Source organism: Lytechinus variegatus, chromosome 3 (genome assembly GCF_018143015.1).
Source record: "Lytechinus variegatus isolate NC3 chromosome 3, Lvar_3.0, whole genome shotgun sequence".
NCBI classification, from domain to species: Eukaryota; Metazoa; Echinodermata; class Echinoidea; order Temnopleuroida; family Toxopneustidae; genus Lytechinus; species Lytechinus variegatus.
The window spans coordinates 58,118,954-58,242,334 of record NC_054742.1 but is presented as its reverse complement, the minus strand read 5'-3'; the positions used below and the strand labels follow the sequence as shown (position 1 = coordinate 58,242,334).

General features: G+C 36.5%; 4 protein-coding genes across 11 annotated transcripts; 2 read left to right on the top strand and 2 right to left on the bottom strand.

Annotated features, from left to right (window-relative positions):
• Window positions 1–6,983: 6,983 nt before the first annotated feature.
• On the bottom strand, window positions 6,984–31,964 carry LOC121411479 (serine/threonine-protein kinase ULK4-like). The gene is made up of 27 exons (XM_041604242.1): window positions 31,808–31,964; window positions 27,316–27,580; window positions 26,427–26,566; window positions 25,673–25,829; window positions 24,191–24,292; window positions 23,621–23,704; window positions 23,216–23,294; window positions 22,725–22,863; window positions 22,164–22,321; window positions 21,427–21,652; window positions 20,880–21,128; window positions 19,787–19,833; window positions 19,308–19,386; window positions 18,807–18,992; window positions 18,263–18,424; window positions 17,452–17,634; window positions 16,947–17,074; window positions 16,526–16,665; window positions 15,480–15,601; window positions 14,697–14,805; window positions 14,104–14,250; window positions 12,174–12,402; window positions 11,501–11,655; window positions 10,413–10,582; window positions 9,861–9,959; window positions 9,325–9,507; window positions 6,984–8,614 (listed from the first exon to the last, which is right to left on the bottom strand). Exons 2-27 carry the CDS (start codon window positions 27,551–27,553, stop codon window positions 8,459–8,461), a joined length of 3,867 nt encoding a protein of 1,288 aa, XP_041460176.1. The 5' UTR covers window positions 27,554–27,580; window positions 31,808–31,964; the 3' UTR covers window positions 6,984–8,458.
• Window positions 31,965–32,076: 112 nt separating this feature from the next.
• On the top strand, window positions 32,077–45,634 carry LOC121411478 (translin-like). The gene is made up of 6 exons (XM_041604241.1): window positions 32,077–32,278; window positions 38,916–39,009; window positions 39,802–39,898; window positions 40,430–40,545; window positions 41,764–41,843; window positions 43,914–45,634. Exons 1-6 carry the CDS (start codon window positions 32,207–32,209, stop codon window positions 44,175–44,177), a joined length of 723 nt encoding a protein of 240 aa, XP_041460175.1. The 5' UTR covers window positions 32,077–32,206; the 3' UTR covers window positions 44,178–45,634.
• Window positions 45,635–48,840: 3,206 nt separating this feature from the next.
• On the bottom strand, window positions 48,841–102,017 carry LOC121411476 (NK-tumor recognition protein-like). 5 transcript variants are annotated; one of them, XM_041604236.1, is made up of 20 exons: window positions 101,928–102,017; window positions 93,018–93,146; window positions 89,115–89,189; window positions 82,786–82,893; window positions 78,212–78,256; window positions 76,443–76,530; window positions 73,995–74,024; window positions 73,287–73,432; window positions 72,480–72,696; window positions 71,648–71,779; window positions 70,538–70,613; window positions 69,539–69,660; window positions 68,423–68,584; window positions 57,376–57,909; window positions 56,670–56,783; window positions 56,395–56,523; window positions 54,156–55,577; window positions 50,717–50,851; window positions 50,089–50,211; window positions 48,841–49,434 (listed from the first exon to the last, which is right to left on the bottom strand). In XM_041604236.1, the coding sequence occupies exons 2-20, from the start codon at window positions 93,079–93,081 to the stop codon at window positions 49,242–49,244; spliced, it is 3,915 nt and encodes a 1,304-aa protein (XP_041460170.1). In that variant the 5' UTR covers window positions 93,082–93,146; window positions 101,928–102,017; the 3' UTR covers window positions 48,841–49,241. The 5 variants fall into 5 exon arrangements, with proteins under 5 accessions (XP_041460170.1, XP_041460171.1, XP_041460172.1 ...); XM_041604237.1 differs by having other exon boundaries at window positions 50,717–50,809; XM_041604238.1 differs by having other exon boundaries at window positions 50,717–50,806.
• Window positions 102,018–106,434: 4,417 nt separating this feature from the next.
• LOC121411475 lies at window positions 106,435–120,516 on the top strand. Of its 4 annotated transcripts, none has more exons than XM_041604234.1 (6): window positions 106,435–106,812; window positions 113,551–116,001; window positions 116,640–116,802; window positions 117,724–117,862; window positions 118,738–118,853; window positions 119,494–120,516. In XM_041604234.1, the coding sequence occupies exons 2-6, from the start codon at window positions 113,762–113,764 to the stop codon at window positions 119,545–119,547; spliced, it is 2,712 nt and encodes a 903-aa protein (XP_041460168.1). In that variant the 5' UTR covers window positions 106,435–106,812; window positions 113,551–113,761; the 3' UTR covers window positions 119,548–120,516. The 4 variants fall into 4 exon arrangements, with proteins under 4 accessions (XP_041460168.1, XP_041460169.1, XP_041460166.1 ...); XM_041604232.1 differs by lacking the exon at window positions 106,435–106,812 and adding an exon at window positions 106,844–107,069; XM_041604233.1 differs by lacking the exon at window positions 106,435–106,812 and adding an exon at window positions 106,844–107,135.
• Window positions 120,517–123,381: the final 2,865 nt, after the last annotated feature.

Here is a 123,381-nt window from a genome sequence, read left to right as displayed (position 1 = left end):
TTATCAGAGACATCCAGCACTCAGCTTTGCACATGATGAAATTGTCAAAGATTTCTGTCAAATGACATAGGTTTTTTTAATGTAAGTACATTTTTCTATACAACTCAATAAAATTGGCTTTGCTATCGCTATTGTAACTTTATTGACAGCATTCACAGCATATTCCAAGTCAACATATTTTTCATACCAGAAAAAATGAGTTATTTGTAAAATATATTTCCTAATTAAAATTTCACCTTGTGTTAGGAATGACTCAGTTTGGCTGATTATGTATGACGTCTTTTGTCAGATGACATGCATAATTTGTCTGATATATACTTCTCTGAGATCCTATTAGCATATATCTTAATGCCTTTCCTTCAAAATGAATATAACATTTATGATTAAAGCACGATATGTATACAATTTCTTAGCAGGTCAATTCTTATTTCATTTGGACTCGGTTTAGAATCAAATATTATACCAAAAAATCTGGTCTATCATATCAATATTTTTCATTTAATACAGGGAATTCCTGAGGAAGTATTTTCAACCAAATTTAGGTGAAATGTGTGTGCCTAACACACTTTGTTTAATACCATCAACAATATGATATGAATTTGAAGTAAGGCAAGAAGTACAATGAGTTTAGTTTTACTGACAAATTATAGATAAAAGAAAATAAACAAGACATTACTATATTGTTTGCTAGAGATGTCTTTTACTGGCAATTATTAAATCATTGAACTTTTTGAGATCTGACATTTGCACATTACCTTCATATCTTCCTCAACGAATGCCTCCATTAAAATGATCTTATAAGGGCAATATTATGATTAGTCCATGTTATATTACAATACACTTATTTCTTCTTGTCTTGTAACCTTCATATTTACATGTACAAGTCAGTGGCAGATCCAGAATGCTGAAATATCGGGGGCGAAAATAGCAAATTTTGAAATAGAGGGGATGCAGATTAAATTTTCTATGATTTACATCTAGATTATGCATTTTCATTGTGCGATTCTCAAAAATATAGAGGCTCCATGTGCCCTGCCCGGATACGCCGCTGCAGTCAATTTTAATTGCAAGATAATTTACAGCCAATATTGTTCTGAATGGGGAACGGTGCAATTTTTTTATTTCTCTTTTTGTACTCTTGAGAAATTTGGACATACAGTTCATCCTTGCTTTATTACTTCTTCACCTTTACATTTTGGTCACAAATATACATAGCCTGTAATTCTGATACTTCTATTATACATCTCTCCTGTACAGTTAGTATCAATATATAATTTGTACATATAATAACTGTTTTGGTTTTGTAATTATTGTACATTGTGGGTATATCTAGTACAACTCAGACAAGTTGGTATACACTGGTAAATTTTGAATATTGCATTAAGAAATGCATAAAAATATCTTTTGGGCTGCAGTCACACCCACAGAAACAAGACAAGGAGCCTGGAACACAAAATTCAGCAATGATCATAAATCATATTTCTACAATTGATTCCATTGACTACAATGTACAATCAATCCTGAAAATCAAGCACACGATCAATCGCTAGCCTTTGTTTTACGGACCCAGACCAACTACTTTACATTATGTTCAATGACATACCTTCGTTATGTTTGGAATTGGAATCATTTTAATAGGTTTGACTGAAGCATTCCCCTTTGTATGGAAACAGACAATGATGGCATTTCACAAAGCTGTTTGTATGTTAGGTATTCAATATGTTAAGAAAGCTGATTACTTGTCCTTGGGTACCAAATCATGTTCTCAATGATATTGATATGTGCAAATATCTTCAAATTATTTTTTTATTTCAACAAGCATCTTAAAGCAAAGTTTATAGGTTATAAATTGGATCAGTGCTCATTCAGTGTAAAGGTACCTGTCTATAAAATCAACCTTCCATCAGGCAAATAAACATCTAGTCAAAGCAATTTTTTAGACTGGGTTATTCAAAACATGATGTGTCCAATTTCTCAGACATGTAAGATATTTCCTTGGTCCTAATTTGGATATCTGACAAGAGCAAGGTCAGCTTTCAGCTGTTTGTAAAGTTGTGGATAACTAAATTACAGCTTTGTGAAGCACCACCAATGCATGATTGACTAAATTGTTGAGTACACTTAATGGAAGAAATTTTTGAACTACCTTATGATCAGATGTCGATAAGTTTTTTAAATTTTTTTAAAAATGATTCCATGAGAACTCAATATAGACAAGAACAGAATAATCATGTTTCATCTTTGAAATCACTGCAGAGACTTGTTTCGTATCAGGGCCCTTTTGCGTAAAAGTTAATATTATGGTAACTTTGCCATCCAGCGGTAACTACCATGGTAACGGTGCTCATCAGTCAATCAAAATCAAGGATAATAGGGAAGTTACCATTATAGTCACGTTTATGAAACAGGTCTGAGATTTCATGTATGTTTCTTCATGTTATGAAGAATGGAAACTTCATAATGATCTACCTAACATGGAAATATATATATATATGTATATATATATATATATATATATATACATGTTTATACATGGGAAGTTGTTACTTTATTTTTTTCCTTATACAGTAAACCTGATAAAAGGTCATTAGATAGTGCATGCATTATTTATACCATAATTATGTTTAAAAGTGCATTACATACGTGTATTCCCAAGAAAAAGAAAGCCCCTCTAGATCTGAACTTCTAAGAGGGAGATATACATTGCATGTATTATAATTCAGGCTTGTAAATTAATGATTGGTGCTGTGTCCTGTACATATGTGACGTCAAGAAAGATTGTACATTATGCATTGTAAACCTAGTCTTCTTCATGACATGTGTTCTTAAAGTGATGATATTACCCCTTCATTAATTTCCCCTCTACACAAATTCTTACTATGTGTGGCGGTTTATTACTGCATTTTGCCCAAACACCCCATTCCTTTCCAAGTGAAATTAATATTTTTGAATGCAAATATATATATATTTTTGAAATACAAAAGTGATCATGTAGCACATTTGAAATTCTACACCCATATTTATAGTTTTGATATACCAGTAATGGTTGATTATGAGGTCTGCTTATCTCTGTCTAGATCATGAATCAAAATTTCCTTAAAGTACCATCAGTTTATTTCATTGGTTTCTTATTTCTTCAATATCTTAATTAAATGATCCCAAGTCATTGTTTTTTTTAAGAGAGAAACACATGATACTAAAGTCATCCACCTTGCCAAAAGTAACAATAGTCTTATCAACTTAATGTTCATACAAATATGAAAAAAATTAATGTTTGTAAAATGGTATTTTTACACATATCAACTCGATATGGATCTTATAATTTTGATGCTAGCGCAACTATCTTAGCTTGTGATTTATATTCAGCATGTGCTTTTATACTGTAATTTTTTTTATATATGTTTTCTGATTCATCTCAATTATTGTTTCATAGTGGTGATGTGATGTAACATATTTTAGGAGTAGAATGAAAATGTAATGTACAGTGTTGCGTCAAATTAAAACCATCTATCAAACTAATTATTACTGCGGACAATGGTTTTGTGACCTTTGTTAATTCATGAGCATGAAGTCTTTACACAGTGACGCACAGTGGATTCGTAAACATAGAGAATATATTTTATCAAATGCGCTTCAGGACAAAGAACAAGTCATGTTGATAATAGGTGAATCAAAATAGCAGTTTCATCCTGGACTCTGGACAAATGACATACAAAACTGTTGTCCAGGGGAGCGTTTCATGAAAGGACTTGTCAGACGTTTTATCCAACAAGTCCCATTTTATCCGACAGTTACTATGGTAACAGTGCCTCTCAGTCAATCAGAATCAAGGAAAGATGTCGGATCTGACAACTTGTCAGACAAAAATATTGATGAAACGGTCCCCTGGATCATCAATTATTACAAAGACCTCCCAGCTATTCTTTGTCATTTGACAGGCATTTTCAATACATATTCTATGTTCTTGAATCTGTCCTGGGTTACGGGTTGAAAAAAACTGTAATTTGGAGGAAGGTGCATTTGATTGAGGGAAGAGAAAGAGTCTGTTGTAAAGTTCCCAGTTTTCCATGTTCTAAAATGCAAAGTCTGTTTTTTTGGTGTTCATCGGTGACATATACAAAATACATACAAAGCAATTATTGATAGTGGAAATCTAAGGGGAGGGGGGTGTAATCCACTGATAAACAGTTTTGTTTTATTTGATTTTGCCTTGATTTTTCAATGTATTTTTTCCGAATTCATTTTTAGGTCTGATAAATGTTTACTTCGAAATTCTGTGTGAAACTTTTTCTTATCGAGGAACACTTGGGACTTTGGGTGAAGACGAAATGTAGAGGGATGAGAGAAATAAAGTGGTATGAATCGGCAAGGGGTGTGGTTTAGAGAAATCATGAGCAAAAAAATTTTGAGCAGAGATGAGAAGTGAGAAAATGAGATATACTGTATAGGGGAAAGTTAAAAGCAAAAGGGGAGGAACAAAATATTGAGAAAAGATGATTGAGAGAGGGAGGTGGAGATAATAGATCAAAAGAGGAGCATGTTCAGATGGGGGGGGGGGGGGTTGAGTGAAAACACAAGGGAGAGAAGGGGGGTGAGAAAAACACAAGGGGGTGACAAAAAACGTGAGAGAGAAGATGTGAAGAGGAGAGATAAGAGATGGACAGGCTACATAAAATGAGATGTGAGGGAGATGTGGAGAGGAGGAATGACCGAGGGAGGGGTAACAGAAAAGATGTAAAAGAATTTTGAGATGAGAGGTAGAAAGGGACAGGTTAGAAATTTTTTTTTTAGATGAGATGAAAGGGGGGGGAGTTGATACAGAGGAAGATGGGGGTATTGTCACAGGGGTATACAGAAATACATGTTCAACAAATGCCAAGCATTTTTTTCAAATTCAAAGAATCTATCAGGATCCAACTTATCCCTTGCAATATCTTTCAATTTCTCCAAATATATTAACTTCCCAATAACTGAATACCATATTTGCCGAAACCAGTATGAATTCTTGCTTCTCAAGACTATGACTTTGATGATAACTGCTTAAAAGAAGTCATAATTTTTTTTAGAAAAGATGAAAACACCCCAACCATATCAGAATACTACATTAATCACATTGCTGTGAAAGTTGTTGATCTCTCATTAATCCAACAGTTTGTCAATGTGACGTTCAGCAGTTTCCATTCTCCCATATCCAACATTTTACATTCGATGTTCTTGGTACGCTAATTTTACTCATATGTACAATTAAATTCAACAATGGTACTAATTAGTTTTCTCCTTTGCATTGGAGAATTCTAATAAATTGTATACTTATTGGGCATACATATAATAGATATCAGTATCACTGGTGCAACGTGGAAAACTAGATTCATAGAAAATATAAACAATCATTACTTATCCCCCAGAATTAATTGAGCATGCAAAAAGTTAAGCTTGCTAGATGAGAGAGTTCACTGGTGGATCACTGCTACAAAATGTCGCTGAAAGGCTCAACTATACAATACTGGGAGGAGGTTCAGGGTGGGGGAGACTCGTGCCCCCAATGAAGAGCCATCCAAATTCAAAGTAAATTAAGAAAATCAACCTCTCTGCTTTGCAGGCCTCTCGTTACCTTAAAATGCATCATCTTACACGAATATTACAAACCTATAAAGCAATAAGAAATAGCTTTTCCAAGTCATTTTCTACCAATCTTCGAATCCTATGTCTCTACTACAGACTTGCCAAGTTTCACGCAAAAGGCAGTATACTATGCAAGACCCGACTTGCTTATCCCCTAAATCTCTTTATGCCTGTATCACAGCCCATGTCCTCATATACGTAATGCCTGGAAATCTCAAGCCAAGTCAGTTCCCAGCCTAAAATATATAATGCATTGTGGGTCTTTGAACTTTGATATCTCTGCTACTGATAGTACAGAGATATAATGTAATTAATGATGCAATAAATATGTACAAACATGTTTTAGAAATAGCAAACATTAATCAACGAAGAAGAGATATTAATTTCTTGTCATCTCTTTATCATTTTTCATCCTAGCCTTGGAAACTTAAAAATCATGAGTCAACTCACCAGTGGTGATCTACACAATAACTGCTTAAATCTTTCTGTCCAGAGGTGCTATTTGCTTTCACAAACTCTGATGAACGAACATGGCAGAATAACATAAGTGTTGAAACTGAAGACAAACTAAGATTCAAAGATATAACAGAAAGGCTGCCAGAGGCAGAGAGTCCTTCATCTTACAGAGGCTGGGCATGTTTGTCCAAATACCCTGTACTACAGCTCATTATAATGGACATCTACATGGGAGTTATAACTAATTTGCATAGCTTCACCTGAAAATTTCTGGTTGTAAAGCAACTACCTGGACCATAGAGTAAAGCATGCATTTAAAATGAACTCAAGACAATATAGAAAAACCCCTTTCACACTCAACATTAAACTCCACCTATCAAAGTGCCTTATAAACTCAACACAGATATATCCTGTGGTACTTTCAAACCTAAAATTATTTTCAAACCTAAAATTATTTTAACTTCTGTTTTCCTTTCCCCACTTTGCACCTTTATCTCTTTGCATTGCATCTTTATTTTTCTTATTCTTATTTAGTTTCACTCTATTTCAGCATATACATATTTGCATCTATTTATACCTCTATGCATCATCATTTCTCTCTTTGCATCTCTTTCAAAGCTATATACATCAATGGCACATCTACTACTCTCAAGGAAAGAGAATAGTATCTAAATACAAACATAATCCCACTGTGACGGATGAGAAGAGGCAAAGGGAGGGATGGGTTTAATAGAAAAAGGATGAAGGGGGGGGGGAATGTGGAGCAGAGTAGAGAGAGAGAGAGGGGGGGGGGATTTAAGAGCACAGATAGGAGAGGGATAAGAGAGTTAGAAAAAACAGCATGTTATTTGACTGACTTTAATACAAACAACAACAAAACACAAAAAAAATAAAAGATTCAATTATTTGTTCAAGGAAAACATATTTAGCTACATTTCCTTGTTTATTTTATTTACTTATTTTAACACTGCTCTAATTCAATTTGGAAATATATTCACACGCTCCAATGAAGATTATCTACATTTTCATCATAAATATGTACTATACACACCAAAATGCATATCAATAACATATAAAACAATCCATAAATAAATTAGTACTGCATCACTTTAATACATAAATGGATACAAAACAACTATCCCATGTGGCTTTTATTAAGATATATTAAAGGCAAGCTGAAAAGGCAAAGTTTAATCACTGATTTTTTTTTCTGTGCCAAAGAGGAGGCTAGTAATGGTTAAACGAGAAGAAATTTCCCCAATAACCGACAACAACCCAATGCAGAGAACCTACTTTGGGAAATAAGATTCAAAGGGAACAAAATAGTACTTCCTTGCAAATACTTTCTTACACATATTCAACAATGTATATATGACTGTACAGTTGATCAGTTTGTGATCAACAATAAATTATACACTTTTTCAAAATATTGCGATAAGTCATCTCCCATCTTACTAGCCTCTGAATTTCATCATGAAATTCAGATGAAATTTTTTTTTTTTTAATTTTGCCGATATCAGATAAGAAAAACTGATAATTAGAAATATAACGGTGGCGACCTTATGTTGTCCGAAAACAGTTTTCTAATTCCTGCCAAGAACTCTTTCTAGGAAAAAGAAGGTTGCTACTTATGTCAACTCTAAAAATCTTGCATTTATATTTTGATGTACAAGGTTTTAACAGCATTAGTACACAAACAAGCTGGAAATCACTGACATCAACCACTACAATAAACCAATACAGAAACAAATGTCAGAAACATAATAGCCCCCCCAAAAAATGCCAAAAAATATGAAGAGAGAGACAATAAAAAGAATACATATCTAATTATATGCATAAAAGCCTTGGGAATGGTGATTTGGTGAGCAAAAGCATATTGTACAGTTAAAAGGCAAAATGTTGGCCATAACCAAAAACCCCCATTATGTAACATATTCGTCGCACAATTATTTTATTTAAATATTGTAGCCAGTTCCTTGGACCCCCATTAGGTTTTATGAGGCACACTCCCATTATATTGTGACTTGGGTGTCCCCAACCCCTGAAAGAGACCTTTGCATCAGCATGTGAGCTTGTCGTCTGACCAATAGAAACTAACGCTTCTATCAAAACAACACCTTCAGTGTTCATGCTTTTACTGGACAACCACAACCCTCAGGATATCTGCTGCAAGATAGGAGACTGCTACATCAGAATGCGAGCTTGATGTCTGTTTCATACGAACTAATGCCTCTATCAAAGCAGTGCCTTAAGTGTTTATTCTCTGATAGTACACCAACAACAATCATGATATCTGCTGCAAGAGAAGAAAACACTACATCAGCATGGTGTCCGTCTCCTAATGCCACCTATTAAAACAGCAGCCTCAGTAATCGTGCCTTTATTGGACACCCACAACCCTCAGGATATCAGCTGCAAGAGAAGACACTGCTACATCAGCATGTGAGCTTGCCGTCTGCCTCATACGCACCAATGCTTCTATCAAAACGGTGCCCTCTGTGTTAAGATGCTCTATGTGGTGTGTCTCAGTTGCTACCTACAAATGGAAGAAGATATACCATTACAGATTGATTTATAATTATTGTCACCAGCTATCAAAATTGAAATATTTGACACAGGAAATTGTTGAATTGGCTCCTATTGTGGAAAAGTTTTTTTTTTACATTTTATAGAATCATTTCATTTTTTTGTCTGTTAACCTGCTAAGTATCATTTCAGGACCCACTACTCTAAAAATTAGGATAACAACCCTCATCCCTATGAAGCAGTTCCATGACATTTGCTCTGGCGACAGTTGCTCCGATAGAAAATCTGCACGTTAAGCCGAACATAAAACCCAACCCAACATTATTATGAACCAAAAACTTTTTTATTACAATCCTAAATCTACACCTTTTCCCTCTGAGATAATGAGACCGGAGCAAATGTCACAGGAGCAAATGTCGTGTCAAATGTAAAACAGATCAATATATTTAGATTTCATTTGCTTAAAAAAAATAAACAGATGTACAATTGTGCATCAGTATGAGGGGGAGGAGAAAAATTACTTATATTTTTAATCGCAATTAAAAACAAATTCACAAGAAATCGACATCCTTGTCAACCATATCACAGAGATCAGGGGAGTGTTTCATGAAAAAAAATAGTAATTGATTCTCACTGACAATCTACTCTGAGCCAGTCGGATGCAAGGATTTCAGTAGCTTATAACAACAGGCAGTGAAAATCACTGCCTGTCATACTTACCACTCTCTTGATGTATCTGAGGATCAGCTTTTGTCTCTTGGTATCGAAGGCCTGGAGGGCTCTAGCCATGGCTTGTGAGTTATCGGCGGAGAACGACGCAGGGTATTCCCCACCATACAGCTGACCAATCAGGGAGAGACACTCACAGGCTGTCGTATGGATCTCTTTATCCTTGTGACAAAGCTGAGGAAGAGACATGTTTTTAAATAGATTTAATGATAAACAATAGTAATCATAACAATAATAATATTATTATTAATAATAATAATTAAAATGAGAATAATGATAATAATAACAATAATGATAATAATAATAATAATAATAATAATAATCATTATTACAATAATAATGATAATAATAACAATATTCAGCTATTGTATAGTGGATATCACATAAGATTTGATGTCTCTGTGTACTTAATGAATTGCCATTTGGTCTACAAAGGCTACTTTACTACTCAGGAAGTAGTTTACTCTGCAAGATTTATCTGTTTTAAAAGGCCTTTGCCTTCTTTGTTAACTTTCTTTGACACTTACCAGTCTAATAATGATGAGACTACAATTGACCAAGGGTTTGTTTGCCATCAGTATTCTCTCTGCTCCCTGTGTGTCTGCGCTACTACCAGACTTTTTGGCCTAGATACATAGTAATAATGATAATAACAATTACACAAGTTATTCATATTGCAAACATATCCACCTAGCTAAGCTAGGATACTGATCTCAGTGCTCACAGCTTATTGAGGAATTCTTTCCCAGTAGTACCCGTTGCTCCTACGACAATTGCTGCAGGCTTAGTTTCCTCTAAGATGTAGAGTTATGATTAGGATTGCAATAAGGTCTTATTTTAGGATTAGGGTTAGGATAGGGTATAGCGTTAAATCCAGGGTTGAAGTTGGTAATTTCATTAGTGTGTGGAATTGTAATTGTCGCCGGAGCAAATTGTCGCCAGAGCAAATGTCATGGAACCCACTGTGAACTCCACTCCCTGACTGTGGCTTATGTGACATTTGCTGGAAACTGAACCTTATCAGATAAACGACATGTCCAAATACAATCGTGAAATCAACAAAGTAGTTTTGATCTTACCTGTAGTACACTCCTGACGATGCATGCGATATGTTTGAGCAAGGTATGTAGAAGATCCAGAAGACCCGTCATAAGAAGGGTCAGTGACTTGGAATCCACCTTGGTGTCCTCCGACGATAGGTACATTCGCTGGACGTCTTCAAAAAGAATGCTGATGTGATCCTGAATGCCTGATAAAATACCAAGTGAATATTCATATCAATATGATTACTGGTACTTACAGGGTTAGAGTAAAGTCCAAATAGGCTTCAGGTCACAGCGTATGATGACAACATTACGATTCAGATTGAATTTGCTTTTATTCCTACAGGCAGGCTAGAAACAGACTGGAATTTCGATGTTAGTATGCATAACAGTATTCAGAAGATTCTTAAAGGACAAGTCCACCCCAACAAAAACTTGATTTGAATAAAAAGAGAAAAATTCAACAAGCATAACACTGAAAATTTCATCAAAATCGGATGTAAAATAAGAAAGTTATGACATTTCAAAGTTTCTCTTATTTTCAACAAAAAAGTTATATGAACGAGCCAGTTACATCCAAATGAGAGGGGCGATGATGTCACTCACTCACTATTTCTTTTGTTTGTTATTGTTTGAATTATACAATACTTCAATTCTTACGAATTTGATGATTAGGACCTCCTTGCCTGAAGCACAAAATGTTAAAATAATGGAATTCCACATGTTCAGGGAGGAATGACACTTCATTTCACATGACAATGACTGAAAAATCAAAATATTTCATATTTCATATAATAAAATACAAAAGAAATAGTGAGTGAGTGATGTCATCAACTCTCTCATTTGGATGTAACTGGCTCGTTCATATAACTATTTCATTGAAAATAAGCGAAACTTTAAAATGCCATAACTTTCTTATTTTAAATCCGATTTTGATGAAATTTTCAGTGTTATGCTTGTTGAATTTTTCTCTTTTTATTCAAATCAAGTGTTTGTTGAGGTGGACTTGTCCTTTAAGATTTACAGGTTGGAATGTTCATATGAAATGCTATTTCAGTACCATTAAAAATCATATTGCAATGGATTGCATAGTGTGCACCGGGCTTTACTTTACCATTTCTTACCTTGATCATAAAGGACTTGCATTTCTGTGTTGGTATCTGCTAACAAACAGTTCAACACTGAGATAACATAACGTATGGTGCTACATGTGGGACTGTTCCGATGATCTATCAGTACTTGAAATAGCACCGGTACGAGCTCCAGTTCTTCCATTTTTCTATGAAAATAAAATAAAAAATGTGATTATTCAGGGTATTTAATCAGCATTAGATGGTCGGATAAATATAGATGCCCATTGCTCCTGCAGTAGGGGAAAAGGATATTCAACATCCGTCAGGAACCATCGGAAAGCAATAGATATATTTTGACAGAGACAGAAAGAAAGACAGAGATGGAAATACAAAGAGATATAGACACCGAGAATGACAATGAGAGAGAGAGAGACAAAGATAGAAACATACAAACAAGTAATAATAGAAAAAGAAAGAACGAGAGACAGAGCTAGAGAAGTCGGTGCAAAGAAATATAGACAGAGATAGTGACAGCGACAGAGACAGATATAAAAGGAGAGATAAACAGTGAGAGAGAGAGCAACAAATGAGAAGAGAGAGATAGATGAAGAGAGAAAGAGAGACAGGCAGAGACATAGCATAACAGAGACAGAGAGAAACAAAAACAAGATAGAGATAGAGAGATTAACAACAAATTTGTGAGGAGTAGGTAGGATCTGCCTACCTGATGAAGGCAGGGCTTGTTTCAATGAGAGCTAGTATGAGTTTGAGTGCATAGAGCGGCAGGGGATCGGCATCGACAAGAAGCTGCTGGAGACTAGGTAGAATCTGTGACGTGATGTCAGTCAGAAGCTGAGGGTTTGTGATGGCTCCATTCTCTGTAAGGTTGTCATGGTTTAGGTACAAGCAGATGATCTCAGCGAACAGACGCACACAGAACATACGGGTCTCATCTGAAAGAAACAACAAGGAAATATTTTATTATCAAGGTACTGGTATTATTCAAAAGTTAGAACTCGGAATATGAAATTCCTTTACAGAAATATCATATTAACACTTCATTTCTTTATGTATTGTATTATTCCAAAATTATTTTATGGAAATATCATTATAATAACATTTCATTTTTGAGCTGTTATCAAAAATTTAGAAATTGGAATCTGAAATCAATTTACAGAAGTATAATACTGGCATTTATTTATCACTCCAATTTACATGTAAAGCATTATAAACCAAGATGCCTACAGAATGGGCCGAAGGGGGTGTTTTTCAAAGATAGCAGTTACAATCCGACCTCTCTCTTATCCGGATCTCTCTATTATCCGGCCACACACTTGCCAAGATTTTTTGTTTCCAATTCAATCTAGTTCGTGGGGAAATGAGATTTCAATAGAAACTCAATCCTACAAAAAAACTCAGTTTGATTACATATATTTCCCAATATATTCTACCTACATTATTTTTCATTAAAATATCTCACCCAAATCACCAAAAGAACTTTGACAGGACAATTTTCCAGTAAATCAGGGCGCAGCGCAAACATTTCATCACAAACTCTTTTTATTTCTCTGGGGAAAAAACAACACATGTCTCGCTAGCTAGCGCTAGGCCTCAATACGGACAGCGCCAGCTATCATGTTTGAGCCTACAGTCAGTATGACAATGACTGACATTGCGAAGCTGCGATACCCGCCGCGATGATCTAATAGTAAAACTTAGTTTCATCGAGTCATTCTCTTCCTTTCGAGGTATGCTCAATGTATACCTCAATCATTTTAGCAGGTATATTATCTAAGAGTTTTGGCCATCGATCAATTTCATTTCCGTAAAAATACCGCCTATAATTTGTACTGACACTGCAGTGAATACTGTCTGCATGCCCACTACAATATATTACGTGTAGCTACCGCCGTTAGGGAGGCAGCTGCATGTATTTAATATTGAATCTCCCAGATCCGGATTAAATCTATGTGGAGTGTTGTGGCCCAGTGGATTAGTCTCCGGACTTTGAAACAGGGTCGTGGGTTCGAATCCCAGCCATGGCGTAATTTCCTTCGGCAAGAAATTCATCAACATTGTGCTGCACTCGACCCAGGTGAGGTAAATGGGTACCTGGCAGGAATTTATTCCTTGAAATGCCATCGCGCTGTAAAAGGCTGCGAGGCTAAAGCCAGGGTAATAATATCCAATTAAGCACATAGGGACGCATTTGGCAGTGATATGCGCTATATAAGCAAGTTGGTATTATTATCCCTTATCCGGATTGGTGCTGGTGTCAACGTGTCCGGATAAGAGAGGTCGGACTGTATATTTCCGATTGGGTATGGTATAAAACACATCACTACATCAGTCAAGCTCAGAGGATGGACGCAAACTGTATCATGTATGCATTGGTACTTAAGCATGACTCTTAAGTCTTTGCGAAACACTCCGAGCTGATCTTACCGTTTCTACTAGCAACCAGGGTAGTTAGAGGGTTGATGATACTATCAATGAATGGCCTCTTTATCATGCTCCATTAAGATAGATAGATGCTGAATGACTGCTTCCAGTAAAAAAAATATGTACACCTATGTTTCCTCTACCACTTCACAATTAACTTGTAAAACAATATAATCCTAGATTCATACAGAGTGGATTTGAAAGGATCTTACCGTTTCTACTGGCGACCAGAGTAGCTAGAGGATTCAGAATACTATCAATGACCTCTAAATGATGCTCCATTAGGATAGATGGATGCTGCGTGACTGCTTCCAGAATGGACAGGATAATATTGTTGAACTCGACGATCCCTAACATCCCTGGAAAGAGATTGAAATAAAAGTACATGAACATTAGATAAATTGCCACTTGGTCTACCCACTTTGTTGGTCTCATCCCACTTGGTGTGAATGAATCATTTTGTAATTAAAAGTCAAATTGAAGAAAAGACAATAAATCACATAACACTAATGAAGCTGATAATAAATAGATCAATACATTATTTTATTTGTACAAATTTTGTTAGTTGATTACGTTTCCTTGTATATGTTTTATTTTACAAGCTCAGATCCTCAACATGGTCTAAATTCAACATGATTTTAGTTCTAGTTCTTTTTGGTCTACATTATGATACAATAGTGGCTATAATGGACAAGACATTTACAAGAAAACAGAATTACAGCTGCTTGACAATTAAACAAATGTTTTTAAAATATGATTTGATATCAAATTCAGAAAATTGCATACCCTTGTATTGAAGCCTTACCTATTGCGGGTTCTATGTTCGTTTCTCCACAATCCATTGATTTGACATGGGTCAGTAGGGCACCGATATTGGACAAAAACCTCTCACCAACAATTCTTGGCCTGAAAACCTGACAATAATGATAGGAACATGAAATAGTTATGAAAGGAGTATGAAACTCTTGAAACCAGTTACTTGTCTAAAACACAAAAATCAAAGAACCATATCAATGAAAGATTGTGAAAAGTTTAATAAATAACAAATAAAGAAAGAAAGTTATGAGTACATGTATATGAATGTTGAGATCAGTAATGCTATATGGACAATATCCGATTGGGACTACGGCCAATAAGTATGATTCACATATAAAACAACTTCCCCATTTACTTTTGTATATATTTCAATTAAATTGTCACTGTTATGAAGTCTATCTATAAATCAGGAATTTGTTTTTCATAGAAGAAAAATGTAATGCATGTTTCACAATATATATCATGGACAAAGATTTAGAACTATCACTAGAATGAGCAAAAAGAGACGTTTGGGGTATATTTCTCAATGTCCAGAGGTGATATTTTTTATGTGACATTTTTAAAAGGAGATCAGCTTAGATAGTACTGAAAACTCTTACTGTTATGAAGTACTATACATAAACAAAACCAAAGTGATCTTATGAATACACAGGTGAAAAACCTGGCCATGGGAGATTAGAGTCCATGGCAAAAGGACAATTAGTGCAGCTGAGGAATCACGGCTAGATGGCTTTTAGAGCCATCTTTTACAGAGTCAAGAAAAAGCACAAACCTGACTTGTGATAAGATGTAGAGCCAATGAGACCAGAGGTAGACTTCCTTTCAGCTGTTTAGCTTGTATTGTAGAGGGATGCTTCCGTCCTGATACTGCAGCTAAACTACTCTCAGCATCACCTAACAATGACAAATCACATTTAGATATCACTTACGGGGCTGGGACACCTGGACGTTTAAGCCATGTACTGAACGAGTTTGACCAGCCATCTTCTCCCTTTAAACCCATTTATTGATTTCGAGAATTGTATGTTGTTAACAAGACACAACATGAACACTCATTTACCGAGCTGTTAACTAAGTATCCCCATCAAGCCATTTAATATTTCATTCCATTGTCCATGGCGGACTATGAATGCAAGCCAACATTATAATCAGAGGTACCGAGGTATACATTCTTTCATTTTGTGATTTCAATCATTGTGACTGTGCCATGGGCCAGTGACAGCCATGGTGGTAGCATTGCAGACAATCGATCAGTAGATAAAAGGTATTACTTGTTCTAAGATTTTTTTCTTTCAATCAGATCAAATATGTATCCTTATTTACTGGATGCAAGCCAGAAATGCAATTTACCATTTCAAATAATACACCAGATGGCTGTTACTGACATCACTTTTACAATAATAAATTGAGTATATAGATGAACATAAGATGCAAGTCTATCTCTACGCCAAATTGAGTTTAACATGGGATATTGTTGCTTATACATACATAGACCATCTTGTTTAATTCATATCTCTGAATTCCATCCAAAAGGGCCTGAAGTGAATGAAAAACTGACCAAATTCCTGATTGGACAAACACATAATAATAATTCTGTCTCTCTTGATTTCACTCAAAAAGATCATGGAATTGGATAATTTTTTGTACTAATGTACTCAATTTGATAACAATTATAATTATATGTGCTTTTAGAGTGCTTCTTTCATCAGAATTGTCTAAAGCGCTCTACAATAAATGCAGCAAAATTACCCTGGCTGTTACAGCTGAGCTACTTTTCATGCTCAGCATTTAAATTTGATGAAATATGTAGGGAAATACCTAATATTTGAGGGAGTAGATTGACCAGATGATCTGCGAGGAGGGTGAGACATTGATCCATATACTTCCATTGAGCCTGACTATCCACCTTGCCCCTGCTCATCTGTTGACGGATGTCTCGCTCCATGTAAGTTATCAACCTGAACACAAACACAACAGCATATAGATACTTAATAGGCATGAGTGTGGTGGTATAAGATTTTGCATGAGATGGAAGAAAAATAGTCTATTCAACAGGGCATAGCCAAGTTATTAATTAAAGTCATAAATTATTCTTGTATTCCCTGAAAGTACTTTTTTCTTTTCTTTAACTCCAACCATTTGAAAGAATGAGAACATTTACAGTGGAATGTGTCATATGGTATTATGTTACATGGTACAATCATTTTACCTGAGCTTACTTGATTAAAATTATTCATACCTTGCCTGACAGCACGCCATGATCATCTCTGGGCTGACCTTGATGATTTCAAGAACGACAAGGAGAGCTTTGGCACGGATTAGCACCGACGGACTCTCCACCAACTTCATTACGTGCAAGCAAAACTCCTGAAAACGCAAAAGAGACCAATTTTCCTTTGAATCTCTAAACACATGTACCAACGCTAGCATTGGAAAGAGACTGTATGGGATAGGGAATACGAAGCAGATGAGGTGAAATGTCTCATTGAGTCTACAACTGAGTCTGGGGTATTCGTAAAGCAGGACATTCGTAATTGAGTTTTAAGGAAAATTAGTGAGTGTACTAAGTTTTCATTTGAAATTAAATGTACAATAACATTCGATTCAAGCGAGAACAAAATAGGATGCCTCCAGCAACCACCTATGCATGGCAGATGCGTACAAATATTTCAATTATTCCCTTTGCATGCATAAAAACTATTTTCTTACAACTTGAAAAAAGAGCTGGGGGATTTATTGGTTACCTTATCTTGAGTTATTCTCTGAACGTGTGATCCTTCGGTCAAGAGATGACCGAACATGGTGACCAGTGCTTGCTGGACACGGCTGATGTTGACCGCTAGCCCCTCCAACACCTTGGGCAACCCAACCTTATCAAGAATACTCTGAAAGATGCTGACCGAATGACGGCAAATTCTACATAAAGCCTGGATTAAAAGAGAGAAGGGTAAGGATGAACATGTTAGTTATGATTGAATAGAGCAGTTAAGGGATAGTCTGCAATGCAAACACTTCACGCAAGGAAAGTGGTCTGAACATGCAGTCTAAGGTTTCTGCAAATGACTTGTGTACCAAAACAGCAATTTGTTTTTGTGCTAGGCTTGTTTGAAGACCCACTTGTTGATCAAAAGTTTCAATCAGGTTCTTTGCCTGCAGACTAGGTCAGGGAAGCATTTCATGAAACAAGCAGTCAGTATTTTTCACTTGCAACTGTTATAAGCCACTGAAAATCTTGCATCTGATTGGCTCAGAACAAATTAGTTAGTGAAAACCACTGACAAGATGCTTCATGGATCACTCCTGAGAAAAAACATATTACAGGAAAACATGCTTGATATTTCTGGATCACAGCAATCTGTTTTACTTGGGTGACTTTCAACTTAAAAGATGTGTGTGTGTGAAAGATAGCTTACTGAAATCGCACATATTTTGGGTGTGTCGGCCATAGAGTGCGTAAAAGGTTATGTATCATGATTAGGCGACTTGATGGCATACATCTTGGAAATATCAGCCACAGTGAATGAAAGGTTTTATTACATGATAAAAACAACTTACTGAAATTGCACATATCTTGGGTGTGTCTGCCATAGAGTGGGTAAAGAGCTGCCACAGAAGATGTCCTATCTCATTGCTGGATAGTTTCTCACCATGGATACTGTTTGTTGCTGCAACATTCTCTATCACCTTGGCAGCAAAGTGTTGCACAATTGCATCCTCCTATGAAACAAACACAACAAAATGAACATTACTATAGTACAGTGAGACAAGGTAACGCAATATTTGCTCCTGCAACAAGTGCTCCACTGCTAATTTCACTGAAGATATTGGGTTAGGGTTGGGGATGTCATTGGGTTTTTGGTTGAGAATGATGAGAAAATGAGGAATAAGTTTAGGGTTTGAGGTTATAGTTTAAGTTTAGCGTAGTGTGTGAATTTGTTGCAGGAGAAATTTTCTACATTTTCTACCCCAATCGTTTGGCAAAATACTCTTTATGTATACAAACACTTGGGTGGCCATTTTATTGGATTCTAGTCAAACTTATTTTCAGATCCTTACCATGGCACGCATTTATGTTTAAGAATTTGTGAGGACAACTTACCCCTTCTCTAAGGCACCTAGAGATCATGGTGTAGACCAGGGCAGGTACGTTCGAAGGGTTCGATGCCTCGTCTTGGTCATGGGTAGCTGCCAGGAACAAAAGCTCTCCAATAGCTGGGACCATACTCTGCTTCAGCTTGGCATTACGATTGTTATCTCGTAAAACTTCTGTTAGTGCCGTGATGACCTAATACAATGGAAGCGCCATTAAAGAGGCATCAATTACTTGAATTCCAAATAAAGGAAAGACATATTCTTCGACGATAACATGGACATACTATTTTAACCAATATCGTACACTACACCAGAAAACGAGACAAAACTATAATTAATATTTTTACAATTGCAACAAGTCTTTACAAACTTCCATTTAATGGTATATCTTTCAAGCAAATGGGAATAATTTCTTGATAGGTTGTGCATCCATACCACTCTTGATAAGCTCTATCACAAGATTTATTAAAAAAACTCTGTTGTTATTCCAATCATGATTATTACATACCTCAGTTAGCGCGAAATCCTCTGAAAATTCATCAAGATTTTGAGCAAGTAGACCAAACACTCTGCCACTTCGGCATCGTCTGCCATATGAAAAAAAGTATTATGAATTAGTACAGTAAAAATTATGGCACTTAACTGTTATCCCTGTAATTAACAGACTGTTAATTACCGGATTTAAAATCTGGATGATTGACTTAAGACCTCACCTTGTATAGATTTATTTTGCCAATCTTCAAATTATTGATGGTGAATAAATGTAAGTTGTTTTACGTGCTCCTTTAAAAAAAATAAAGTTTATTCATCCAACATTAGTATGATATATCACAACATCGAACTTCCCCAAACTTGTAGATAATTTACATCCCAATTTTGTATATGGCTGCAATAGGTCTCTTATCACTTATCGTTCATGAATATACAATGTATTCATATATTTTTCATTATTCAACAAGTATATTTATGTCTGTAAAATTAACTTACACTTCAAGGGGTTGTGATGGCTTTAAAAGATTGATCATGCAGGGAATCTGTAAATACAGTTCAAAATGATAGAACAAATGAAATAATTTCATCATCAGGATAAGCATTAAACCCATCAAGATATACAAATAATTAGCATTTACCATAGTGCAACTGATATAGGTAAAATCTTTTCTGAGGAGCACTTTTATTTTTACCCAAGCTTTGGCTAGAGCTGCTGTTTCCAGCACTCACATGGGTCAATTGCAGCACAGTATGGGCGAATTTTTCGATAAAGGCTGAGATGGCCGAGATTTGAACCCAAGACCCTCTGATTAAGTCGAAAACACTAGATCACAGCATGTCACTATAAAATACAAAAACATCTACTTAGTATATGGGTATGGTGACGGTATCAAAACCTGGGTGATGATGATTTGAATCCTCTCGGGCTGATTCATAAAACCTTATAATTAATCTTTGAATAAATTTTAGTGCAAAAAATGCTTGTTGATGACAAATCCACTGAACAATATTTATATAATAATAACTCTTGAAGCAGCCTTGGGTTTTTCATAGAAACTTATAATTGATTTAAAAGTAATTTTAGTGCATGAAACTACCCCTTGATTCACAAATAACTAACAGGCTTTGATACAAAAATTGCTCTTGCAACAGTCTTGGGTGTGTCAAGACACATTGGAATTAATATCAAATTTTAGAATGAAACAACCCTTCATGACAATCAAATTGCAACAGCCTTGAGTGTTTCATGAAACCTAATTTTTTTTTCAAGTTTATGCATGAAACATTCCCCAATGATAAATCAACTACCAGCATTGATAATTGCTCTGAACTTAAATATGATCTAAAATCAATCTTAGTGCATGCAATACCTCCTGGTGACAAATCCACTGACCAGGTTTGATTGCTTCTTGCAACAGTCTGGAGTGCTTCATGAAATATTAAACTTGATTTAAAATCAATTTTAGTGCATGAAACATAACGATGAAAACCAATGTTGGAACAGCCTTTAGGGGTTTCATGAAACCTTGAAATGAATTTAAAATCAATTTTAGTGCATGAAACACAAGCTAATGACAAATCTACCGACCAGTTTTGATACAGCAATCGCTCTAGCAACGGCTCCTGTCCCACAGATGGTTCCCACATAGTTGAGTAGTTGAAGTTTAGTCCTCTGTGTCCCTGCTGACTTGTCCCCACTCTTGCTAGCCAATGACTCGGTGATGTTACCGAGGTAGATCTGAAGAGCAGTGTCTGTCATCTTCAACAGCTTATCATTGCTGTGAACAGGAATTCCCAGGCTACGTGACTCAAATTTCAGAGATGCTGGCTTCTGAATCTGCATAGACACATGGAAAATGTAGATACCCTTTAACTCTTTATCACGTTGACTGGAAACCGTACCAAATGATCAATTTTTTTAGTATTCACCGAGTTATAAATGATTCCATGTAAAAATTGAATAAAATAAGATATAAAATCACAGAAAGTCATATCTTCTTGAGCAAATTGTAGTGTTGTACATGGCACTCAAAAGTCATATAAAGTACAAAATCATAAAAGTTGACATATCTGCCTCTTTTACTCTCGATCCCACCGCTGCCACCTTTTATACTGCATTACATCCCTACTCTTACCTTTGGATTATCAATGATGGGGGAGACTGACAGATCCCACTGAGTGAAGATGCTGACGTCAACATCAAGACTGTCCTCATGGGAGATTTTCCTCTCTTGCTGATATCTACTCCTGCTCTTCACTCCACCATCACTCTTCCTCCTCTTGCCACTTTTCTTTCTGGTGGGAGGTGGTTCCTCTAGAGGCTCTTCTGGAGGTACTGCTGGAGATGTCCTTGGTCTTGAGCTATTCATTAAATAAATACATTCAAACTTGTATTAGCAGACACCTGTCTATAGTGAAAAAAGGTCTTAAAGTGGCCACCAAAATTTTCTCCCATTTGAAAGGAATATGTATTATATTACTTATCTATTAAAGCCACCTGTTTCCAGTGACTCTTTTTTTCTGATTGACATGGGTAGCCTTAATAGACAGGTTTGACTGTATGGTGATCACCTGTATATAAGGACCGCTATTCTTTAAAGACTAAAAATTTGATTTCCCTTGAATAGAATTCCCCATTGAAACATGAAATGACAGAAACTTTCCATACAGACTCCCTGCTAACAAATACAGCTTTTCTTGTCTCCCTTCGGTTGTCTTAATAGGCAGGTTTTACTGTATGTACATCAGCTTTCCACAAGAAAGCTGCAAGTTTTGCTGCTTTTTATGGATGGCATCTTTGCAATGTGTATAAATGGGGGACAGTGAATTTATCAGTATTTTACCTCATCATTCTTAACATCTATTCCTTTACCTTAGTAAGAAGTGTGGATCTTTCTTTGCTGTGTCGGGAGAGCTCTGTGGCCTTGACTCAGGTCTGTTGGAATGGAGCGAAGCTTTCATCAGGTTGTCTGGAATTTTCATTGATGACACTGGTCGACCCTCAGTAGACAGTGTCACAAGTGTTACGTTCTGGTGACAGTCGGGTAAAAAAAAATTTATTACATAATATAATTAGATTGATAAAATGCCATTTATTATATTGATAATAAACAACATTAATATAGCACTTATCAAAATGTTTCTTATCACTGCATACAATTATCCTGGCTTTATTAGCAATGCTACCTTGATAAGCTGCTCATGCATTTAAGAAATTCTGTCATATCAGGTATCAAATTATTACAACTGGGTGGATGGCAAATGTAGATTAATGCCCTGCCAAAGGAAGCGAGTGTTGCGGTGGGATACTTAAATCATCATGAACACATCCAGACGGTTGATGGGAACACTATCTATTACATGAAGTAACACTTAATATAAATTGATTCCCACAGACTCTAGAGGGAACCAACAACACACTATAAATGCCTACCTTCATTTCATGAGGAGTATGTGAAGTCAAGCTAGTATGACTCTTTGCCATATCATCAGCAAGAGATTTCTTGGTGCCATCATCGACCTGCAGTTGACCCTGCCAGAAAGGATGGATGACCAATTCATGCCATGTTGCCCTGAAAGACAAACATTTATTGCTTAAACCATGTACCTGCAATTGTAGCAAATAATTATTTTGTAATTAAGTCTTCAAACTCAATATTGACTCTCGGTCATAATGTCATCATCTAATATACCACAACTATGTCTACATGGTTAAATAAACTGCTTTGAAAAAAAAAGTACACAAAATAAAAATCAGGCCAATTGGGCTTTTGAGTAAATGAGAATTAGACAATGAAGGTAGTGTATACCAAACAGCAATTAGAAATACATGTAGTAGACCAATGATTTTAGCCCACATGGAATTGACTTTTTAAAAAGTACGCCAACTGCTTGTAGACTACTAAAGTGAATTTATCGTCTCACCTTCTTGTGGGATCTTTTGTCAACAGAACTTTGATCAGACTGCAGAAATCTGGAGTAGGTTTAGTAGCCAGTCTTGGTCCTTCACAACAAATAAAGAAAACAAAGAAAGTTCATGTAGTAATTAAATTGATATAAAGCAGGCAGAATAAGTCTCCCTATCATTACATGATTCCCAAACCAGTGGTGGATCCAGAGTGGGTGTGGGGTCTCCCCCCCCCATCATACCCGACTCAAATCTTATTCTTTCTCAAAATATTTAATCTATTATTTATCTCGTGTTTTTTGCTCATCAATAAGTTTTCGAAGGAGAAATCCCCCCGCCCCCCCCGTAAATCCTGGATCCCTGGCAAGGCTTAATTTCACAAAGACTTGTGTCTTGCATATGAAAGAGGAGGCAAAACATACCTTTAACCTTTGGTGTAGGATAGTCTTTGGTGAGAATCTGTTCCACTAGTTTGGAAAACTCCTCAGCCTGGAAAGGAGGGTTGCCTTGAGAAAAGAAAAGTATGAAACAAAAAAAAGTAATATTAATACCACTTTAAAAATATTATTTCTGCACATAAATCATACAGTATCCGACTTTCTTTCTTTCTTACATAAAACAAATAATAGTAATATTGATATCATTTCAAAAATACTACTATTCCAAGTAAATCTCTGCATAAATGAAAACTCGGCCAATGAAATCTGTTTACAGTGTCAATCACTGTCCACCCTACTTCATCTGCACAGATATTTACATTTTTTCAAAGATTTTTACTTACAATTCAGGAGGCGCGGAACAGTTTTGAAAGTGGGGGGGGCTGAAGCCACCCAACCCTGTGCCACTGCCCCTGCAATAGTTTTATCATATATTTTGTTACCTGTCTCTGAAGAACATGGAATATGATGTTTGAAACAAATGAAGACATCAGAAATGGCTATTTAAAAAGACTAGAAATCTAGAATCTAACTTATCGTGCTTGGATGACTAACCTGTGTACATCTCAAATAGGAGGCAGCCTAATGCCCACAGATCAGTTGCAATGCTGTGAGGCTGTCCTTGTAAAACCTCTGGGGCAAGATAATTCGGGCAACCTACAAGAATAAAGATCATCATTATAACATCAATGAAAATACATAGTCACATTATGCATTCAATCAACAAAACATGGAGAAAGAATCAGCAAAAAAAAAAAATATTATTTGCTTCATAAAACACTCCCATGTTCTGGGGTGGTATTCTGAGGTCATTTTATCTTTAAAATATTTTATTTCATCTCTTAAAATGAAATTGGTATTCTGAGATGAGATTTTATCTCGCAGATAAAATTTTAGATTTTATCTTGCGTATCTACAGATGATACGCAACAGAACAATGCCTGCGTACACATACCCATCGCGTATCTGGCCATTGCAACGCAGATGATGTGCTTGCGCCCATGTTACTTTGAAGAAAAAATAAAATAAACTTAAAAGAGGGTAGAGGCTATTTTATCTCTGCGACGTTGATTTCACCAGTATTTCTAGGTGAATTAACCCCAAATGGTGACATGAAAATGACGAAAAATTATATATTTATTGAGAATAACACCTTAACGTTGTTCCTGTACAATCAGAGAGTATTTCATAAGACTTTTCTTTACTAATATTGTCTTTGAAATGATGTTTGAAAAGATGCGATATAGACTTCGAAAAAAGATGAGAGTATTGTCCTTTTTGTTGAAAGAAATCTCTGTAAAGACACGCAAGCGTAAAGTGCAAGCGTATTTGAAGTCAGTAAATTGACGCAATCTGGCCCCTTTGCCACACCTCCTGGCGGAAAGGATTTTAATTGGTTGAGTGATATGAGAGAGCTATAAAATCGCGTTTCTCATTGGATATTGATTAAAATATAGGTGTGTCTTACAGAGATAAAATGAAGATAAAATGGTTCTCAGAATACCAATTCGGAGAGATTTTAAGGGTATTTTATCTCACTGATTTTAACGGAGATAAAATATTTTATTTTATCTGAGATAAAATGGATCTCAGAATACCACCCCTGGTCATGAGTTTGGATTGAGGTGCCTGGGAATACCTTCTTACAATTTTTTATCATTTAGAAATAAATGCATGCTGTAATTGTGAGATTATATCTTCACCAAAATTATTTTGTTGGGAATTCCTTAATTTTGCTGTGAGTAAACATGCAATACACACAAAAACGACTGTGTTCAGACAAAATATTTCAAGTGCTCTTTTTAATATTTAAATGGAATGGCATCTGAAGAGCAACCCCTTTCATTATACATTACTTATATGATGTTCTTCTTCAATCATGTGAAAAGAACTCTAACAATGGTGATTGCTTTCACAAATCAAACAACAGAAATTCCCCATTATTGCATATTCAGACAAAAATATTTGACAATCCAAACAGGGTTGGCTTGAAGGCTTTAATGCGGTAAATGGAATGCAGAGCAACTGATAATTTACCTAAGGTACTTTTGTTTGTTCTTTCACCATCCTGCTTAGTTTGGTCAGAAGTGCCTTCTGGTGACGTCATATCAAATATGTCTTCCAAGTTCTCCTCTTCCAGACGAGCTAAGCTAAAGTCATCATACTTCAGTGATCCTGAACTATCCACCAATATCTGATTGACACAAAGGGCAAAAAAATCACATCATAATTCTACCTCATATAACATTTTTTTTTTTAGTAAAACAGGGTAATTAATTTGTGGAATGGCTATATAAATCAATATGCACTGTGGAATAGTTAATATCTTATTGTAACAGGGCAAAATTTATTTCATGTAGACAGCAATTGACGTGTAAAATAGCCATTCACTATCCAAATATAAAGTGTGGATTTTTAAGAACTATCAACATATATCTAATTGTTACAGAGCAAAATTCATATTGTGTACTCTCTCTACTTGTACCTTAGAGATCATATTTCAGTAACAGAGTAGATGACTTGTGAAATAGCCAGTGCTATACACCATGTCCACTAATATCCACTGTTGAATATCAAGAACAAACCACTATTATCTTGATCATTGTCACATATCAAATGATCATATCATCTCTTCGGTATTCAGAAACAAAAACAATATGTTTTTAATATATTCTCTAAATGTGCATTTCATATGACTAACAAGTTTGACGAATTCATATAGAAAATAGATTGAAATTTGTACTAAAGATCAGCTAATTACATTGTTTTTCTTAACGAATGTGTTCATTACCTTGCTTGGTTTAAAGTCTGAAAAGAGCATTCCAACAGAATGAATGTAATGAAGTCCTCTCACAAGATCCAATCCAAAGTCACGAACAGCTTGTTCTGGGAAATGGCCATCTTGTGACAAGATGTGCTCTAGACTACCACCTAGATTAAAGAGAACAAGTGTGTTTCATACAGAACAGTAAAAGAAATACTAACTAGAGGATTCTCAATAATACTGAGAGTGAATGAAATAGTAGAGGAAGTAGTCAACAATTTCGCACTCAAGCTAAAATTCTGTTTAAACAATTTTCAAAAGTATGACTAGTAGAATTAATTCAAGATTAGTTATCTGTTTTCCCAACATCAGAGGTGAACAAATGATTGGAAAAAAGGAGGTGATGATGATAGTGATGGTAGTGATACTGTGATGATAAAGATGCTGCTGCTGATGATGATAAGGATGATGGTGATGACAATATTGGTGATGATGATAATGATGTGATGATAATGATGATGTTGCTGCTGCTACTGATGATGATAAGGATGATGGTGATGATAATATTGGTGATGATGATAATGGTGGTGATAATAATGATTATTTTACTGCTGTTGCTGAGGATGGTGGTGATGATGGTAATGATGATTTGATTTAAATCTGTACCACACAAGTTCCAGGGCAACCCCTAGTTGGGTTTCATATAAGTTAAACATGAAAAACATTTTCTTAGTCAGTGGGGAAATCAGTGCCGGTTGCCTGGGTGAGATTGCATCAAGCAACAGTCAGAAATTTTGAGTGGTCTGACTGGTCCTGTATCACCCACCCTTCTGACCACACTCCATCTTGCAAGTAATGAAATCGTGAAAAGGAACAAGAGTATTATTGAAGAAAGCATACAAACTCAAAATAATACCTGTACAGAGCTCCACGATCAGCCATAGGTGGTTGGTCGTTTCGTACCACTCGTAGAACTCCACCACGTTGGGATGACTCAATTCATGGGTTAATCTGACCCGGTTGGTGACCTCTGACCTTCTTGCTTTGTCAATACAATGGATGGCCACAAAGTTCACCGACCCCTTCCTCCTACCCTTGTACATGGTGGAGGTTTCAGTCTGTCGAATCTCATCGTACAGGATGAAGTTCTCCATCTTAACAGGTTTTCAGATCTGTTTCCTCTAAAAGAGAGAGAGAGAGAGAGAGAAAAGAAAATGAATTCTCCAAATGTTTTGCTTTTTCCCTACTGTACCAGGGTTCATCTTTCATTAAAATTAACAAGTTGACATGATGTCATAAATGATATTCTGTTTATTCAATTACTGTTCAGAATTATCCTTTTCAAGTTAATTTCAACGGAGCAAAGAAACTTTGGAGAAACATCGGTATCACATGGATGACATTCCATATGAATTTTTAAAAAATTTAAACTCTCTTGTGATTGTGATGTACATATTTAATGGGGTTGAAGTCGCCATCACTGACCTTCTGCATTAATTCCTATGTAATCCTCCATCTCACATTCCAATATATTTTGTCTGACCCCCAAAATATGTGACTGAATGTTCACAGAAGATCATTTTCTTTTAAAAATAATCAGGAGTAAATACTTTAAATAATTTATTGTTGTGTACTCTTAAAGTAAATCTTTACTTAAATTATACAGCTATCAGGGGTAGATGTGGACCTGTTAACAATATGGAAATTCAGGCTGCTTGACAAGCCTTGAGGGATACATCTTTTTTATACCTATATGTACTGCCTGTGCTTGCTGGCTGTGATACTATCAATATGGCCTTGATCTTGGGGTGTTGGAGATTGAGATTTCTATTTAGTAGTTCATCCGTTAAATTTTTCTTTACACTGATTATTGCTTTTACAGAGCTACATGTACTGTACTTTATCCGTGGAATCTCTTGAAACCTCAGAAATCTCTTTTTTTCATCAGAGAATGGAGATACTAGTGTCACATGATTCCGTCCGGACAGGTTGTATGTCTGGTCTCTGGATATTATAAAACAGCAATTCCTGTTATTTGGCGATTAATTTCATAAAATATTTGAGAATAGTCTGAGACAATAAATGCTTGCAATAAGGGAAACCGCGCACGCTCTGCTCAAGAGTTCCACCTTTCATACACATGCCACACAAGAACATGACAGATGATAGGTTCATTATTGTTGTAAAATAGACTGAGGGAGATTGAGCTAAATTTACAAACAAAGCCCAAACTAGTGCTATCGCGGATGTGCATGAAACTTGCTTTGGAGCGTTGGCAACCTTTCCACGCGCTGCTGCCGATATTGCTTCTCTCCTACCCCAGTCTCCATCGGCCATTTTGTTACGATTCATAACAAAAATGGCCGATCGAGACGGGGGTAGGAGAGAACTTTTCGTTTTTTTGAGGTTCCAGTTTGTGCCCAGATGTCAGGAAACTGCCACTCGTTAGACCTTCATCCATATAATCGTGGTAAGTGCTTGATTTCTGTTTTAACTATTTATTCGGAGAATTATTTTGACCATACTTCACGCTAGTCAGGTGAGTATGGTCAATTACACCGTAAGGTCCTGGGCTCCCGCCCCCTACGCGGGCGGGAGTTCCCTGGGTTACGATAAACCCTTCTTGGCAAGGTAATCCTCGTTGTCTCAATTTCACCTCCACAGGCCAGTAAATGAGCGTTGAGCCAAAGGACGAAATGATAAACAACAGCTGTGCTATTACATAAGACTTCTCTGCCTGTAATAGGACCTTCGGAATGAAATTATTGTATTCGATATTTAATTACGTTTTCAAAGGCACATATTGTATTCAGAAATCCAATGTTAGTCCATTTTCAATTTCGAACGAAGAAAATCGACCTCGAAATAAGGAAAGTAAGTAAATAAAATGATAGCATGCTTTGCAGGGACCGTGCTCGGGCTGTTGTGTTATCTTCGGACCGAGGTCAAGAAACAGGTGTTTTGATACTTAAATATTATTGCTTGCTTGGGGCAGTGGGTTTGTCATACTTGAAGAGAATTGATTGAGAGAAATTGGGGTATACCGTATAGTGTTCTTAAATGGAGGTTTTTGTCATGTGGTGACTAGCCTGGAGGCGTCTGGGGAGTGGGGAGTAAAAATCATAGTACTATCGTACGCTTACGATAGTACTATGATTTTTACTACCCAGACGCCTCCAGGGGTGGTATTCTGAAAATTGTCTTAACTTTTCTTGTAAGTCAGCAAGATAACAGCGCGCTAAAATTCTCTTAAATTGGTATTCTGAAAATTGTCTTATCTCTGTAAGGACGTCCCCTATTTTTTTTCTCTGACACGCCCAATATTCTGTCATCAACCAATTATTAAGCTTGATATATGCTTAGGCCAACCAATAGAAGCATCTCTTCTTAAAAATAATGAAGCGCATTGTTGATATGAGGCGTAATTTCCTTGCGCCCCCGACGCTTATGCTTCTGCGCTTCTGTGCTAAAAATACACTTGGCTCTTCTCAAAAATATATTTTCTCTGAAAAGATTCATCTCGAACACCAATTTGTAATTGCTGAAAAGTCTACCAATCCGTCATTATAATGTCTTTTGAATGTCTCCTTTTGTAAAACATGATGTTCTTGCGGGATGCAGCAAGAAATAATTATTGCAGACGGGCAAATATTGCATGCAACAATAAGTTACAATAGCCCCCACCTCTTGTAAATTTTATTGTATTTTCCAAGGAAGTTAAGAGAACGTAAAGATAAGAGAATTTTCGGAAATACCATGTAACTCGATATTTTATCTTGCGCACAGACATAATATGCGCCAATTAGACATTTACGCATTATCTAAATATCTGACATTATACGCACTCAGTGAAAGTTACAAGAAAAGTTAAGACAATTTTCGGAATACGGATTTTATTGTAACTCTAAAGATACAAGAATATTTCTCTTAAGACAATTTTCAGAATACGGCCCCAGGCTAGTGGTGACCACGTGGTCATGACATGATGCGCGATGGACCAATCAGCAGTCTCTGAATCGCTGTGCGGAGATAGTCGGAGAGCCAAGATCTTTCCTATAAATTGTAGGGCCTACACAAAGTCGATGCTGGACAATTTGCCACTTTGCTCATACATACACACACCCAAAATTACAGACCCCCCCCATCCACAACAAAAAATGCACATAAATTACCTCTCAATTTGACATGCTGGAAAATCATGATAAATGCCTTGTGCAGATTTCTGTCGTAACATAATAAGCATTCATTTGTTCACCAGAGCTAGTCCATCTCCATTACTTGTATGGCAGTGTATCCTATTGCCGGACACCTTTATTTCAGTGCTTTAAAAATGACAACTAGAGGAAATACAATGAAGAAAAATTATACCTTGCTATTCCAAATATTCTGAAAATTATGAATATGAAGAAAATATTTTATATTTTCCAACCGTTTTCTTTGCACCGCACTTGCCGCATACCCCTCCGCGAAAAACAATTATTTTCGTGCGTGACAAATTACATCATAATTCCGGACGGGCGCGCCGGACGGGTAAAAATATTCTTGATTATAAGATGTAAGAAAGAGTTGGTGTGATTTTTTTCATGATATATCATCTCATGAGTAAATTCTAAGTTTTGTTTGCTTTCTTATATCGATTTTGAGCAGATCTTTGTAATAAATTGGTGTTTGCTAACGAATTAAATTTTTGAAAAAAAAAATTGATCGCGTGTTCGATATGGCACTTTCCAGTATTATGCTCGTTCATATCGTGACCCTCAGTCAAGTTCTATCGATGCACAGACGATCGTTGACGGCTCTCTATCTACCTCGCGCACGGACGGCCGGAGTACATACCTTGCATTGAGAACTAGCCGTCGACGATCTGATCGATGGAGCGGACGAGATTGAAATTCGGGGAATCAGGCCCGAAATTAGGTCCCTATTGCCATCAGAAAATAGATCAATTGAATCATTTGTTAATGCAAAACTATGTTATATGATATTTTAAGCATTTTCTGTCATTTTAGAGAAAATAAGGTAAAAGTTGGATTTTTTCTTCTTGTTTTTTGCAAACTTGTTCTTTGTAAAAATTCTGTAAAATTGAACTGCGGAAGTCTTTTACGGTACGAAATTGATTTCGTACGCAGTAATATGCGCGTCCGGAAATATGATAGTGTCCGGTGATACAATACATGACTATACGTGCGATTGTTCTACTCAAAAGTCTCATATGATTACCACGTTTCCGTGTCAAACAACATTCGAATTGCACATGAAACACGTCGCTCTGGAATTACACACACTCACCACAAGTCAGGTCATTTTGCAACGAGAAAACACATTTTTTAAGAGAGAAATACATGTTTTGTAATACCAGATAAGAAGTTATATAATATCACAAAGACGAGAATATATTCTTTTCTTACAATTATCAATATTTCAGTCCAAAATCAAGCTGTATGGTTCAAAATGTTTCGACTTCAAAAAATGTTGCCTTGACGAGGCGACGCGAGCCGTCGAGGGTGTCTTCGAAAAGAAATTAAAAAGAAATTTCGGTGGCTAGCTAGCTAGCACGTGCACGATCGAGCAGCAGAAGCTCGAGTAATCCCGGGCCGGGAACTCCTGCCATGCAGCCGCGTCCGCCATCGTCCATCCATGCAGCGCAGCTGCAATTGCACGTCGCTGCATGCACTGCGTGGAAAAGAACCGGCCGTCGATCGAACTTTCCGGCTGCTGTGTTTTGTTTGAAACCAATATCCGGGGCTTGCTACTCACATTGATTTGAGGCTTGAAACTTTGTGTGACGTTAGAATTAGATCAACATCATGGATGAAGAAATCAACAAAACCTTTGAAGCTTTCAATACTCATTTGGTCAAAGAGCAAGATAAGAGAGAGGTAATTGTCTTCAGCCATGTCATCAGCGTCGTCATTCCACCTGTCGACTTGACTCTGCTAATCCGCTGTTCTGCCCTGGCCCCCGGCCCCGTGTCCCTCGCATGCTTGTGTGATTGCCCTGGCCCCAGTGTTTCCACAGACCTAATTTTAATTTAGGATTCAGTTTCTGGAAATTTGTTTTGGATTCCAAACAAATTTCCCGAAAACTGAATCCCAAATTTTCCATATTCATAGACATTTCCTGCCTCCTGGAACTGGAATTTTCAAATTGAGACAAGTTTGAACTTTGATTTTTTTATCAAAATATTTTTATTATTAAAAATCAGGCAACAGCGAGCCTATCATTCATATTTCATTGTGTCAAAAAATCAAGGAATTTAACATTTTTTGGTTAATGCCCTCTTTAAAAATAGGAACAAAAGTACGAAATGCAAGGGCGGAGCGCAAGCGAAAATTTTTTAGCAACGTATTGAGGTAAACCTGTGTATATGGGATTTCGGATTTCCTTGATTTTTTCTATTTCCCAAATAGAAAAAGTCAAAATTTCACAAATTCCGGGAAGAGTTGAACTTGAAACACTTCCTGGCCCTGCCACTGGTCATGGTCTCGCGTCTGCACACTCATTCAATGAACTGCATGGCTCTGACTAAGCTGACTAGTCTAGACTTTGAACTCTCAATACTCATTCAGTTTCATGTCAGTCCCTTGAAGTTGAAGTGAGTAAGGATTTGGTGTGTATCCAAAAAGTTTAACGTATTGGTAATGGTGCTTTAGAATTTTAGATATTCCTTACTCTCGCGGGGGGGGGGGGGGGGGGGGGGGGGGGGGACACTTCTATTGACAAGTGGATACCTGCTCAGCACGACCAAAGAAGCATATGAAAAGGATCTCTTTTTCATTAGGCAAAAAGGGTATATGTTTTATTAGGAAAGCTACATGTAGACGGTCAAATTTATGAGGGTGTAAAAAAGACAACTGTTTTATAAATGATGCACTTTTTGCTCCAACACTACCTATTTAGAGTCCAATTTGAGTGAGGTATGGGAGGTTGGACAGTACTAAAGCCGATGTTTGGCTAAATTATCACTGTACTTGTTTAGGGGGTCAATTTAGGGAATGGGCCTTGTCAAGGGTACTGTTTTGTTTCCAATACATGTTTGTGAAGCGGGGGTGCTGGGGTGCTGAAGCACCCCCAGAAATTTTCCTGGGGGTGCTGCGTGTATTATTTTCCATAGGCAGCACCCCCATGAAATCAGATTCCCCCTGTATTTTTTTGATATGTTATAATGTACATAATTATCACATCCAAAAATCACAAATCATTTACACAATCTTTCAAATATTCCAATAACATCATGCCTATAACGCGACTCAATCAGGCTCCGGCACCCCGAAATAGACATGGTCGCCCGATACGTATAACCATAGTTTACACACTACTCGATAGCAATGGCGTAGCTACGGGGGGGGGCCTGGGGGGCACGTGCCCCCCCCCCCCCCCCTGAGATTTGGCGTGCCCCCCTGGTGCCCCCCCCCAGAAAAAATTGGCAGAGCAAAAAAAAGAAAAGAAAAAAAAGGAGAAAGAAAAAGGAAAAGAAGAAGAAAGACAGAAGAAAAAAGAAGAGGGAAATAAGAGGAGGAAGACGACTGAATGAAATAATGTGAGGGGAAGACTTACAATTCAAAAAAAAATCTTTTCATGTTTTCATCTTTTCATTACTATATAAAATTTTTGCTGGCGCTTCGCGCCATAATTGCCTGTTCGATGGGATTCATATCTTGCTCAATAGGCTGATGAGGAGCAAGTTTTGAAGTCAATATGCAAAACATATTTTAGCTCGCACATCGAGCTTTCATTATTATTTTTTTTTCATTTACAAATTTAAGTGCTTTGTAAAATGTCCGTTTTATGGTCTACATATCAGCATTTTAAGCTCACGCTGCGTGGTCACATTGTTTGGTTTGCCAAGTTCATATTGTCTACGTGTATTCCATAATGATCCATTAAACAAATGTATTCAAAATGCCCAGATTTTAGGTCTAAATATTTAACATGCGCGATAGCGTGCATGTTCTTTATTTAAAATGTACTTAAATTATCTAGTTTTACATCAGAATATCAATAATTGTCTGCTCACGCTTCACGATCGCATTATTAATGATACCCAATTGACTATATCATATTTATGACTTACAAAATATGAATAGAGTGTCCCGCTTTTAGGTCTAAAATCTAAATTTTCTTCCTCTCGCGCTTCGCGCTCGCATCAATTGTTTAGTTACATACCTATAACATTTATTAATACAAAAAGTGCTTAGAATGACCATTTTTTTAAAGGTCGGAATGTCAAAAAATTTGCTCGCGCTTCGCGCTCGCATTATTGAAATATATACCGTCTTCGTGGGTAACTGTAAGCAGTCCTTAACAGGTCCCTTTTCGATAATGCTAGAACAGTTGATAAACATTTCTGTTCGCGCTTGGGGGTACATACGAATCTTGTTCAGGATCACACATAACATTGCCCAGAAAATTAAATTTCAGGAAAAAATACATTAAAGTAAAAAAAAAATCGCTCGAGCTTCGCGCTCGCACTTTTTATAAGGCTTATGAGATTATTTTATGTTTATGTTGTTTTATAAGAATAAAACTAACAAGTGACTGATATAGGTGAAGATATAATTTCGGGCCCCGTCCCTTATTGGCGAAAGTCGGATCCGCCCTTGTGGACACATACACACACACCGGAAAAATGGCCGGTGCCCCCCCCCCCTGAAAAAGCAAGGACCCCCCAGTGCCCTCCCCGGGAAAAAAATCCTAGCTACGCCACTGCTCGATAGCAGGGAGGGACCCATGGGTGTGGCTGGACTTGAAATTTCCAGGTTTTATGTCGAATTAAGAGTGCGCTCGCCCGAACGCCCGTGTTTTGTATAAACAATTACAAATCAGACAATAGAAATCAAATTTCACAGTCTTTTTTGCCCTGCCCAATGGCCCTGGGAAGCGGGAGTGCTGGGGGTGAAGCAGCCCCCAAATTTGGAGATGCTGCATGTCATTTTCCATAGGCAGCACCTCCTGGAAAGCTAGTGGCAGGTATAATAAATGACAGAAATGTAATGAAAATGAACGTTTTGTAGACCCCCCCCTTCAGAATTTTCCGACACAGTACTTAAAATAGTATTTTAATTTACCCTTTTTCAGATCGGAATATCAAATATTTTCTGCTCGCGCTTTGCGCTTGAAATAATGTTTTCTTTTTAGGAAAAAAAAGGTATTTAGAATGCCCACATACTGGGTCTATCTATAAACACGCACACGCATGTTTTTTAAGATACGCAGCTTTTGGGGCTACTCCGGGTTGAAAATATATCAAATACATTTTATAAAAATAAATAAATTTTATGAAAATCTGATAACAAATAGTTCAGTTATTTAATTCTAAATTTCAGCAATATTTTATAAAAATGGTGATATGCATGTCATAATTAATAGGTGGGTTGACATGGGCGGAAATTTGTCCCCAAAGGTAGGGGGACCAGGGCCCGGAAAATTTGACAAGCAAAAAAAAAACCCAAAAGGATATCACCCTAAATGTTGGGTCATTTTAACCCTAACAAAATTTCACAAGCCCCCCCCCCCCTCCCTAAAAAAAAGTTTTCACCCAAAATCTAAGGTCATTCAGTCAAAAATATATGTATTATTTCGATTGGGAAGTGATGTATTTGCCTCCATAATGAAAGACCCCAAATAGGAGGGGGACATTTGATATTGTGTCCCCCTGACCCCTCTGGGATTTCTGCCCATGTGGGTTGAAGATGTCACATCCCCACAATCCTGTTTCTGGTGTTATTACATGGAATACAATTGTTTCATTTTTTTTCAAACCAGTGTGAATGATATGTCTCCCTTATAATGAAATAAGTTGCAGCAAAGAATATCTAAATCAGTGGTCAATTCAACTGTTTTTGGTTCTTGAAGGGAAAATATTGAATAAACCTAATTCTACATAATGAAATACAGAAGAACAAGTGGGGATATGACATCATCAGTTTGCTCATTGAATATTAATGACGACATGCTTAAACTGTTTCACCGGAATAATGCTAATCTTTAAAATGCAATAATTTTGATTTCCTTGTCGAATTTTTATTAAATCTTTATTATTATGTTTGTCTAATTTTTATTTATATGTTTAAGCCATATTACATTCAGTGCGGAGTTCCAGATCAGAATATCAAAAATTTTCTGTTCGCGCATTGCGCTCACATTATTAATATAAGAATATATCAAATTACCCATCACTTTCTTGATTTACAAAACATGAATAGAATGTCTCGTTTATAGGTCTGAAATCTCAATTTTGTTTCCGCTCGCGCTTCGCGCTCGCATCAATTGTATAATTCTATACCCACCCTGTTCATGATTAGAAAAGTGCTTAAGATGTCCCGTTTATAGGTCTGAAATCCCATTTTTATTTCTTCTCGCGCTTCGCACTCGCATAAATTGTGTAGCCATATACCTATCTTTTCATAATTAGAAAAGTGCAGCTTAGAATGTCTCGTTTTTTTTTTTTTGTCTGAAATCTCAATTTTGTTTCCGCTCGCAGCAAATGTATAGTAATATACCTATCCTGATCATGATTACAAAAAGTGCTTAGAATGTCCAGTATTTAGGTCGGAATGTCAAAATTTTCAGCTCGCGCTTCGCGCTCGCATTATTTGATTGTTGATACATGTATCGTCTTAATGGATAACTACAAACAGTCCTTAAAACACGTTCCTTTCGATCAGACCAGAGCAATTATATGAAAAATATCTGCTCGCGCTGATCACGTTCGCAGTTATTATTTGTAACAAACGCATCTTGTTCGGGGGAGCATTTCATCAATATTTTCGTCCGACAAGTTGTCAGATCTGACATCTTTCCATGATTTTGATTGGCTGAGAGGCACTGTTCCTATGGTAACTGTCGGATAAAATGGGACTTGTCGGATAAAACGTCCGACAAGTCCTTTCATGAAACGCCCCCGGGACCACAAACATTGCTAAAAAATGTTCAATTTTCAGGACAAAAAACATAACCCCCCCAAAAAAGCTCGCGCTTCGCGCTCGAGTTATCTAATTATATATCTATGTTCTTAATATAAGAAGTAACTGTCATATACATATATATATATATAGTATATATAAATTATTCAATCTACATGTATATATATATATGTGTGTATGTGTTTGTGTGTGTGTGTGTAATTATGGAAAACTCAATTGTGTCCCCCACCCCCCAACCACCGTTGAGGATAGCTTTCAGCACCCCCACTGAAAAAATCGTTCCCAGGTCCCTGATTAAGGGTATGGTTTTACACGGCCAATACTTGTTAAGGGGTGCATTTTCAGAATATGGAAAATACTTGTTTTGGGGGCTTTTTGAAACCCCATGGTTGCGCCTGGTATCTACTCGTCAATGGAAGTGTCCCCCCCCCATGGGCTTATTTTTTTAAAAGAATTCCTTTTACTTGATATTAATTTCTCCAACTTAACAAAGTTACTACATGTAGGCCTCATCTTTAAAGTTCCACTGTAACCCCTTCCCCCTCAATTTTTCAATCCCCCTCTGCTGAAAGTAGATTCTTGAAAGGGTTGCATATAATTTGAATAAATAAAGTAAAATCAGAGAAAGAATACACAAAGGAATAAACAAAAATAAAGCAACCAAGTAGAAAGTTTTGTATTTCAGTGAAATTATGCCTGGTTTAGATACATGTCTTCTTGAATAAATGAGCAAGCTGTCTATATCATATGCCTACTTATAATATTGCATTTCAGTACGGTATATAAAATTATATTACCAGTAATTACCTTTGTCTTCAAGAATGAAAAAGAATAGATTGATCACTAATGGAGGCCTAGTGAGTAAGATAATCATTTGCTGCAACTTATTTTGTTAATACAAGGAAGACATTCACGCTTAGTTCTAGAACTAGTAAGGAAAAAAAATGAAATATTTATGATTTCACATTGCATATTCATGAGAACGTAGATATAGCTGTTTTCAGAATATGTTGCTAAACTGTATAATTCAATAACTTCTAAATTATCAGATTTGAAATTTCAGCATTTTCCTTGGTGAATTTTACTTTATTTATATTTCATTCAGCCCAGACCCCAAAACAAAAATAAAATCCCTTTTCCAGCCCTCATTCTGGCCCCTTAATGTATTTAAAGTTCTCAAAACTAGCTCTTAATTATACCCACTTCTGACCTTGGATTTGCATCAAAATCAAATATTGCCATATCCTCTATGGGGGATCCCCAAATCATTATATCATCATTATGAAATTGTTTATCTGTTATTTCTCATGAACAGGTTGTGCATCAGTGCATGGATATTATTGCTTATATTTTTGTATTCATATTGTAAATGTGTTTGTACTCTTATACCCCGAAAGGGGGTCGATAGAGTGAATAAAATCTTTCAAATATATCTTACAAAATTTATAGGTAATAGATCTACATACCTATGAAATAGAAAGAACAATTATTTGTATCTGCAGAAGTTTTAGAACATGTACCATACAAATAGGTCTAAAGTTAGATATCTCGGTCAGTTTTCTAAAACGTGAATAAATTCATTTTTTTACAGGAGATTCGAAATGTTGTTCGTGAACTGGAGCAAACTGGAAGGGAGATTATGACTGTTCTAAATGCTATCCATCAGGGTAGTGGAATCAAAGAAGGTTCGTTGGAATTCTGGTTTTGTGACATTTAGTGATTTCAAGTTCATTGTTCAATTTGTCGGTGTCAAGCCAATTTTTACATGAGCACAGCTTCAAATGTACAAAATCAGCCTTTGATTAACCACACTACATGTAGGTGTAAAGCTATTTGTTTTGGATAATTTTCATAAACTCATAGGTGTTAGTTCTGAATTGTGCTAACAACATCAACACCAGCATCTGAAACACTGAACTTCAAATCACCCATTGTAATCCACTGATCTTTTTCACTGTGAAAGTGATTATTTAAACTGATATTATTTAGGGGCCAATTTTTTTTCCCGAGCTGAATGTCGATTTGCTGTCTACTCAGTCTTAATCAATTTTGGCAAACTGTGGTAACATTTTTAACAATATTAATAAAACTAGTTTCCTTTTTGACCATCAACCCAGGAAACTGACCGTCATCATGGTCCTTAAGTTACTACTCTATTACTCCATCTATGTATCATCTCATAGAAACTTTCCAGTCCTGCCTTGCTCAATTAGCCTATCAAAATAAACTACTGATTACTTAGAATCAGCTCTGTAGGTCTTTTTCTAATGATCTGATAAGTCAACTATTGATTCGCCCATATCGGAGCAATGTTTACACCATAATTTGTTTCAATCTAATCGATAGAAATTTTTTTAATATGAATCAAAAACTGTTTTGTATCAGTTTAAAACTATATATTGATAAAGCAGATGTACATGTAATATATTTGTCAAAATGCTCCAAATGCGTTTGAATGACTGTTATTGTAATTTTAGTTTCTCAGATTTGCAAGAGAAGTAGGGAGCTGTTTCAGACTGTTAAATCAAAAATAGAACAACTGGCTGCTTTGTTCCCTGCAGATGAATATTACAGGTATGTTATTCTACGATAAGAGTTGTGTGCATAGTTTGATTTTTGTACAAATTCCCTATGTCATTATTCACATTTCATTGCTCAGAAGAAAAAAGTCCATTGACTTTGTAATTTGTGTTTAGATTAATTTATTTTTATACAAACTTACATGTTAATATAAGTAAAGAAAAGATTTATGATTACTGAAATAAATTCATCAAATTTTGATGTTGATCAAATGGAGATGTCATGGTTCTGATTCCTGTCTCTTAATCAGAGGGTCACAGGTTAAAATATTTCTTCAGGCCTGCATTCATGTCCTTCAGCAAGAAATTCATCCATATTGCGCCGCACTAAACCCAGGTGAGGAAAATGGTTACCTGGCAATATTCCTTGAAACACAGTGTGTGACAGGTGCTTTGCTAAAGCTAGGGTCATTATACTCCCATTTTTATTGAGACATCTGATTTTCACATGTTAAGAGCGCAAGTGTTACTGTTAAAACTGCTGTATAACCAAGTAAACATATTATTTTTCGTGTCTGTTTTCTAGGTTCCATGATCATTGGAGATATTGTATCCAAAGACTTGCCTTCTCAGCTTCTCTCATTGTCTATCTTGAATCAGAGAGATTAGCAACTAGAGAGGAAGTAGCAGAATTTTTGGGAGGTAAGATCGGTTTATATTCACTTGGTATACAAGCATTTGTCCTCAGATGTTGTACAATATACCACATGTATGAAACAAATTTTGGTCTAATACCTGCTTAATCTAATTGCTATTTGATCCACACAACACTTGGTCTAATAGCTACATTGTCTTCATTCTCACTGAGGCAAATGCCCAGTTGGTCTAACTTACTGTGTCAAATGAAAATGTGGTTTCACCTAATCATATTGACTTAGTGGCATTAGACAAAGTGGATTATTAGGCAAAAGGTTTGCAGACAATTGCCTAAATGAGAACTAGACAGAATGGTATATAGATAAAGTGACAATTAGACCAAAAAGTTGTTGGTGAAATTGGTTGAAGACAAAATGGGACTGGACCATCTGGGATGAGACCAATCGCTACAAACCAAAGAAGTAGGCAGTTTACCGTAAGAATGTTCTCATGATTTAACTTTAAAACATTGATTTGATATTAAGTACTGCCAGGCCAACAATTGTGATCCCTTGTATAGGAGGTTGGGTCTCTTTGTTCACACTTTCCAACTTGTCCTTTCTGTGGGAATTCCAGAGTGTTGGCCCTTGGGGAATGGTTAACAATATTTTTGTATCTATAGATATCGTTGATAGTGGCGATAGCAGTTTTGGAAAGTATGTTACAACTGGAATGAAGATTTGCCGACTGACACCATGCTTTCAACTCATTTTTATTTTCCCCCCTTCTGAATTTTTTTTTGTCATAGGGATTTCTATATGAAATGGCTTACAAAATGCAATTTTTTTTGTTTACCTTTTTAGTAGGTGGATAAGTGTGCACTGTGACCGCACTATAAATATCCTGCTTTATTAAATCATGTGTATTAAAAGTATTTTCATATCTTTATGTTCCCAATGTGGAGCGTTGTGGCCCAGTGGATTAGTCTTCGGACTTTGAAACAGAGGGTCGTGGGTTCGAATCCCAGCCATGGCGTAATTTCCTTCAGCAAGAAATTTATCCACATTGTGCTGCACTCGACCCAGGTGAGGTGAATGGGTACCCGGTAGGAAGAAATTCCTCGAATGCTCGAGCGCCAGATCAAGGTAGCCATGCTAAAGCGGGGGTAATAATAGCAGGGCCCGCTGGGAGAACAGTTTTCGGAACTGAAGTGGCTACCCTGGGTAAATATGCTGCTATTATTATTAATTCATTTGTATATCTGAATATCCTTTTGTTTCATAGTTACTGTCAAGAAATCTGATGGATTCCACATCGACTTAGAAGATTTCCTTCATGGCTTGCTATCATTAGGAAATGAGTTGGTAAGTGATTTATTAAAAAAATAAAAAATAAATTCTGTAGGCTGCATATGTAATTCTAGTTTGTAATTCATTTCTAAGAATTAGGAAGCTCTGTTTACTTGCATACCATGGTCACATTTGCTCTACGGCGGCCGTACGGCGAGTCGAAAACAGCCGTTTTATTCATTTTAATTCAAACCACCTATATTTAGCTGGTACAAAAATGTTAAAAACGGCGTTTTTGACTCGCCGTACGGCCGCCGTAGAACAAATGTGACCATGGTATTACTTGCATACCCCAGTTACAGTGACTAGAATATTAAGACATTTTACATTGCAGAGCTCATTCTTATGTTAACTTGATCTGTTGGAAATAATCATTGATAAATTTGAGAACCTAATATTTTATAACCATTTCACTGCTGCAAACTTACGAAATAAATTATACTGCAGGGATGTTTGATTCTTGTTACTGTCGATATGTATGAGCTAAACTGTATGATGATACACATTATTCCTTTACATATGAAATGGATGTGCTTTCTGAATTAACATGGGCCCTGTCGTACAAAGAGTTTTAACCGATTTTTTCAGTCTCAACCATGGAAATCCATCCGTCCCATACTTCATATGAGAAATGTATTCTTCAGGAAACCAAGAGGGTCATGCTGATGTGAATAAAGATGTGTACATAAGGACAAATCATATACAGTGCGTATCAAAAAAAAGTTTACACTTAGAAAAAAATCCTGTAAAATTATACATTTGTAATGTCCTGAAGATTTTTCCACATTTTGACATTGGTACAGATCCATTTAAGCAAGTGACGATATAACTGTCGAAAAATATTTCCGCTTGAGTGAGCACCACTTACTTTTGAAAAGTTAGTGAAAACTTATTTGCGCAGAACTTTGAAATAGTTATGCGAATAAAAGTAGACCTTAATCATGAAGAACATGTTAAATTTAGCTAGCAAAAATGATTAGAAGATATCTTTTACCCATTTAAACTTGTTTCCTTGTCCAAAACACTTCGAAGAGTGCATTTTGCCCCACACCACTCCCCCACATACGAGATTTGCTTCACACAGCTGCGATTTACATGAAATGGCTGAGGCTTAATTTTCATTTTGTTAATCATTGTCATGCTTGGGAAAAGTGTGGAGAAACAAGTATTGAATGAAAAATGAAATGTAAACCCACTTTAAATGATAAAAACATAGTGATAAAATGCTGTAGATGTCTGTTATAAGCTTTTGTTCAGATTCAGTTATGCCCTCAGATCCAACTGGTACACAAAGGGTAATGATAGTGCTTACTAAGTATTGAAATTTCAATTTGAGTGGCAAAATTGTCACAAGATGCTTGAATGTATCCGTTCTATTTCAATTGACTATAAGTGTATGAGAAATGTTTCGCAGGGTAGGTTTGATTTCACCCTTTCCTCTTGACAAAGCGTAAAAACAAGCATTTCTGCGCAAACAGATTTCTGCGAGCTTTACGAAAATGGACAGTGCTCATTCAAATTTAACAATTTGTCAAAACTTTCACTTTCATTGGATAGATGAGACCCACACCCAAGATTTTATGTGAAAAAAATTACCCACATGTTGTACATTTTTTAATTCCCAGCGCTTTTTCTAAGTGTAAACTTTTTTTTTGATACGCACTGTATAGAAAACACTAAGCTGACATGTGTATTCTAGAAGTTTGGTTTTGCTGGTTTTCCCTAGTTTAATAGTTGTGATTAATCAGATCAATCATAATTGATTGTCTAAACCCACTATCCAATCTAGTGTAACTCCTATTAGGTCTTGCTATTACTTGTCCTTTCTCTTATTGAGTATTATGTCTAGATGGTCTAATTTTTACCCCATCATCTTTTTAGTTTGCACTTTTTCAAGTAGAGGATATAGATTAACTGGATATAACCTAACTGGCATTTAGGCAAAATGGTAGCAGGGCTGAATAGCAATTAGAAAACGTTAATCAGACAATGTCAGTAACCTTGAGACCAAATGTAAAATAGATAAAGCGGGTGTAGACCAAGTGGCAATTTGTAGCCGTTTTCATATTTGATTCCTATTCACAGTCCAGACTGGCAGTGAACAGTGTCACAGCGGGAGACTACAGCAGACCCATTCGCATCGCGGCATTCATGGGAGAGTTGAATTCTGGTTTCAGGCTTCTGAACTTGAAGAATGACTCGCTTAGAAAGCGATTCGATGGACTCAAGTACGACATCAAGAAGATTGAGGAAGTGGTGTATGATATCTCCATCAGGGGTCTGAGACCCACAGCTCAAGATGTGAAGGAACCGTCCATGGAGGAGACACCAGCACAAGAAGAGAAATGAACTTTGATGGAGCTGCGTGAGGAAGAAGTGTTGGGAGAAGGGACCAATGCATGACCATAAGCCCATTGCAGAGAGAGTTCCATTTAAATGCAACCCAGAAAATTAATCTTAAATCCAGAATACACTCATTTCATTGGCTGAAGGCATAGGCGCATTCGATTTTGGGGGTTTCCTTCAGTTGCAATCATTTCTGCAATGGGCCCCTTGAAATGGGAAATTTCGTATGGATTTTAACTTTGCCAGAGTATAATTGCTTTTGAAAGGAGGGGCCGGATAAGAACTTCATTAGAGAAGAAAAGTTTTAGTTGAGAGTGGAGGGTAAACAAACCTCATCCTTCTTGCCTGTTATTGTTTACGTTTTCCATTGTTAGGTGACTACAGTAACCGCTGAATGTGTTTGTTGATAAGCTTTTGTTTTTTGATATTGTATTTAGGTACATTAGCAAACTTTACGTCCACAGCTTTGCTGCATGCGAGAATTCATGGAGACTTTCCCTGATCCCCCATCTTGTCTATTGTAAAATTTGAGGATTAGAACTGACAAGAAGCTATGCAGGATTATCGCCAAAAGCCACGGTTAAACTTGGCATAGACTTTAATACCTTAATAAGACATTCCAGACCAAACTTTTGTGTGACCCCAATTATGACATTTTTTATGCCTGTACTAATGACCAATATGGAATTGTGTCAAAATATTGATTGGTAGATGGATTCTTTAGAGGGTTCCAACAAGCTGCTATGTTGGATGACAAGCAATATAAACCTGTGCATTAAGCTGTGATCAGTTATTGTTTCAAGGGCCCATCTTACAAAGGGTTACAATTAATCCGATCAACCTTAACTCTGTGGAAATCCATCAATGTCGATTTTTTTCCAAAGGAAATTTGTACAGTGTCCATTATAAACCTGGGGAAGCACACTAATCTCTTTATAAAACAGTTGATGTATGAATATACAGAAAATATTTTCAACAGACATACATTTTAGATGTTGCTGGCCTCCCATAGTTGTGGTTGATCTGATCAACTCTTTGTAAAACGGACCCTGGTCTTATGCACTGGGTTCCCATTGTTATGTCCTCCAGCATGGCTGCTTGTGAGGTCACATAGGAACCCTCTATATGAAAAAAAAGGATAAAGTTAGGAGTATCATATCTTGACGGGGAGTAGCCCAAGAATAGTGAAATGGCTCATTGGTAAATGGGGGTCCTTACCATAGTAAATGATAATGTCAGTCTTCTTATACAGCAAAACATGTGTTGGTCATTCGGTGTATGATATCTGCTGTGTTGGGGAGATTACCGATGCAGAGTTTTTAGTTTCCCAAGATGCTATATGTGCTTATGATATCTGTCTTTATTAGCAGCAGGGCAGATGGCTACAAATTGTTTAACATATTTCGCCATGCCTCTGTAACTAAAAGCTACAAGGATGATGTTTTCAGGTATTTTATATAGAAGGGACAGAAAAATTTTCATCCTGAGGGTCTACTCTAGACTACTTAATTCCTAGCTTTCATTCGCTACAATCGTTGTACCACGGATTTAAGAGGACGTTGTAGGTGGCCATGTGCTTCAATTTGAATGGTTGCATTATTTATGTGTTGGGATTAGTAAAGGGCCCTCAAGACAAAGCCATACAGAGGCCTAACGGTGATCGTACAGGGGGGCGTTTCATGAGAGGACTTGTCGGACGTTTTATCCGACAAGTCCCATTTTATCCGACAGTTACCATAGGAACAGTGCCTCTCAGCCAATCAAAATCATGGAAAGATGTCAGATTTGACAACTTGTTGGATGAAAATATTGATGAAACGCTCCCCAGATGTCATATGTTGGTCGTGAGGAAATCATACAATGGTCTTATAGTGCCCTCACAGTGTCTTGGGGCTGATTGTACACTGCCTGTATCGTGTGTAAGGACCATATTCATAGATTTGAAATAAAATTGTATATCCTAGCGCTAACTAAAATTATACAATCATTGTTTGCCACCCAGGATATGATCGCCTTAGAAAACACCCTACGATGATCGTAGATCAAATATCAATAAGGGTATATTAAAGTAGTATTACGTCAGATGCAGTTTTTTAATTTTCCTTTCTTTAGCTTTCAAAGAAGCCTTCAATTATGGATGTTCTTAGATGTGATGAATGGGAAGGTGAAGGAAAGAGGAATACCCTTTAAGAAAAGGGAAACCAAGGCCAATTGTTAAAAGACGTGTAAGCATAAATCTTGCATAAAAACGTCTAGGTAAAGTAAGTTTTTTTTATGAGAATGTTATTAAAAGTATTCTTAAACCTACAGAAACACAATAGATTTGTTTATTTGAGTTACAAAGTTTTAGTTAAGTGTTGATATGTATTTGAAGAAAAGCATTTTGATTCTTGATTTCTTGTGATGGATATGGGGGCATGTTGGATGTGACAGGTTCCTCTGTGTTTTGGGGCTACAATCTTATAATTTTGGAAAATTTGTATTAATTACCAAGATTTATCATTCAAATTTAAACAATGGTATAAAAGATTTATAATCTGGGCCAAAGTACTAGTCTGCAGGCACAGACCCTGATTGAAACTTTGATCAACAAGTGTGTCTCCATGCAAAGACTAGCACATACAAAACTTGCCATTTCAATTCAGAGCGAGAGAACCTTCAATACACAAGGCATAAGTAGGCTGCACATTCAGAACCTTAACTCGAGTGAAGGGTTTGCACTACCGAAGTACAGTATTAGAAAATATTCATCCAAAGTTGGACTGGCAATAGCAATTTCCAGCCCAACCTTTTTGTACAATGCACGACCATCCCCACCACTATCATTTATTTCCGTCTAACTCTTGTGCCACAAAACACTCCCTCATTCCTCCTCCTTCAGACCGGCCTTAAGTTACTGCATGACACTCACTATCTTTTACAAAAAAAACAATAGATAATGAAAGAGATGATGACGTTGAAAGAACTTTTATTCACTGAATGAGAGCTTTATGAGTCCAATAAAATATCAGACAAGGGCCAATAAAACATATTGGTTGTTTGTGGTATAATCCATCAGTATTCCTCATAGAATCCCACAGAGCTTTTCTCTGTTTTCGGTGCAACCAAATAAAAAACTATAACTATACTGGTATTTGTATAAATTCCATTGAGATTGAGTCACATACACAATTACAGAGCTAACAAATGACTTAAGAACATAATGGGCCCCGCAACAAAGCTTTAGTGATTGTTCATAGGACTGATTTTAAAGATTGATCACACATTCTTTAACAAAACTAGTAACCATAAAAATAAGCCTCGCGACCTATCACTTAATGTATAACAATGGGGCTCTGATTTGGCAAATTGAACTTTGACTGGGATTTTATGCCCTGAATGCATACCGTTATCTTAATCATACACCGCATCTTTTATTCAAATTAACGTTTTTCAAATCGCTGGAATAATAACATCAAGGTAAGACATACATGTACATGAACTCAAGATACACAAACTATATAGCTGGTTAAAATTGAATTTACATTTCTGCTCAAAGATTTACAACCAAAGCCAAAAAAATCCCAAATGTAACATAATCATCAAGGCATCTTCAAAATATATACAGCTTGTTACACATTCTTTATGATATCCTTGACAAAACTACACAAATTTAAGCAATGAATCCTAAACGTTGCAAGAATTGCACCTGTCATTACACAGATGTTGACAAAGAAAGAAAACAACCTCATTGATAGCCTACATTCCTTCCTTTTTAATTTTGAAGAGGGGGGCTCGATAGATAATCCACAACATTTGCTCCGGTGACAATAATCCAATGGAAAGTCTTAAAATCAAGTTAAAATCAATTGGCACCATATCCCTGAATATCTAGATGTTATAAACACATTCTGTATTAAAATAAAGTGTAAGCTGAAAAATGATGACACTGAAGAAGATCACCAACACAGAGCATATGCAAGATCATTGCTTTGGCAAAACGACCTCGCACGTAGCAAGAATGCTATGCTTTTACAACTGTCACATTTCCTACCAGACTCATTTGGCACGCATTTTCTATTTATACATACAAACACTTTGGTGGTCATTTCATTGGACTCTGTTAAAAATTTTTTTTTTAGATTTTAGTCCCATAACTGGCTTAAGTTTACTCCCTATTAACATGATATTCTTAACCCAAAACAATATCACAACACTAAAGGGATGTTGCATTTCATTGCAAATTTGAAATTGATGGAAAAATTGATTTGCTTTTAATAGATATTTATCTATCACTTGTAAATTCTCATTTGAAATTTGCGATTTGCCCCTAGTCTTATATTATCTCCTTACAACTGGAGGCAGGATCAATTGCTGTGGGGGCAAAAGACATCACCTTGAATTTGAAAGAGTGTTTTGTCACTCTTTTGAGCAACTACACTAACATCACTTGGAGTAAATCATTTGTTTTTCTCCTTCTAAAGGAAATCTTTTTTTGCATTGCTTTAATTGAAATCACATCCTTTGTGATAGTACTTATGTTCAATAGCACTGAAATTTTATTTTAGAATATCTCTATGAAAGAAAATTAGGTATTAGGTCTATAAATGACAAGTGTTTATTTTCACTTGTATCAAATAACAAAGGTATCTCTGTCTCTATTGTAAGGTATCTCTGTCTCTATTGTTTATCTAAATTCTTTTAAAAAAGCTTCTACACAAATGACCATTCCTGAAAGGATAATGAGAAAAAAATTCTTTTTGATTCAATTTATAGTAAAAATAACAAGTCAAAGTTTCTTACAGGGCAAGAGATAACAGAATACAACAAATCTTCACATTGTACATGTTTAACATTCACCATTTTAAAGCCAAATCTCCCAGTACTGCCATTCTTCCATCTATCAGTTAAAACATCAAACCATAAAACATTAATAAAGACCAGTCTAATACACTTTCTGAAATAATGATTGTTGACAATGGAAACAAAGCGAATGTTTTTTTTTCTTAAGTTGAAAAAATTTATTTCATACTCGCTTATTATGTCAGAAAAACAGATACATATTACCCAAAATCAAACCATCACCCATTAGCGACTACTGTACGATCTACTTCGTGACCTGCGACGCCTTCCGTAAACCCGGTCATCGAAGGACCGTGATCGTGAACGAGACTTGTATCTTCGCTTGACAGGACTTCGACTCCTGCTGTACCTTCGACGTGGACTACGGGAACGACTTCTGGTACGTTTATAAGGTTGGTGTCTGCTACTATCTCTTGACCTGCCAAATATAAGAATGAATGAATAGTGGCAAATATCATTAAATCAAGTTTGGATTGTTCTTTTGAATGTAGATAAGACTGATATACTCAGTGACAAATATTTTCTAAGAACAAGTATGATCTTTCTTAATCCTAGTAGCCCTGGGGTATGTATAGTCTTGTCAGTCTAGGGGAGCATTTCATGAGAGATTATTGGACGTTTTATCCGATGAGTCCTGTTTTATCCCACAGTCACCATAGCAAAAGTGCCTCTCAGTCAATCAGAATCACAAAGATGATATCAGATTTGCAACTTTTCAGGCAAAAATGATGATGAAACACTCCAGGTGGGAGGGGGAGTGGGCACAGATCTCATTGTATTTCCATTATAATAAAATTTGCATGTAAAACAGCAATTATGAGGTTCAATTGCATTGTCAATTTGGGGCATTTTTTTAGTGATTTTTTATTCAAAAAATTTTCATCACACTGAATAAAAGATAAAGATGCATAAGATATGTGCTCTTTATTCAGTATGTCAATTTTCTTTTATTCAATCTGATGTACATATACTATGCATGGTTTTTAGAGCCTTCCATAAAAAGTGATTTCATGTCAAACCACATAATGTGAAGGGTGCTCTTAATGGGGCAAAATTTACGAGAATATTTCACCTTCTTCCTCTGCTCCTTGACCTGGAACGTCGTCCTCTAGAATGCCTATGATAGGGTGACCTTGAGCGTGACCTTGAACCAGAAGATGATCTTGAACGTGACCTTGTGACAGATCTGCTGCGACTGGAGAAGAAACAAGCTTGTGTCAAATGTTTGGTCAACCTAAAGGTGAACCACTTTCAATGACATACAGAATATAACACAGATTTTTGACATAAGATAAAATATGATTTATAAACAGGGAAATTTACAGTTGAAAATGTGTGTGAATTTAAAATATTGGGATGCCAAAGATTTTGCTTCCTTTTTGTTTACTTAAGCAAGGAATGGGACAAAAATTTCATAAAATAATTTTTGAATACAGCATTCTGATAAACAGTACCCAAACCTATAGGATGAGTATTTGAAGGGCCATTGTTTGAAAAAAAAAAGATTAAAGTTTTCCAGCAAGAGAGGGCATTATATCTGATATACGACAAAGATTTATTGAAATTTTAATTGTGATGTCAAAAGGTATGTGTATCAAGACTAACATTCTGTACATAACTCTATAAAATTACTCTTCTGTGATATTGACCAAATTGGAGGACAGACCCCCTGTAATCTAAATGTGTAAGACATTCCGTACCTTCGTCTCCTGTGTCTATCTCTGCTTCGGCTGTAGGATGTGTTTCGATAAGGACTTCGAGAGCGACGACTGCGATCACGCGACCTGGACCTACTGGAGTATGATGAATACGAGGAGGAATAGCGACCATAGAACCTGCAGAAAAGTGATTCAAACAAGGTCAATTATTAGATGAGAGAAAAAAATTACTTGGGCATTGCATGCAATAACTAAACTGCTAAGTTAGTCATGGGAATGCAGTGATGTGATGTGCATCTGTCATTGTCATTACCAACATAAACTGACTTCTCTCTTCTGTTCCAGTAATAAAAGATTCATAAACCATAGCAATGTGACACTGTGTTAACATGTTAGTTATGAAATGGGTTAGTACACATATATGAATCAAACACAATTTACATAAAACCCTTGAGTGATTGGTACATGATGGATCCCAGTAAAATAAAAATTGCAAGAAAACTGTTGATATTGACATCATTAATCAGAGGAGATCATAATATACTCATACAAAATCTAGCTTTCCAGGTGGGCGTTTCATACAGCTGTTCGTAAGTTTAGAGCAACTTTAAGAACGACTGGTGATCCTTTCTTGTGATAAATGGTATACGCAAAAATGTTCATTGGCAATGGTTTAGTGTGTAAATAAGGATCACCAGTCGATCTTAAATTCGCTCTTAACTTACTAACAGCTTTATGAAACACCCCAGGCTTGTTGTTGTTCATTACATGGGCCCTTTAGCATGAAGCATAGTGATTGATCATAATGCAGATATTTACAATTGATCATAAACAATAACCGATGCAATCAATCGCAGAAATCATTCACATGATCAATCGCAAAACTTTCTGTTACAGGGGCCCACTTGATACTTGTGTGACTCCTGGGCAAAGAACAAGGACTAAGATTTCTGCTTCATCACAATCTTCAGTCATACTCGCCAAATCATTTAGCAAAGCTCCCTTAATCTTCACATTACAATACCATTTATATGCATTAAAAAATAATAAGGTAATATCTCACCCAAAAGGTTAAAAACAATGCATGCCCCCCCCCTGGACTGCTACATGTATATTACAATTGGAAATCTGAAAAAGAATACCTTCTGAAAATGTATAGCTATGATTTAAGTTCCTATACATCACAATGTGACATAGATCATTATAAAATCATAGAATATGTACCACTAGCCCTATGTCATAATAACAGCCTTATTTCAAACTATTTAAGTGACAACACCTGCAGCACATGTTCTCATATCAAACTGTTATGAATGCACTAACATACATGTACATTATTATCCAGACATGTTGGAAGTAAAATAAACCCTAATCCTCCATATACAAATATGCATCCCAGTCTGGCCTGATACTAAAAATGACATTGTATTGAATTTAATGACTTAATTTACATCTACGTAAATAAAAAATGTAATGTAAAACCAAAATAAAAATTCTTAGGTGTTTTTTCAGATTGGGGTGATGGCTAAATTTAGGGGCAACTTCTCTCATTTCAATATTTACTTTTCTGCAACAACAAATATGTGGCAAAGGCAAATATCGTTCTTCAGCATACGTAGGACACCAATTTCTAAATATTATTTTATATTGTTTGTAGCAGATCTTGTAACAACTCGCGAAATGAGCTGTGATGAGGGTAAAATCAGCTGTTGCGTTCATGTATTTTCAAATGCTGAAACAAAGTCAACTAAAATTCAAATAACAGATTGTTCACATCATTTAAAGGGTATAATCGGGCAATAGAGCGTGCATCTTATTAATCTAATAAATTATTTTCTATAGTTTATATCCTTCGTTATGACAAATAGATGTTTACTTATTGTAGGAAACCCCGATTGATCAGATATAATAAATGGGATTCTGGGAACTATTTACCGAGATTTTTTATATTTCAGAGATAACTGTCAAAACACTTCATCTAAACACCTTTGCAATACGTGGACTGATAAAACGAAATGACTCACTCGCAAATAAATAATATGTATACACACATGATGACATGGTTAATATCCGCATGGTCTACTAGCAGATGGTCTAAAGCCAGGATAACCATCATACTAAACTCACTTTGTTAACTTTCAATTTGGTCTAATTCCCATTTTGTCTAATGCCTAGATGGCCTAATTTCTACTTCATCCATTTATCCCCTGCACCTTGTAAGATGAAACTCTGGTTCATAAACCATTGATCTAATCTCAAATCTCAGATAGTGTTGAACCAAGTGGATATTTGACAAAATGAGTATAGCCTAACTGGCAATTAGACAAAATGGTGAATGGGAAAATGGGATATATGGCCATGACAACAAATGGTTGATAAATAACTGAAGTGTGAGGTCATCAATTTCACTTTTTGCATTTCAGTGTTTTTGTACCATATTTTGGTAGAGCATGATGAAAAACCCCTACAACCCAAATATGGAGGGAATCAGCCCATGGGGCCCCAAGATATGACCTCATGAATACATAATTAGCCCTATTGAATTAAACATATTACTGGCCTGGTTCTAAAAGGTTCTGAAAAGGAACCAGGCCAATAATACATTCACTTCAATGGGGCCAAGTATGTATTCATGAGGTCATATCTCAGGCTCTCATGGACCGATGCTCACCAAATTTGGAAAGTGGTGGTTTTTCATCATGCTCTACCACGATATGGTATCAAAAATGGTGAAAAGCGAAAAAAAAAAATTGTGATGTCATCACTTTGGTACTCTGTAGACCAAATATTTTGTCAATGAACTAGGATTAGACCAAGTGGGAGGAGACCAAATGGAAAGTAGACAAAGTGAGAGTAGACCAAGTGGCAATTTACCAATTAAATAATACACTTAGAGCTTACAATTTACCTCACAAATGATGGAAAAGCCAGCCAATCAGATATGTAAAAAAGGGGATATGAGGGAGATAAAAAGCAGACATCAACAGACATTACATTCCAAAAATCAAGTGACGGGTCAGAGGTATAAAAAATATGAACAGGCTAGGAAAATCATTTATTTAGAAGCAGCGATATATTATTCAACAATTGGTGTTATCCTTTAAAGTGACAAGTAAAGCTGGTATATTTTCTTCAATTACTTCAATTATTTAACAGCTTCTATAATACCAAAATACTTGTACATGGGCAATTCCATAACCAACCTTTTTGTACATCCAGCCATCATATTTTCAATTCACTTCAAAAACTGCTCAAGCCACGATAATTTCATGGTATTAAAACCTTCGGTATAAACTAGAAAACAGAAAGAAAGTATCTAAGAAGGTCCTTCTTGACATATAGGGGTTTGGTTAACATGGAAATTGCTCAGATATTGGATAATGCATGATTATAGATCATCTAGATGTCTTAAATTTTTATTACTTTATATGAAACAATGGAAAGGAAATATCTTTTTTAATCAATGATGCCAGTTACTCACCGTCGTTTCGGTGACCTTGCTTTCTCTCTAGAATAAGACCTTGATCGTCTCCGTCTGGATCTACTGTCTTCAAAGCTTCGACTCCTGCTTCTGCTGCTAGAACGTGATCTACTCCAGGATCTTGAATGTGACCTTGACCGTCCCGATCTTGATCCCCGGCTGCTTCTACTACTGTAACTGCTGCTTCTGCTTCTACTTCTACTTCTGCTGTACCTCCTATGGTCACCATTTCGTTTTGGGATACGCTTGGTGCTGGAGGGAGTCTGACGTTTGATGGGCTGAGTCTGGGTGATGATGGATGCTGTACTTGATTTGACGGTTGGGCTGGGGGCCTTGCTTGGCTCTGCTGGGATGCTGGTAGGCGGAGTCAGAGGGTTGATGGGTGGGGTCACAGGGTTACTGGGCGGGGTAAGAGGAATGTTGTCTGGCCTTTTTGGGTTGCCAGTGTCATGCTGGACTTCTGTGTTGATAGACGGGCTTCTTGGTCTAGGTGATAGAGACTTCTTGTGATCTGCAAGGACAGGGCTTGGCATCTTGTTAGTTAGTTTGTCAGGGTTCTTCTTACTCTTCCAAGTCATCTTGACTTGTTGGTTTGGGAATACCGTTTGTCCTTTTTCTTCTTCCATTTTTCGATCCTCCTCACCAGACTGCTCCTGCTGTGCATCCATGCTTGCCACATCGCCATTCTCTTTCACACCACCTTTCTTATCTTCTTCTACATCTTCTTCTGAATCACTACCACCAGAACTGCTACCAGAGCCGCTGCTGGAACTAGAGGAGCTAGGAGACTGGATCTCTACAACAACACTGCCTGGCTGATCTGGTTGTTTGGCCACCTCCGGTTCCACGTCTTTATCTGTTTTCTCTTTCTCCTCCTCCTTCTCATCCTCGGTGAAAAACTGCTTGATCTTTTGATTATGAGACGACAGGATATCCAGCCTCTCGTTCAATGATCCTTCGCCCTGTGCAACCTTTTCGTCATTCATCCTTTCCTGCTTCTTGCCCACATCCACAGTCTCGCCTTTCTTCTTCTTGCGGAATCCCTGTGGCTCTTTGTCATCTTCGCTGTCTATCACAGGACTAGCTTCATCATCTTCCAGAGGTGGGTTCCACTTGAAAGTCTCCTTGACAGGAGGTTTAGAGGTTTTCTTCCTCTGCTCTTCTTCTCTCTCTGGAGACATCTTTTCATCCTCTTCCGAGTCTGAACTTGATGAGGATGATGGTGAAGAAGATGCTACATCTTTCCTACTGGGAGAAGAACTTCCAGATGGGGATCTCTCGATGACAGCATCTTTACTTCCATGAAGAGGACTTAGGGAATGTTTCCTGGAGAGTATCGGGTTGGTGGGTGGTTCTTTGGGCTTGGGACGATCGTTTCTTTTCTCACTAGCACTCCCAGACGAACGACCGTCTTTTGCAGATCTGCAGAGTAAAAAGACATTTTTCATTAATCTTAAAACTCATCTTCACACTCTCTCACTTACACACAAAAAAAATTACAGTCCTCTTTTTAATTTGAAATTTAACAACTGTTATAGATTACATAAATAAAGTCAAAAGATTATTTTTCACTTGAGATTTTTTCCACTATATACAGGTATGAACCTTAAAAAAGTGTGGACTAAAATAAGTCAAAACAAATGAAAATCAAAAGCATTTTTTAAAAACCCGGTGGGTGTTTCATAAAGCTATTTCCTAAAGTTATGCAGGACTTTACACACGACTGGAACATGCTCTTAATCTTACAGGCTATGTCAGCTACACAGGGAAACATGTATATCATATAGCACAAGAAAGGGTCACCAGTCACGCATAAAAACATTTGTAATTTATAGCTAGCTTTATGAAAAACCCACCAGCGCATGCAAAACGTCACTGTAATTCACATCTTATATGTAGAGTTTTTTCCCCCAAGTCGAAAAGACATCTCAGGTGGGTGTTTCATAAAGCGGTTTGTAAAGTTACGCACGACTTTACGCACAACTGGAACATGTTCTTAGGTAATAAATCAATTACATAGGGATATCACATAGCACAAGAAAGAATCACCTGTCATGCGTAAAGTCATTCGTATCTTACAAACAGCTTTAGGAAACACCCAACTGGTCCCAAGAAATTCAGCCAGGCAGATTTTAATGTATATTTCTATGTAATTTCAATTAACATGCACTTCACCTTTTGAGAAATAACAATGTAAATCAATGACCATTTTATTAGGAAGTTGACAAAATTATCCTACCTTGGACTCTTGGATGGAAGAGTGGTTGGTGGCGGTGAAGGTGATTTCTTGTGAAGCTGGGGTGGAGGTGATACCCTCTTCACTAGTTTACTACCCCTCCCAGACTGCTCTATTTGTTTACGTGCTTGGCTGGTCAGGACGGAAACAGGTAAAAAAAAAAAATCAATTTTCAAAGACATCACAAACAGAAATCTCCTATTTTTCAAGTATTTCAAAAGGAAAATGTCATATAAAACTGCAACGAGAAGCCTAAAAGAAACATTCAAAGTTCTTACCTCATGATGCCTAGGCTTGTAAATGACGGTCGCGTGTTCAGGGGTTTCTGACCAGGCTTCCAGTGCGTTGGTGGCGGGCTATCATTCTCAGATGATGAGTCATCCTTTCGTGTACTGGACAAGAAAAATATAAGAAAAATTGATTTGATCCCCTTTTGAAAATAAAAACTTTTGTTGTCAAATCAAATGTTTCTGAAATGTTAGATCATCAATGATTCCTAATAGGGACCTAAACTTCCTTATAAGGGAATGCCTTGCTCAACATGCATAAGCTTGATGAGGTCTTGCCCATTTTGGGTTTTTGTACATTCGATATTGGAATATCTGAATATGAATGGAATGAATGGAATATATCAAACATACAAAGATTGCCTGTATGGAAAAAATGGATCAACGAACATAATGCAATGAAAACACATGAAAACAAATATTTGGCATATTTATAGCTACAATGATGCAAGGATAGCAATTTTCCAATCTAGTGAGTGGTACTAAGCCTAGGTTTACTGTTTTAATCCGATAACCAATTTAGAGTACAGAATGTTTTGCACTGTGTCTTCAATTTAGCTTCCTTTTCATTTTGTTTGTTTTTGCTTCTGTTCCGTTTGAAATTGATGTACTTGACAGGTGCAAGACATAAAAAATGTTGGAAGTCTCCGTACGGCCCAATTTGAAGAAACTCATATAAAATGTGATGATCATTCACCTGAATTTCTTGAATTTTTCGATGGTAACAGCACTGGTGATGAGCGGACTTTCTGACTTGTCTGAGTAAGCTCGTGATGATTTCGAGAATCTTGATTCCAAGAAAGAATGTGAAGACTCATTGTGGCCCTCTCGTTCCTTCCTACCTCTGCCTCTATCCCTACTTCTACTCCTGCTTCTCCTTCTGCCTCTACTGCGACTTCTACTCGAACTTCTGCTCCGACCTCTGCTGCGGCTTCTACTGCGACTTCTTCTGCTACGTCTTCTGCCCCTACTGCTGCTCCGACTCCTGCTTCTTCCCCTACTGCTGCTTCTAGTCCTACTCCGGCTTCTGTCCCGCGAGTCTGGGGTGTGAGACCTGGAGCGGGAACGACTGTCGGGTGAACGTGAGTATGAACGTCGTTCTGGATAATCTCTGTCCTCCTCCTCTTCTTCTGAGTAAGAATGATGTTTGCTTGAAGTACGATGTCTGGATGACGATGATGACTTCTTCTTATGTCTGTCTTTCTTCTTACTCTCATGCTTCTTGTGAGACCTGAGCAATATGAGACAGCCACCAAGATCATTAGCACCAAACACAAAAGAAAGATTGGCTTGTATAGGGGCACCTGGCAAAATTTTCTTTTCAAAATACCCATCAATTTAAAGGACATCCTACATACTCATCATCATACAGCAGAACAGTTATTATACGGGCAATTCCATAAAATGATAACTCTTTTTGTATGCCCAACCCCATTTTTCTCAAGTTTTTACTTCACTTCACAAACTCACCAAGTCATGGTCATTTGAGAGCATTACAGACCATCAAATGAACCAGAAATCAGAGACATAAAATTACATGAAGGTCCCACACATAGGGGGTCGGACGTACATATAAATAAAAAAATTATAACATAAACATTAAAGGTTGTAAAATTTCATGTCCATTTACATAATATTCACGCATGATTTCTGCAGTCTGATTACATGTAAAAACATATACACACATGATTAGACAAGTGTTACAGTATTAGACTACATAACTCTGGCAAACACCACTGTGCAGTAAAGTTTCATAGCTGCTTTGTGTGAGTTTCATGAGGTGATATTCATAATATCACAAAATCATGAATAGCAGGACCTGCTCTTTGGAACAATATACATTGATTTGATAATACTAGCATCCTTTCATACAGACCTGCAAATCTATACAGATATCTTCTTTTACTCACAAGTTATTGGCACAATGACACTTGTCAAACTCTCTTATATTTTTCATGTGCACCTTGGAGGATATTTCTAGACAGATAGCACTACAGAAAAGTCTATGACTATTATCAACTTTTTCATTTTCACTAACATCATTATCATAATAATTTATTGTTATTATATTTATCATCATCATAATTATTAACATCATTATTATTATATATCATATATATAATGTTGTTCTTTTAACATCCAAAATTTATTCTCTTAACTTGATTATTTACTATTAAATCCTTCCCTGTGATGTTTGAATCTTTGTTTACTCTTTCCCTCTATTCAATAAATCCTGCCAATGAATCATTTGTTTTGTTATAGATACAGTATTGCTTGGAATAAAGTTGACACATTACCGCGCTGTACCGCGTAAGTCGATGAGAGATCGGGTACCGCGCGATTACCACCAGCAAATTCCCATCGGCGGGAGTCGCCTGCCTAGAGAAATTACCGCGGTAATTACCACGAGATTTTTTAATGAAAATCTCGTGTATTACCGCGGTAATACCGCAGAAGGAGGGACGATCTTATGTTGATAATAAAATGTCACCATTTAGACAACTCACATGGTTCAAATTAGCCCTCCTGACTTGCCGCGATGTCTCTCTCGAAATTACGATACAGCAACTTATTGCCGTAAGATGCCGTCTCGATCTCCTCGAAACCCAAACAAAAATGTCATGGCTTGATGTTTAGCTTTGCGCCAGTGCACAATTTTAATGCACGCTCGTGTCATCGCCCTCAAATTGTCATCTTTCTGAACTTCTTTGAACGAAAGTCGGGTCGAGATGAGATCATGTACTTTCTGGGATAAGTAGTAAATAGTTACAAGAAAAAGGGAGCACCCAATAACGGAGGGACAGAGTCGAGCAAGAGGAAAGAGCAACAGATACGAGAGACGGGGGAATGATCAAGAGAGAGGGAGAGAGAGCATTAGATAATGGATAGAGAGGGGGTGGGGGCGGGGTGGCTAGATTGAGCAAGAGAAACCGAGGCTGGAAAAAAAGAGACCTATCGTCTATTTCCTTTAATTTCTTACATTCCTTTATCGTCATTCTCTCACTTGTTCGCAACTAGAATTATTCAATTTTAATATTTTCAGTGCATTATTGCCCAACATTCCTCCTGCCGTTATTATGATATAAGGAATGATAAACTACTTTGTTTCTCCCACCACTCGATCAAGTCACAAAAACACAGCACGTACAAGGCATATTAAATGATTGCACCACGAATTGATTACTCATGCTTAATTACAATCAGTGTTGTTTTCCCCTTGTTTCCTCATATTCTATTTTTTATCGTTTTTTATGTTGATATATTTCCATTTGACCCATGTCTCACTCATTAAATTTTTACTGAATCAATATCTCAGCTCATGCACTTCTCCCTCGATCCCTGTCTTTTTTTCTCCATTCTTTAATCCTTTTGACTTTTTTGGTGTAATATTGCAAAGCTCTATATTCAATATTATCCGACGTTCAAGCTGGTGTTAATAGATGAACAAAGAGAAAATATTTTTAAGTGTCAATTTATTGTCACCGGATCGTCATAATATGCACATATCTTTTTCAAGTTTAATTAATCTTTCATTGTTTGAATGATAGTTTTCAGAATTGTTTTTATATTCTCTCCTCTCGCTGAATCACGTCACCTCTGTCATTGTCTGCTGTCATCTCTCTTGCTCGCAGGGGCGTACATCAGATTTTCCAGCAGGGGGGGGGGGCAAATTCGTCCGCCAAAAAAATTGACAAGCGAGCAAAAAAAAGTCTACAAGAACAAATGAAGGATTTCGTACCAGGAAAAATTTTGGCCAGGAAAACTTTTGGCCAGCCAAAAAAGTCTTCAACCACAAATAAAGGATTTCGTATCAGAAAAAAATTTACAAGCAAAAAAAAATAAAATTCAAGACCAAAGTATCAGGCCATCTGTGTGTCGCTCGTCAGGGGGGGTCACTCTCTCCCATCTGACCCCCCCCCCCCCCGCCGTACGTACGCCAATGCTTGCTTAGTCTGCTATGCAGACTCTGAATGGCTCGTGAGGTGCAGGTTTGCAAAGCAAACCAGCCTGAAAGGTCGAGCGAAGCTTCTGCAGCCTCCGTAGACATAGTCTGCTATGCAGACTCGTTGAATCAGCTGAGGTACACACACTGCTGATGTGGGTCTACATTTGTAGACTAATGCTTGCTCGACTCTCTTTTTACCTTACCTTATCGTTCCTTAGATACATGTATTAAATTTGATATATAGATATTTAGTTTGATTCGTATAATCACAATATTTATTTATCTACCGTCTGTTAATTGTTATCTTTGACTTAGATTTTGACTATATTTTCATGTATTATATGATTTATAGTTGTTTTTATGTTTTCCTTAGGTCATTCATGAAAAACAATTTTATGCTGATCTTTTGTACCTGAATGTTCTAATAAACAAATAAAGATGTATATTTGTCAATAAGTAAAGATTTGGTCTTAACTAAGACCCAACGGTGGATCATATTAGCCTGAAGGCACAAAGATGAACCACTGAAGTCAGACAATGGATTAAATTGTCCTGATTAACATCATGACAATTAACTGTAAGTATGAATAATGTCTTCAGTTGTTTTAATGGAATCAACATTTGCTTGTGCCTTGTGAAGGCTTGTTTGTGCTTATCCCGGGGGGGGGGGGGGGGGGCACTTACATTGAGGAGTGGATACCATGCGCGACCAAAAAAACACGTAAAAAGGATGTCTTTTTCACGATAGGGCACGTTACGTACGTAACGTGATAAGGGTGTCAAAAACACAAAAATAATGAAAAAAGGGTATCTATTTCGCTAGGACAATTACGTGTTTAGGGTCGAATTTGCGGGGATGATAAAACAAAATATTAAAATATTTTTTAAAGGATGTCCTTTTTGCCCCAACACTTCGTGTTTAGAGTCCGATTTGCGCGAGGTGTAGAAGGTGGGGTCGTACTAAACCAAATAAGGTAAAGCCGACGACCGAAGGACCCGTTACAAATCCTGTACTTGTTTAGGGGTTCATTTCAGGGAATATTTTCCAAATGAGTATCATTTTGTTTCCAATACTTGTTAAGGGTAGGATTTCACACGCCAATACTTGTTTAGGGGTGCATTTTCAGAGTATGCAAATTACGTGTTTAGGGTGCTTTTCGAAACCCCATGGTCGCGCATGGTATCCACTCGTGAATGGAAGTGGCCCCCCCCCCCCGGGGTGCTTATCCCTCACTCGTCGATATCTGCATTGCGACAAAGAAAGTAAGCATATATGGGTATACGATCAACGTTAGGCCTAATTTAGTAGTCTGAAGAACTGTACAAGGCTAGTACTAAGTAACTACATGTAGCTAGCACAATCACTGTCAGTGTCACTACGTCAAACCACTAGTACGAGTTTAGTTAGCTAGCTACTACCGGTTACCGTACCGTACATTGTGAGCAGAGGCCGAGAAGACAGTGACAGTGCATAATATTTCGATTTTGTCTCTAAAATGGACGTCCATCATTAAAAAATACAATACCTGTATCATTTTACTGAAGAAAATGAGTTTAGGTTCAGTAACGATCACTGGGATAGCACAAAAGCACGAAATACTTTCTATTTGGTGATTTTGTTGTAACTTAGTTCGAGCAATCTGATTTTCTTTCGAGCTCGCTGGTATGGTACGGTATCTGCAAAAGCGCTAACGAGTACTCACACGAGATGGGTTTTTTCTTTTTTTAATTATGGTATGATTTAGGAGTAGAATGAATAGATTATGCCTAATATCACTGAGAAATACTACAAAACAAGTTCTAAGAGGCATAGCGAGAACTTTTAACATAAAGGATGGGAACAATTACTAAGGAAAATGTTTCTGAAATTGAAAATCCAATTTGAAATCTAAACAAACTTCGAGATTAAAAAAAAATGTGAATTTGAGCTGTAGAGGAACGGGGGGGGGGGGGGGGTGGGGGGTAGCACCCTCCCCCTCGAGAACCATTAAAACATTTATTGTGGTAAAATAACGGACATACGTAAGTGAACTGACCCTTTGTCATTAGCAGAATTTTTTTCGGGGGGGGGGAAGATGCATAAAATAAAAAAAAATTGATAAGCGAGAAAAGCGACCGAGCTTGTCATTGCGTGTTATCATTCTGTTAAGAATGTTCAGATTTTTCATGGCATATATTACCTTCATTTGGGAGTGAAACACATTTTTTTCAACTTGTAAGATTTTTTCTGAATAAGCATACCCCCCCCCCCCCCCCCCCCCCCGTTGAAAAAGTTGGATCCACCCCTAAACTTCAATAGTGATGCTGTGATTAAAATGATTGACGGAGCGAATGAGGGAAAACCAAGCAATACAACAATGGAAACAATAAGTCAGGAAGTAGCAGTATACATAAATTAAATAAAGAAATATATCCAATGAAGTGACATTAAATTTCTCAGTACGTTTTTCATGAATGTGTAAGAATGAAAAAATAATTAAAATAAAACAATCAGCTAGAAATGTGGATAAGATAAACTTACCTTATTAATCTAATGCACATCATAGTTATAGTTTGAACATCGGGTATAGTCGAGGACGGCCTGGCATCAACATGGGTGAGGGGTAGTTTGCAGGCACAGACCCTCATTGGAACAACAAGTGTGCCTCCACGCAAAGACTAGCACATACAAAACTTGCTGTTCCAATCCTGAGCGAGAGAGCCTTCAGTACACAAGGCATGAGTAGGCTGGACATTCAGACCCTTATTTCGAGTGAAGGGTTTGCCCTGCAGACTAGGTGAGGGGTGGGTTATTTCTATTTCTTCAATCATTATCAGTTGTTCCAATTTATCCATCATTTGATTTCATTAGTCAGTATCAACCTCTCTTGTAACTACACGTACACATACGCCTGCTATATCTATATCTTAATTTCTCTTAATCTCTATTAAGTCAATCCCTTTATTTTATTCCTCAATATCAATAGTTCCTGTCCTCTTCTATCGCTCTTATTTTTTGTTGAATATTTTGTCTATCCCCTATTTTATTCACTATTAATTATGATACTTCCAAAAGAACGGCACGATACTAAATTGAAGACAAAAATAAAGAATAGAACATAACATTTTAATAAACGAACGTGTTCCGAGGTGTTGCACCTCATCCTCAGCCTGAAAATTATTAACAGAGTCATTGCTATTTATACAGTTAGGATGTCAAGTATAAATTTCAAGAATGTAGTTACACAGGATTACAAGGTGTGAATTCAATTGTTAAATGGATTGCAGTAAAAAAAATACAAATTCTATGGATTCATCAGATAGGGGTGGGTTAAATTAAATGGATAACATTATTTGGTAATTGCACACCTGTTGGTTTAGTTAAGGTTGTTTCTATTTGATGAAAAGCCATTCTTTTATTTTTAGTTGAAAATCTGTTTGAGCAGTATCGAGAATTTTGAAACAATGGGTATTGCATTCTAACTAGCATTGGGGTGACGATTGCAAGTGTCTCCAGACATGGGAGACATTGTGTGTAACTACATGTACATTCTTGAAATTTATACTTGACATCCTAACTGTATAAATACCAAATACCAATGACTCTGTTAATAACTTTCAGGCTGAGGATGAGGTGCGACACCTCGAAACATGTATGTTCTATTCTTTATTTTTGTCTTCACTATCAATTGTTATTGTCTTTGTATTCGTCTACCGTTCTTGTTCAATCTCTTTCAAGCCTATAGGCTTGTACCTTTAATTTAAGTATTTTATTTATTCAGATCATTCTTTCCTTTCTGATCTCGCCTTTTCTTCTGTTTAACTTCAATCGTTTCCATCAGTCACACATATAAACCCCTCAAAAAAGTTTTGCAACTCAGTTTTGGGGGATGATATCTTTTTGGTTAATGAAGTATAAAAGATGAAACTGGTATCTTTGGAAAGCTGAATTATTCTTCTTTACAATGACATGCCATTTGCTGTGATTATGTAATCCTGGAATATGCAGTCACCCTGAACATCGAGAAAAGTCAGAAGTGAAATGTTGCAAAATGCATTGATTTCCAACAAGAGTCTCCATTTCTATAGAATTTCCACCATGCAGGTGACAGTGAATGCACTCGGTCCATCCTCGAAACAATTGGAAATTCGCTATTGCAAACGACGCATTTTGCAACATTTCATGTCTAACATTGCTGCGTATTATCATGTCTGTGTATTTCATAACACTAGCATGACAAATGACACATGATTGTAAAGAAGAATAATCATGCTTTCTAAAGGTATCCCTTTTACACATGATGATGGCACATTAAGAAATTTATTAGCACTCAAACTTGAGTTGCGGAACTTTTTTGAGGGGTTTATAATATGACGGTACAAGACTCTTACATTGTTTTATTTCTTCAGTATCAATCTTCCCTATCGAACGTGTACATTATTTATATAGATAAGATCAGGAATGATGTCCTCGTACATGTATATTAAATACTCTTGAAACGTGGTTGAATTGAATAACCCTAGCTGTATGTGAACTTAACTGGGGTCAATTAATTACACCGTCTCGCGCTTTTTGTGGACAATGAATAGAGGTGTGAAGATTATAGAACAGCAAACAATGAGAAGGCTGTAAGTTACACATCTGATCTTTTGTGTAACTGTTTGAATAGAACATGTATTAAGCCAGTCCATGAATACCCACCCCCAAATTGTCCAATATAGTCGGCATTTTGAGGCCCGGAGTGTTGATGAGGGTGACGATGATGGTCATGAGGATGATATTGAAAATCTATCATATATTTTGTATAAAAATCACCTGTTGTCGATAAAACGAGAAACAATTGCAATAATTCCTGGTTGTCTGTTCTATATAGACGAACAATACACAGGGCAACATTAAAATGAATATACATAAAGAAATTAGCAAGAGATAATATGCACATGGATTAAAACGAGTCAATTCATAAAAAGATACCATTGCAACATTTTATTAATATTACTGAAATACAATTATAGGGAATTATGTTTTAAATGTTTTTTTTACGTTACAGCTATAAACGTAAGTGAAATGTTTCATAGTAATGAGAAAACCATTTTTATATGATTTTAACATTTTACTTAAACATTTTTATGATATTTTGTCAATGGTTTGTGCCACGGAAAATGGAGTATATTGGTCAAGCAAGAAAACTGGAAGGTAGTGACTTGACCTTTTGACCTCAAAAGGAATAGAATTCCCGGATCATATACACACCAATAATATAAGCCTCGGTTAAGTTAAACTGGAGTTATCATGTTTAGAAGGAAAAGTTAACGATTGGACGGACAGACGGACACAGTGTGATACCATATTCGTCTCGTCCTATATACGGGCGGGCGTAAAAAGACGATATAGCCTACAGGGGCAGGCTGTTGCTGGAATGATGAACGGGGAGAAAGGGAACAGAGTAACACTAACAATATTTAAGGAAGATACAAGGGGGGGGACTGAATAAGATTTTTCAGAAAGTGCTGATGCTAGGCATTTAAAGCAGGGCCACTTGCGGGTTTTCTTTTTCCGGGAAGGGGGGTTCAAGATGGCCGATCGAAGAGAAAAGAGGGCGAAGTAGGAGGAAGAAGACGACGGCGAGGAGAAGGAATGAAGGATAAAGAAGATAAGGATACTTGAGAAGCAACGGATGATATGTTGAATGAACGAATGAAGGTGATAAAGGTAAAGAAAGAAGAACAGGAAGAAAACAAAGTGAAAGACATAAGAAGAATTGAATGAGAATAAATAATATACAAATGATGATGATATTGAAAAGTAATCTTTTTGGGGTATAAAATCATGTGTTATCGATAGCGAAAAAATGAAATATGATGGGAAGTGAATCATCTTTGAATAAAAGACGTAACCGATAAACGTACAGAATTTTACAGAAAATGATGGAAATCAAATTTACTAGTTCTTTGAATAAACAACTAATTAAATCAAAACACAGAACTGATGAACAGGAAAATGGAAAGCAAATATACTCGTTCTCTGAACGTCGGAATGATGGAAAGTGAATCTACTTGTTCTTGGAATGAACGATGTAACAGATAAAATAAAAATACAGAATCGTTGAATAGAAAAATGAGGGAAAGCGTTTTTTTCCTTTAAATAAAAGACGCAAGTGATTGAATTTAAAAAAAACACAGAATAAATGAACAGAAAATGATTGAAATCGAATCTTCTTTGAATAAAAGTCGTCAGTGATGGAAAAACACAAAAATATTGATGAACAGAAAATGATAGTTAGCAAATCTAGTAATCTCTGTTCCATTCTGAGTGGATCTCGTATCTCATAGGTTGTGTTTTGTTTATTTAAATGTATGATTATTCTGACTTAATTCTAAATCTCTATTTCATAACTTCATAATAAAACTCAAATCTGAATTAAACTCGTCCTTTGAATTGACTTCGTAACGATTAAATGAAAAAAAGTCAATCAATGAACAGAAAAATGATGGTAATAAAATCTAATCGTCCTTTAAATGAACGACGTAACAGAAAAATAAGAATACAGAATTCATGAACAGAAAAATGATGGAAAGCGAATCTTTGAATAAAAGACGTAAGTGATGAAATTAAAAACAAAAAACACAGAATTGATAAACAGAAAATGATGGTTAGCAAATCTACTCGTCCTTTAAATAAACGACGTATTACTGATTAAAAATTAAAAACAATGAACAGAAAATGATGAGAAGCATAGGCGGCGGAAGTGGGGAGGGGGGGGGACAGATCCCCCTAAATTTGAGGTGGGTGATGGTTCCCCTCTAAAATTTTAGTTGATAACCTTTTTTTTTCTTGTCAAATTTTTTACCTGTGTCCATCACAAGATTTCAGGTGGACCCCTCCTATTTTTGTTGGCTTCCGCCGCCTATGATGGGAAGCGAATCTTCTTCTTTGAATGATGAATAGAAAAATGATGAAAATATTCGTTCTTTGAATGAAATACGTACCTGATTAAAATTACAGAATTGAAGAACAGGAGATAAAAATAAAAGACAAAAATGATTATCTACTTCTCCTTTTAAACGGAAGACGTCATTGATAACATATACACTGAAAAATAAACCTTTAGCTAGCTTCATAAATAAACAGTGGAAAGAGAATCTACTCGTCCTTTAAGCCAAAGATGTCGCTATAACTGGGTCACTCGGTCAGGAACTGGGCACATGGATTTTTAGCGGGAATTTTTCTGATGCGCGCGCTCGAGGCAGTTTTTCAACCCACTGTCTATCGGGTTGATATCTTGAAGTGCAAATGACTGGATGGTAGATTAAAAGAGAATTGAACGAAGTGGGTTTAGCCATAATGTTGTTAGCCCATCTGATAAATAGACCAAGTGACAATAGAACATCCGTCAGTAAACTGACGGGATTGCATCGGGGTTGCTTGAGATTGCGTCGAGTTTTTACCAAAAAGTGTCTAGTGTTGAGGCGAAAAGTACATGGACAAATGGTGATCAGATCTGACTAAAATCTCGTGTTTGACGTGATAATTGGGCCTCTCTTCAGCCAGCGGCCTGCGGGAATTACCACGGGAATTTCACACGTGAAATCGGCTGGCGGTAATTTTTTGGTTCACGCCTGTCTCGCGGTAGGTGCGTGACCCCTCGGGAGGGTGTCAACTTTATTCCGAGCAATACTGTACTGCGTTACGGATCTTCGTATACTTACTTAGGTATATTTGATTGATTTTAATAAGGATGACATTTATTATCAATATATCTATTCATCATTCAACATCATTATTGAACATTGTGACGGAAAGAAATGACCCACTCACTTGTGCTTCTTTGATTTATGTTTTTTCTTCTTAGATTCCCAGGAATCTTGTGACACCACCTCTCCTTCCTCCATCTCAGAGTCAACGTCACGGTCTCTCTCGTGTCTCCTGTATCTGTCTCTTCCTTTGTAATCATCCTCTCTCGCCCTCTCCTTTCTCTTTCTGCAAGTAATAATAATAATGATTACAATAATAACAATGATGATGATAATGATGAATATTATGGCATTGATGACGATGATGAGGATAATGATGATGATGATAATTATGGCATTGATGATGATGACGACGATGATGAAAATTAAGGCAATGACGATGATGATGATGATGACGACAACATGATAATAACATTCAGTTCATGTATAGTGCAATCACATACCATAGGAATCATCTAAAATAAAAGAGTACAAAATAATCTTTTTCCTAAAATATTGACATATGATATCATTTGCCTAAATGATCATATGTTTTATAAATCAATGAAAAGGAAATAAATCCAATTACCACAAAAACCAAAGGAAAGAAAATAATTTATCATCTGAGGCTACTCACGCGTTGTAAATACGTTCTTCGAATCTTGATAATAAAAATTTCAAAGAATTGATTTGAAAACAGAAAGAAAACAATTTTAAGTACACAAAAATCTTGGGTTACCATTAAGTATACTTTTTAAGCTGTATATTTGACCTAAACTAAGTAAAGAAGACAAAAATATGAACACCTTTGGAATTTAAAGACAATTCAGAAATAGAATTGTAGTTCGTATATCTTAAATATCAAATAAAAAGTTGTTTTCAAAAGTAAAGATAAAAAGAAAAGGCTTCAAATTTACACAATTCAAGGAGAATGTTTCTAGAAGCAATTTTGTCATTGAAATTAACTGACAGAATGTTTCATGAAACACCTTCTATATATCATTAAATCCTTTCTGCTCTGATCCAATCAGATGTGAAGATTTTGGTAGCTTATAACCATTAGTGAAAATCACAGAGTTTTTTTGTGAAATGCTCCCCTGACCTTATGATTGTGTAGCTTAATGATCGGTCATAGATTTCCTATTTCATCACATACATTGAAAGAAAGGGTCTATCCTTCCAAGCTTAAAGAAGAACTCACTTGGCTTTGGCCTCCCTCAGTGCCCCGCCCATCTCCCAACGGGCGGGGGAATCCCCCTGTCCCATCTCTCGTTTGTTACGGTTCTCTGCTCGCCAGTGGGGAGGATTACCCATTCGATATCGCTGCACAAAGAAATACGACAAAAGACAAATGACATCAAGACAACACTGATTTCTAAATTTGAAAAAGGTGAACTTGATAAGTTGACTTTCAATGAGTTAAATCTTCACAGCAGTGGAAGAAATTTTCATAGCAGGGTCACGTTTCATAAAGAACTTGTTCTAGTAACAAATGTACAATTTCTATAAAGAACTTTTCATAGAAATGTTTTATGAAACAGGCCCCTGATTATGCGAAAAATGTGCTTTATACCTCTTTCTAGTAAAAATTCTCCAGTCGAAAAGATTTATGTGGGGCTCCAAATAAGGCAAAGTTTCCTGTGAAAGTTCTGAAAATATATTTATTGAAATCCATTCCATTGACCACTAAAATACTACTGTATACTTACTCTACAGAAAGACATCCTGCAATTAAAAAACTTATAAATAAAAAAACAAAATTGGAAGAAACAGAGTGAAGAAAAACACAAAAGTCACAATTAATTATATTTCAAAAATAAAGAAAACTTTAACAACTGTTGATGTCTTAAATCTTAATGATTAAATAAGATAAAAAATCAAAACATACCGGTAGTCATTTATATCAAAGCAAAACTTGTACAAACATTAAAAAGTGAAGCACACAAATGAGCCAACTTTGCCAATTTCACAAGTAATTCAGCCCACACATAATGACCCTTTCATTTCTAGACAAGGAAGATTTCCTTGCTTTCTCATATGTTATGTAAATCAATTTCACAAAAAGTTTTGTCTGTCCTCATAAGACAATTTATGACCAGAATTTTGACCACTTTTTTAATCTGGTAATAAATGTATGGTCTCTCAGAAGGGAATTAAAAGTGATATACTATTATGTTCTGAAACAATGAGTATGACATACCACTTGACCTCTCCCTTTAATCTTACGTCCAAAGGCATCAACTGATCTCTGGTGCTGAAGTTGCTGGTTACTCTCTCTGGATTGAAAAAAAAAGTATCGTAATTGACATCGCAAAAAAAGGAATAATACTAATTACAACAATATTTCTATTTGACAAAGCGGTCATCAGATCCAGGAAGGCCCACACACAACGTGTGCACTTTCTCCCCTCCCTGGGCAGCACTCTTTTAGAAGAGTTTCAAATATTAATTGCTAGGCATATTAGGCTTTTGCATCCTACCAGGTACCCATGTCAAATACATACAGTCATAGGATTCTAGCTTACCATGCAAGCATATGAGGTCAACACAACATTTCCACTCCCTGGGTTAAAGTTTACTTACTGTCTTAAACATACCTAATTCCAGATCAAGTGTGAAAAACAAATCAGCATGGATAACTTTTTGTTTATCCAAAGCCTCCATCTACCCCACAGTCCCAATATTTGACTTACTCCTTTTCTTTCTGAGGCATACTCCACATGAGAAACCTATTGTTAGTTGGAACCTCTGGGAAAGTAAAGGCCCTTATCTACCTCAAGGCTTCCATGTTTGACTTACTCCTTTTCTTTCTCTGGCATACCCTGCATGAGGAACCTATTAGTAGGAATCTCTGGGAACCTGAAGCCCCTTTCTACCCCAAGGCTTCCATGTTTGACTTACTCTTTTTCTTTCTCTGGCATACCCTGCATGAGAAACCTATTAGTAGGAATCTCTGGGAACCTGAAGCCCCTTTCTACCCCAAGACTTCGATGTTTGACTTATTCCTTTTCTTTCTCTGGCATACCCTGCATGAGAAACATATTAGTCGGATCTCTGGGAACCTGAAGGCCCTTATGTACCTCAAGGCTTCCATGTTTGACTTACTCTTTTTCTTTCTCTGGCATACCACGCATGAGAAACCTATTAGTTGGAATCTCTGGGAACTCAAAGTCCCTTATCTACCTCAAGGCTTCAAGGTTTGACTTACTCCTTTTCTTTATCTGGCATACCGCACATGAGAAACCTATTGGTTGGAATCTCTGGGAACCTAAAGCCCCATCTACCTCAAGTCTTCCATGTTTTGACTTACTCTTTTTCTTTCTCTGGCATACTGCGCATGAGAAACCTATTGGTTGGAATCTCTGGGATCTCCTCAGGGTTGATGGTCACATGAGAAAGCTCACTCTTGACTTCCTTGGTCTCCCACACTACTTCATCTTCCCTGCGAAAGCAAACATAAATGGTCTCAGTGAAAGCAGCCCCTTTCTTTCACCCTTATCTACATATTGAATCCAAGTTGAAGTGCAGGGGGTGTTTCACAAAAATTTGAATCTTTCCTGTGATAGCAAACAGAAAGTTAAATTGCTGATTGGTCTATATCCAATTTGTCTAAGTTCCATTTGGTCTCATCCCACATAGTCAAACCTTAGTTCCTCTAAAACCAGTTCGTCCACTCAAAATTTTTCCTAATATTGTCTGACCTATTTGCTACTTTATCTTATTTCCAGTTAGGCTAATTCCATTGTGTCTAATATCCACTTTATCTAACACCAAATCTACCGGTATATAGATGAACTATTTATGATCAAAATTTTCATTGGACAAAGTAAATAAATAAGGCAAAACGGAAATTAGACTAATTGTATATTGTGATGTAATAAGTAGTCATTTGGAATATAGAAACTTTAAAAAAAATTATCAAAACAAATAACATCATTCATTAACGATTTAAAAAATGTACATGAAAAAAGGAATGATAGCAATTGGAATATTACATGAAAAGCTTTCGACATGACATGACATGATAGAAAAGCTGAATTTCTATCTATAAAACCCCAGTATAAGAAATCACCAGATTGGCATTGCTTTTACTCTCAACCTATCATGACTACTGCTCTAAATCCAATAGTGTTTAAACATACTTCTTCATCTTCTTTGCTTTCTTTTTCTTTTTCTTTTCTTTCTTCCTGCGTTTGGCTTCCCTGAGCTTCCTTCGATACTTCTTTCTCTTCCTTCGTTCTTCCTCGCTGTCCGTCTCCGAGGAGTCGGTGGTTGTAGTGGAACTGTCATCGTCTGAGGAATCCTCAGAAGACGCTGAATCAGATCCATCACTCGCTGCTTGCTTCTTCTTTTTAGATTCTAAAATTAGAGGCAGAAACATTAAGGGGTCGTTGGGACGTCACAGACTGAGAAAAATTATTCTTAAGAAATATGCCATACATAGCAAAGTGCCATAGCCCTAGAAAATATCAAAATGTAAGGCACAGACCTATTAAACCTCTGGGAAAAATTCATACAATCTCTATCATATATTTCAAAACATTTTTTATTGATTTACTCTCTATAAAGCATGTAAGCATTTTGATATTAAAGATACAATTCTTCGCCATGTGTTAAGGAGGGATGGCAGGAATTTACTCAGAAGGGCTTTTGAGTTTGAAATGGGTGGTTGGAAAGGAGAAGGAAGGCCAAAGAAGACAAGGAAGAAGCAAGAGGAGGAGGAGGGTTGTGTTCAGGATGGAGGATACAATGAATCATGCAAAACGAAAGGAGGGGTAAGAGTGATTACCAAGAATGTTAGGTGACTCTAGCCGACCACTGCAAAGGGAACAAAATTAAATCAAAATCTTTGGAAAACTAACTGGCCATGGGGAAAGAAAGTTTTAGACTGGTTAAAAGAGCAAAGACATTTTTTTACTGGAAAGCTCAGACATAAATAATGTGTGTACCTTTTGGTTTGACTTTTAGCACAAGTTCTCCGCAGTTAGTGATCCTGATATCAGTCAGTGGTCTGTTCTTGGCATCAGTCCTTGTGTTCTCTACCTGGCTAACAACATCTTGACCTTGCAACACTGACCCAAACACAACATGGACACTACAAAACAAAACAAAAATGCATAAATCGTATTTGGAAATTTGGAAAAAGGCATGTACAAATGTTATTTGCCCTTGGTATCAACTGTATTACTCTTTAATAAGGCAAGATTAAGTCAATTTCACTTTTGAAGTTAAGTAAGTTTAGATATCCCTGGGCGAAATAAAAAAAACAGTTTTCATATGATATATTCCTGTGAAAGAAAAACTAGAATAAGAAAATTATTAACTTTATAAATCATTAGGAAATAATAAATTATTTCAATTCTTTTTTTTTTTAGTTACATCTCTTATGATTTGGTTGAGATGAATAATGCACACCGTTCTCAGAGTTAGTAGTTGCAAATACAATCTTCAAACCAATTAATATCAGAAAATTTGACAATAATTCTTTAAATACAGTACCCAAGTCATATTTTGATGAAGTAAAGAAACTTTGTAAATTTGTAAACATTTCTAACTCATTCTTTTAAACATCTTATAAAACAATTAAAAACATAAGCAAATATCTTAAACCCCAAATCACTTTACTTAGAATATTTTACAAATCTTTCATGACTTACCCATCTAAATGAGGAGCTGGCTTGGTCGTTCTGGAGTGATGAAGTTGTAGTGTGAAAATTAAATAGTATAAAGAAAGGGAATCATTTAAGAAATAAATGAAGGAGATATGAAGAGGAAGAAGTGTGGAATAGAGGGGGGGGGGGTCAATAGCAGGAATAGAAGAAGGGGAATGTACATGTACAACAAAAAAAAGATGAAGAACAAGAAGTAAAGATTAAGAAGCAGAGGAGATGAAGAAAGAATAATACAAAGGAGAAAAACAAGAGGAAAACAGATAAATAATCTATCAAATGTAATCATATCTAGGGAATCATTAAAAAACATTCAATTTATAAAAAATAAAAACACAATCATTGAAAAAAAAATAATTTATAAAAAAATAGAATACCTTAGAAAAAAAATTGACAATATGGAAAATCTGCTGGTGAGAACACACAAAAATATCGTAAACACTGTGATGTCAGAAAATGGAGAGAAAATATACCTGGAGACTGTTTCACAAATTTTTTTAAAGTGACTGCAGTCAGTACCAATGCATTCATACATGTACATGTATCTAAGACATAATCTCATCGATTATTCTGTACATGTAGAAGCATTTGTTGGATAAATTGTGATCTGAGCAAAGGAGTCATGTTTTATATACCACATACAGCGAGGAATTTTAAAAGAAAAATTTACAGTCAGATTTTAATTTTTGTGATACACTCCCTGGGGCACTGAAAACAGATTAGGGGCAGATATAACCCCCAAAATGGTGACATTGGATATAATTGATGTTCCATGAACCACAGCATTGAAATGTCAATCAATACTGGCTGGAATTTACATGTACATGAAGTGAACCACATATTCTTTCTCTTCATTCTTTGCCTCTCCTCAACAAAACTTAAAAAAGGTAATACTCTTTATTTGTGTCAATCAAGATGGTTTACTGTTGAATGGATAACCAGCTGCTTCCATTCATGATTCCAGTACACTACCTTGATAAGTAATACAATTACAAGATTTACAACCTTCTGCAATTTGCCCCTAATTGTAAACATTCACTCCCAATTTGAGGCAAAGCGGTCCCGTTACACAGAATCAAGGATAACATTTGAGTACAAGAACCACTCAAGTCCGTAATACATGTAGTTCATTTTGAGTAAATCAAGAAAAGTGAAATAGTTTTTGTGTTTGTCAAATTAGAATTCCAGACCAGTCAATTTCCATTTATTTTGGGAACTCCCAGGTGGAATTCCGAGACAGAAATTACACACTAGATGAGGTATATACATGTGGGACTATTTAAGCAACAATTCTTAGGTGTAACTCAATTTGGCCACAAGATGGAGTTGGGTCTTTCTTGTATTCATCTAGTCAATTCTGTTCAGGTTATACAGCTGCTAGCAATCATTTACAAATCACTCTGGTCACCTACGGTCCCTGGGAGCATTTCATGAAGAGTTTTGTCAGAGATTTTTCTATGACATCTATTATAATCTACTGAAATCTTTACAACTGATTGGCTAAGATCAAATTACTCAGTGAAAATCACTATTTGTTTTGTGAAATGCTCCATTCCTCCCAGGATCCCCCCATCTAACCATTAAAAGTGTTATCACATGTTTGATATTTCTCAATTTATTGAACTTGTAATTAGGGTAGACTTCTCCTTTAAAAAAATAAAAGTTGTGTGTAACTATACAAACAGCTTTATAAAGTACTTCCTGTCATATTAACAGAAACATTGATCAAGTTTATATAAACATCATACAATTAATGGACTTTCTTCATGTGCATTTCTCTCAACCTTGAAATATATATGTACAGCTAATAAATGAATAACACAAAGCTCATCACACAACCCCCAAATTACCTTTACGAAGCTTGATATTTTCTCTGAAAAAGGGTGACAATTAAAAACCAGGAACATTGTAGTATTAATATTGATCATACAGTTTATACTCTTAATGGTACATGTATATGATATGTGTGCTACGGGCACCCTCATGCACTACACTGATTTATGTGTTTTCATAAAAAGGCCAATAACAGAAAAAAGGTAATAAATCATTTTCCTATAGAGTATAACTAGGATTTAAAAGCATAATTTTTTTCATTCCACTATCTAGGTTCCATGCCCTGATATTATAAGTAGGGCAGTTTCAAATATCACCAGTAATTTTCATTTCATATTTTCATACAAAATCATTGAACAACTATCAGAGGAAATGAAGATAATTAGTTTGAACTTGCTATTAGATCATTCAATAACACAATGAAATTATGCAGCTGTTGCCCTTTCTGTTAATGGACACATTTAAACTTTCATGTGATTTTCTTGGCGCTTTCCAAACCGCTACTCAAATATCTATGTGGATTTAAAGAAAACCCAAACATTTCAACATGAAAGATATGACACTGGCAAATATTCAATTTTAGGATATAATCATTGCACTCACAAGAAGAACTGAGAACCATTGGTATCCTTTCCTCGATTGGCCATCGACAACAAATAGGGGCGGTCGTGCTTCAACTCAAAATTCTCATCTATCATAAAAAAAAGAGTCAGCGCAATACAAAAGTAATTGGTGTTAAAGAAATGAAAGATGCATGTATAGAAGGAAAGAATATCACCTTGACAAAGAGAAATGTAAAAAAGAGATATATACTGGGTAGGTCTACTTATGGTACACATTAAACATCATCTTTTAATTATTAACCCTTTCGTGACTGCATCCTTTTTTAGTCAGTGTCACCCTGGCTTACTTCAAGGTTTTCAGTGTCAAAGAGTTACCTCCACATCCAAATGGTGTGAATTGGAGCGTTTGAATGGTGATTTTTACTCATATCATGCTGATAATGCATATTCCTTGATGTATATGTATATGTATTTATTGAATGCTCTAATAGCAAATTCAATTTTTTTTCACATAATTCTAAATTAATTTCCAAACATTTACATCAGGGGATGGAAAATGTACCATCAGTTCTGTCGCAAAAAAAATCTGTGTATATGCAGTCTTGCACAATCCAAACAAGAATAAAATGAGAACCATATGCATACTTGCATAGTATGCTGTGAATTGAAAATAAGTGGTCAGTCAACACACTTTGATTGGATAATACCAAATTTAAGGTACAGGGTTGTTTGATTCACAAGGTATGACCAGTTTTCGGGGAGGGGTATGTTTTTCGTAGCAAATAATGTGGAATTTGGTCAGTGAAGTAAGCTTACGGTCTGTCACTATTTGGCAACAATGGCCACAAAAGGGTTAAATAAAACACAAATCAACATTCTATTCAGATGTAATTATCAAATGACTCACATAATTCAAAATTCAATTTCCTGAATGAACACTCTCTAATCTAATGTTCTTACCTCACTTGAAGTGACTGTATCATAGCAATAAGAAAGAAAAAGGAATAACACCCAACAGATCATTACCTTATCAAACCATTATATCAAATCATGACCTTATCAAATCATCATCTTATTAGCAATTAAGGAAAAAAGAAAGCCACAGGTTTGAGAAATAAAAAACAAAAATTATAAACTAAATATATCGATACAAATCAAAATCAAAACAAAAATATTCAATCAAATTTCTTTCTCTTCTCGTGTTTGCTACATTCAATATACTCATTAAAAAAAACTAAAAAATCAAAAGGAAATCATACATGCTTCTAATGGGCAGACAGTCAAGGGGGTTCAAAATTAGTCTGCTATGCAGACTCTGAATGGCTCGAGAGGTGGGATCTGCTACTGGTTTGCGAAAGGGTGAGCGAAGCGAGAGCCATTTCTGCAGCCTCAGTAGACCTAGTCTGCTATGCAGACTCGTTGAATCAGCTGAGGTACACACACTGCAGATGTGGGTCTACATTTGTAGACTAGTTCAAAATACTGTTAAAATTGTTTGCAGTTGAATCTTGTAGGCAAACTTTTTTATGCAAATAGGCCCCAAGTATTGAAACATGATACAGACATACATCATGCATCCTGCATACAGCATCACATTGAAATAATAAGCACCAAAATAATAAAACACCAAAAAAAAAAAAAATTCTCTGAGCCCAATTATTAGATAATCAAATTATTTTTGTTTTGTTTACAATGTAAAATAAATGTAAAATCCAATTGAGATTCACCTATAATAATTTAAAAAAAGAAAAAATATTAGAGGATGAGCCAAGGAAATTTATGTGATCATAATCATTTACAAGATCATACCTGCAAATGTTCCGCCATAGATAGATTCTCCACCAGTGCCTGTCCCTGTAAGAAAAAAATACTACCAATTTTTATGAGCATTCTTATGGTTTGAATACAGAGTTTTAAACACAAATGCAGGTTGTGGTAAGAATGCAAATTTTGGAATCCAGTTTTGATATGAACATGCAAGTGTTTGCATGTTCAACAAGTGGAATGCCTCTGGCCGTCTCACCTGCATCACGCGATTCAACTTAGCAGCAGTGCTGGCTTTGAAAACTACTATAACTCACACAAGATGTTCAGTGATACTTGGTTACTCTTATTTCCACGTTTTATGAATTAGACCAATACACTTACAGAGATAGGATGGTAATTCAACAAATACCCCCAATGCGGCCAAAGTTCATTGATCTCACATGACCTTTGACCTTGATCATGTGACCTGAAACTTGCACAGGATATTCAGTGATACTTGATTACACTTAGGTCCAAGTTTCAAAAGTCAGATCAATAAACTTGCAAAGTTATGATAGTAATTCAACAGATACCCCCATTATGGCCAAAGTTCATTGACCTTTGACCCTGGTCATGTGACCTAAAATGCGCACAGGATGTTCAGTGATACTTGATTACTCTTATGTCCAAGTTTTATGAACTAGACCAACATACTTTCAAAGTTATGATGGTAATTCAACAAATACCCCAAATTCTGCCAAAGTTCATTGACCCTAAATGACCTTTGACCTTGATCATGTGACCTGAAACTTGCACAGGATGTTCAGTGATACTTGATTACTATTATGTCCAAATTTCATGAATCAGATCCATAAACTTTTAAAGTTTTGATTGTAATTCAACAGATACCCCCAAATCGGCCAAAGTTCATTGACCCTAAATGACCTTTGACCTTGGTCATGTGACGTGAAACTCATGCAGGATGTTTGGTGATACTTGATTAACCTTATGTCCAAGTTTCATGAACTAGGTCCATATATTTTCTAAGTTATGATGACATTTCAAAAACTTAACCTCAGGTTAAGATTTTGATGTTGATTCCCCCAACATGGCCTAAGTTCATTGACCCTAAATGACCTTTGACCTTGGTCATGTGACATGAAACTCTAATTGGATGTTCAGTAATACTTGATTAACCTTATGGCCAAGTTTCATGAACTAGGTCCATATACTTTCTAAGTTATGATGTCATTTCAAAAACTTAACCTCAGGTTAAGATTTGATGTTGACGCCGCCGTCGCCGTCGGAAAAGCGGCGCCTATAGTCTCACTCTGCTATGCAGGTGAGACAATAAAAACAATATGCGCCAAATTATTCAGGTAGAAAATACGCCTACATCATGGCAAAGAAGTGGACAAAATAAGCATGGCCTTCCAGCTAGATGCTACTTCAGGTTTTTCCAAGCAACAACAACACATTGTCCCATATGTGATCTTCCGTATGATCACTTTTCATCTTAGATTTTCATAATTTTCCGTCAAAGTTATCAGGTAAAGTAATCAGGGGGGGGTCCTTTCTTTCTCTTCATAGTAATGGATTTGATATTTAAAAAAAACTTGATGTTTTCCATGCTTTAAAGCAACATTCCTATCTTTACGCTAACTTTGAGAAATGATTGATTCTATGGGCTAATCAAATCTTTGAAAAAATTACTTATCTCTCAACAGCTTTACTCTTGTCTTGGTTAATCACCCTCCCCCATCCTTCCTTCCTGATTTAATTCAGGTTGGCCCGACACATATATGGGAAATAAACTCACAAAGCAACCTGGTAATATATAACCTTGAAATATGAGGTAAAAAAACAATTAGCTCACGCATGACTAATTGAAGCGTATAATTGTGATTGGAGAGCATATATCAGAATTATGAAGGACACTTTCCAAAACGAAAAACCTACATGTACATACATGTATCGGCCTATAATACTAGTACTACCAATGTAGAGTACCAACGTCTATTTACAACAGATCAATAATATTTGTATGTACATCCATCTTCCAAATTTACAGCTGTTGGAACTCACAGGGGCATCCCGGGGGAATACTCACCATAATGTACGTGTACATATTTACAGAATACACACAGAGAATGATATTAATATTAAGAAATAAATAGCTTAACTACCACAACATGGAACATTGGAAGAACCAGGAAATTGTTAACAATTCTTTTTTTTAAGTGAAAAATTGTTAACGATTCCCTGGAACTGGAAGAACCACAAAAACAAGTTAGTAAAGGAAGATAAATAAGGGAGACAGAAACAGATGTCAACCATTTTATTCCTTTTTTTCTTTAGTATTGCCACACTTCCTCCCAGGGACAATAAACCCTGGGAGGGTTCCATGAAGCATCTGACAGCGATTTCTAATGATAGATTTGGCACTGGGCCAATCAGATACAGGGATTTCAGTAGCTTACAACAAATCAACAGTGAAAATCTTTTTCGTGAAATGCTCCCCATTGCTATAACCCCTCATGGCAGGACAAACACATGGGACCCATCAACCAGAAATGACTGAGCCCATGTGTAATGCAATGCCAGCGTGACAAAGGGTGTACAGCATGCTGTTACAATTGCATCTCACTCTTGATCTTTATATACTTGTTTCCTCTTTCTGAAACCTATTAAGAACGCCATAGGAAAGTTTCATTTGAAAAAAAAGCAAAGCTTAAGGATGGAATGGGGATATGATAGAAAGTTTGTGGCAGAATTCCAGCAGCTTTTTAATTTCCCATTAGTAGGAGTGGATAGGAAACAGATGCCACAATGTAACACAACCTTTTTTTATAGGATTTGAAGAACGGATGAAACAGTTCAAAGCAGAAAATTGGAACAACAAAGAGTGCACAAGAACATAACAGCATCAACATGAAAAATACTAGGCAATGTATTTCTGAAATCTTTTTCTTTCAAAAGGATTTTAAAAAAAAGGAAAAGGTCAGCAAAAGCAAATAGGGCACAAAAAGAGAATCTGCGCAACCACTCACCCTGAATAACAAAAAGTTGAAGAAAAAAATTATACAGGTAAATGTAACTGGAGGTGTGTCATAAAGCCATTTACTTTTAAAGTTATGGTAAGCACTATCTTACAAAAAAGTGGACAATGACAAACAAACATTTTCTTGCAAAATTCTTTATTGGCTAAATCAAAACATGCAAAAACATGTCAAATCAATATTTATATTTCAATTAAAAAAATCATTTACAGGGAAAAGTATTATTTTGCCTTAAATCTAATGAAATTATCATCGTTTGTTTAATATTTGTCAGGAAAAACTTTTGACTCATTTTTTGGCACTCCATATGCCATTTGTGCATAACTTTATAAATGGATTCATGAAACAGTCCCCTGCACATGATGTTAGATATAAACTCAAAGCCTACCCCAGGCTGGATTAGGACACCCAAACGTGATCACAGTTCAAGTTCACAGAACTGCTTCCTCACCCAAGATGGGTCTCCATCAGAATGAACTGTGGTTGCATCACCTCATTCAAATCTGCCAAAATGAGCTTCAGTTTGCATTGCATCTCATAGACACAGTTCTCATTTCAAACCTAAAAACTAGTTTACTGGAAGCCGGTTCAGGAAACCAGTTTGGAAGATCGCCTTGCTAGCGTTCCTGCTTGATCACGCGAAAGTGGTTTTTAAAACCACTTCATGGCCGCTTCAAGGAAAGCGATCTTGTTGCTATGGAAACGCTCTCAGTTTCGCGCAAAATTTGAAATCGCAGCGTAGGCATTCTCCACACGCCGGTGTGAAGATCGCTTCTCGAAGAACGGTTGTGTCCTCACGCTAAAACCAGTTTAATGAGGCAAAGCGATCTTGAAAACTACATCGTAAGGTGGTTTTCTGAATCGGTTTGGAAGATCACTTCCAAGACCGCTTCGACCGTTCTCATTACACGTTTAACTTGTTTCCACTATAAAACTACTTTCCAGTAAACTAGTTTTAGGATGGTAGTTGAGAACAGTGTCCATGATAATGAAGTCAGACCAAGAATTGAACTTCAAGCTCTTGTCTAAAGTTGGCTTGCATTGTGGACCGACTAATACCTCGGTCACATTTGCTCTACAGTGGCCATACGGCAAGTCAAAAAAAAAATTTGTACCAGCTATAGATGTAAATAGGTGGTTTGAATGAAAATGAATAAAACGGCTGTTTTCGACTCGCTGTAAGGCTGCCGAAGAGCAAATGTGACCCAGGTATTAATCAAGATCAATCAATGTTACACGTGAATTACAAATACTGACCAGGAACCAATCAGAAGCGTTCATTCATATTTGCTATTCATCACTAAGCTTTGTGTTACGGGGCCCTGGTATGTTTCGCATGCTCCATATGAAGGAATTATGGGATTGGTCTTCATTTTGTCAGGAACCGTAAAAAAAGAATGATTTGCAGTTAAGTGGGCTATTCTGAAAAGATTTTGGAGGCAACTTTTCAGCAAAATAGTGGGCTAGAACATTGTAAGCCCATACTGCAAAGTAAGCCAAAAAAATTCTTCTTGGGCTTATTCATCGGATCAGCCACATCAAGCTTCATTCTGATGAGGACACCCCTTACGAACTAACCTGCACTGAAATCACCTCCTTGTATCATGAAATCCTTGACGATACGATGGAAGGAACTACCCTGGTAGTGAAGCGGTTTGTTGGTCGTCTTCCCCATACCTTTTTCACCTGTCATTGTCAAGCAAAAGGACAAACAACAAACATGATGATGATGATTATGATGGCTTCTGGGGCCTATGGCAGACAAGAGGTGTATTCACATGTTTATACTGGTGACTGACTGCTTCTGACTAGATGAAAATAAGGTTGGGTTCAATTTTTAGCAAGGCCAAGTCCAACCAACCATGCTATAGAATCCCATAAGATTTCAAGCTAGATTAATACACTTTGTTGCAAAAAACATATTTAAAAACCTGTTCTGAATCAAGTCAAGTGTTTTCTTTTCTTTTCTTTAATCATTTTTTTTTTACGTAAACCTTTTTTTCCAAGTTTTTTTTCTGGATTAGAGCCCTTTCAAGCCATTAAATGACCTTTAAAATACAGGTGTACAAACACTTTTAAGGAGGGACTTTTAATCTAACAGATGAAATGTGAATAGCAATAAAAAGCTGCTTGCTAAATTCCTGCATGAAGACTGAGCTCTGACTTGAGATTTTATCCAAAAAATGTTATCGTTATAGCCCAAGTTGTTTAAAACATAAATCATCAAACAGATCTTACAGCGTAAATATGTTAAATGCTCAGTCAATATTACACAAAGAAAACTATAAATCTGGTATTTTAATAGCCAAGACCAAATTAAAGCATTTCCAAATACAATTTGTTTCTTTTTTAATGAAAAGCTACTTGTCTCACTCAACACACCTAACACATGCTGTTTACCACAATCACACAATATGTATGTCATTGTACATGTACGATATTATAAAAATAACAAAGGGAAAATACTCAATAGGAATCATCTCCAGCTGAGAAAACTGCCATCATGTAATACAGATGTACCTGTCATCATGCCTTCATTATTTACCACAACAAGATAATTGAAACAGTATGTGAGCTTGCAAAGGTGAAGGGTGTAAAGATTCATAGCAATGAACAGCTGATACAAATGTCCACATTCAGATTTGCATGTACAGATGTAGGGCCTATATAATAATTTTCAGCATTATTATCCTATTTTTTTCTCTCTTTTTATTCAAACCAGCTTTTAGTTGGGGGTAGACTTCCTCTTTATTGGCTTCTACTAGAATTTTGAACATGCCTAAAGAAGTTATGATGTAATGAAAAAATAATTTTTGATTAAAAAAAAATGATACAGACCTACTCTTATAATAATAAACACAGCATTTAGTATGCGCCATCTATCTAGTGAACTATTCCGAGGCGCAGAGGGATTGGGAATTACAGATAAAATAATTTGCATATGTATGGGTGCATGAATAAATGAAATTAGCTGACAATATTTAACAAAAATAAGAAGAAAACAGATAAGATTTTAGGTATTTTTTAAATGCTTCAAGTGATTCTGCTGATCGGATCGTCAGTGGAAGAGCATTCCAGAGAGATGGAGCTGATGAGGCGAATGCCTTTTCTCCCAGAGTTAAATTCGTTCTTTGTACATTTAGCTGTTTATTAGTAGAGGATCGGAGATTTCTTACGGGAATGTATTCAGAGATTAGATTTTGAAGGAATAAAGGAGACTGACCATGCAATGTTTTCCATGTGTGGAGTACGATTTTGAATTCTATTCTTTTAGATACCGGTAACCAGTGAAGATTTTTGAGAATTGGAGTGATATGGGTGAAACGAGATGTTCCACTGAGGACCCGAGCAGCAGAATTTTGAGCACATTGCAGCTTGGCAAGTTGATACGATGTGATCTTAAACAATAAAGCATTTCCATAATCAATACAAGATATTACATATGAGTGAATCACAGATGCTGCAACTTTAGATGACAGAGATTTCCTTATGCTATGAATATTACGTAATTGTAAGTATAAGGATACTGATTATACAACTACATGTATTTCTCTGCCTCAGCATAACATTGCACATCATATACATACATACAGAGGTGCTTGAAGTTACGTGTAGTGAACTCCACTAGAAAATGAACATATTTAAAGTATTCTGCCATGTTTTATACATTCAATTGTGAAGTCCGGTGATAAAATATTACATTAATTTGTTTTTCTGGGCTCGCTGAACATTGTCAACATTCAACACTCAGCATGAACGACAGAACAAGTGCATTTTATGGTAGGGGTTCACAAACTGTTGAGCACAGCTTATGTCAGACCCAAATGAGTATTCTGGGGCCTGTTGCATAGATGCATTTAAATACAAGCAATTAAGTTGCGAATAATTTTCAGAATTGGGTTTGATGGCAACCAATTTTGCAACGGGGCCCAGGACTTCTGAGAATCAGAGTACTACAGATGGAGATGAAAACATGAAATGACTCACAAATCCAATGCTGCCAACTCTCATATTGAAACCAATCTCATCAAAGCCAACTGGTACCGTATAGTAATATTTGTTGTGAGTCCTGTGCCCTAGAATGACCCCTTGTCCCTTTGGGTAATATCTCTGAAAGACCACTTTGTGTTTACTATGTTCAACAAGGTATCAGTATGTACAGGTACAGATACAGGGGGATAGTGGGCGGGGAAAGCCTGATTTATGTACATGTATATGAAGCAGCTAGAAATGTACAGGAAGCAGCAAGAATTCTACTACAGAAAAGACATGATCAATGCATGCACCCAAAAACTGATTTGGAGCAAAATGCTGAATTCTCTAAAAAAAAATACTGCCTCCTCTGCACATTCACTTGTACGATTATCTCTCCTTATAACCAGACACATAAACAGTGCTCACATTTGAAGCATCATAGCATATGTTCCATAGTGCTCATGCCCTTTCCTCAAAGACCTTCAGGTTATTATTTTTGAATGTGGACAACAAAAATGTAAAATATGATCTTGGGAGTTTACATGGGGGAAAAAGGGGGGGGGTCTGGTGAAGGGAAAAACTGAAGCTACTTCTTTTTTTTAGCTTGCCAGCCAAAATTTGTGGACCTATGTAGGAATTTTCATTTCATGGGCTCTCATTTTTCCTGGGATTTAGAGAGGGGGCGATATTTGTCCCAAGCCCCCACCCCCCTGGCAACTATAATTTCCCCCTGATTTGCACATACATGTACATGATGTTGACCAGTCCTATGAGAATGGTAGAGGGAAATCTATTAACAATACTGACATTCAAGTACAGTACCAGCAATGAATATACACTGTAAGTAACTATGAACTCTTGACTTTCGGAAAAGGCATGAATCAAACACTCATAATACAATGGATCATCACATGAAATCATATAAAAACTACAAATCATACTGTAAAGAGAAGAAAGCTGAAAGCAGTATGCCTTCTAAATTTCTTCAGAACAATACACATACACTATGAGCAAAAAAGAGCATACATGAATGTAAGTTTGATTTGTTAATTTTTTATGATTCTGTGAATATCCTACTTATTTGTTTCCCTTTTTTCCTTGCATATTTAATTTTTTTTATTGGGGGGGGGGGACTGTGCTTCCCAAATTTAACATTTGTATTACACTAATACCCTTTTTACACAGGATTTTCTTAGCCCCGGACTATCGCTAACCCCGTACTATCCTTATCCCCATACTATTTTTTTTTCCTTTTCACACATGCCAAATTGTTATTGCTAACCCCGGATAAGGAATGCTTGCTTTTCACATACGAAACTCGCTAACCCCGGGCTAGTGGTAGCTCATGCTTTAAATACATTTGTCGATCATTCGTAGTACAAGTACTTTACTTGTACACTTTTTACACACGCTAAAATTTCCTTAACCCCGTACTATACGTGGGGCTAAATTACCATTTAGCCCCACCTATAGTACGGGGTTAAGGTTAGCCCACTTTCGTTTTACACGAGCGATCTTAACCCTGTACTATCGCTCTTAGCACTGCAATTGCTGGGATAACCCTGCTTTTTTGCAGGGCCAAATAATCCCATACTAAAGGTGGGGTTAGCCCACTTTTTAAAATTGCTGTGTAAAAAGAAAGTGGGCTAAGCTTAACACCGTACTATAGGTGGGGCTAAATGGCAATTTAGCCCCACCTATAGTACGGGGTTAAGGAAATTTTAGCGTGTGTAAAAAGGGTATATGTGTGCCAGGTGGTCTAAATTAAAGACTCTAAAAGGATTTTTTTTTTTTTTTGATATGGTACTTAATAGTTAACATATATAAATAAATCTACTATTCAATATTTCTTACATATTGTTTACTTTCTCAAACTCTATATTTGCAGTTATGAGCAATTGCAAACTAGGCCAACAAAGCTTAAACATAAAAGCTTTCACAGTAGGGGATATTGGCCCCTTCATTTCATTTCCCTATCTCATTGGAACTTCTGACCAATTTCCGCTTTGAAACACAGGTAATTTCTCATCTGTGCAATAGTCTGAATTCTCAACGATTGTGCATAGGAAACCGAATAATACAGAAAGGGGGAGGATCAATGATGTCTTTCACAGAAGTGAAATTTCAAAAGTTTTTTTGTCAAATTTGAATTGTTTGTAAAATTTAGATTGACAATGCCATGCAGACAAACATACTAAAATAACTTTGTGATGATTCTGTAAATTGGGTTTCTAATTGTATGGAAATGAAATGAATAGGGCCTAAAATTGGACAATTTAGTCACAAGTTTTGCTTTCAAAATCAAGGTTAAATACAATTTTTTTTCCCAAGGATACCCCATTTATTACACATATGAAAAGTTCATGATCAAGTTTGAGTTAATATAGATTACGGTAACATCTCTTAAACATAACTGTAATATCCCCCCTAAAAATATATGGCAGTTTCCCTTGAAAAATGAAGAAAACAAAATCAGATTATTTTTTTGTCAAAAGATATAAATGTGATGTTTTGATTTGAGATTATGTACATGATCCAAAGAAACCTCACAGAGCATGGTGAGATTTGGGAAGCTCATCTTTGGGTCAAGCTGTGTTGGTGCTGGTAAGGGGCATTGACCCCACTTAGGGTGTAATAACACCCCGCTTAAGGGTGTGATACCTACCCACCAGGCACACTTTATTAGATTAGTGAAGGATAAAAGACAATACTGTATGACAATGAACTCTTTCATGATGATACAATCTTAGTCATTCTTCCCTTGGACAGGTGAGGCAGAGAAATCTGAGTTCATACTTGTAAACCCAATCATAGAAACCCCCACTCCCTCACGTTATCATAGGTACTGTAGAGGAGAATTTACGTTTAGGGAACATGAAGTCCCATTATTCAAATGTTTTTCTTTTATGTTTTGGTCCAAACATAACACTTCAAGACCAAATGCAATATTTTCATCTGATAAAAAAGAACACTCCACAATTGTTCAAAATACCTGCAATCTATCATCTTCAAATTTTATGCATGCATGCAGTGCACTTTTCAAAGAAACAGTTGTTCTGGACAACCTGAAAACTTGCTTGAGGTTTACCACACATAGCACCAAGTATATGCAAACAGGATTCCAAGTATTTCAGTTCATTTATTAAACAAGTTGATGGAGTACAAGTACCTGGTCATGAAACAGCCATCAATTTGAAAGTTTTACTCATACATACTGACCTATCATGCAAAAATTTCTGGGGTCTACTTTTCACAACCTATTGCAGTAATATGCAACAATGAATTTAAGCTTTAACATTGCAGTGAATGTAGATTTTTCAGGGCTCTGTTGAAGATTTCAGGGGTGAAATTGCCTGAGCCCTCGTGAAATTTCTTCCCCGAGGCCTGCTCCTTTCATCATTTCTACATGTATTCATGAAAGGTTGAGAACCAGAATCAAATGCTGTAATTCAAAGGACTCAAACCTCACACAATGGAATTCAGGAACAGTATTTTCAAATAGAGCTGACTCTGCAGTCAATTTTTTTTTACCACTTTTGCGCTGTGTGCATACCATACAACCAAACAACAAATTCAACATGCTTTATCACTCAGGGTTACCGTAACAATAATCTTGACTGTTTTCTCCCGCTGCATTCTTTGCAAAAAACGTACAGACTATGTTTTAATAGTCCGGACTATACAGGGGCCACAAAATGGTTTTCAAAGTGGTGGGGCCGAGCCAAAAGTGGAGGGCTGACCATTCCAAAAATCACAATCATCTTGTCATTTTACGTTTTTGTACACGGATTTGGAAAAAAGTGGGGGGGGCTGAAGCCCCCCCCCCACCCTCCTGCGGCCCTTGCTATATGAGGGTAACCATAATAGGGGTAAAAGTAGACAGGTCTATCATTAATATTACAAATCTAAGTAATATTTTGATGGCAACTTACCAGTGCAGAGTGCTCTGAAATTCTCACTGGTGATTGGGCAGATGTCAGAGAAAAGCTCAAAAATTATCCTTCCTCCTACAAAAAAAAAAAAAGATCAACAGAAAACTTTGAAATTCAAGCATGTATCTTTGAATCATGACAATTAGGAGCAAAGAAAATAAAAACTTAAGGGGCCAGGTCAGCTGATAGCCCATTCATGCACGGTACTCAGTGCACTCTCACATGTTTGATACATTATAAAATGTAAACAAAGACATCATGAAAATGTGTAAATTAAACAGATGGAAATAGGAAAAATTAAAGTATTATCAGAAAAATCATGAAAGTAAATCTCGGGAGTAACTTTTAAACGGCCACAATGATACTGATATTTCAAATACCCTATTTGCAATGGTAATTTGCTATGGTACATCATTTAGCATACTACAACTATGCAGCCTACATTTGTACATAAATGTAATCATCAGCATTCAGCAATGATCATCAAAAAAATATAGTTTTAAAAAAATTAACATAACATAAACATGAGTCCTGAGAATCGAGAGACTTGTAATCCAATGCCAAAACTTTGACTTAATCAGAAGAAATTTGATAAAAGCATGCACTATCATAAAGCTCAAAATAGGAGAAGTTTACCTCAACCAACATCTAAAGGAAAGAAAAGGGGAAAAAATGATATATCAACTACATTGTATATTTAAAGAATATATAGGCCCTACATGTATGCATCTAAATAAAAAGCTTAATAAAAGCCACTACTTTAAAACCAAGTCAGAATTGTTTCTCTAACTTTTCTAATTATGTCTCTAGTGTATTTAGCTTTCAAATAATCATAATAATTTGTCTTTGTTCATGACCATTCAACAAGCCTAATAACACAAAGAAATGAAGAATTCATTCCCTATTTGGTACACCCTGAGCAAAGATATTATTCCATATTTGAAATAAAGTAACCAACAGGTTAGGGGAATCCAACAACTGTCATTAAAATAGACAGATAATTAAAATAATGAGGAGCAAATAAGAACAACAGAATGTGGAAATTTCAAAGAAAATGGACAATGAATAAGAAAGTTATGACTGTTTATACAATGTATTAACCAATATAAAGTATTACATGTAAATACTACAAGGTACGTACAGATACGTATGTAAAATTCAAACTTTGGTAAGTGTTATTAGGACAACAATATCATTGTGTATTTAATCATCAGGAATTTGTGGTTTTCTTGTTAGGGGCATACCTATTCCCCTGGGGTAATCAAAATACAACCTACTGGTAGGTAGGGAATTTTTTCTGTGACCTCGTGAAAGAAAAATAAAATTTGAAGCAAAACTTTTCCCAAATTACTTTTAGCCAATTGGTGTATTGAGAGTCAGAGTCAGTCCCCACCATAATGGTATTATCATCATGTATGCAGCCAATCGGACATCTCCATATGTATAGGGATTGGGGATTGCAACTTTTTTTTATTTTTGTAAATTCATAAATTTCTCATCGTTTGTCCAATGTGGTACAAACTTTCATTTATCTGCTTAAGGTCAGACTGATCTTTTTTTCCTCTGGAAACAACTATCCTTTTGGGTAGGATTCCCCTTTAAAAAAAAACTCCATTGTAAAATATGAATACCTAAAACTATAAGCTAAAAAATTAAAACTATGCATGCCCAAGGTACAAGTCATACGGTGAGTACTTACCTTTAAGTTTACACAAAGAGAAAGATGAATGCACAATAAAAAGAAAAATGTAAATAAATAAATTCTTGTCATGAATTCAAAAAGCTACATGAATAAGACACATGATCATTCCCCTCCTGAAATCAAGTGGATGTTTATCCAGCGGAGTGAGTTGAAAACTGATACCTCCTCCCAAACACTCCAATATTGGCCGATACTACATGTACATGTAGGAACCACAAAGGCAACGATGAGGGGGTCTGAAGGAGGGACTACAGTTGTTGGACTCTTCCACTTGACTTTCACTAGTAGGGGTGACCAGCATAAACTACTCTGGTTTGATTCTTTGAACACACAGTATTAAATACATAAGTGCAAAAATATTCAATTGTATATTTTGTTTGATTTTTCTTATTTTGAGGGAGGTTACAATGTAATTTATAATTCCCATGCCATGGAAGCCCATAGTTTTTATAAAAAGTTCATAAAACTAGTATATTCAAAATGTAAAAAAAAATCTAATTTAATGTAAGAGATGAGGGATAAATGTGTTTTAATTCTGAAAAACAAACTCTTAAATGTACCTTGTTATATGCCTTTCTCCATCTATGCGTTTTTACGACCCGGGTTCAGCATTGGCGGCGGAAGCCAAAAATTTAAGGAGGGGACAAGCAAAAAATTTTTGACAAGCAAAAAAAAAAAAAAGGTTCTCAACCCAAAAATTTTAGGGGGGACGTAGGAAAAAAAAAAAAAAAAAGGTCATCAACAACAAATTTAGGGGGGGACCGTCCCCCCTCCTCAAATTTAGGGGGGGACACGTCCCCCCTGCTTCCACCGCCTATGGGGTTCAGTATCACAAAGGTTAGCGATAATTAATAGTATGCTTGATTTTCATGATTGATTGTATATTGTGGTCAATGCAATAAACCGTAAAGATGATTGCTAGGCTTCGTGTTACTGGTCCCTACATGATTCTTTTTTCCTCACTTCAAACATCACATTCCATCGCACATATTGAAAATTGATGAGAGCAATGCCTCGATCATAAAAGTAAAATTATTCTTTTTTTTAGGTCTTGACTCTTGATGCGATTATAAAACTTGACCTACAGAGGTATTTGAGGGGCCTAATCCAAAAGGGAATAAGAGGTTGACCAGTGGATCTGTTTTCATGATTCTGAGGTCAGATTTGTGGTAAAAATAAGGGCCCTGTCTCACAGAGAGTTGAAATTAATAAGATCATCCTGAACTATGGAACTGCATAGAGACAATGATGCATTGCTCGAGTATTATATATTTGCGCAACATTTTGAATGGACATTGCTGGCTTGCTATAACTGAGGTCGAACTTATTAATTGCAACTTTTTGTGAGACAGGGCCCTGAGTGTAATTGAATTCTTCTCAAACTGCTATGATACATGTGTACTGCCAAGAATATCTGGACCCTGTTGCATTCAAAGTTAACTTTTATACATGCAACAGAGAAAAGTAATGATCAATATTTCTTTTCTTGGTCCTGGTCAAAGTTTTATCCTGTGCTAAAGCCAACTTAGGCAGAATCATGCTGATGTATGAACTATCATCTCTTATAGGAATTTTATTTGAAAAAAAAAATTATATAGTTTGTTCATGCAACCTCCCCTGAATATTTTATTTAGTATGGTTTGAGCCCTGGTTAATCATTTGGATGGTGGTCGACTGAAGGATGACAACAGATATGAGAAAAAAAATATGACTGATTTAAAACTTCAATTACATAGTCAGTCACATGCACTAATGTACAAGTATGAATGGGTGCTAGTTGGGATTACATGTAGGCTAAATGTAATTTCATTAATTAGCAACAGATTTAAAGAAATTGATTTCTAGTTCATATCTCCCAAATTTTTGTTCTGTGCCTACTCCCTTCTTCACCTCTTCCTGCCTTTCCTCTCTCACTCTCTCCCCACTCTCATCTTTCTCTCAATATCTCTGCCATCAATTCTTATTTTCTTGGTATTCTCCTCCTTTTCTCCTCCTCTTCCTATAATTCAGTCAACTCCTTTTTCTGTCTTTCATTTATTCTTCAAGATCAATTAACACAAAGCTAAGCGACCAGTCATACGATCGATTTTAAAGACTGACTGTACATTGTGATCAATACAATCAATCATAAGAATTCATCCGATGATCAATTGCTAAGCTTTGTGTTACAAAGCCCTGTGGATGAAACTAGATGAACTCACCTCCAATGCCCCCTAAGCTGACATCAAAGAAGCAACGGGGTCGATGGCTGGAAGGCGTGGCCATGGTGCCCTGTTGACGATGTATTCACTCAACAGTTGAAAAAAGAGCCTCAGCTATGACCATCAAATCTACATTAAAAATAATATCATAAATAAAAATAAATAGCCCTTGCAAAAATTTGCATCATGGAATCAATGTCTTACTGTATGATGTAAAGAATAAAAAAACATAGCAAGTAAGGAATAACAAGTGGAATGCCTCTGGCCGTCTCACCTGCATCACGCGGTTCAATATAGCAGCAGTGCTGACTATGAATACTACTCTAACTCGCACAAGATGTTCAGTGATACATGGTTACTCTTATGTCCAAGTTTAATGAACTAGACCACTTTTTATGAACTAGACCAATAAACTTACAGAGATATGATGGTGGTTATTCAACGAAAAACCCCAACATGGCCAAAGTTCATTGACCTTACATGACCTTTGACCTTGATCATGTGACCTGAAACTCGCACAGGATGTTCAGTGATACTTGATTACTCTTATGTACAAGTTTCATGAATCAGATCCATAAACATTCAAAGTTATGATGGTAATTCAACAGATACACCCAATTCGGCCAAAGTTCATTGACCTTTGACCTTGGTCATGTGACCTGAAATGAGCACAGGATGTTCAGTGATACTTGATTACTCTAATGTCCAAGTTCAATGAACTAGACCAATAAACTTTCAAAGTTATGATGGTAATTCAACAGATACCCCCGATTCGGCCAAAGTTCATTGACCCTAAATGACCTTTGACCTTAATCATGAGACCTGAAACTTGCACAAAATGTTCAGTGATGCTTGATTACTATTATGTCCAAGTTTCATTAATCAGATCCATAAACTTTCAAAGTTATGATGGGAATTCAACAGATATCCCCAATTCGGCCAAAGTTCATTGACCCTAAATGACCTTTGACCTTGGTCATGTGACGTGAAACTCATGCAGAATGTTCAGTGATACTTGATTAACCTTATGTCCAAGTTTCATGAACTAGGTCCATATATTTTCTAAGTTATGATGACATTTCAAAAACTTAACCTCAGGTTAAGATTTCGATGTTGATTCCTCCAACATGGTCTAAGTTCATTGACCCTAAATGACCTTTGACCTTGGTCATGTGACATGAAACTCTAATAGGATGTTCAGTAATACTTGATTAACCTTATGGCCAAGTTTTATGAACTAGGTCCATATACTTTCTAAGTTATGACATCATTTCAAAAACTTAACCTCAGGTTAAGATTTGATGTTGACGCCGCCGCCGCCGTCGGAAAAGCGGCGCCTATAGTCTCACTTTGCTTCGCAGGTGAGACAAAAACAGTCTTTCACTCTCCTATTTCAATAAGAATTCATTGAATTCAAAATTTAAACATCATCTTCACTTTGTCTTTTTAAAACACAAGTACCGGTACCTATTTAATGAATTTACTTTGCAACTTCCTTAATACTACAAAGGTGCAAACAGGGTCAGATCCATATAAAGAAAGACATAAAATTAATAAGAGAAAAAAGAGTCAAGAATGAAAAGGACAGGATTAAAGGGGGAAGAAAAGAGATGAAAGAATTTTCTTTACTGGGGATAGGGAACACTTTTATACTCTGTCCAAAATTTTCACTCAGGATTTTTAAATAATTTGATACTTTAAAAAACTATAGTTAGAAATATTTGGAATAAGATGTATGATTGGTTTTTGATTGCTTATTCTTAATGGAGGATTACATTATAATTGTACAATCTTTTTTATGTTACAAAACTTCTTGAAAATTAAAATGAATAAATACAAAATCTGATTTAAATATCAAAATTCAATTCAAATCAAATGTGTATGGTCTGCTGCCCTACATGATGTTAGACTGACATGGTCATACATGTATGCAAACTTATTTTTTTAATCTGAAAATGACAGGACATGTTTTTCGGGGGTTAGGGATTCAATAAAGTTTTCTCAAATATTGTTATTTTTTGTACTATTACTTTTGAGAATCAAGGAACAATATCATCTATGACTTCTGAGGAATTTTAAAGAAACTCAAGTTTAATCTCATTCTTCAGTTCCATTCCAAGTCATCATGCCCACCCCCTTTCACACAAGTTCTTAACTGAAGTAAAAAAAAATGGATTCACTGCTACTACTACTACTACTAAGCTAAGTTATGCCTTCTCAGCTTCTCTTCATATTCATCATACTCAAACAATTTTTAGATTCTTCTTCTTGTTCCATTGATTACAGTCCTCCTTGACCTTGTAATATCTGAAGCTACTCCTACTATTCAAACTGATTTCCAGATTTCTGAGAATTTCCTGGAGGCCATGCACCTTGAACTCACTCCATTTGTGTTATAAAAATGGTCATTAACTTAAAAAATATATCTTTAAAAGTGTACTTTTTCTGAAAGGAAATTTCATGAGGATTAAAAAAACTGGCATTAAAAATTAGGGTAGGGTCAACTGCTCACATCCTATGAGTGAAAATATTTGACTTTGTAGGACCCCAAATAATTAATATACTTTATTTCAGACATCCATATTTTTCATCTTTGCCCATAGCCCCACACCATTAAAGACTTACCAGATTTCTAAATTCCTACAGATGATATATAGCTTAGCGGGATTTGTATTTTTCATTGAGTTAATTTTGATATGCAAATTTATATGCAAACTTCAAATATCCAAAAACTATATTTTAAAATAATTTCTTTTTAAATATCTCATATATCATAATAGATTCATGATTATATGACGTGAATGAATTCTTGTGTGAGAATTTTCAGTGTTTTTTAAGTAAGGATTTTTAGCGTTTTCTCAATCAATTATCGTCAGAGGCAGATCAAGGATTTTCCAAAGGGGGGGGTGTAGTGCTGTTGTCGATAGGCCTTATATCGACATTGATGTCGACATACGACAGATTTTCAATGTTTCCAACATGTCGACATGCAAGCACCCAAATCGACATGTAAACATGAAAAAAGGGGTCTAGCCTAAAGACACAAGTGTAAAGCTTACCTGAAAAGTTAGAAGCATTTATCCACAGTAATTGGCACAATTAAAAGGTTTATTCAGCTTAGCCTTAGCAGCGCATTAAATTAAAAAAGAAAGCCTGCGACTGCGAGCTGCGCGGCTGCAGAAATACGTCTGCAGTGCGGAGGCCCTAGCCTGGCGGCAGGCACGGCCCGACGATCAATTGATAGACCATGCAGCCTGCTAGCGCAAGCAAGCCTAGCATGCAGCATTCACCGTGCTTGATAATAGGGTGCTCCTCAATGTATTAATTTTCACATAAACGTGAGCAGCAGCAAACACATGTTTTTGTCAAAATTGTGACCGCCGTAATTGAGCGCTTACTTCATTTCACGAAGTCACAGAAAACTTACCTTTCTTCGTTTGTAGATTGTAGCACGGATCACCGCAGAAGTGGTACTGAAATTATTGATTGATTTTTATTATTTTTTCATAGTCAATTTGAGGAGCTTGCATTTGCAGCACATGTGTACCAGCATATAATACGCAATGATCATTAATGCAATCGGTGATTCTCAAATTGGCTCCAAGTATTATTGCGCAATGCTTTCAAGACCGGATTGTGGACAAACTTGATTCTCCGGACTTCAGAATAAATGTGGTTTAAATCGGTAATTTTGGAAGTGAATTCGCTCTAGCTTAGTTAAAATATGTTTCCCTGAACTGAGCCTGTATTCTAGATCTAGTGTGGGGATATCACTCGTGTCAAGGTGAATACATTTGATTGAGAGTGTGTAAATGCCACGATCGAATGATGTTAGGGAGCCTATCGTTAGGCTAAATTACGGTCCCTTTTTCATGTCGACATTGTCGATGTCGGGATTGATTTTTAAGCGACATGTTGACATGGCTTTTTGTTCCCGACAACAGCACTAGGGGGGGGGGCACATTTTCCCACTGAAAATTTGACAAGCAAAAAAAAAGGTTCTCACTTTCAATAGGGGAGGGGGGCACACTTGGGTAAAATTGGTAGTTTCACATTACAAATATTGATTATGGCTCTCAAAAGGGGGTTGAGTAATGGGCTGGCTGTGCCCCCTGGATCCACCACTGATTATAATTAATTACTAAATTAATTTGAAATTATAAAAAAAGATGGATTATACAAGTCTTGTCAAGCTTTAGCCCCCTGTATGCCAAAGTTATTCACGTTCAAAATATGCAATGTATCTCTCCAGTAGACTCTGTGTCTACCACTTGCCAGGGTTGGCAGATTTAAATTAAAATCACATTGATTTAAATCGCAATTATTTTAAATCAATGTGATTTTTTTCAATCATTGATTTGAATCACTCCATTGAAACAAGTTTTTGTTTGTGGCAGTTTTCTTTCTTTGACCAAGAAGAAAAAGATTCTATCAACTTTATATCATCAAAACATCAATAAATCCTTCATATCTACTCAGAAAAATTGAAATCAAGTCAATAAAATCTTAATAATCTTGCAAAACTAAATATGTCCATGTAGCATAATTACAAGCAGTTAACACTTTAGACCCCTACTCCACTTTTATACTTTTAGACTTAATCAATTTCCCTGTGAAATTTTTCTTTGTTGATTGAAACACAAAGTTCTTGTTCTTTATGTCAAAAAAAATATGAATGAGAAAAGGGTGTTGGCTGTTTTAATGATTCACATGAACTACTTTTACCGTATCAAATGGAAGATGAATATTTTGTCAACAGATTTTGCATTGTTATCCCTTCTTGTTGGCACACAACAGATGCTTTCAACAATAAAGAGAAATACCACTGCATGCAGTTTAAGTCACAATTTGTTTGAAAATATACCTTATAAAGTTCTTTCAAGTCACTGTTTTATTCTAAGTTGCAAAGCTCCAATATTAACAGACATAACATAATAATAAGCACGCAAATCGCGCAATTTGCGTGCTGGCGCCAAGCGAAAGACAATGAAATCAAGACAGCAACGTAAACATGGTGGCAAGTTTTCCCCATCTTTTCATAACATTTTTCTTGTTTTTTTAACAAATTCTTGTTTAAAAATGATATTGATATCGTAGAAATGTCGGAAATGAAGTTGTATCCCATGTAAATGATTTAGGGCTAGACTTAAGTTGGGGGCGAAAGTTTGAGGTTTTTGGTTTTGGGCGTCATTGACAATGTTACTTGTTACTTGTCGCAATAATCCCAAAACGCAGCTCCTTGGAAGCTATACTGGGATGTCGATAATGTCATGTGCCAATGGAGGTGACAAGGTGCAGGATTTGGGTTGGCTCACATATATACAATAAAAATGAGCATGCAGGGGTGCGAGTAAAAACATGCATTGGTCCATTTATAGCATGTGGGACCCAACAGGAGGCTGCATCATGCTGATGATAGGTAGTGCAGCCTCTCTGAACGTAGTTGGGTTTCCATGGAGAATGTGTAGATGAATGCAATAATTCCCTGGCTTCGCTTCGCACAGTTGAGAGTAAGCAAACATAAATGATTTTTTACTCTCTAGAAGCCTCCTGGCTAAGCCACCCCTCAACTCAAGTGGAAACACTGGATAATAACTTTAAACTAAAGTTTTGCATGCACTCGACGCTCTCGCTGATGCCGCGCTGGTGGGCACTCACTTATTTGGGGTAAAGATCGCCAACAACGTACAACTGGGGCCGATTGCACGAAAGGGTCTTCTCAAGGACCGTCTTTCGTGTCGCCCATCTTTTATGATACGCTATAAGCGGGGTGTTTCTGAAATTTATGATAAAGAATAAGATTCGTTAGCTTGCTTTTTTTTTAATCAAATTTTATACAATTTCATGATATATCACATCATTTTATATAGGTATGTGACAAAAAAAATGAAAATCCTCAAATCTCAATGAATTTGGTATCATTTGAAAGCCCTTAAAAAGACCTTTCAAATGATACCAAGAACTCAAATTTTCATCAAGAAATTATAAAGTTATTCCAGTTTAAGTCGCGCATATTTATCCAAATTTGTGGTCATTGTCTTAATGTAAAGTCAATGGAGTGCATAACCGATTTTTGTGACCATTTTGTGACCATTTTGAACCCAAGTCTTCAACGGGCTCTAACTTCTTTGTTTTTGAGCCCTTTGAAGTAATTTAATGTAGGTATCAATAGAAAGGTGAAAGAAAACTCAATTGATGTGTAATCATTTCACTTGGTAATTTTTCTTCTTATTATGTGTAAAATAATTTCTTTTAATTAATTCTAATTAATTATGCAAATTTACAATTACTAGCCTCTTTTTTTTGCCAAATAAAGGTGATAATGAGAGATAATTTGTATATAATTTAGTTGGCATCAAAACAGCATCATGTAGATAATTTCCTAAATGAATTTGTTTAAAGTATTGTTTTTGTAATTTCTAATGTATTTCTTTGTTTTTCTGATACAAATTACAATTAGCTCTTTTTCAACTTTAGTATTGTGTACATGTATGTATGGGGTCGTTTTTTTTTACAAATGAAAAATATCATTCCTTTTGTACATGTACTTTGTATGGTATAAAAATACAAGTGTGCTTTTCTGATGTTATTGATTGTTTCACCAATTCTTTATGTATTTTATTGTTTCAACAATTTGTTTATAGCTGGATAATGTAGCTTTCATTTTGGAGACCGTGGGCATTCAATTACAATTTTTTTTAGGAAGGATGATCAGCAGAGTCGGAGGGTGTAAAGACGTAGCATTTCATGTAATTCAAGTATCAAGAAGGAAACATAAAAATTAAGCTTTAATATATGCATTTCTTAGATATGTATTTCTTAGATATGTATGATTACAACAAAGGCCATGTTCGAGCACTCCTTTTTTAATGAAAAATAAGTTCATATTCTAGCGTGAAATCACTGCACATAAATAAAGCTCTGAACAGCAACAAAAACAGGCATCAAAGCTCCAACACTCAAAACAAGAGAACAAAAGTGACACAAAAACTTATACAAATCCCATCCCCATTTCATCTTATGAACACAACCTCCCCCCCCCCTGCACCCTTCTTGAAAAAAAAAATTATAAAAAAAAATAAATAAATGAATAACAGAAAAAAAAATAGACAATAGAGCCATGTGGAAGTGAAATATTTCCTCTGAGAGTGAAAAATTAAACAACAAATTTTTTGCATTTTAATCATGGGCGGAAATTGGCCCCAAAGGTAGGGGGACGCTGGCATCGGCGGCGAAAGCCAACAATTTTAGGGGGACCACCAAATTATTTTGATAATGAAAAAAATACACCAAAGGTTATCAACCAGAAATTATAGGGGGACGCAGAAAACTAAATTTGACAAGCAAAAAAAAAAAAAAGGTTATAAAAAAAAGGTTATAAAAAAAAATTGAGGTGGGGGAATCGTCCCCCACCTCAAATTAAGGGCGGGGGGGTACACTTCCCCCAGCTTTCGCCGCCTATGGATGCTGGCAACTCTGACAAGTTTAAAAAAAAAGTTTATCCCCAAACTGTTGTAAGGTCATTTTAACCCCAAAAAGTTTGACCAAAAAAGAAAAAAAGAAAGAAAAAAAAAATGTATTATTGTTACATGTCCCCCTATTATTTTGGGTAGGGGGACGTGTCCCCCTGGGATTTCCACCCATGAATTTAATTTTAGAAAAGTCAACATTGATATTCCACTGTCAAAAGCAAATCCAGTTTCCAAATGAAACGATAATCAACCACCTAGACTCTTGACTTGAGTCACATAACCTTGGGATGATAAAATCTTTCTGTGACAAATGTATGTATTAAAATCAATATCAGAATAATTATCTACGGTATAATGACAGAGATTTCCCAAAAAAGGCACAACATAATCATCAAGTAAGCAATTTACGATCTAGTTCAATCCAGCATGAACGACTCACTATCGACCGCTCCCATCACCCTGCCAACCGCAGGCGCATCGGGCAGCTTGACTGCCGAGAGACCGGCTGTGACAAGGGTAGCATCGCCCTGCCAACCGCAGGCGCATCGGGCAGCTCGACTGCCGAGAGACCGGCTGTGACAAGGGTAGCTGGCATCTCTTATATCTGGACTGCACAACGTCAGAATCGCGTAAGTTTGGATTTTTTGACAATTCAAATATATTTCCAGTCAAATTGTATACCTAATCGGATTCTTGTTTTACTTACCATAAAAAATTTTCGAACATTTACGCGTCCAAAAATTTGATGAACTTTCAAGCTCCGATATCCACAATTTACAGGCGAGTATCCACATTGAAACTTATATGTAGAGAAAGAGCACATCTTCAGCTGTCTGTTAAAAGGCACGAGATTGCACCTACTATGTGCGCATGCGCATTAAACCCCATTTTCAATGAGCCGCCCAGACAGAGGCGATGCCACTCGCAGCAAAACCCGCGCGAAAACCGTGCCACCAAAACCAGCGCTCGCGATGCCCCGTATTCGCACATAGCTATTTTATAAACAAATGATTTGTTGATTTTAACGGACGAATGAAATATGTTTGCAGATGATTTATTTAAAATGCGTTTTACATGGCGCATCATAAAACAAAAGATGGGCGACACGAAAGATGGTCCTTGCAAAGACCCTTTCGTGCAATCGGCCACAGGTATGTTCTGGCAGGTGATTTTGCTCATGTGCTATTCCAACACAAGAAACTTGGAATCGTGAGATCGACAATTCATTTGTGTGCCTGACGAATAGCACACGCTCGTAATGGAACTTACCTCTCGTGCTCGTCGCGGATAACAGCCGTGATCGCGACAGTAAAACATAAATATTCATCTCATTAAATTAGTATAATAAGTTCAAAACCAAAAGAGTTTGAAAGACAAATCCACCTCATCACAAAACAAACAAATTCTGATTAAAATTTCAAGAAAGTGGTAAACTTACACAAGTTTTTTATCGCTTTAATTACAAGGAAGCAGGAGGGACGCACGTTAAAAAGAAGAGCATCAAAAAGTATATCTTGTAACGAACGTAGAGGACGTCATCAACTTTGCAAAAAAACAGAAAGACAGCTGCTCACAAATAATAAGTATTTTGACAAACCAAACATATATAGGCCTACGGACAAGAAAATACCATGCCATTATAAGAGAAAATTACTTCAAATAAACTTAGTGGACAAACATAAGGATATCAATATATGCCACTTTATTTATATAGGAGATGGCAGCATAAAAGTATTTCTCTTTGATATAATCACCGTTAAATTGTTGATATTTTAAATAGAAGAGAATGATGAACTTGAAGGTCATTATTTAGAAAGTTCGATGCATATTTAAAAAAAATCAAAGTTCGTCGGATCATATAGTGAAGGTGAAAAACTACATTCACCAGATTCGCCCTCATCAAATTTTGTAATAACACATTATAATCATAATGCAGCTTGACAGGTGAATTGACGAATGTGTCATACAAAAAAAAACATAAAAAGCCTTAAATAAGAACGCAAAAATAAATAATCGCATAAGTGAATGAATTTCAAATAATACTATTCATTCTGTAAATTACTTGCTCGATTCATAATTTTGTCATTACCAACCGACCAAACAAGAATGTTGTCTTCATTTATGAGCTATAGGTGCCGTTACCACAACCACTGAACACCTTAGGGGGAAGTCTAGCTCGACAAAAAAAAAATTGCATGCGAGGGGGGGGGGGGATCTGATGTAGTCGAATAAAAAAATGACGTCTTGGTATATTAACTTAATTTGCAATCGATTCGTAACTTCGATCATTGGGATCCTTAATAGATTTTGAAAGGAAGTTGCATAAGCCTTAATTGTCACCATGTTAGCTGTTACAATATCCATTGAATGCAAAGTTATCATAATTATTAGTAACTCATGCCATGAGGTAAAAAAAAAAACCTGGAACACTTAGAAGATGATTGGGGGCAGCTATATTTGCAGCTACAAAAGGTTGAAAAAGAGGAAGAAATATATGGATGGCAGAAGAAACGGGAGAGGAGGAGGAGGTGCATGGCTAGCCGACAGTGCCGGGAGAGGGGAAAGGGGAGGGGAAGGGAAAGAAACATGGGCCTGAGAAAGGTTCGTCCCTTTCTCTAAATGCATCTGAAGACAAGTTAACAAATCAGTTCCCAAAATTACAATAATAATGATAATATCAAGAAAGAGCATGATAAAATATAAAACTCACTCCCCGGCCCCGACCTCGCACACATAATAAAGCGTTTTATTGGATAAACACTCATTACATTAAAAAAATCTGATGTGTGTATCACAATGACTGAGTAATGACTGATCATTGACCCAAATATTACCAGGGTCATCGGGTAACCTTCGAATTAAAAAGCAAACAGATTAGTGTAGGGTGACATTTATACAGTCTCATGTACAGAGCAATGATGATGTATATCAATAATACTCCCTTATTACATTTTTTTCTATACCCTGATCTATTCCCTATATCGTATGTATGGATGACTAAAAAATAAGGTTCTATATTTAAGAAAATATTTCCTGGCTCTCTTTGATCGCTCGCAAAATCTTACTTAGGGTTGATACAGCCAGGAGACGGTGTAAATCATTGCGTCACACCTATTGTTCAGGGGAGGGGTGGAACAATATAGATCACCCCTGAACCATGCAGAGGCAGATCCAGGATTTTAAATTTGACAAGCAAAAAAAAAAATTAACCTAAAATTAAGGGTATACTTCGTCCACGAAATAAAAAAAGAAAAATGAAGGAAAAAAAGTATTTACTTTCGAAGGGGGTGGGGGCGCATTTTTATTTTAGCGGCATTTTTACATTGCAAATTATAATTGTGCCTCTCAAGGGCCGGGGGGGGGCACGGGCCGGCTTTGCCCCCCCCCCTCCCTGGATCCGCCAGTGCCCTGAACAATAGGTGTATGGACGCAACTTACGCCAGTGGAGCGGGAACAATTATCATTGCAAATCCAGGTGCCAAAACAGGAAATTAATTTTTTAAAAAGTAATGTCGGACAGAGAAGAGCTAGGGAATATTACATTAATTTTTCTTTTGCTATTGTCTATTTTAAACGAAATTAGTGAATTGAGAAATTACTCTCAGTAATGACCAGCGACCCTCGATCTTCTCTCTTAATACTATAGTGATCGTTGCTTCGTTCTCCTACATGTATATGACTAATGACTCCAGTCCTCATGACTGGCTACCTTCTTCTCCTATTATGTTAAGGCCTATCAGTCATTTTGAAGTCAATCTTTTCCTCAATCTGATTTTGACTTATCCCAACCACGTACACGCGGTGCCTTTCCGGGTTCCCTTCCCGAACTCCTTCGGATAAAAACAGGGAGTGTCATAATATGCCTATAAGTATAAACTATATTCTGGTGCCCCACCCCAAGGTCGGAAATCTTTCCCTAATAAAGGTAGGGAGCCAGCCCAGGACCAAAATCCAATTGAAACCAGTTGGATTTCCAACTGGTTTCAATTGAAACCAGTTGGGCAACTGGAAATCGCAACTGGAACCAGTTGGGTAACTGGATATGACTTCCAACTGGAAATGATTTCTAACTGGATCCAGTTGGGTAACTGGAAATCCTAACTGGAACCAGTTGGGCAACTGGAAATCCTAACTGGAACCAGTTGGGCAACTGGAAACTCCTAACTGGAACCAGTTGGGCAACTGGAAATCCTAACTGGAACCAGTTGGGTAACTGGAGTCCAACTGGAAATGATTTCTAACTGGATCAGTTGGGTATAACTGGAAATCCTAACTGGAACCAGTTGGGCAACTGGAAATCCTAACTGGAACCAATTGGGTAACTGGAAATAACTTCCATCTGGAAATGATTTCTAACTGGAACCAGTTGGGTAACTGGAAATCCTATGGAACCAATTGGGTAACTGGAGATGATTTCTAACTGGAAAGGTGGGTAACTGGAAATGAATTCTAATTGGAACCAGTTGGGTAACTGGAAATCCTAACTGGATCCAGTTGGGTAACTGGAAATGATTTCCAATTGGTTTCCAATTGGAAATTTTCCAGTTGCCCAACTGGATCCAATTGAAACCAGTTAATTTGCATATTTCTGCCAGTGTGCGCAGATTAATGTTTTATGAGATTCATCATAATTTACAATGTATCTATTTAATTTTTTTTCAATTTGAAGTACCACACTTTTTTCAGATAAGTGTTTAGAATACTTAGCAGTGAAAGCCATGTTCATAACTATCATAGATTATAATTAAAACAGATTAAAAGATAATTAGTACACCACTAACTGTTGCAAATTACATTAAATAAAAATACATATATTTGAAGACCTCCCCTACAATTATACACAGATGAAAGTCTGTACTTTATCAATGCCCTTTACACCGGCCTTTACATTGGTATTAATAGACAAATAACACTGCTTCTGTGTTGGCATGAGCAGTAGTTAGTGCAAATGCTAATTAATTTGTAACTAAAAGTTCATTCCAATTGGATCCAGTTGGAAACCAATTGGTTTCAACTGGTTCCAGTTGCCTCCAACTGGTTCCAGTTGAAACCAGTTGCCTCCAATTGGTTTCAACTGGAACCAATTGAAACCAGTTGCCTTCAATTGGTTTCAATAGGGAAATTGAAACAACTGGAACCAATTGAAACCAATTGCCAACTGGTTCCAGTTGCCCAATTGGTTTTAACTGGAACCAATTGGCAACTGGTTTTCAATTGGAACCAGTTGTTCCAATTTCCCTATTGAAACCAGTTGGCCAACTGGTTTCAATTGGTTTTGCTCTAATTGGTTTTAACTGGATTTTGGTCCTGGGAGGGGCTGGAAAATTTGACAAGCAAAAAAAAAAAAAAGATTATCACCCCAATTAAATATAAGGTCATCTCGTCCGAAATACATGTTTTATTTCGACTTTTTTGAACGATGTATTTCTTTCGATTATAAAAGATCCAAAATAGTAAAGGCCTATGTTCGATATTGTGTCCCTCGATCCTACTATTTTGGGTAGGGGGATACGCCCCCCTGCGACTTCCTCCCATGCCCACCCCTCAAATAAATAGGGTGAGTGCATGGAGAAGGCCTAATGAAATATCGACCCTCTTATAAAAAAACAAAATATATATATTTGGACGGAAAAGTCACAGAGCGATGAGTAGGGGATCCGGGATCGAGCCATGGCCTGTAGCCTATTTTTTTAAGATCTGATCCCCTCGACCTATTGACTACATCATTTTTTTTCCCGGTGGGGGGGGTCGTCTGACCGCGGCTGAACAACACTCCCTCCCCCCTTCGATCCGGCATCCATTCGCCTGCACCAGGGTCGGCTATAGAAGCCTAACTAGCTATGCACCTGTCATCACGCAGGTATGGCAACCAGTGACGCTGTCGCTACTAGTACTTACTATACTCTGTTATTTAAGGGGAACTTGCAAGATCGGGCTGATATTATTTGCTCCACAAAAAGTCGATCCCTTAATAAATTTCCACGGATCTCGATCAATATTGGCATGAATAAAAAAAACAAATATAAACGAACAGAACGAAAAAAAAACCTACCGTATACAAAGAGGGGAAAAGTTAAATGGAGCAAGGTAAAAAAAAAACCCATGGAGATAAGGTGAAAATGACTGAGGAAGAATAGTATAAATTCCTTGAAAACAACCGTGATCCGACGATCGGGACGCAGTCGGCGACGTCCGCGCATTGACTGACTGAGCAGGAAGCCGGGGCAGGAAGAGGGCAGGAACTGAAAGCTGTCCGCAATGGGCCCAAATTTGACGCCTACCGATCCAGCGGCTGCTCATCCATCTTATTCTCCATTCCAAAAGTATACGCTGTCTGTTTTTATGTTTTTATTGTGTAAAAATTATGAAAATTAGTCAATGAGATTGTTGCAAGATTACTTCTGCGTTATGGGCCGATTTGCTTGTAGATCTTGAATTTGCATTGGACGATTTGTGTAGTAAACGCCACCCGGATGCTGCAATTGGAATTGGCTGCATAACGTTAACCCAGCTGGACCTGGGTTTGTTTCGGTGCTTGATTATCTTCGAAAAATGGGCAAACCCAACCCGACCAGCCGAGGTAATGAATCTTTATATAGCTATGCACATATTTATGAGCTAACTTGTAATGAAATAACAAGGAGAGGTGAGTAGAAAAGTGTTAAACACTAGTTCTAGTAGTACAGAGCCTACTGAGCTGAGTGAGATTCTTGTCGTGAGTGAGCGAATGCCCATTGGCATTGCCCTGTGCCTGCGCCTGTGCAGCTGCAGTACGGTAAAGACAACAGTGTTTGTGTTAATGTTTGTGTTTTGACCACAAGTCCACATTCTCACGGATTATGTTTATGTTTTTACCAGCATTATCGTGATATAGGTAACCACCATTCACTTCATACAGCAGCGCTTTATTCAGTCGCACGCACGGTTCCCTATTTCCACCTCAATTCACTTTGTACACAAATGCGCGTACACAAATCTATGAGTGGTTTCCAAAACCACGATTTGGCCTTTTTACCTTACTTGTCGGTACCTCATTTGTCCAACCATTAATTTCTAAGAATCAATTATGCCCAAATGGTGTGTGTTTGACCGGGGGGGGGGGGGGGGGGAACACTTCCATGGCATTTTCATTGACCATGTTGACGAGTGGATCTGCGCGACCATGGGCATGGGGTCTCGAAAAGCACCCTAAACATTAGACAGCTGGCAGCCGTCTGTTTCGAGGAGTTTTTTAACATTTTTTTTTTTTTAAATTTCTCCTCGTACACAGACGGCTCGCTATCGTGCAGCCACCATTAGGGGACTTGCAATGCAAAATCCCCCCGTCGGGGCTCTTCAATTTTTGTCTTTAATGAATAAAAATTTTGAAAGTTAATGCGACCAAAATGCAAATTAATATTCCCTCTTGGCATTAATTGCCAAAAAACAGAGAAAAATCAAGTTAAAAGGAACAAAAACAGTGACTTACCTCGGCTGTCGCGCAAATTCACTTCCCCGTTTTATCCGATCTTAAGTACATAAACATATGGCCGTTGAGTCCCCTGTACAGATCGCGCTAGAACTTCGGTCTCTGTATTTGGTGAGTGAAGCCAACGGAGTTCAGCTGAACAACCAAAATAACAGAGACTGAAGCTTTTGGATTTGGTCTACCTAAACATGTATTTTCCATATTCTGAATATGCACCCCTTTTCAAGTATTGTCCTGGGCTGGGGCGGTATTCTGAGGTAATTTTTTATTTGAAATATTTTATTTTATCTATAAAAATGAAATTAGTATTCTGAGATATTTTTTCTCAGATGAAATTAAATTTTCATCTTGCCTATAGATTTTGTCATAAATATCTATGATGTTACGTAACAGGGATGGTATTTTGAGATCCATTTTATCTCATATAAAATATTTTATCTCCGTTAGAATCAGTGAGATAAGATACCCTTAAAATCTCTTCGAATTGGTATTCTGAAAACAATATTATCTCCATTTTATCTCTGTAAGAGACACCTATATTTTAATCAATATCCAATTCGAAATGTGCTTTTATACCTCTCTCATATCACTCAACCAACGGAAATCCATTCCGTTAGAAGGTGTGGGGAAGGAGTGAGATTGCATCAATTTATTGACTTTAATACGCTTGCACTATACGCTTATGCGTCTTTACAGATTTCTTTTGCCATGAAAATATACATATATGGGACTACATTATTTACCGAGTTTAAAATCAAATCAGAGTCGGGAAAGAGGTGAATATTCTTCATTTTTTGGTAGTTTCCAACTACATGTAAATCAAAATAATTTCAAGGAATTATGGAAAACAGATGCCTATTTCATGATTATAAAAATGTAAAATGTGAAATTTCAGCAACTTTTTGTGAAGGCTTTTATCTTTTTTTTTTTTAGGAGCATGAATTTTTGTTCTTATTTTTTGAGAAGCGCGATAGGAGCGCCGGCGCGATCATGCTCCTCAAAAAGGAAGGTCTGCCCAGCTAATTTTTAGCTTAGTTTTTGCCCATAGGGCCTAACCTATCGCAACCCTATCTTCCAGAAGCGCGTTTCCGTTTTACACCCTGGCGAAGGCAATCTCCACAAAAATGGCTACAAAGCGACTAGTGAAGAGTCTACACCCTGGTTTCTCCCACACCACTTCATGCAATCTACACAGCCACTGAACTCCAGCACAGAGTTTAGTGGCTACACAGCCATGGCACTTCATGTACAGAGAGCAGTCATGAATTAAATTCGAACATGCTTTTGCAGTGGCATTTGTATACACACGGAGGTGAAAAACCTAGAATTCAGGCCAACATTAATTTAGTATGCAGTAATGATAATGATAAAACAAGAATAATAACAAAAACGAAGGAGAATCTACAGCATGTAGATCGAAGCATGTTGTTTCCACTTATAATTGTTTCATAATGATTCTAAACGATGAATTAAAATATACTAGTTCTAGTCTTGAGTTCTACTACTACTATCACCAATACTACTACTACTGCTACTAACTAGTATTTTAATTCATTGTTTAGAATCACTTATGGAACAGTTTTAAGTGGAAACAACTGGACTTCTACATGCTGTACTGCTTACTGAATTAATTTCGGTTATTGCCCAAACAAACAGATATTGTAGGTTTTACACCTCCTTGTGTACGCGTACAAACGCTACTGCAAAAGCATATTTTGGGATTTAATGGGGATTTAATTCATGGCTATTCTCTGTACATGAACTGCCTTGGCCGTGTGGCCACTGAACTCTGTGCTGGAGTTCAGTGTAGATGCGGTGGTGTGGGGAGAAACCAGCGACCTGTGTAGACTCTTCACTAGTCGCTTTATAGCTATTTTTACGGAGATTGCCTTCGCCAGGGTGTAAAATGGAAATGCGCCTCCCAGAAAGTGGTGGGTCCTGAATGAAGCCCCCCCTCTCAATTTTTTTAAAGGCTCATACATAGATCAATTTCCAAAATGCCAGTATGCAACTTATGAACATTCCATCTATTAATCGATTTGGGGCCTGTTTCAGCCATATAATAACAAATATCAACCAATCAAATTAAACGATTTCAGCAGCTTTAAAGGGGAAGTTCACCCTGAAGAAAACTTTGTTGTAAAAATAGCAGAAAAAATAGTAAAAAATATTGGTGAAGGTTTGAGGAAAATCCGTTAAAGAGTAAGAAAGTTATTAGAGTTCAAAATTTTGGATTTGTGACATCATACACAAGCAGCCACCCCATGTGTTATGAAATATAAAATGTGTTATGAAATATAAAATGTATGAATTTCAAATTTTGTATGGTTCCTGATGACTTAATTTTGTTTTCTTTTCATGATCGGGTGTGAAATGATTAGTCTATTGATATACAAAAGCTACAGTGAAAACCATTTTCAATTTTCTGAGAAAATGACATTTATTGATTTTTTACCATTCGCTATGTAGGAATGCTGCTCGCATATGACGTCACAAATCAAATAATTGAAATTCTAATAACTTTTAATTATTTGATGAATTTTTCTCAAACCTTCGGCAATATTTTTTATTATTTTTTCTGCTATTTTTACAATAAACTTTTTGTCAGGGTGAACTTCCCCTTTAAAGGAGAATGAAACCTTTGGAACAAGATATCTTGTGTTCAAACAGAAAAATCAAAGAAACAGAGCAACAAAAGTTTGAGAAAAATCGGATAAATAAGGAGAAAGTTATGAGCATTTGAATATTGTGATCACTAATGCTATGGAGATCCTCATGTTGGCAATGCGACAAAGATGTGTGGTGTCACTTGTGAACAACTCTCTCCATTACTTTATTATATATTTCACTTAAACTGCCTCTTTTATCACATCTATCAGTAGATCATGCATCCTTTATATAGGAGGGCATAATACAGATTTTTAAAGAATACATCATGGATAAAGGGTTTGTATCACCATAAGAAAAAGCAAAAAGAGACATTTTTGGGGGTATTTTATAGTCCATCAAAGGGAAAGTTGTTCACATGTGACATCACACATCCTTGTCGCATTGCCAATAGGAGGATCTCCATAGCATTAGTGATTGCAATATTGAAATGCTCATAACTTTCTCATTATTTGTCTGATTTTTCTCAAACTTTCTTTGTTCTTATTCTTTGATTTTTCTGTTTCGAGAGAAGCCTACTCTTTCCAAAGGTTTCATTCCCCTTTAAACTGTTTATGCAAATTTGTTATTTATCATAAATAAGTTTTATGAAACTTAACAAATGGGGCCCAGCTCTTCCTACACATGTACACTTGTTCCTAGTTACCAGGAATACATGTACATGTACAAAATCATTTTTGTCAAGATTTTATTTTTATTTGATCTTCAAGAATAAAAACTATATTGATATTCTAACATCACTCTTGTCTTGCAGATAAAATTTAATCTTACATAACGAGAGATGATAGAGTAAAACAGTGCGTGCATAGATACATGATGCGTGTACCAATTATAATTACCCCCCCCAAAAAAAAAAAAGTAAATAAAATAAATTAAAAGATGATTACATCCTTGTTGGTTAAAATAAAAAGGAAAAGGAAATAGTGTGGGGCTATTTAATTTCTGTGTTGTCAATTTCAGTGAGATTTCTAGGTAAATTAGCTCAAAATGTTGACATGAAAATAAAGGAAAATGCAATAATCATTGACATTGTTATTCTACACAGCACTCTTGTAGAATGTTGAACTATTTTTCAAAAGACTTTTGATTGATTGTAATCATTTCTTTATTGAAAAGAAAAGCAGTAAAGAAATGATGAACAAAGTCAAACAATGAAAGAGTAACAAGCAAACCAGGTCCATGAACCTATATGGTTCAAGGCAGGTGGAAATGTACATAAAGAGTGAAATTATAAAGACAAAACTTTGATTGCAAAAAAAAGTAATCATACAATAAAATTGAATAGGTAAATTTGCATTAAAGGACAAGTCCACCCCAACAAAAACTTGATTTGAATAAAAAGAGAAAAATTCAACAAGCACAAAACTGAAAATTTCATCAAAATCGGATGTAAAATAAGAAAGTTATGGCATTTTAAAGTTTCGCTTATTTTCAACAAAATAGTTATATGAACGAGCCAGTTACATCCAAATGAGAGAGTTGATGACATCACTCACTATTTCTTTTGTATTTTATTATATGAAATATGAAATATTTTGATTTTCTCGTCATTGTCATGTAAAATGAAGTTTCATTCCTCCCTAAACACGTGGAATTCCATTATTTCAACATTTTGTGCTTCAGGCAAGGAGGTCCTAATTGTCAAATTCATAAAAATTGAAATATTGTATAATTCAAACAATAAAAAAACAAAAGAAATAGTGAGTGAGCGACATCATCAACTCTCTCATTTGGATGTAACTGGCTCGTTCATATAACTATTTTGTTGAAAATAAGCGAAACTTTGAAATGTCATAACTTTCTTATTTTACATCCGATTTTGATGAAATTTTCAGCATTCTGCTTGTCTGATTTTTCTCTATTGATTCAAATCAACATTTTTCTGAGGTGGACTTGACCTTTAATATTAAAAGAATTGGGGGACTTGCTAACATGGGCAAATGTACAGCAAACATAACATCGACAAGTGGAGCATTATTATGTATAATATTACGGTACTATTATGCATAATATTGGTACCATAACAGAATTGTACTGATTAATTCAGTACATCTGTTATGGTAACAATGTTATGCATAATACCATATACATAATAATGCAATATTACATTAAAGGAAGGCAGCAAAAAGAACAAAACAGAGTATATAACTCACTTCATAGTGTGAAACATGTGGATATGGGCTTTCAAAGCAAAATACCAGATGAGTTGAAGATTTTAAAAAGTAATGGATATTATAACTTAATATTTTGTACTTTATTCCAATGTTGGTCCCTCCTAGTGTAAACAGTAACAAGATGATAAAATGGAATATTTTTCTTGAAATGATGCATGATATTTGCATGTATAAAACTAAGTTCAGTATTGTTGTTTTATCAGAGAAATCCCTGTATTTAGAGAGCATTGGTGTACATGTACAGTGCAAGTGCATTTGAATTAATATTGACATCTCATTCCTTTACCCCACCTCCTTACAGAAAGGATTTTCATTGATTGAATGATATGACAGTGTTTTAGTTGACTTTTCTCATTAAATATTTGCTTCATAAGTTTGTAGATGTAGGTGTGTCTAGAAATAGAACCAGAATACTGATTTGGAGAGATTTTAAGTGTATTTTATATCACTGATATTTATCACTGATTGTAGAATACCACCCCTGTATTTTAGGACCGGTCAACAAGAGTCAAGCAAAAATGTATTCCATCTAAGACACATAGTGATGTCTACAATGTCAGAAGCCCCCATGAGTAGACTGGATAAATAACAATACTCCAAGTTTTTGTTCTGTGAAATATGTTGTTGCTTGTCTTGTTGAGTCAGTTACAGTCAAGATCCAATAGTTCCTTGTAATGTTATGATTGTTTAAAATAAAAAAGTTTCAGAATAATTTAATATTATCTTTTCTTTTCTTACCTTTTCATTGACAGGATAACCATGTTGATGTGATGCCCTATATGTTAACATCTGAATAGACTATGGATTTTGAATTCATCATGGCATGTCTCTGATTGACCTTCATGTAGCATGCATACATTTATGTCGGTTTGCCATCGGGACGAATCTGTACCAAGGCACAACTGACAGAAACACAATGGACTGCTGGTTTCTTCATTACCCTTCAAAAAGTTGATCTTTGCAATGCCTTTTCGGAAAGTACAGGTGTCCCAGAAGCCAAGAGATGCAGTGTCTCGTCGGAGTTCTCATAGCCCCTTGAGACAATCAGCGATGGGGAACAGACAACTTACCCCATCGGCTCCACCTGGAAGAGGCAAAAATTCTTTGTTAAACAAACCTACAAAGAAAAATGTTCTTCATGTGAATAGAGCAGTTGGTGATGGAGGATTTCAGAAGAAGTCCTCATCTGGAGCCGTAACAACGGTGGGAACAACAGGTATGATTCCTTTTCAAAGAGCTTCCAGAAGAGAACCACACGTAGAACCGCAAGCCACGGAAGGGTCTAAGAAGTTGGTGTCAAAGAAAAATGATATCTCTCAGAGGCAGTCTATTGAGCAGCAAGACAGTGGAACCAGCAACCTAACTGACAGCAAAGAAAGGAGCTCAACATCAGATTCAAAATCTCTCCAATCAGGAGGGTCAAATACTAGAAGTGTGAGGCCCAAACTGAAGCGACCATCTGTTCCCAAAGATCAGATAAAAACTAGTCGATCTTCCCAAAAGACTTCCAATCATACAGGTGCCGTTAATGTTGATTCAGGTGCTAATGGTAGAAACCCAAGTGAAGTGGAATTGGTCAATGTAACCTCCACGAGTCCCAGAAGAAGAATTGTAAGGCGTAAATCCCAAACCACAGCAGCTGAACGAAAAAATAATAATGATGAAGTTCACTTGGCTTCATCAATGAATGAAAATGAAAGAACTAATGATGTATCTCTGAGCTCATTTGAAGTTAATGGAGTTGAAGATGACCAACAAGACATTGTATCTTTGTCACTTGATGCAGAAAACTCTCTCGATAACAATATACCAGTGCCGAGAACAGTTTCACAGCCCTTGGATGAGAACTTCCCAGAAAGAACAGTAAGGAACAATGCAAGTGAACATTCAGAGGAAACACCAAGGCTAGATAATAGGAGACCATTGTCTCGATCACAACCATTGAATCAGACCCTACCAGAAGGTTACCATACACTGGGAACTGCCAGACAAACTTCAAATGAAGAGTCAGAGAACAATCTAAGAAGACAAACTGAACTACCCTCTGAAATGCTTCCTAGACCCCTGTCTCAATTGGAGACTGGCAGACCGACTTTTCAACCAGCAACAGCTATAGCAACAGATTTTCATGAAAGTTCTCAGGTCACATCGGGTCAAGACAGGCAACCAAACAGTGTCAGAAGAAGCCTTGAAAGATTAGGAACTGGATCAGAAAGAAGAATTACGGGTGAAAGATCAAGGCTTGCCCGCCAAAGTGCATCAGGTTTATCATCGCGAGGTAGACCAAGGGAAATGATTGATGTCAATTCAGCAGTATCAGAATTGACCGCAACTGTTCCTCAATCTCCAAGAACACAACCTGGAAGAGTTGGTAGAAACTCACAAACTGATGTAATTTCATCCAGGTTAGAGGCGAGTACTGCATCAACTGAAGAAGATGTATGGGTTCCTCGACTAAGACCAGATAGTGGAGATTTAACACCTCCCCTTCATGATCAGAACCCAAACTCTTCACCCCAATTGCCATTTTCGTCAGAAGCATCAAGTGTCCATCACGGACGAAGTGAGTCCCCTAATGTGGTGTTCAGAGACAATCCTGTGACAGGGTTATTACATAGAAGACATTCCAGGTTGTCATCATCTGACAACGAAACATATCCCTCAGTGAGAAACACTGCTAGAAATGCCCCAACTATTCCGAGCAGAAGTGGTCTCTACAGAGCCCTGTCACTTAATGATGACACTGCAACTGCAAGTGAGTCAAATGCATCTGAAATAACAACAACTATTATTCCATCACAAAATCAGAGAGGTACTAGGACAAGTAGCAGAATTGGAAACATTGACAATGATGATGTTGCGAGCTGGAGACAAATTGAAAGGGAGCACTCCTACCCATCAAGGGAACCCAGACAACGCCTGATCTATCAGGATCGCAATAGGGGTCGTGAGACAATCCTTAACCGCAATACGTCAGGACATAGAATTGTCCCGCCCAGTATAGATTCATTTCCAGACATCAATGATGAGCAGGAATTTCCTCCGCTTGGTAACCCTTCTCCTGCCGGTGCATTTAGAAATGGCAGTGGCCAGGTTCAGACATCGCAAGGTAGTGGTTCGGAGTTTGGTTTTACGGCAAGGAACAGAAGAAGTGAGACACCTCCACCAACACCAACACCTGGCAGGGATCCTCCCGAAGAAAGGTATGTTCTGTTGTACTAATAGCTTGTACATTGTCGTCTACTCCACTTGTCAACAACAAGAGGTGCAAGCAGTTTGTTGTTTAACATTGATTATAAGGGGTTTACTATTATCAGAATACATTGCCATTGAACGTTTTTCATCTGTAATTGACTATTGCATTCCATAGAACCCTGCAGTAATGTGGTACATCAAAATGGAGTACCATGGAAATTGGCAGTTATGAAAGTAGGGAATTGGGTTTAACCCTAATTGAGAATGCCAGTAATTACAGTTGGAATATGGTTAGATATAGAAAAATATGGGTGGAAAATCCATAATTTCCCAGTGGTGTCATTCCTCAATGATAACCATGAGTTAAACATTGCATGCTCTAAATAGGCAATGTGATGTCAGCAACAAAATCACTGTTTAAAATGCAAAAATGACAGTTTTTTTCAGTAAATCAATTCTTTTATCATTAATTTTGATTCATGCTATATCTATATTTCATTTTTTTTTCATAGTACATGTAAGTAAATGAATAGAAAATTGATTGTTATTGCCAATTTGAGTAGCAAAAGAAGATTTAATTTTTTACCTAATGTTAACTGTAAACCCCAATGGCAAGAAACTCTTCTTTTTTTCTTCGATGTTACAGATTGACAGGAGATGACCCTATGCCCATGGTAGACCACCTTGTCTTGTTAGCATCCCCAATCTTTGGTCCTCTTATGCTCCAAGCCTCTCCCGCAGTTCTTTTCAACATGCTATCTCGTGCCAGAAGAGACTTTGGGGGAGAATTTGTTGAATTGCTGATTGAGGTAGGCCATCAGGTCCAGTGTATTCTATATATTGTTATATCCTACATAGATTGATTCCTGTATAGTGATTGGTTCAAATAGCATCATGTGACCGAATACATTTCAACTATGATTTTGCGTGACGTCAGACCTCGATATATTTTTGGATATATCGAGGTCTGACGTCATTATTTCACAAAACTGGATATCTCGCTAAACTCTCGGGCGTACCGGTCAGCGCGCTTTTTCTCCCGGGCAAGTCCAGCGATGCGTCGGCGCAGGCACTAATTTGCGTCTCGCTGAGCGCGATGTCTCGGAGAAAAGAAGGTAATTCAAGGCAAGTAACCGGACTTTGCAAGATCAGCGCATAGATTTTGGTTATAAATTATCAAAAGTAGGATATAAAACAAATATATCAGGCATTTCATTCGAAAGCATAGTGGGAATTATTTATCCAAGTTTGGTCTGGCAAAAATAGTACTTGCCAGACCAACCTTGGATAAATAATTCCACTATACTTTCTCAAAGCCTGATATATTTGTTTAATATATACCATAATTGACATTGCTCTTGGCTATAATAACACTTATATCTGCAACAAACTTAGAATGTTCACTTTGCCAACATCCACTTTAATTTTCAGACAGTGCATGTTCAAATGTTGTTAAATCCATTTCTGTTCAAAAGTTTCCTCCCCAAAATAGGCAATTGAGAGAACATGTAATTATAAGTTTGAACCCCTATACAAACAAAATAAGAAAGTGACAAATATTTTAAAGAAATATAATTTTAAACACACACATGCACAACACATACAAATTGAGGAAAAACACAAGAACTTCTTTAGTCAAATGAGCAGTTGGGTTGATTGTACCTTTACGCTTTTAGTTTCAAAGAATCTGATCACTGATACAGCATTTTTCTTCTTTTTTTTTTGTATAGAATGTAGTGTTGAGCCTCCTTGCCCAGCACACATTTGATGCTGCCAACCAAACTCAGAACAACAATGGAGCGCCCCCTCCAGCCTCACAGGAGACAATTGAATCCTTGGAAAAGGTCACTGTTACCAAGCAGATGGTCTGTAAGTAAACAAACATTCTCCCGTGTCTGTCTTATACCCCTTTCATAGTGAGAGCCGAAGTGGAGTTAGTCCGGAGTCCAGGAGGAGTTACTCCACTTTGGAGGGCAATATGAAAATTCTGAGATTAGTTCGATCCGGATTCAAAGCGGAGTACTCAACCCACTTCGAGAAGAGGGTTACAAACGGAGTTACTCCGCACCGGAAATGCGGTATGCCCTTATCGCTGTGATCTCGCCACACGTATGGCGCGAACTCGCTTGGAAACCATGGCAACGACTGCGGATACACCGCTGCGGTGCTTGCCAATATGAAAGGGGGTTTAAAGTCGGTCCGCAGTACAAGCGTATAAACTCAATCCGGAGTTATTCCGGAGTAACTCCACTTCGCCTTCAGTATGAAAACGGTATTATTGGGCATTGCTAGAAAATATTTGCAATAGATTTTAAAAATTTTGGTCGTACTTTTGTAATTATTGATTGATCAATTTAAATGTAGCAAATCTATCTACACTCCTTGTTGCAAGAAGCAGATGAGCAATCAACTGAAGATTTTCAATTATTGATTGGCTTAGGGACCCCTGCCATCGTGAATACACGACAGAATATTCTTGATCAGCTTTGACTGAGAGTTACTCTCAGGTGTATAGTTTTTGCTAATGCACTATGTCAAATATTTGTACATGCATATTGTTGTTTCTAGCTGATGATGCATTCATCTACAAGATAGCCACTTCAGTATGAGCTGGACATCCAGTGTGCCCTGAGTATATGTTTGAGGAAATTTTTGATCAGCTGTGACCGAAAGTTACTCTCAGGTGTATATTTTTTGCTGATGCACTGTGTGTCATACATTATTTTGTATATTGCCCTTTCCAGCTGATGATGCATTCTGTTCTATCTGCCATTGCGAGTATATGATGGATGAAGTTCTTGACCAGCTTCCATGTAAACACAACTTTCACAACCAGTGCATCACAGTCTGGCTTAAGAAGGTGGGTCATTTCATGTTTTTACACCGGCCCCCCCCCCCCCACCGTCCACCTCCAATCCTCCCATTTTCTGGAATGTTCTCATTTTGACATCCCTCCAAGAACAAAAGAAATGACTTGTCAGGATCTGACATTAAAGTCAATATTTGGTTTCATTAGTAGGTTTGGTTAGTCCAATAAGTGTATTTTAGTGGAATAATTAAGATCTCTGCAAAGCAGAAAGGAGATAAAAACAGCTTTTACTTTTTTAAAAGAATAAAGACATTGCTGAGAAAGGGCACCATACATTTAGATTTGAATATAGTAAATTTTCACAGAGAATCGATATGTGAAAAATGGATTTAACAGGTGCTACACTTTTTGTAAGATTGGCATGTAGATAATACTGATAATAATTCAGAGGATAAAGTAAACCATGTGAATAAATGATTTTAGCAAAAAAAAATATATATCATAAGTATATGTTGGGATCCAAAGCAGACACATAAAGATCTTGAATTATTGACCCCGATCTTGCAAAAAATAAATTGAGACCAAGAAGGGCATAATACAAATGAATGAAAGAAAGAAACAAAACATGTAATCTTCAGTCGATAACTACATGTATATTCAAATGTGATTTTTTTTTTCAATTGAATTACAGTCTGGAACATGCCCAGTGTGTCGTCACAAGCTTTATACAGACAGTGTGGACTAGCAGTCATTGTACTATTAACCATCCAAACCCACGATTAGGATTGCTTTTAAAGTACACCGGCCTCTCTGCATGAACACTGCATGGTTGAAGACAAACATTATTATCGTTCTTGTGGAAGGCAGATTTATTCAAGTGTACCTGTAAATGTAATGTGAAAAGACATCATTCTTAATTGTGGCTCAAAAATGCATTTCTCTATTTTTCATACTGGCAATGGCCATCATTGGGGACCTAACAGGGTTTTTTCTATTCTTAGGAAGGTGGTTAGATAATCATGGATGTTAATTGTATAATCCATTTTGTATTACACACTGGAGAAGTCAAATGTAAATTGAAGTCGGGATTCAAAATCTTAGTTTAGATATAATGAAAATCAGGTTTACGAATGCACATTGCTTGTCAATGGAAACTGTTGGTGAAAATGTCTTCCACGTACAGCCCATCACCATTAATGTGCCATAAGTTGATTGTGTGAATGACAATTACTTTCAACAAAAATGTTCTTTTGAAACAAGGAAAGTATCATGTACTGAAAATAATTTTAGCATATCAAGTTGTTTATAGATCTTTGCCCTCCAAATAGCACTCATTTTGTCTGTCCGACTTGATGAAATTCAGATCAGGAATATCTGTCCATCATATCAGAATAAAATTTTTCCACCTACACCATGAACCAAGTATTTATTAATGCTTTTACCATATTAATAACTTTGTCATCTTTATACTTGTTAAATGATATATTTTGTAAAGCTTAAGATTCTCTTTTATTTGATTTAAAAAAAAGAATGTGAATACTTCTTGCATGAGAAGTAAAAATGATTTGAAGAGAAAGATACCAAAAGTTGGTTTAGCAGGCAGTTTCCATTTTATAGGAACAGGGTTCCCACAGTCATGGAAAATCCTGGAAAATCTTGTGGTCATGGAAGTCAGGGAATTTGGAAAATGTGTGAAAAGTCATGGAATTGCATTTACCTCTTGGCTATGGCAGCCTTCCAGTTTGTCGTGTCTCACAACTCTCATACTCTGCTATTATAATTGGTGTTCATGATTTCCATTTTCCTCAGTTTTTTTGACATCCCAAATTCTACATAACTCATGAGATGTCATGGGAAGTCATGGAAAGCAGCAATTTAGTCATGGAAAAGTCATGGAATTCTGTTTTAAATTTCTGTGGGAACCCTGAGGAAATACTATACCTAAAAAGTCTGAAAGGTTTATTTTTCCCTTTTAAAATGATTATTTAATCAAGAAAAAAGGAGCAAGGAATAAGAAAGATCTTTCATTTCAAAGTAGGGCTTGTGGATCTTTTCTTTTGTAATTCAAAATTGTTTTCACTGACAGCCACAGCCTACAGTAGGATCGAAACTAATGGCTGACCTTCAACAAATCAGAAAGGTGATGAATGGATGAAAAAAATATTACTTTTAGTCATGCAGTGGAAACATCTAATTTTCCCAAATTCATAGAAATGCTAGCATGACTTGAACAAGTTATTTCTCTGTCAATTTTCTTGATGGCAGAAAATGAAATATCTGGGAATTTCATGTTTCTTTGAAATTTGAATTCTACCTGCTAAATAATTTTTGGTACCATCTGTACAATTTTATCTTTTTCACTCATGCTTGCGATTTAGGTATGTTAATAGATTGCTAATTCTCATTTTCATTTTTGTCTCGCCTGCATAGCAGAGTGAGACTATAGGCGCCGCTTTTCCGACGGCGACAGCGGCGTCAACATCAAATCTTAACCTGAGGTTAAGTTTTTGAAATGACATCATAACTTAGAAAGTATATGGACCTAGTTCATGAAACTTGGCCATAAGGTTAATCAAGTATTACTGAACATCCTATTAGAGTTTCATGTCACATGACCAAGGTCAAAGGTCATTTAGGGTCAATGAACTTAGACCATGTTGGGGGAATCAACATCAAAATCTTAACCTGAGGTTAAGTTTTTGAAATGTCATCATAACTTAGGAAATATATGGACCTAGTTCATTAAACTTGGACATAAGGTTAATCAAGTATCACCAAACATCCTGCATGAGTTTCACATCACATGACCAAGGTCAAAGGTAATTTTGGGTCAATGAACTTTGGCCAATTTAGGGGAATCTATTGAATTACAATCAAAACTTTAAAAGTTTTTGGATCTGATTCATGAAACTTGGACATAATAGTAATCAAGTATCACTGAATATCCTGTGCAAGTTTCAGGTCACATGATCAAGGTCAAAGGTCATGTGAGGTCAATGAATTTGGGCAACATTGGGGTTATTTGTTGAATTACCATCCTATCTCTGTAAGTGTTTTGGTCTCGTTCATAAAACGTGGAAATAAGAGTAACCAAGTATCACTGAACATCTTGTGCGAGTTATAGTAGTTTTCAAAGTCAGCACTGCTGCTATGTTGAATCGCGTGATGCAGGTGAGACGGCCAGAGGCATTCCACTTGTTTTTTTCTGAGACACACTGTAAATCCCAAATTGGAGTTAAGGAAACCAAAAAAAAATGTCCAAAATACTGTATGTGCATGTGTCACATCAATAATCTCTTGTCCATCCAACCTTCACAAATGTTAAAGTTTACCTGCAAAACTCTTTTAATGATGCAAAAATGTGTAAATGTTGCTGCATCAGCAATCAAACGTGGGAGATATTACTGATATATGTTTTTTGGGTACATTCATGTGGTCTCTGCGATGGCATATATGATATTGCAATGATTTTACAATGTAGTTAGCTATAAATCATGTACATCATTTTGCTCCAAGACCTCTGTAACAAGCTCTTGTAATGTGTCATGGTGCATAGAGATGTTTTATCTCTGTAAAGTAATATATAGATATTTTTATTCTTTGATGTAAATACAGATGTATGTTCATGTATTTATATACCATTCACTGTATCCTATTATAAATGGTTCTACCATGGAAAGCGAAAAAATTATTCATTCATGTCAGAATGAAAATGTTTTCCTCAGTGTTCATGGACTTCCTATTGAAAAATGTGTATGAAATCTACTGTATGTGATAGAGAGTTATTTTTTTCGACTGCTTTGCCTTCTTGGAAGCAGATTAATAAAGAGCTTTTGGTAATATTCATTAAAAAAAGGAAAATGAATAATGCATTCCTAAGACCCAGTGAAAATTTGAACAGAAATCATTATTTTTCAATCCTTTTTACTAACTTTACCAAAGAGTTTCTATTGAACAGTTATTTTTCAAACCAATTAGCTGTCCCTGGTTTCTCTATTTCAAATGCAGTGGCATGCTTAGGGGGCAAGAAGGGCATGTGCCCAAGTGATATTAAAAAAAAGACCCTTACCCCACAAAAAAACCCCAAGAAGATCAAACCGAGGAAGATAGGCTATAGGTTTCAGAATGTTTGATTTCAATTGACGTCGGAAGGGGCTCAATTTAAGCACTTGGCCTTGGAATAAGCTGTTTGCTGATTTTCTGAGACTCGCCCCTGTGTAAATGTGCATTGAGTAACAAATGGATCCACAAGCGTTGATTTTTCTGATTTTGTTTTGGCCTGCTTCTTGGTAACTAAATTCTTGGTTTGGTCATAGATATATCTTAGGATTGTGATTGACTACTCTCAAAATAAAAAAAAATTTGTAAAACTCAAGTACAAAGCCAAAGGAAAATGATGAATAAGACGTCGCACGGATCTTTAAAAAATTGATAAAAATTTAAACTGAACTTCTGAAAAAAATATAGTTACAATACAAATAATACCACTTCAAGTTTTCGCTAGTGGTCTTATCGATCTATTCCTCATTGAATCGATCTCTATTTTTTTTCTGTGGATTTGTATATATTCAGGTAAGCA

Excerpts from the sequence above, each read along its gene's own strand:
- LOC121411479 (XM_041604242.1), bottom strand. The coding sequence starts at position 27,553 with ATGGAGAACTTCATCCTGTACGATGAGATTCGACAGACTGAAACCTCC. Across the intron at positions 19,834-20,879 it reads CGATTGCTGTATCAAAACTG|ATTCCCTGCATGATCAATCT; the intron begins GTCGGTAGATTT and ends CTGTATTTACAG. Across the intron at positions 14,806-15,479 it reads TACATCTTATCACAAGTCAG|GTTTTCAGGCCAAGAATTGT; the intron begins GTTTGTGCTTTT and ends CATTATTGTCAG.
- LOC121411478 (XM_041604241.1), top strand. The coding sequence starts at position 32,207 with ATGGATGAAGAAATCAACAAAACCTTTGAAGCTTTCAATACTCATTTG. Across the intron at positions 39,010-39,801 it reads GGGTAGTGGAATCAAAGAAG|TTTCTCAGATTTGCAAGAGA; the intron begins GTTCGTTGGAAT and ends TTGTAATTTTAG. Across the intron at positions 41,844-43,913 it reads TATCATTAGGAAATGAGTTG|TCCAGACTGGCAGTGAACAG; the intron begins GTAAGTGATTTA and ends TCCTATTCACAG.
- LOC121411476 (XM_041604236.1), bottom strand. The coding sequence starts at position 93,081 with ATGGCCACGCCTTCCAGCCATCGACCCCGTTGCTTCTTTGATGTCAGC. Across the intron at positions 55,578-56,394 it reads CTTCCATCCAAGAGTCCAAG|ATCTGCAAAAGACGGTCGTT; the intron begins GTAGGATAATTT and ends TTTACTCTGCAG. Across the intron at positions 49,435-50,088 it reads TCAAGGAGCAGAGGAAGAAG|GTCAAGAGATAGTAGCAGAC; the intron begins GTGAAATATTCT and ends TATATTTGGCAG.
- LOC121411475 (XM_041604234.1), top strand. The coding sequence starts at position 113,762 with ATGCCTTTTCGGAAAGTACAGGTGTCCCAGAAGCCAAGAGATGCAGTG. Across the intron at positions 116,002-116,639 it reads AGGGATCCTCCCGAAGAAAG|ATTGACAGGAGATGACCCTA; the intron begins GTATGTTCTGTT and ends TCGATGTTACAG. Across the intron at positions 118,854-119,493 it reads TCACAGTCTGGCTTAAGAAG|TCTGGAACATGCCCAGTGTG; the intron begins GTGGGTCATTTC and ends ATTGAATTACAG.